Consider the following 144,179-nt stretch of genomic DNA (forward strand, 5'->3'; position numbering starts at 1 on the left):
TATGTATGAGTCCTAATAGGTCACTAGCGCGCATTCCAACACCTTTGATGGAAATTCGAGTCATTTTGCCAATGAGACATGATTCACACATGTCATATGTAGAAAATTCGAATGCGGGAATAGTCCCATTATCGACGAGTTTCTTTACACGTTTGTCATTTATGTGTCCCATTCGACAATGCCATAGATAGGTTTGATCTTTGTCACCAACCTTTAATTTCTTATTATTCACGTGTAATACTTCCGTGGTTTGGTCTAAGATGTAAATTCCATTCATGGAAACTACTTTGCCATAAATCATTTCATTGAAAAAGAAAATACAGCTATTATCCTTTATTGAAAATGCAAAACCGTCTTTAGCAAGTACGGAAACGGAAATAATGTTCTTAGACAAACTGGGTACATAGTAACAGTTATTTAAAAATAACTCAAAACCACAAGGGAGTTGGATTACATATGTTCCCTTCGAGACAACAGCAACTCGTGCTCCATTCCCGACTCGCAGGTCCACATCACCTTTTTCGAGAGGTGATGTTCTTTAGGCCCTGTAAATGATTACACAGATGAGAACCACAACCAGTATCAAGTACCCAAGTTCCGAAACTTGCATGGTTAATCTCAATCATATGAATATAAGATGACATACCAAGAGGAACGACGCGGCCTGCTTTGATGTCCTCACGGTACACGGGACAGTTCCTCCTCCAATGTCCAGTCTTGTGACAATGGTGGCACTCAATGTCACCGCCCTTGCTCTTTGCCTTGCCCTGTGAGCCACTAGTCTCACCGGGCCCACTCTTACCGTTTCCTGGCTTTTTAAACTTTGGCTTACCTACATCTAGGTCGCCATGAGCCTTGCCCTTACCTTTACCCTTGTTTGAAATCATGAGAACATCCTGCTTCATGCTCCCACTCAATTTCATATCCTTCTCGGTCTGTACGAGAAGGGAGTGTAGCTCATGAGGACTCTTTTTCAAGTCATTCATGTAGTAGTTCGCCCTGAAAAGGGCAAAACCATCATGAAGAGAGTGAAGCATTCGGTCAATGACAATGCTCTCACTGATTTTACAATTGAGTGCCTTCAGCTTCTCGACATTCTCAATCATGTGAAGAATGTGTGGGCTAACCGGTTGGCCCTTCTGGAGCTTCGCATCAAAGAAGCGACAGGTATGCTCATATGTAACGATTCTCGGTGCTTTTGAGAACTCGTTAGTGAGCGTGGTGAAAATCTTGTTTGCACCTTGGGCAATGAAGCGTCTCTGTAAATTGGTTTCCATTGCAAAGATGAGTACGTTCTTTATCGCACCCGCTTCCATAACGAAGTCACTATAAGCGAGTGACTCGTTGACTCCTGCATTGGGGCCTGGGTTTACCGGTATTGGCTCGATTAAGTACCCGAGCTTACCGTCGGAATGGCGATTCCGTAGTCTTTGCCTCCCGATCCGCAAAGTTGGACCCGTCATTTTTCAGACCTGTGAACTGATTCATTTGCTCCATAAAAACTTTAAGCCAGGACGCCCGATCAAGTGTGGCACTAGGCATTGGGATTTCGTTATTTCCAGCCATTTTTTGTAACAGTATTATCAAAATAAACGTGTTCTACACTACGAAAAGAAGAATAAATAATAAGCATGTGCATCGATTTTAATTTAAGTCTAATGATCTAATGTCATAACGCGAAGACTCAATCATTTATACAATTGACCTCCCTCAAGAATTATATAAATTATCCCAAGACTCAATTATCGTCAAATTGATAAGCTAACCTTTTAGCTAATTCTACTGTTAGAATTCTTGGTCGATAAATTTCTGTAAATTCTATCTTTTAGTCCATCATAATCATGAGAAACTCTTCGGACTATAATGTTGAGATAAACTAAGTCAACACAACTACTTACCCAACGTAGAAGGGGTCATATTATGCCTACCGACGAAGAAGGGATTCATAGTTGTTTGCCCTTATAAAGACTAGTCTCAATTTCCGTTTTAGAGGAAGATCCCATCAACTTTGTTTTAATTCATTTTAAGTGAACTAATATCTAGCATGCGTGAATGAATAAACTAAGATGATGGCTTAATAAACATGTGACATCTGTATGTCTATGAAAACTAAAATACAACCTATATGTGTCAATTTTCATGCATTTTAGTAGGTGGTTTGGTTTTAGGCGGAATATGATGCATAAACTATCATGTGAATGAAAAGCAATAGGAATGAAAACGTAAAAACAATAAAAAGTCCTAGTGTGGTCTATCCTATGAAAATGAACTTTAAATACAAGTTTGGAATCCATCCTTGGACCCGAGAAGCTTGTCTCGATGTTCCATCTTGATCCATGTAGCGGGAGTGAGCTCCAATCTCCATCTTTAGTCTTCTTTGAAAATTACAATAAATAAATTTACATAATAAACCTATTTAATACATTCTAATTTCAAAACCCAAAAACTAAAGAAAAAAAAAAGGAGGTTCGAGATCTCATAATTACATAAAAAATTATGTTTCCTTCATTACGAAAACATAATTTGACTAAGGCCACACTAAGTATTACAAATTACAACCGATTGCAAAAAAAAAATACGTAAACAAATTCATTCAACGATTCATTCAACAAAAATAAAATGCATCAACTGAAAATAAATTAAACATACATGACACAATTCCTTAATTATGTTGATTAATTTTATCCAAACCACCTATTTAAATCAAATTAAGTGACAATTCCTCAATTAATCACATTAAATTTAATCTTAATTCATATTAAACTTGTAATATAAATTTAATCCATCAAATTTTAAACTGCTTTAAAATAATATGGTATCTTTAAATTGTGAACCGTTTCACAATAACTAATTGGCCAAAACAAACACAAAAAAAAAACAAAATCCTTTATTTTTTTTATTTGTCTCGGCTAAACCAAGAAAAAAACAAAATAAGCCTTTTTTTTTCTTTTTCGGCAAAAACAGCAAAAAACAATAAAAACAGTTCGTTTCTTATATTGTACACGGTTTTATCTGTAAAAACCAAAAGAAGACAAAAAAATTTTTTTTTTTTAAAATCTATCCTCTGTGAACAGTAACCACGTGAACAGTAACAGGAAAACAAAAATTCTTTTCTCGGATGCTTTTCAAATCGGCATAAACAAAAACAGCCGCAAAAAAACTTTAATCGGTTTTTCAAGAGAAACCGAAAGAAAAAGCATAAAATATTTTTTTTTTAATTTAATAATACTGTTCATCCCTGAACAGTAACGGAAACGAAAAAAAAACCAGCCGATTACATTTTTTTCTCGCAAACCCTAATTATTGTTTACAAACAATTTTATGAAAATCATCAAAATTAAAATTCGTGGCCTTGGCTCTGATACCACTTGTGGGATTTATCTGTATGCATCCCTTTAAATTTAAGGACTATAACGAATTTATCATGATGAAAGCATGTCATAAAATAAATTGCATAAACAAAAGGGTAAAGAGATGACGAAATAACCTTCGGTCCTAGCTTATATGGCCTATGAACAATATCGCAATGATATTCTCCTATCAGTTGCACCCAAGATGATATGAGAAATGCCCTTTGATTATGCTAGAATCGATCCAAAAATTAACTAATTAATTTTTAGGTTTTGTGTTTTGTTGAGATGAGAGGCAAGAATGGGAAAACAATTAGGTTAAGAAAAAAACCCTACTCTCCTCTTATTGTCACCGAAATTAGGGTGAAAGAGGGAGATATTTTTTTCTCTTAAATTCGGCTCATAGGAACCGAAATAATAAGGATTAAAATCCTTATTTTCGGTTATTCCAAAAATGTATAAAATGTGTTTCTAGTGAGGATCGAACTCATAACCTCTTCGTTTGAGTACCCTTACTATTACCACTATGACACATTCAACTTGTTGATTAAATATAACCGATTACATTTAAGTACGAATTAACATATTAATTCGTCCAAGCTAACATTACATACATTTAATTAAATATAACTTATTATATTCAATTTACGAATTGACAGTTAATTCGTCTCAACTAATATTATTTAATCTTCATTAAATAATTGTCTCATCAACACATTGACTAACTGTTTAGTCATATAAGGCATCAATGTGATTATATTTCTATAACCACATCTCTCAAATACATCCTATAGGTGTGACCTTTAGAGACCAGTTGATCACCGCCATCTGTATGATAATAACGTCAAACTTTCTAGCAAGCCAATCGTTATTAGGTAATCATTAATCAACTGATTAAATACGAAGTATACCCTTGTGAACCTTTAAGAGATTTATAAATGTTATCACACTAATTTGTGGAGGACACAAGCTCCAACAACTAGGTATTACAAATTACAACCGATTGCAAAAATACGTAAATAAACCATTCAACAAAACATTCAACTAAATAAAAATGCATCAACTATAAAATTAATCATTCAAGACATAATTCCTTAATTATGTAGAGTAATTTATCCAAACCACTTGTTTAAATGATCAAATTATGTGACAATTCCTCAATTACTCACAATAATTCCAATCTTAATTCACATTTACTTGTAATATGAATTAATCCAACATCATTTTAAACCTCTTTAAAATAATTAGGTATCTTTAATTTGTGAACTTTTTCACAACAAATAATCATACATTATAAATAATGTATAAATATTATTGGCCAAAAACAAAAAAAAAATTATTTTAAAAATAAACACACGGCATTCCAAAAAAAATTGGAAAAACAACCTTTTTTTTTTCTGGCTCACGGCATTTCAGCCAAAAATAAACAAAACAATTTTTTTTCATATCTTGCGGCATTATGCCCTAAATACAAAAGAAAAAATAGTTTTTTTTATTGCTCTCGGCTGAAATAAAAAAAAATGAAAACAGCCTTTTTTTTCTATTCTAACCGAAAAAAAAACATTTAGATGAACAAATTTGTTTATAGTTGCTATTAGAACAAGATTGGCATAATCATCAACATTAAACTAATGAATCATGATCCTTAAACAACAATTTAAGATCATGTGTGCCAAAAACTATATAGCAAAAACAAATAATCATCATAAATCAAAACAATTCCATTTACATTTCAATTTAATTCTTATTAAATCAAAACATCTACAAATTTATTATATTATCATCTTAACCTATTAAAACAATAATATGAATAAATCAAAATGGAACAAATCAACAAAAAAAACAAAAATCATTTCGGCTGAAAAAAAATTGTCACGGCCGAAAAAAAAAATTGTCTCGGCCGAAATATTTTTTTTTTTCCTAAAAATTTCTTTGTTTAAATCCATTTATGAAATTCATATAAAATAATTTCGTGGCCTATGCTCTGATACCACTTGTGGGAAATATCGGTATACTTCCTCTATAAATTTTAGGATTATAACGAAATTATAATAATGAAAAACGAGTCATAAATGAAATTACATAAACAAAAGTATAGAGATATGAATCAACCTTTGGTCTTAGAAAATATGGCCTAAGAACAATATCGAAATCGATATTCTCCTAATCATTGCACCCAAAATGCTATTAGAAATGCCCCTCAATTTGCTAGAATGAGACCCCCAAAAATTGATGATTGATTTTTAGGGTTTTGTTTTGATGAGAGAGTTTTGTGAAAAATTAGGTTAAAAAGCATAAGAAAAAAATGATCTCCCTCTCGTCCCCTTAAAACCGTGTAAAGGGAGTCAAATAAAGGGAGATATTCTCTCCTTTTTTTTCCTAAAATCGGTTGAGGCAACAACCAAAAATGAGGATAAAATCTTCTTATTTTTGGTTGTTCTCAAATTGTATATAATGTGTATTTTATTGCAATTGTCATATTTATGTCGACATGTATTAATAAGTCTACCCACAACAGTTTGTAGTCGATTTATTAATACCGGTCTGTCAACATTTTATTATGACAATTCCGCATAATATATACATTAACTATAAATATCGCATATTTATAGTTCGCTAATTAAATATAACTGGTTACGTTTAATTACAAATTAACATCTTAATTCGTTTAAGCTAACATTATATACATTAATAAAATATAACAGTTTATATTCAATTTACGAATTGACAGTTAATTCGTCTCAGCTAATATTATTTAATTGTATTAAATAATCGTCTCATCATCACATTGACTAACTGTTTAGTCAAATACATGGACTAACCTTTTAGTCATATAAGGCATCAATGTGATTATATCTTCATACAATCACATCTCTCATACACATCCTTTAGGTATGACTTTTAGGGACCAGTTGATCACCGCCATCAGTATGATAATAACGTCAAACTTCTAGCAAGCCAACCGTTATTAAGTAAACGTTAATTAACTGATAAAATACTAAGTATACCCTTGTGAATCTATAAGAGATTTATAAATGTTATCACACTAATTGTGGAGGACACTGGCTCCAACAAAAATAAAGTTCACAGGTTCAAAAGAAATTCAAAAGCAAACAAAACATCAGGAAATAAGCAAAATAAGCCAAGGAAGGCCATTACTATCATATTAATAAAGCCCTTACCCCTGGGGCAAAGGCACCAAAATATTCATTAAGGCCGGGGATAATCTCCCTGACCTACACAGAAACAAAGAAAATAAAATTGTTTGTCCAGGGACATCCACCCTGGATGGGCCAATACCATCAAAGAAATTTTAAAATTACTGCTCCCCTTTGGAGACAGCGTCAACACTTCCACTTTTGTCTTGATCAGCCTCAGCATCAACATCCTGCTCCCCTGGAGAATCGACCTCCTGTTCATTCCCCATATTATGCAGGTCGGGATACTTAGAGGCAGCAAAGCCCATCCCAGCTTCAGGGTTCCAACTCGCCCTGGCCTCAACAGGCTCCGACATGGCAGCCGCTCTCCCCTTAATATAAAAATACAGGGAGGTATCATCAAGCTTGACCTCCAAATCATCCCTCTCCAGGGTAAGCTCCTCATTCCTGTCCAACGCCTCATGCAGAAGTTGTTTACTAGAGCCCGCCTCAGCCTTAGCAGCATCTCTCTCAGCCTGCACCTTCGCCAAGTCAGCAGCCCTTGTAGCCAGGTTAGCCCGAACAAAGTCCAGTTCAGACTTCAGCTTATCATAATCTGATCTCATAAGGTCAATCCTGGCTACCAGAGAAATAGCCTGATAAGCGTTGATACTGTCGTTTCGTACCAAAAATAAAATACCTAGATTACTACTAACAGAAGTCAGCGGTAAGTAGGGTCGATCTCCACAGGGAGGCGGTGTACTATCTATTTGTCTATTTATCTGTCTAATGTCACGATGGGGGTTGAATTGATTTAACTAAGCTAGAAATTAAGGCAAGGGAAAAGAATTAACAGTAAGAGAAAGAAGTATGCTAAGAGTCGGTCCACCGTGGCAGCTGTCAGATCTATTATATCAGGAATATTAAGGCGATTAGACTATTGATAAGAAAAGCTATGGTCGTCACCTTTCGGTCCTTAAACCGCCCTAGAGTGTAAACAGCTTAACTTTCGCCCTCACTGCAATACCCTATTGTAATTAAGCAAGCCTTCCCTTCCAATCTTTCGATCTAGGTCGGGGTTAACTAGAATTATGGTCTCCTGCATGCATACATTCGACCGGATAACAATTAAATTGCCTAATACAATTCCTATCGCAGGCTAATCTATTTAATACAATTAAAGCATCGCTACCACGGCTTCCCTAATCCTAACATACTAGGGGAATTAGCTAGACATGGAGATGGGGGAAACAAGAATAAAATAAATAATAACAATAAACATTAAAAAGAAAGAGAAAAAGGGAAGAAGGAATTACTAGATTAAAGGATCCGGAAATGGAGAAATAGAAATAACAGTGTATCGAATAGTAACCAAGTAAAAAGAGAGGAGAAGGGAATAGCCGAGAGGTCCCGTCTAACCTCCTATTAGATTTTATTTATAGTGTAAAACATAAAACCTAATCTAAACTTCACGTGAATAGAGGCCCAATAGCTTGTAAATCGCCGATCGAACAGTTAAGTCACTCGATCGAACAGTTCCTGCGTCTGTTCACTCGATCGACCACAGATAAGGCTCGATCGAACAGTTGGCCACTCGATCGAACAGTTCCTCCGTCTGTTCACTCGATCGACCAAGAAAAACTGCTCGATCGAGTGGTTCCTGGTTCCAGCTCGTGTTGGTCTTGTAGTTTGGTCTTTGACTTGTCCTCTTAGCTCCCGAAATAGCTTCACGCATCCCAAGACAGCAATATTTCCCGCTCCAAATCTACTCTTCCTCCAAATGTATGCAAAATGGACGGTAAATGACTTGATTTCGCTACTTTCTGGTTCATTCCTGCAATTAAGACAAAATAACCCAAAGTAGCATATACGGGGCATTTCGTAGCATAAAACCACGATAAAAGCGTAGAAATACGTGCATAAAATAGGCTAAAAAGACTATATAAAATGCACGTATCAAATCTCCCCAAACCAAACCTTTACTCGTCCCCGAGTAAACTCAAAACTATACGCTAATGGAACGGAAAAATAGCTCAGAGCTAGCTACAAATGCCCACTTAAGCCAATTTAATGCAAGCAAACTAAAACTTATAGCTAAACAGTCAAATGCAAACGAGTTATAAGATGTTTATAAATAAAGCTGAACCGTCGACCTTGCAAGACCTTAAATAATGGACTCTCACGGGTCACTCTTTCTCTCATGAAGCAAAGGGTAAGCATATATGTATAAGAGAGAAAGAAAAATAGTCGCTCACCTAGACTACGACTCACATAACATGCATGCAACTAATATGATAGACAATTCTAACTACCGTACATACATTCCAACCAAACAAGGTCCGTCACAGCCGAGGGCTTACAAAAATATGGTAAAGTGAGGTAATGGGTAAGAAAAGGCAAAACAATTATGGGAATGTGGAGGTATAGGCGGCCAAGCTAGTACCTAAACAAAACCATATATCAACATCCGATTCTAACTCAATTATGAATTAAGCACATGCCCTTCAGTTGGCATAAAACTCACCAAACCAAACCAACCATACTCCTCAAATGATAATGATAAAGCATAGGAGTGAAAACCGTCAACCATTTTTTTCTCATTTTTTCTTTCTTTCTTTCTTTCTGTTTTTTTTCGGTTTCTTTTTCTTTTCTGATTTTTTTCTTTTTCTTTTTTTCATTTTTCACATTCTTTTTCTTTTTCACGTCTTTTTCATCATCCTCCTTTTCTTCATAAATTACCAACTCCAAATCAATAGAATATGCGCCAATATTTGATACAATGAAATATATACCGCAAAACAACAATCTAAACTAGCTTGACAAGGCAGGCTAAATTTGGATGTAGCTAAAGGGTCATCAGGCAAATTTGGCTAATGTGGAGTTAAATGGGTAAAAATGAAAGAAAGGGAATTTGTAAGCACCTCCCTGCATGTGACACCAACCACTAACCCGAATGTATGACAGCAAAAAGCAATTGAATTTCATATACGTGCAAATTAATGATACATGATATGCAAGGAGTAACTACTCACAATCCTACATGAAACTGGTCACAAATGACACCAGTTTATAAGGCTCTAAATCTTAGAAATTATAAGTAGGTTGCCAAAATTTCAGGTCAAGTCTATATGTTCAGCTAAATTTTAACATTAACTCGTAGATATGCAATAAGACAAAGCTAATAAGATAACGGTCTAATGCAAGGCTTAAGCAAAAAGACAAATATAGTGCAATTTCATCATAGAAATCTACCGTTCCGACTCAACCTATATGCAAAAATAAACATGAAATTTTTTTGAATTTTTAACAATTTTTCAAATTTTTATTGAATTTTTGATTTTAATGAAATCAAAACAATGCAAACAGAAAATTAAACGTGATAACAGAAATGCAATAAAAACAAAATGCAGACACAGATATGGATGCATAACCTCCCCAAACCAAACCGTACAATGCCCCCATTGTACCAAAACATGGAAAGGAAATGCAAACTAAAGGAGAAAGAGAGTAAAAGACGGAAACTTACAAGATAGCGCGAATAAGGGGACCTCCCCAAACCGACCATGAAATGGGAGGTTGCTAAGGCCCGGAAAACCGTCTCATGAAGCTAATCCAAGTCAAATACACTCGATATCCGTCCAACGTGTCGATCGAGTGAGTGGGCATCCAAGAACAACTCGATCGAATGGTGATGTGGTCGATCGAGTGGTTTTGTTTCTGCAGTGGTCGATCGAAAGGATTGATCGCTCGATCGAGAAGATCTCTCACTAAAGTGCTCGATCGAGTAGAATGACTACTCGATCGATCGTCCCGATGTAATTCCTGCAAAATGGAACTAAAACAGCCCGCAAACTAACAAAAACAAGCTTACTGAGATAGTTTTATGGTATAAGAACCATTTATTACAACTGAAATTGAATAAAAACAAAATAAAATCTCCGGGTTGCCTCCCGGTAGCGCTAGCTTCAACAGTCCCGCTCGACCTTCTTTTTCTTCGAGCCTTCTAATTAATCACGATCAAAACAGCTCAAAGCGCGCAAAGATCAAATCATACATCTGCGCATGTGCTACACAAAAGCATAAGTAGCACAAAAGTGGAGTAGCAAGGTAGGAAATAAAGATATGTAGACATTTAAGTCTAACAAATTTCCTATGGGCGCTCCTAAATTTATCCACCAAATAAAGGAGCGCGGGAGCAATTGTCAATAATTTAGGGCTCCAAATTAGATTAACAATTTTAAAATGACAAGGATGGTGAGAAATTGCTAATTTATGCGTCCACATATGAGGGGGTATAGCTTTGAAAAAGGAAGCATGAATAAGACGAGGCAATTTACAAATAATAATAAAATTACCGTTTACTACCTCAGGTGGATCACTCTTAATGAAGGATTCATAGATAAAGGAATTTATTACCTCTTCCGTGCTAGGAGTAATTACCGACTCAGCTGTCCTTTTGTCGCCCTCAGTGGAGTCCGTCCCGTAAATCTCAGCCTCAAGTGCATCCAAATTTCGGCTTTGAATAAGGGAGACTCACCATAACCGTTGTCATCATCAAAGTCGTCATCTAAATCAAGCCCAAATGACGAATTACAGCTCCCAATGACCAAATCAGTCGATCGAGCAGAATTACTACTCGATCGACCAATCTCTTTCCGCAATTCACTCGATCGAGTGGCAGAATCACTCGATCGAGAACTATCCTCCTGCATTCCACTCGATCGAGTAGAATTTTCACTCGATCGAGCAAGTTCTTCTGGAAAGTCACTCGATCGACCAATAATTGTCACTCGATCGAGTGATTCCTCCCGTCTGTGCTGAAATCTTCGCGTGGGGTAGTGAAATATGATAGGAACTCGTCGTCCGAGTCATAGAAGTCATCCTCATCATTGGGCAACACGGTTTCCTTACGAGAAAAACCGCTCTCAGCAAGATAAACTTCTTCTTCTTGCATCTCAGCTGCTAACTGAGCTATTTGTGACTCCGATTCGAGGATTCGAGCATCCATATATCTATCACTCTCTTGCATTTGTGATACAAGCATTCTCATCAAATATATCGACTCATGATCTCTTCTCTCTCCATCTCAAATTGCTAATTGAGCAACTGCAGACTCGAGCTCATCAAATCGCGAGACATATTCTTGCACTTGGAATGCAAGTTCCTCCATCAAGAATTTCAGCTCCGCAAGGTCTTCTTCTTGTATATCAGGGGAATCTTGTTGCGGTGGCCATTGACAGGGCGGATGTGGCGGCACAACTACAGCTGCATTGTGCTCAGCAGAACCACATCTCCCGCGGTAAATCACCGTCTGTTCCATAAAATGGGACATCGGTGGTGGGTCAAAGGTACTCAAGCCTTCCCTTTGACTATCTTTCACCTAGAACTGTCTAGGTAGTACCTGTAAGGCCTATCAAAACAGCACTAAACAAAAGATTAAAACGGCCTCAAGGGAAAAATCCCTTGAGGCTAAAGACAGATAAAATTAAACAAATAAATAAATAGATTGCCTCCCCGCGGCGCCAAAATTTGATATCTCAAGTTTCGTACCAAAAATAAAATACCTAGATTACTACTAACAGAAGTCAGCGGTAAGTAGGGTCGATCTCCACAGGGAGGCGGTGTACTATCTATTTGTCTATTTATCTGTCTAATGTCACGATGGGGGTTGAATTGATTTAACTAAGCTAGAAATTAAGGCAAGGGAAAAGAATTAACAGTAAGAGAAAGAAGTATGCTAAGAGTCGGTCCACCGTGGCAGCTGTCAGATCTATTATATCAGGAATATTAAGGCGATTAGACTATTGATAAGAAAAGCTATGGTCGTCACCTTTCGGTCCTTAAACCGCCCTAGAGTGTAAACAGCTTAACTTTCGCCCTCACTGCAATACCCTATTGTAATTAAGCAAGCCTTCCCTTCCAATCTTTCGATCTAGGTCGGGGTTAACTAGAATTATGGTCTCCTGCATGCATACATTCGACCGGATAACAATTAAATTGCCTAATACAATTCCTATCGCAGGCTAATCTATTTAATACAATTAAAGCATCGCTACCACGGCTTCCCTAATCCTAACATACTAGGGGAATTAGCTAGACATGGAGATGGGGGAAACAAGAATAAAATAAATAATAACAATAAACATTAAAAAGAAAGAGAAAAAGGGAAGAAGGAATTACTAGATTAAAGGATCCGGAAATGGAGAAATAGAAATAACAGTGTATCGAATAGTAACCAAGTAAAAAGAGAGGAGAAGGGAATAGCCGAGAGGTCCCGTCTAACCTCCTATTAGATTTTATTTATAGTGTAAAACATAAAACCTAATCTAAACTTCACGTGAATAGAGGCCCAATAGCTTGTAACTGCTCGATCGAACAGTTAAGTCACTCGATCGAACAGTTCCTGCGTCTGTTCACTCGATCGACCACAGATAAGGCTCGATCGAACAGTTGGCCACTCGATCGAACAGTTCCTCCGTCTGTTCACTCGATCGACCAAGAAAAACTGCTCGATCGAGTGGTTCCTGGTTCCAGCTCGTGTTGGTCTTGTAGTTTGGTCTTTGACTTGTCCTCTTAGCTCCCGAAATAGCTTCACGCATCCCAAGACAGCAATATTTCCCGCTCCAAATCTACTCTTCCTCCAAATGTATGCAAAATGGACGGTAAATGACTTGATTTCGCTACTTTCTGGTTCATTCCTGCAATTAAGACAAAATAACCCAAAGTAGCATATACGGGGCATTTCGTAGCATAAAACCACGATAAAAGCGTAGAAATACGTGCATAAAATAGGCTAAAAAGACTATATAAAATGCACGTATCAAGCGTTGTGGAGACAGGCCGCAGCACCCTGAACAGAAATAAGAATAGTATAAATATTATGTCATAATAATAAAAACCTCTAAATAAAATACACATATTACGAAATATACGTAATAATAAAAATAGCATGCCTCCCTTATAGCAGCCAAGGCACTTGCCAAAAGGCTGACAGAGTGATCTACTTAAGCAACTGTCTGGGTAGCAGTCTCAATAGGATCAAGGGTGAGCATAACATCTGACTTAGAAGCAGCATAGTCTCTGATCTTCACCTTGGCAGCCTCCACATTATCTACCCTGGCTCGCACTTCCCTGACTGGGGCAGACAAATCGACCTCCTCTATTTTTCTCTTCTGAGTTGCTGAACTTGTTTCAGCAGAGGTAGCAGGAGCAGTAGAAACCTTGGAAGCATCAGGAAACTCGGTTAAATCAATAACAGGCTCAGTATCATCGCCTCCCTAGGAGCCTTCCTCCTTAATCTTAGCCAGCCTGGCTGAAAGGTCAGCCATACCAAACCTGGCAAGGCGAGTGGATGACCTAGTAGCTATAGCACGAAACACTATATTAGCAATAAAGACAGACTATCATAAAAAATCTAGAAAAAAAAAAAAAAAAAAAAAAAAAAAAAAAAAAAATTGACTTACTGCCTGAGGTAGAAGCATTGGCAACCTTCGAAGGCTTTGATACCCTGGCAGCACTGTCAGTCTTCAGGCAACGAGGGAGATGACCAGCCCCACAACAAAGAGGCCAGGTCCTTTCCATTGGAGGAATAGCAAGAAAAGCGGAAATATTTGCAGTAGGGTACTCAATTTCAGTAACCCAATCATCAACAGCGCACAAAGGAGGTATAATTCAATTTAATTTATTTATTTTAAAAAAAAACTAACGAATAAACATGCAAGATAAAAGAAAAAGCCAGGGCACTCACCACCAACATAAGCATCATAGTTTAAATACGCCGGATCATGGCCCACAAAATTGATCCCGATAAACATATACCCAGCAGCCCAGTTCTTGTCATGGCCGCTATCCAGATTGCTGAGAAGAGGAGTAATTGAAGGCCTGACTTTGAAACTTATGCGGCCAGGACTATTGGTCTTGACAGCGTAGCAGGCTTTCAAGTCTTCAAGAGAAAAAGAGATATTATGTTTTTTGCAGAGATATTCAACAGAGCGGACTACTTTCCACACCATAGGCATCAGCTGATAAGAAGGCACACCAATTTCTTTGATGACATCCACCATAAGTGGAGAGAAAAGAAGCTTGCAACCAGCCCTGAAGGCCCAGTCATGAATACAGAACCAACTAGGACATGCCCAGTCAGCCCTGACACGAGATTTTTCAGGAATCCAGACTTCAGAATCGACAGGAATAATTCCTTTATCCTTCAGCACCTTTTCAAATTCAGGTTTCAGACGATTTGAAAGAGACTGATCATCTTTCAGAGCTTTTGTGGGTTTGAATTCAAATTCACCATGGAAAATTGAAATCGACTCGAGAGGAGAATCAATCGGTTTTTCAACCACAGGAGGTTGAGCAGCAGAAGATGAAGGGAGATTTTCAGAGGTGGTTTCTTCAGGGTTCTGAACGAATGGAGTTCCAGGAGACATCACTCCCCTGGAAGATTTCTTTTTTGGGGCCATTGTTGGAAGATTATTGAAGAGTTATTAAAAATTAAATCAAGGAATTAAGAGAACTCGAAAAAGAAGATTAAATTAGAAGGAAGTGGATTTTGGTGAAGATCAAATCAATGAAGTGAAAGAGTATTTATACTCGGTGAAATTAGGGTTTCAGCCGCAACTTGCAAAGATAATTATTATGGGAGTTGCATTAATTGCAACACGCGTCATTAAACAGCCGACTAGGCGTTACAGAAGCTAATCAGCCATAATTCAACCGTTGAGCAGTTTACCAAAGTTAGAAGTTATCTCCTTATTTCTGGCCTGACCCAACGAAGATAAGGAGATAAGGGGCAATTGTTAGGCCTGGAAATCCACTGACATCCCTGAAAAATATAATACCTCGACCTGACCATCAGGGTGTCAGGACGTCAAGCTACCAGGACACATGAAGACAGGCGTCAGGCCATGGAGAGGACAACGGTCAAAACATCAGGACGATATTTGACCAAGAAGTCATATTATAGAAGAATATACGCACAATAATTAGGAGCATTAATTGGAAAGATTCTGCCATTAAAGACAGCAATTAAGGGCGAAATAAAGAGCATTAGTCCGGGTAATTAAGACGGGATATTTGGCATTAATGACGAGATTATTCAGCCGTTCAGCATTGCTATATAAGGAGCACTTGGAAATCATTTGAAAAACAGAACAAGACATATACAAGCATACGCCATTCTCTTACAACACTTAAGCTAATTACGATCAATTGTGCTAAATATTCAATATTATAGTGAAATCCTCTCCTGGCTTGGTGCCCGTGGTTTTTTCCCATTTAAGGGTTTTCCACGTACAAAATTCCTTGTCTTATTGTTATTCTTTTATCGTACTTTATTCTTCAAGTTTTATGCCTTGTCATACTTACCCACAGATTGATTCGAGCTAGTTAACCCTGCCTAGACCTACCCTGATCTGATTTCGCCTTGCGCAAAATCCATACAAAACAGATACCATAAAAGATAGTAACATTCCCTCCTGGCTTGGTGCCCGTGGTTTTTTCCCTTATTCCCATGGTTTTTCCACGTATAAATCTATGTGTCTTACTTTGTTATTCATTCTTTAAGTTATCAGTCGTACTAGTCAGGCTTAATTATTTGAGTTAGATTACCCTGCAATTAAATCTCTGGCAAGACTTTATCTCCGTGTGAAATCCTGCTAAAACACTAATAATTATTGGAGTCATAAATTCAATAACGTCTAGGATGAAAATGTAAATTCAACTCAAACAAAGTGACTTTGTATAAATCGGAAATTCAATAATCAAGAATCGAATGCAATTAACTTACCTCATTATTGCGTGTAAATTTTTGTTGTTCATAATTAAAATAGTTGTTGTATATATTGTTAAGATTATAGAACTTAAAGAATTGGAGAACTAATAAGAGAGGAGAAAGAATGACCAAAGGTAAAATAGGAAACTTCATGTTAAAGTTGAACAATATTAGTAAAACATGGACGATATAAAGCAGCACCCTGAAGACAATCAAGTACATCAATCAGTACGAAGGACTTGAAGGTGCCCAAACTCAAATGATGGTCGTACTACCTACGTCAAAACGTCGATATCTTTCCTGTTCTTATTAAAACTGGCCTGAAAGCAGCTTTTTTTTTACAATAACATGTAAAACAAATGTGTTACTAAAGAAGTAATACTTTCAAAAAATTTAATATGGTTCTTTCACAGGAATAATCCATCCTATGAATAACCTACTTAAAGTACTCCATCCTTTAAGTAATCCGGATTTAATCCCCCATATCCCCCTTTCCTTCCCAAAACAAACTTGCTTGTTTTTTTACCTGCTATAACAGAAAAAAAATGATGTGGCGATGACGGGGCCACTAATAATAATAATATTATTATTATTATTATAAAACAAAATAAAAAAAATCTTATTACCCACATTTTCATTCCACTAGCCCAAATACCCAACACTACCGCCATATCCTCTATGACCCCCCTACACATCTTCACCATCATGCATTTTTTACCACCTAATCACCATCACACTTAGAGGTGGCAAACGGGTCAATCGGATCAGTTTCTGTTCGGGTTCTTTCGGATCGGGTTATTTCGGTTTATCATTTTTTTCGATTTCAGTTCAGTTCAATTCGGGTTGGATTCAGTTTTGACTTTTAATCGGTTGTAGATATTTCGGATCAGTTCAGGTTCGAGTTGGGTTAATATCGGTGTAAATAAAGTTCGAGTCGGGTTAATATCAGACCAGATGAGATTCGAGTCAGGTCATAATCGGATCGCATTTTAAGGGATTAGGTCTTTATTCAAAACATTGGATATAATATGAAAAATGTTTTTTTAAAAAAGTAATAAATAATGTTTTTTTTGTATAACTACGATATAATATTAATTCATTGACGTCAAATGGGTGACACTCATGTACAAAAGGATACCCTAGATGTGACGCCTAGGTACATTCGGGTCATTTCGGTTTTCAATGTTTGGTTTCTGTCATCAATGTACGGGTTGAAATCGGTTCAGGTATATATCGGTCGGATTAAAATAATTCAGGTTGAAACTGTTCAGGTTCATTCGATTTTGGGTCTATTTCGGATATTACAAATTCGGTTCGATTTCGAATCAATTCAGGTCGATTCAGGTTTCGGGGTGAAGTTCAGTTATACCTTTCGGGTGTACGGTCAGGTGTCGATTCAGGTATTTTCGATCGGTTTTTCGGGTTCGGTATACTTTTGCCAGGTCTAATCACACTCTACACCAATACAACCACAAGACCACCACACTCACACCCTTACTTAACCAACACCACCAAACATGAAGGGATCTTCACGCGCCCACCACGACTAAGTTAGGGAACGAAGACGACGAATACCGTGATGAAAATGTTTGGCGGTTGAGGCGCCGGTGCTGCAAGAGAGTGCTTGTGATGAGAATTGAGTTTATTAGAATGTTGGGAATAGGAATAGGGAGAATATTGGGTCTCCGGCTAAGGTGGCTAAAGGATTTCTGTTGTTGTGGTCGTCGTCGTCTTGGTTTGATGGTGGCGATGTGGTGGTTGTTGTGGTGGGATCTTTGAAGGTGGGGAGTTTTTGGGGAGGTGATCGAAGAGGGTGGTTCTATTGTTGTTGCATTGTTTGCTGATGATACATTTTAGTTTTGATTCAAGTTTTGATTTTTGGATTGATTTTACAACGTAAACTAATTGGGTTTGTTCTCGTCAAGCTCAATAATGGCGAATGGCGATGAGGGAGATCTTCAAGCTGTGAGGGTGAATTAGTTCTTCAGTTTGTTATACAGTTTAGGATAATTTAGTTGCAGGGATGGGTTGCCCATTGATAAGGTTGGAATTGAGAAAACAGAAAAGAGGACAGGCGAACGGAGGGAGTCAGCGCCGGAGGAGTGACCGCAGGAGGAGTGATGGTCGTAGGGAGGATTGATGAACGAAGGGAAAAGGGGTGAATTGGGTTTTTTTGGAATTAGGATAAGAATTAAGGTGTTTATTGTTGGAAAATATATGTGATTTAAGAATTTATTTATGAGTTTTAATATTTGACCATTTAATATTTTAAATGAGTAATTTACTCTATTTATTTTTAAGAGTAATAAAGAATATTTATATTGGTCAATGTTATTTATTTTGATGGATTAATGGACATTAACATTATTGTTAATGTGTTTTAAGAGTGGTGATCATATTTCTTATAACGTTTGTGTGCGACGTTCTAATATACCACCAATTAATGTGGTTAATGGACTTTTCATTTATGATGAAGGGATACTATAGTATAGTCAGTAGGTCTCATGAGAGTCCCACTAATTTAGTGGGAGACATAATAGGAAAAAAAGAAATTCAATGGGTCACTGGCCTCATTATGTGAGAGGTCTCTCAATAATGCTATTGAGAGATCGTCTCTCCGGAGTTTTTGTGATAGTATATATGAGTTTGGATGTCAAAATTAGTGTGGTGGCAGATTGTATACATAGCATTTTCATCCGTAAAAGCTTTTTGCCACTGTTGTTTATTTCCTATGCATTTTACCACTAACTATATATTTAAAACGTAAATTTATCAAAGTTATTTTTATGCTACATATATATAAAAATATTATTGAGCATCGGGCGATCATCGGTTTGGGGGCTCCTCTTGCTGCTACCGAAAGAGTCTAACGGGTTGTCGTGTCTTGGGAGAGGAACGCGCTATTTGGTAACCATTGCAGTGGAGGCGTTATCTCTCTTAGGAAAGCGCCTAGCGCGATTCGACCCAGGCTACATCTTTTCTACTCTACTCTCTTTTACATTATTGTTATTTAGTTTATCATTTGTATTTAATTTATCTTTTATATTATTATATTTTTGTTGTAATATTATTTACGGTATTATATTTATCTTTGTTTCTTGTCTTGTATTTTTGATAGAAATGATAATTATATGATTATTGTGAATTGTGAAATAAAATTGGTGGAAATTATTATGATTGTGTTCTATAATTTGACCAAGTATTTTAGGGGGTGTTTGGTTGGGAGGTTTGGAATGGAATGGAATGGATTCTAGTCATTCTAGTGTTTGATTGGGGTGTTTTGGAATGGAGTTAGAATCCTGATGGATTCTCATTCCACCCCAACCCCTTGGAATCCCATACCCACCTCCTCCCCATGGATTCAAACTCCATTTCTTCATGTTTATTTTTCTAATGAACCAAACATGTTTTAGAAGGAATGGAATTGGAACCCCATGCTCCTATGGTTTCTCATTCCAATCCATTTCATTCCTAAGTAGTGAACCAAACGACCCCTTAAATATTTGTTAGACGAGTTATTTACTCATTTTTATTTTGGAGGTTATGAGAAATTTTTAAACTTGGTCAATGTTATCTAGTAGGTAATTATGTTTTTCTATGTGGTTTTATGAGTATTTATTATTGTTATCAATATTGCTAATATATTTTGTAAATGCTTAATGATTAATGTTTGTTTCAATATTGATCTTATCACCATGTTTATTTGGCTTTGATATGTGATGTAATGAGCACATTTGGAGTTTTTGGTTTGGTGTATGTTTTTTTTATCACAATTGAATTAGTGACATATAGTCATGAGATTTTATCATATCTGCTAGTTTTTAAATGTGGTCAAACTATAGAATTTGGGACATATATTATGTATTTGATATTTATTACTATATATCTCACTAATTATAGTTTTCCTTCTTTATTTGAAGGGCATATTGAACGAGTTGAATAATTATTTGTGAGATCAAAGGCCAAAATGACTATTTATTTTTATATGGTGGAAGTCCCGTTATCATAGCTATATTTATTTTTATATGTTGGAGATGCGGTATCATGGAGAATTGCATTGTGGACGGTTATTATTATATTATTTTGGATTCCACAAGCATGGACGCGGGATGATCGAAAAGTTATTGTGATATATTCTATATTCTTATATTATCCGAGCCACCTATGCTTCCTATTCCTTTATTATATGGTGAAAGATTTTATGGTGAAAGATTTTTAGCTAAAAGCTAAAAACACAAAGTTGTGATGAGAAAGTAAGATATTTGATATATGAGACGTGGTCTTTAAGACACGTGTTTTCCATCATGATGGTGGTCTTGTTTGAATATTGAGAAAGTGATATCACGGATCCGCTTATGAGAAAGTTGGCCAGCAAGTACGTACTTGAATTATCAGAATTGAATCATCGAGGGGAATGAGACTTATTGCCCATATGATAGCCATCGCAGTGGAAACTCGTCTTCAAAGATTGGAGATCCCATGAAAGAAGTTCAATGGGTAATAACGAAGTTGTGGGTGGGCTAATTAAGGAGAGCACCATTTATTTGTTTGGCGGATATTTTATTTTGATCCGCGTCTCATTCCTATGGCGAAGTGTGATATTGTGTTATTTGAGGTGCTCTCATTGATTTGAATTGGTTGTGACGGTTTGAGGTTGAGCATTGAGTCTTAATGAATACGAAGGCATAATGTTTTGCGGGGTGGATGTCACACCTACCCTTGGAGGATTCACCTAGTGAGTGTTCATAGTGTGGTCGCTACTATAGGACGTGGGCAACTCCCTAGATACACTCATGATACAAGATACCTGCGCATGACCATTAAAGCGCACCACTGATAGAACCTGATTGATTGCCCGTACCGTGTATGTGGTGAGTCCAAGCTTGATTTAAGTGGCCTAGTTCAAAGTATTTATACTACTATGGTTCTTTCGAGTGCACGCTCACTTACACTAAGTGTTGGTTCAAACCAGAAAGGTACTTACACCTATTACGCGGTATTGTATGCTCACTATTATTATTTTTATATAAAAAAATTATTTTATTTTTAGATTATTGAATCTTATTTATTTATTATTTTAAGATGATTTTTAATTTTTAAATCATGTGGGGGATTGTTGGAAAATATATGTGATTTACGAATTTATTTATGAGTTTTAATATTTGACCGTTTAATATTTTAAATGAGTAATTTAATCTATTTATTTTTAGGAGTAATAAAGAACATTTATATTGGTCAATGCTATTTATTTTGATGGATTAATGGACATTAACATTATTGTTAATGTGTTTTAAGAGTGGTGATCATATTTCTTATAACGTTTGTGTGCAACGTTCTAATATACCACCAATTAATGTGGTTAATGGACTTTTTATTTATGATGAAGGGATAATATAGTATATATGAGTTTGGATGTCAAAGTTAGTGTGGTGGCAGATTGTATACATAGCATTTTCATCCGTAAAAGCTTTTTGCCACTGTTTATTTCCTATGGATTTTACCACTAACTATATATTTAAAACGTAAATTTATCATAGTTATTTTTATACTACATATATATATAAATATTATTGAGCATCGGGCGGTCATTGTGAAGAGTATTGATCCAAAATACTCAAGAGGGGGGGGGGGGAGAATTGAGGATTTAAAACTTTTGAAAGCTTTTTCGATTATGCGTATGTAATTGATTATTTAAAGCTTATTGATTAAACTTTAACTAATCAACTAATGAAAGTAAACAGAATAAACGAAACAAACGAAAGAACGAAGAGACACACGGTTTTTGAAGTGGTTCAGTTTCACAAGTCGAAACCTACGTCCACTATTCTCGATTAATAAATTTAGTACCTTTCTACGGATTACAAATTTATTAATACTTTGAACTACGCCACTTAAATCAAGCTTGGATGTTGTAAATAGCAAAGTATTTATAGGAAAGAAAGGGTAGGCCACACGGTTTTTGCACAAACCTTAATAGTCGAAAATAATAAGATATGTAAACAAATCATATCTTCTTATTATCTCTTTCCTAAAAGCCTTAAAAGATAATAAAGAATATTCCAAGAGATAGAATATAATCTATTCAAATATTATCTTTACTATAAATTCTAAGATTATGATAAGATTTCTTAAAACAAGAATATCTTTTATCATAAACAAATATATTAAGTAGGAATAAGATATGTAAAGATATTATTATAGAATAAAATCTTTACCTAATATACCCTAGGTAACACGAGATGTCACGGCTCATATGCCTCGTGACTCGTGCAAACCCTAGTCTTAACATATGGGTTAGAATTTAGGTTTTAAGAGAGGTTTTGTTGAAACCCTAATTAGTAGCAAAGTCCAATTCATAAGTTGACCCAACACGACTACTAATCAACGTCCAATACAAAACCGAACTCCTCACTAAACCGGACTTAATTATATAAATACATTTATTAAAACATTTAAAATAAATTTTAAACTATTATCAAAACAATTTTCGAAACAATATAAGTCGTGTGTAAAAACTCAGCATCTCAATGTTATAGTAGGAGAGTTATAACATTGAGCTCTTTTACTAGTAATGTTATAGCCGCAAAGCTATAACTTTACTAATTCAAGAAACTCATTCTTGATTATCGTTACGGGATAATCACCTATACTATTCTAATCTTCAGAGAGATCTTTAAGTATAGGCTACGTCATCATCCAAGCTTGATTAATCTTCTAGATGGACTTCGTCTTCATATAAATCTTGAATGAATTTTCTCATCATTTAATCTTCAATGGAGACTTGTATACTTTCGTCACAACTTCCTTTATTGCTTGTGTTAGATGATTTGAATCTAAAATACTTAGACAAACGATTACGCGCAACAAGTATATAAAATATAGAACACTCTTGACATCATCAAAACATAAACATGTAAACTATATGGTTCAACAAATTCCCCCTTTTTGATGATGGCAAGCCTCCTAAAATTGTGACTAAGTATGTAGTTCCCCCTCAATATAATACCGTTATATTAATAATAAAGATCAACGCAAGATCGAAACGATTTTTCAAAAACCGAAACTTTAAGGACTTTAAGAGACAATTGGTCTTGACAAGGAGCAAGCTTAGGTAGATGCTTACTATAGAAGTTCTTTCCCCCTCTTGACATCATCGAAAAGCTAAGAACAAATCAAAAATTACTAGAATAATATACGACCAGACAAGAGATAAAACGTCATAGAAAATAAAATATCACGCAAAACCATAAGCATGTAAAATATAAGTATCATACAAACATAGAAATTAAACATGTTTAAGCCAAAATGGGCCGAATGAACACATGTCTAACGAAACACTTGGGCCATAACCACAAGTGTATTGCCAAAATGGGCCGAATGAGAAGTTTGTTAATCACACCAAAAGAAAATTAAAAAAAAGCTAAATAAGGTAAGGGCTAGATATGGTAAGGTGAGAGGAAATCAAATGTTGCGGGTCTTATATGGGTTCACGTAGTCGAGCCTAGTACGATGCTCTAAGGCATCAAGACGATCAAACGAGCTCCGAACAAGCTGAGAAAGAGTCTGAATACTCCTTTCAAAGTTAAGCACTTTCAGGGAGAGAGCTTTCGTGGCCTCCAATGTAAGCGATTGATCACTTGCCATAGTTTTCCCGTGCATGACCAACGCTCCACCTTGACTTGTAAGGAAAGTAAGACGATCACCATGTGGGAACACTTCCCCACGAATTGCCTTCAATTCCCTTTCAAACCCCGCTAACCTTTTATCCACTTCCTCCATCCAAGAATACACCCGAGAAGCATCCAAACCCGAGTCTAAAGACCGAGATGGTCCAACCCGTAACAATACCGTAGCCAAATTTGTTGAATGCTCCTCAAACTTTTCCATTAAACCACTCATAAAACCTTCCAATTTCGCCTCCATAGCTCCCAAACCCGAATCACCCGGGGTTTTCTCAACATCGTTAACAAGAAGTAACTCGGGTCCATCGACAACAAGACCCATAAGCTTAATCAACCTATCACACATACAATCCCGTGCACTAACACCGTAACTATCTTGTCCCACCACTCGTTTTATCTCCAACAACCGAGACACCCACATCCCATATGGTAAGTCGATTGTGGTGCTCAACTTCTCTTTTGTTACCGTGAGACTTGTTTGGATTATACGGTGCAACATGACACTACCCAAATTCACTTTCTGTCCCTCCAACAAAAAATAGACCATGATAGCTTCATAACTCGACACCTTATGACGACCTCCTCTCCTCGGCACAACCGTGTTCCACAAAAAGTTCAAGAGGAACTTGATTTTTGCCGAGAGAGGACGAACCACAATATTACCTCCTTCCGTCATTTCCTCAAAATACTTTTTCACTAACAACTCCTTTTCACTCACCACATTAGACCACTCAAGACTCGGATTTAATTCAATTCTGTCATCAGGAACCGAAAAAGCATAACAAAAATCCGAAACAGAGACCGTCACATCTCTCCCATTAACCACGGCATGCAAGACTCCCTTTTTAACCGACACACTAGCGAAGAATTGAACGACTTCACCGGATAGATAGGACCCGAAAATTGACTAATGTGACTCCACCCTTGAAAATCAAGAAAATTAACAAAGAAAGCAAGAGCGGGAACATTAACCAACCAAGATTTCGGATAATACCTTCCTCCATGAATAGAATACCTCAAGACACGATTAACAAGGATGCTTTCGTCATGAGTGAGCCGAACACGATTTAACACCTCTTTTGTTGCGGCTTTCGAAGCATCTCGGTGTAAGGTACGAGCAACACCATTCCGAACAATTACCTCGGGTTCCTCCACATCATCACTCTCATCACAAACTACCTTATTTTGCCCTTTAAAAAGGCGTCGCCTTTTACCTTCGGACATCGATTCGTCCCGACCATGAAACAGGGGCGTAGTTGGGTTTGGTTGAGGTGAAGGAAAATTGGTGGAATTAGGATCATGTGGTGGTAGTGATGATGTTTGGTTATGAAAGTGGCGGTTTTGGTGGTGACGGGTGGATGATCGAGTGGCTTTTGCATGGGTTGGATTCATGATGATGGTGATAGTTGAAAAAGGAGGATGATGTGGTTGGTTAATTTGGAGAGGAAAAAAATTATGCAAGCGGGGGTGTTTGGACGGGTTACACGCAAGGGAGGGGTAGATATAGGTCTAGGGCTAGGTTTAACAAGTGGAAGACAATTATGGTAAGTGTTAATTAGGAATAGGAATTATGGTAGGTATAGGAATTTAAGTGATAGATTTAATATGGTAAAAGATAAAAATTAAGATAGTTGAATGTGTATAGGAAGTGTGAGCCGTGTACAAGGAATAACAATTTAGGAAGGATTCTTTGTGATTTGGAAAGATAAAAGAATATGGTGTGATTTATTTATTGTGATATGGAATAGTTTGTATGACAAATAAATTCTAAATTACAAATAGAAATTTATGATAAAAATATTCCTATAAACGACATTATTCATGCAACGCAATATACGGACACAGTCATACAATCTTAACTTAACTAGTCAGTCATAAGAAAATTGAACATATACAGAAACTTAGGTACCACCGATTAAACCAATTTCCAACCGTAAAGTCTCAAATCGTTCTCTAGCTAATGATTTTGTCAATTTTCAGTACTACAAAATTCAAGTTTTATATTCCCCTTCTCAACATGGTCTCGAATAAAATGATGTCTTATTTCAATGGGGTTTGGTACGTGAATGTTGTGCGGGATTTTTAGAAATAATAATAGCACTAGTATTATCACATAAAATAGGAGTACATCCTACATCAATACCATAATCACGTAATTGTTGCTTAAACCATAAAAGTTGAGTACATACCAGTCCTGCAGCAATATATTCAGCTTCAGCAGTTGAGAGAGCAACCGAATTTTGTTTCTTCGAACCCCACGTGATGATACACGGTCCTACAAAAGTGGCGACACCCAACGTTCTTTTTCTGTCTAGAGAACATCATGCGTAGTCGGCATAGGAATAACCGACTAGATCAAAATTACACTTAATTGGATACCATAAATACAATTTGGCCGTTCCAATTAAATATCGTAAAATCCGTTTTACGGCCGTCATATGCGATTCTTTGGGAGATGATTGATATCTCGGACAAACGCATACACTAAACATAATATCTGGTCTACTTGCGGTCAAATATAACAATGACCCAATCATCCCACGGTAAGTAGTTTCATCAACTGATTTACCGTTTTCATCCAATGTCAATTTCTTGTTCTCGGCCATTAGAGTAGGCATAGCATGTGAATTTTCCATTCCAAATTTCCGAATCAACTCCTTGATATATTTATGTTGATGGATTTTAATGCCTTCATCAGTTTGTTGAATTTGCAGACCTAGGAAGAATTTCAATTCTCCCATCATACTCATTTCAAACTCGGAGGTCATCAACTCAGAAAAATATTTGCATAGGCTTCGGTTGGTCGATCCAAAGATAATATCATCGACGTATATTTGAACAACCAAAAGGTCAGAACCCTCAGTTTTTAGAAATAGGGTTTTGTCGACGGATCCTCTCAATCCACCGTCAAGTAGAAACTTAGATAATCGATCGTACCATGCCCTAGGTGCTTGCTTTAATCCGTATAGGGCTTTATCTAATTTGAATACATGATCCTCAAATTTGATATTCTTAAAACCAGGGGGCTGTTCAACAAGGACTTCTTCTTGTAAATAACCATTTAAGAATGTCGTCTTGACATCCATCTGGAAGAGCTTCATTCCCTTGTGTGCGGCGAATGCTATCAGAAGTCTAATAGCTTCAAGACGAGCAACAGGTGCGAAAGTCTCGTCATAATCTATTCCTTCTTGTTGATTATTCCCTTGGACCACCAATCTTACTTTGTTTCTGGTAATGACTCTGGCATCATCTAATTTGTTCCTAAAGACCCACCTTGCTCCAATAACAGATCGATCCTTTGGTCTAGGAACTAAATGCCAAACCTTGTTTCTTTCGAACTATTGTAGCTCTTCTTGCATAGCTATAATCCAATCTGATTCAGCAAGAGCTTCATTGATATTCTTTGGTTCGATCATGGATAGGAAGGAGTAGAAAGAGCAGAAGTTGTTTAAGGAACGTCTTGTCTCAACACCCTTCTTAATATTCCCAAGAATATTGTCCATGGGGTGTGAGCTCTTGTATTTCCACTTTGTTGCAGTGCTTGGTTCTTCATCGTTATTTGAGCTTGTCCCAACTTCATTTGGCTCGGAATTAGAGGAAGTTCCCCCTGAATCCAATCCGGGTGTTGTATTAGAGCCGATTATAACCTCGGACTCTACACCTTGATTTGGATTCAATGTTATAGTAACATCATCTATAACATTGGTTTGGGAGTTCTTGTCTTGAGTCAATGTTATAGTATCATCAACTATAACTTTGTTTTTCTCCTTTTTATCTTTTGACGAACGATCAAGTTCATCATTCGTTCCCTCAATCTCATTGTCCTCCAATTCCAATTCCGGGGGATCGTCTCTTGAAAGACGAAAGTCGGGTTCATCCAAGTCTTCTTCCTCATCCTGTAAAGGCTTATCAAACACGTTATCTTCATCAAAAATAAAGTGGACACTTTCTTCAATACAAAGAGTTCTTTTATTGAAGACTTTGTAAGCCTTGCTATGATCTGAATATCCTATGAAAATCGCCTCATCACTCCTAGGGTCGAACTTACTTAACCGGTTTTTACCGTTATTGTGTACAAAACATTTACTCCCAAAACAACGAAGATGGGAGATATTAGGTTTTCGACCTCTAAGGAGTTCGTAGGGGGTTTTCTTAAGAATAGGTCGGATCATAGCACGATTATGGATGTAGCAAGAAGTACTAATGACTTCAGCCCAAAAGTTACGAGGTAAACCACTACACAAAAGCATTGTACGTGCCATATCTTCTAAAGTTATATTCATACGTTTAACAACACCGTTTTGTTGAGGAGTTCTTGGTGCAGAAAAATTATGCCCTACACCATTAACTCTACAATATTCTATAAAAGTTTGATTGTCAAATTCGGTGCCATGATCCGTACGAATAGATACTAGATTAGTCTTATATTTATTTTGAACACGTTTCATAAGACAATCGAATTCATCAAATGTTTCGTCTTTTGAATGAATGAAGATAGGCCATACATACCTTGAGTAGTCGTCTACAAGAACAAAGACGTACATGGATCCTCCTCTACTCCTTACCTTCATTGGTCCACATAAATCCATGTGTACCAATTCCAAGGCTTGATTATTGCTTACTACTCTTTTTGGTTTGAATGATGATCTTACTTGTTTGCACCTTGCACACGTGTCACACATCTTTTCTTGGTCGAACTTGATCTTAGGTAACCCCTCAACCAAGTCCCACTTCTTGAGTTTGTTCAAGGTTAGTGAGCTAATGTGACCAAAGCGTTTATGCCATAAACAAGGATCATCAAGAGTGACTTTCATGCATGAAAAAGAGTTAGTAAGCACAGCATTTAAATCTACCATATAAACATTTCTCTTCCTGAGGCCTTCTAGAATAACATTGCTAGTTCCTTCAATAATGATGCGACAACTATTAGTATGAAAAACTACTTTGTTACCTTTGTCGCATAGTTGAGATATGCTTAGCAAGTTATGCTTTAGATCATCCACGAGATAAACATCACTGATTGCGTGAGATTTAGAAATTCCGATTTTGCCAATGCCGATTACTTTTCCCCTTTTTATTGTCCCCGAACGTCACTTTTCCTCCGTTGAAGGGCTTGAGTGAAAGAAACAGGTTCTTATCTCCGGTCATGTGTCTTGAGCATCCACTATCAAGATACCATTGGTTGTTTTCTTTCACTTCTTCCTGCATAAAGGATTAGATACATTTTTCAGGTACCCAAGCTAAGTTGGGTCCCTTATGATTAGTTACTCTATATACTAGATCTTTTCGAATCCAAACTTGTCTAATGACCGTTTTTCTAACCCTTGGTTTATTTGGCTTGGGAGGAGTTCTAGGGTTAGGGTTTTCTCTAGGTCTAGGAATTTCTCTAGGTCTTTCATGACTGTTTCCCTTGTGAATAGGTTTACTAGGTTGAGATCGACAAGGGTTTTGTGAGGTGCTAGGTTTCTTGCTGTAGTCGAAGGCCATGTCATAGAACCAACGAAATTTATTGTTCCTTTCTTCGTTAGGTTCGTTAGTGGGGGTTTCCTTATCCTCGTTAACTGTGTCAACAGTTTTAGCATGTTCGGCATTTTTTCGTATATCATGAGCCTTTTTGACACAATTGATTTGGATGTGACCCGTATGACCACAGTAATTGCAAATCAGGTATTTAGGAAGATCAGCATACTTCCTTTTTCTGAAATCAAAATCCGTAGGTGTTGATTTGCATTTAGAGTGATCTCTACGGCTGTAGCACTCATGTCCTAACCCATCTTCATATTATTGTCAGATTGTTCGGTTAGAAAGTTTAGGACTTTTGTGCTACCTTCCCACTTATCATGGACCTTTCTAGCGTGTAGAAGTAGGTCTTTTAGGGTTTTAATTTCCTCTTGACATTTCGTGTAATTTACATCATTGTTCTTTTTAAAGTTATCACGAAAGTCTTGGAATCGTTTGTTAAGAATGAACACAACATCGGTGTGTTGTTTCTTGACATTGATCATATCGGTTTTAGATTCCTTTAATTGCTTTGAAAGGGAATCTATCTCTTTCTTTTGGTTTAAGATCACTGCTTCATCAGATGTTACCTTAGCTTCCAAAAGTTCTTTGGCTTTTCTAAGTTCTAAAGTTATAGCCTCATTAGCTATAACTTTGGCTTGAAGGTGCTTGATGTTAAGCTTTAGGTCGGAAGTTATAGCTTCATTAGCTATAACTTTGGACTCTAATTCCTTCTTTTCAGCCATAGTAGAATCTAATGTTGTTGCTTTCTCAGCTATAACTTTAGATTTCAACTTCTTAGCTTTAGCCTTGAGAGTATGATTCTCTTCTGCGATTTTGAGAATCTGTTCGTTTAGATCTTTCAATTCCAAATCCTGTTCGTGACACTTATCAAGATATTGTTCAAAGAATTCAATTAAAGCACTTTTAGACAATTTCTTAACGCGCTTTTTAAGCTCAAGGTAACTTACCTCTTCATCGTCATCTTCGTCTGATTCTCCGAGAAAGCAATAGTTTGAGTGAGAATTTGTGCTTTCATCGTCGCTGTCGGAGATTAGGTCAAGACTAACACTGCTGAGACAAAGGTTGGCCACTTCGTCGTCTTCAGATTCCTCGTCATCTTCTGAGTCAAGGTCTCCCCAACACGAGGCCATCATAACTTGTTTGAATTCTCTCTTTGTCTTCTCACGTTTTGTCTTGTCCTTTATCTTCTCCCATGTTGGACAATCTTTGATCATATGACCAGATTCTCCACACTTGAAGCAACCTCTATTTGCGAAAGATGACTTTGATTCAGTAACCTTTTTATTGGACGATTTGTTGTTGTTGTTGTAGGATGATTTTGTTTGTTTGTTTCGAAATATATTATTTTTGAAACGGCGTGCAAACAGAACGGTTTCATCCTCTAGTTCAGAGTCAACTTCTTCACTCTTTAAGGCCATACTCTTATTACGGCTTGGTTCAGCGTCATCTTTGTTAAGAGTAATTTCATGGGCCATAAGAGCACCGATGAGTTCTTGATAGGATAGGTTTTCAAGATCTCGTGATTCCTCTATTGTAGTGACTTTAGCACACCACTTCTTAGTAAGGCTCCTAAGAACCTTTCTAGCAATGTCCTCGGTACTGAATTTTCTTCCTAGATTTTTCAGTTCGTTTATGATGCTTGAAAACCTTGCCGACATACTATCTAAAGACTCATTAGGCTCCATAATGAAGAGCTCATATTTTTGCATAAGCAAATCTATTCGGTGCTTCCTAACAATAGAAGTACCCTCATAATCTAGTTCAAGCCCATCCCATATCTCCTTGGCCGTGGAGCATGAAGAAAATCGATCAAACTCCGTAGAAGTCATCCCGTTTTGTAGGAGACTTATTGCTTTGGAGTTCTTTTCGACCTTCTTGTAGTCGGCCTCGACATAGTCCTCTTCTTTCTTTTCATAGGTAGTACCTTCCTCGGATGCCACAAGAATTTTGTGCGGTCTGTTTTGGATAATCCTCCAGCACTCCCAATCGTGACATTTCACATAGTGAGTCATCATGTTTTTCCACAATCCGTAATTCTTCCCATCAAAGACGGGACACTTGAGATATTTGGAATCCATTTATCACGTGATAGGCAGCGGAATATAAAACGATAAGATAAATGAAAAACAAGATAGGTCAGCCTCTTTGCAGTTAGGCAATCAAGAGCACGAGGCTCTGATACCAATTGAAGAGTCTATTGATCCAAAATACTCAAGAGGGGGGGTGAATTGAGGATTTAAAACTTTTGAAAGCTTTTTCGATTATGCGTATGTAATTGATTATTTAAAGTTTATTGATTAAACTTTAACTAATCAACTAATGAAAGAAAACAGAATAAACGAAACAAACGAAGGAACGAAGAGACACACGGTCTTTGAAGTGGTTCAGTTTCACAAGTCGAAACCTACGTCCACTATTCTCGATTAATAAATTTAGTACCTTTCTACGGATTACAAATTTACTAACCCAACTCGTACAACTAACTCTAGCTGTAACTCAATGAGTACCGTTAAATACTCGAGTGACTAACTTACGCTAATAAGAAAGCACTAATGATTCTAACAATGGTTCACGTTAATTAACAAGTAAGAAATCAACTAAGCACTATTATCTTATAACGATAAAATAAGAACAAGTATGCGAGCTTTAAAGAACACACGACCTTTCAAAATAACAAATCGGTGTTTCTGCTTGAAAACACACGGTTTGCTTTGTAAAATTAAAAACAATTTTTTTGCTTAAGGTCTCTAATTTAGATGTTGTCAATAGCAAAGTATTTATAGGAAAGAAAGGGTAGGCCACACGGTTTTTGCACAAACCCTAATAGCCGAAAATAATAAGATATGTAAACAAATCATATCTTCTTATTATCTCTTTCCTAAAAGCCTTAAAAGATAATAAAGAATATTCCAAGAGATAGGATATAATCTATTCAAATATTATCTTTACTATAAATTCTAAGATTATGATAAGATTTCCTAAAACAAGAATATCTTTTATCATAAACAAATATATTAAGTAGGATACATAAGATATGTAAAGATATTGTTATAGAATAAAATCTTTACCTAATATACCCTAGGTAACACGAGATGTCACGGCTCATATGCCTTGTGACTCGTGCAAACCCTAGTCTTAACATATGGGTTAGAATTTAGGTTTTAAGAGAGGTTTTGTTGAAACCTTAATTAGTAGCAAAGTCCAACTCATAAGTTGACCCAACACGACTACTAATCAACGTCCAATACAAAACCGAACTCCTCACTAAACCGGACTTAATTATATAAATACTTTCATTAAAACATTTAAAATAAATTTTAAACTATTATCAAAACAATTTTCGAAACAATATAAGTCGTGTGTAAAAACTCAGCATCTCAATGTTATAGTAGGAGAGCTATAACATTGAGCTCTTTTACTAGTAATGTTATAGCCGCAAAACTATAACTTTACTAATTCAAGAAACTCATTCTTGATTATCGTTACGAGATAATCACCTATACTATTCTAATCTTCAGAGAGATCTTTGAGTATAGGCTACGTCATCATCCAAGCTTGATTAATCTTCTAGACGGACTTCGTCTTCATATAAATCTTGAATGAATTTTCTCATCATTTAATCTTCAATGGAGACTTGTATACTTTCGTCACAACGTCCTTTATTGCTTGTGTTAGATGATTTGAATCTAAAATACTTAGACAAACGATTACGCGCAACAAGTATATAAAATATAGAACACTCTTGACATCATCAAAACATAAACATATAAACTATATGGTTCAACACATTGGTTTGGGGCTCCTCTTGCTGCTACCGAAGGAGTCTAACGGGTTGTCGTATCTTGGGAGAGGAACGCACTATTTGGTAACCAGTGCAGAGGAGGCGTTATCTCTCTTAGAAAAGCGCCTAGCGCGATTCGACCAAGGCTACATCTTTTCTACTCTACTCTCTTTTACATTATTGTTATTTAATTTATCATTTGTATTTAATTTATATTTTATATTATTATATTTATGTTGTAATATTATTTACGGTATTATAATGCTCCGCATTTTTCTAACGTTTATTAACCCTTAAAAACATAAGGTAGCATGTTGTTTAGGTTGCCGGTCACTCTAGTATGTTCTGGGAAGGAAGGGGGATAAGAGGGATTAGATTCGGATTACTTAAAGATGGAGTAATTTAAGCAAGTCACTCATGGGATAAATTATTCCTTTGAAATAACATAATTTAATATTATGAGCTCAAAAGTTACCCAGCTTCAACAGACTCTAAGCCTCTTTTATCGTTTCGTATATTGAAGCATACATAGTACAGGGGTGTTATGCACCTTCTCCCTCCAACCTTCTCTTCCAGCTTCTCCCTTTACCCTCTCACAATCGATTAATTTAATATATATCGTGTACATTCAAAAAATAAGTGGATGAAGCAAAATAACCGATATTTTAATCGGTTGTAAAAGGAGAAGGTAGATAGTATTTCTCTACATAGTATTAAGCCCACCACAACCATACAAATATGGTCTTATATATATATATATATATATATATATATATATATATATATATATATATATATATATATATATATATATATATATATATATATATATATATATATAATAACGTTGTGGATGCGCCACGTGTCTCATACAGTCTTAATGACAAGCATTAATTATAGCTAATCATTTAATATGAATATAATAAATGCAGCATAAATCTCAGTAAATATTAATTATGATTTAATAAATTTCATTATAAAATTACATTAAATAATTACATTGATTTGATTCTAAATTTATTAAAAAAATATTTTGATAAAAATTCTAAATTGTAAATAAAAATATTCATTGCGAAAAATGCTTTCAATCGAGTATAATTTTCATTGTATTTATTAACATATTTTGATATGTAAAGATGATTCAAGTGAGTATCTCACAAAGTGTTACATTTACGTAAATAAACATTTTGAGAAAGTTATAGAACTTAGACCATAAAATTTATTAAGAAAAATATGTTTGGAAGAGTCATTGTATTTCTTAAAAACAAAACTTAAAAAAAACTACTAAGATATAAGTTTTTATAGTGTGGCAACAAAAAAATTATATTGCTTTAAATTAAATGCATACGAGATTTTGAGAGGTGTAAATATTGTGATAACGAGTATGTGTGTACACAGTGATCACGAGTGAGTTTGAATAATTAAAAGAAAAGTAATGATTATTAAGTAATATAATATTATATAGGGTTTTTTTACGTGGTACCCCGTGTTTCTTCGCATTCTACGTGGCACCCTACATTTTTGAAAATATAAGTGGTATCCCAAAATTTAGTAAAATGTTCTAAAAATACCCAAATTACTAAAAATCACGTTTTTAATATGTTAAACTAGGTTTGTGACCCGTGAAATTCACGGGTTTATCTGTTTTAATTTTGTTATTTTTATCTTTTTATTTATACTTGTCTGAGCAATTAGTTGATCCATTTAAAAAATATAAATATAGTCTTGAAATACATAAAATTTAGTCGGTTAGTGTCTTATTTTTTTGACAACTTTGGTTTATTTTCAAAACTATATATTGTACTTTAGTTGTTTATTTTGATTAATATATTAATAACATTTGGTTTTTAAAAAAATAACTACCTTTAATAAGTCCAGTAATTCATGATAAATGCTTAAGATTACCTTTTAATTAGATTGCATAGATTATGTACTAAATTTTCTATGTGAAAGCTTGAATGTCCCTTTGTCATTTAGGCCAATAAAGTTAGTATGCGAAGACGAAAGAGTAAATTAATCCATAATATTAAATTATTAATCTTTTTTTTTCTTCTTTTTTTGAGAATAATAAATCTCAAAATGTAAGGAGTAAAGAAGATATAGAATTATGGGACTTTTTATCTTCTCAATCTTTTAATTCTCATAAATCATATTTTTTAATAGTAGCATAATTATGAAGTTTAATAAATGATAATCTTAATATATCGTTTATATCAATTGATCAAAAATCCTAAATTTTAAAATTTTGCATAAAAGATAAAATGAATTAAATAGTAGCTTACTACAAATCTCATTGCAATCTCATTTGTGTTATAAGACATATACACAAGATAATATGACATGTACGCATAAGTATTAGACAATAATTTACATTTAGCTATTATCAATACCAAAAGAGATTTTTTTGTCCAATTTGTTAATAAGATTGAGATCCTCGCAACTCCAATTTCATTCTATGATAGCTATTTTTCAAAGAAAAAATAACAAATAAAAAAAAACACATACCCAAATAAAACATATAGTTGAAAATTTTTGAAATAATAAAAAAAAATTATGAACCTAAAAACAATTACTCATTCACATTCATGTTGTCAATCTTGCAGTTAGTTTATAACATAGTATTGAGAGTAATGAAGGGAGTATTTGTTTAAGCAATTATATGTATTTCTCTTCTTCATATACTCTTCTTTCTCCAATTAACTATCCATACAAAAAAATCCACTGAGTGATTAAAAACAAATAAAATGGTGGAATTTGATTTTTGTAATATTAACCTTATCGTTATTAATTTAAGTTTTCTCTTAAATAAGGTAAGAAATAGGCATTGAATTATAAAGATATAAGTATATTTACCTTTGAATAGATTACTTCAAACCAATCGAACTTAAAAATAAATAAATAAATTATTAATTTAAAACCTTAATACACTTACCTTGATGTTGATATAATGATAAGAAAAATTATTGACATATACATACAATTCTTTTGGCAATAGGGGTAAAAAGAAATTTGGCTTGACTTTTGGCTCACAAATGTTGCCTTCCATAAAACATTTATATAGCCAAATGAGGATGCCTTTTATGACTTTTAGACTTTTTTTTATTACGGAGTATTATTATTATCAAAGTTAATATAAATATGTAGAAATGTTTCATGACTTTTGAGTATTCGTTTTCATTATTACTCCGTAGCATATTTATTATAGACATAAATATAGAGTAAATAGAAATGAAATGTAAAATGTTTTTTCTTTCTTTCTTTTTTTTTTTTACAAAATTCACATTACATGAGAATTGTTTAGGGAGTTATCTTACGAAACTAAAAGAGGTGTATATTTTGCGTTGCCTTTTATTTATAGATTTATTTATTTATCAAATTTAACAAAATTGAGCAAGTTTATTTCAATAAGATTTAAGAGGGAGTTGTACATATAAATGTAAAAATTTTAAATTTACTATGAATTTATTTTTAATGGTTGTTTAATTCATCTAAAAATTAAAAAAGCCAAAGTTAATGTTTGTTATGCATTTAATGGTTCAAATTTTTTTTCTTTTTAAATAAGAAATAATGACATGACTTTCTATAATTGGTGACGTGGAATTTTGGTTATGCAAGGTGGCATTGTCTACGTGACTTTTAAGGTTTACCCTTTTAATAGTATTTATAGATTTTGTAAAGAAAATATGTTTACAATTGAGTAGACGATGTTTATGTTAATGACATGACAAATTATTGCCAAAAAACCAATAAAAAATGTATAAATTAAACATTTTAAAGAGGCGGATTAGAGCAGTTTGGGTATCTTAAGATGTTTTCAATAGGTTTAGGGGTACCACTGGTATTTTTGAAAAGCGAGGGGTATCACGTAGAATTTGAATAAATACAAGGGTATCATGTAGAAAAACCCTATTATATAAACAACATGAAAAATTAGAAGACACATTACATTTTCCTTTAATATCTTCAGTTAAATATGTATACGTCAAGAATAAAACATTGATTATGACTAACTAGATATATATTACTTTTAGTTAAATATTTTATATGTTATCTTATAAAAATGGTATTTGAGAAAGTTCAATCTATTTTATTTACGGGTAAACTCTTAAACATCATTATATATAGTTGTTAAAAAAGCAAAAGGTGCAAATTTCTTATAGATATGTTTGACACATAGCACATGTGAGACAGAACCAAAACATTTGAATAAGTTTAGTTTGGACCATATATGTTTGATACATATCAAACGTTATACATTCAAAATTAAAAATTGCATAAAATTATATTCACATAATTTTGAACAAATATTTTATCTGATTTGGAACATAACGTATCGTGAAATGATATAATTTAATAACTTAATGTTGATTGTTGCATAATTCGAATAAAGTTTATTTTAATTAATATGATACTAGGTTAGAACCCGTACCACAGCACAACATTTTATAGTGTGGTCTTATATAGAGTGTATCAAAATTAACAAATTTACATAAATTATCTATGGTTTTAATTTAATATTATAATTTACTAAATTTAATAATGTATAATAATAGTATTAAGAGGTAAAAAGAGGATGCTTACTACCATTAGTTGATACTTGAATTATCTTTGTCTTAACCTCTATTATTTTTAGTAAAATTAAATGTATAGGTTTGGCATTGATTGATAATTCAGCAATTATTTAGTCGTAACATATATATGTAATTATGACAATGATTTTAGAGTATATTTTTTACAGGTTATAATCTTAGGAGGCAAAAAACGTAAAGTAACAATATTTAATTATAGCAATTATTTAGTCCTAACATATATATGTAATTATGGCAGTGATTTTAGAGTATATTTTTAAGAGGTATAATATTAGGAGGCAAAAAACGTAGCAATTATTTAGTCCTAACATATATATGTAATTATGGCAATGATTTTAGAGTTTACTGTGAATATGTATATATGTGAAATTACCGTATTTAGTCCTAATATATATCTGTAATTATGGCAACGATTTTAGAGTGTATTTTCTAGAGGTTTAATCTTAGGCGAGAAAAAACGTAGAGGTACCTATTCATTTAGTGAATAGGGGATTTGATCAGTTACATTTTTTTTGTAAAACGTTGATCATGCGTAATTAACTATAACTTATTAGTTTTATTTAAAATTATATGTATTTTATTTTAAAACACTGAACTCAAACCTAAAAAAAAAATAGAATTAGAGAAAAAAAAAATTAATTTATTTTTACTTATATGCAAAATATTAAAGGTTATATATGAATTATATTATTTTTCTTCAATTAACTATAACTTATAAGTTTTAATTAAAATTATATGTATTTTATTTTAAAACACTGAACTCAACAACAACAACAACAACAACAACAACAACAACATCATCATCAGAGCCTTAATCCCAAAATGGTTTGGGGTCGGCTGACATGAATCATCTTTTCGAACCGTCCATGGGTGAACGCACGCCTCAAAATGTGAATAAAAAAAGGAAAGATGAAAAACAAAAAGGAAGAACAAAAATGTAATGGAAAGTCAAGGTGAACTTAGGAGTTTTTAAAATCGAATTCCGTCTTTCTTTTATAAAAACTTAAAATTTAAATAGAGAGAAAAGATTAAAACGATTTTTAAAAACCGAAATAGAGTTAAAGATCCGGAATGAACCAGGTAAAACACTGAACTCAAACCTAAAAAAAAAAAATTGAGAAAAAAAAATTAATTTATTTTTACTTATAGATAAAATATTAAAGGTTATATATGAATTATATTATTTTTCTTCAATTATAATAATAAAATTTTAAAATAGAACGCGCGAAACGCGGGATACTACCTAGTGGGGATGTAAAAATGAATATTAAACTGCTCAATTAGTTTTTACAATGTTGGTGTCTATAACATTTGCAAGGGCTAATATTAGACTTATTTTGGTTCAAACATTACATATGCCAATAAAAGGACACTTTCCAAAGGTGAAAGTCCAACATCATGGATCTTAGATTTTGTTGGACCAATCAGCATCACTAGCAACTCTCGGCATTCCGAAGCTTATTCCTGGACGGCTGGTCTCTTTCTTAGGATCTTCTGATACCATGAAAGTTGCACCACAAGTTTGACCTGAGCTGTCCACCCATGGAATTGGCTTCAGTTCTTTACGAGGATGCTCGTAACTCTTCAGACCATTAGAAGAAGTAAAGAAACATCCTGAGAATACAATAGCACAGCAATAAGTGGCAGAGCCATGATCGACTTTAGGGATAAAATAGAAACGTAATAAAGTGACTTAGAACCAAAAAAAAAAATAAAAAAATAAAAACCACTAAACTTCTAACAACAAACTCTTATTTGTCATTGTTTAGGGGGGACGCTGACACAACAAGCCCTAACCCAACTGATTTTAATTATTGTTTACAACAAAAGTCGTGGGAATGGATGGTACCGGCTGTGTATGGAAGGAAGACTGGTGAATGGATTTACAATTTGGTGAAAGGAGCAACAAGGAAGACTGGTGAAGGGAGCCACCTTTGAGCTACCTTTTTGTTGCGGTGCATTTTTTATCGTAGACATGGAAATGTATAAAAATAAGATTCAGACCTAGCAAAGTCAGGCAAGAAAGGCAAATACAACTGAATTTGCCAATGTTAGTACCTTTCGGAAATGGCGCAAATGATCTCCCACAAGCTTTCTTCACAACCTCAATATCATCAGAGAGAACAAGGTGTTCTTCAGAAGTAGTTCCCCAAAAGAGAGGGGCACTTCCATCAGCATCCTATAAGGTTAAGGATTGATATTAGTCTTCTATTAGATGCAATTGAATGAGTTTATCAGCAATCTAAGAAAATAGTAAGATATTATCCTCAAAGAAGAGGCCAGGCTTTGGATCAAGCACTTACCACAGAGAAGAAAGTTGTCCTTGAAGAACCATCGTATATGATGAATGCAAATTTGCCTTCAAAGTTTCTCAGGGCATGATCAGTCGGGCTGGCACCTCTGTCTCTCAAAGCACGGTAAGCCTCTACAATGATGTTCACTTCATTTGCAGTTTTGGTCAACCCATACAATTGTTTCAAGGGAGCTATGTTCTCTATGTGTCCTTGAAATAAGCAGAATATATCATCTACTACTGTGAAAAGCCTGGAGAAGGAAGATCACAAATCAGCAGATATTTCCACGACGAATAACGCGTAGCATCACAATGTAGCATCAGAAAGTGAAAAAGTCACTAGTAACGTGGTTTTACTCTAAGATATAATCAACCTCTTAAAGACACCTATACTCAACATAAATTATGTGAACTACTATGAATTCATTTATAAGGAGTATTTGGGTCAAATCACGAAATTTTCTACAATAAAATCAATGTAATTTTCATCTTGGGTCATTCGGAAACAGCCTCTTTGTGTTTCTAACACAAGGTTGCGTACATCCGACCCCCTTTACCCCGCAATTTGCGGGAGCCTTTGAGGCACTCGGGTAATGTTACTAGTGATCCAGCATAGGTCAATCAGCACAAAAACACAAAGGTGACTGAAGTAGAAGGGTTCTTTCTTTCGACAAAACTCACACTGAAGTTTTCCCGGTTCTTGACTGAACTGAGCGACTTTTACAAGAGCATTTTTGCTGAAAGTATAGAAGCGGAATAATTGATGGTATTAACCAAATTCAATGCATAAGATCAAAGAGAAAACTTGGTTTCCTTTTCCTTTCGTTGGTTAATGATGCAATTTTAGAAAGGCGGCTACTACCAGAGCACCCTAAAATATTGCAGCAGCCTAATATATTGTCAATAAGCTTTCCTTAGCTTATTAACTATTAACTTTTGGGCACACCTAAGAAAAACCGATCACTAATTTTGTAATTTGTATAAGTGTGCTAAGTATGGTACTTTGTATGGGTGTGCCAGGTATAGTACTTAGTCAAATAAACCCAAATCTTACCCAGTTGCCTAAATCAGCAATCTAGCATACCCAGGTATCAAAGATGAAAACTTTATCCACAAATAAAAACAAGATGATAATGTGAAGCAAGAGAAAGAAAGATGAGATACCACCTTGGGAGAAGAGGATTCTGCAAATGAGAAGAAAAAGCCAAAAAGCCAAAACCACCAAGATTAAGAGAGACAGCATCAGGATGAATTGATGAAAAATGTTGAAGCAACAAATCCTCCTTCAAACTCAAACAACTCTCTCCATTTTTAAGCTCTTCTGGGCACTTTCCTACTTCTTTCTTGAATACTGCCAACATTTTTGCTCTACCTCTATTATTTTTAACAACTGTAGATTATACTAGTACTGTATTTTTAACTAAGTATTGATAGTTTGATCAACAAATAAAAAGGCAAAATGATAAGGTGGGGTGATTGATGATGAGGAATGAGTGTGATGTGTGATGCGTGATGCGTGATGCGTGATGCGTGATGCGTGATGCATTAAGTAGCAGTTTCGAGAGAGGTGACTACGAGGTGAGATGGACGGTGCAGATTCAGTCTTCCTTGAAAACCATGGGTGTAATTTTACCAGTTTTCATTGTAGTCACACGTGTCAAACGTTGACTTGTTCCCACCTTTCTACATTTCCTCATTGCTCACTTGACTTACTTCTCTCACCTATTATAAAAAGCCAAATATTTGAGACGGATACGGATCTATCCGTCTTAAGCTTAAAAGAGTCAAATATGCTAATGTGAGAGTAATAAGACAAAAACATAATACTTGGTCAAAAACAAAAGATTTATTTTGTGTGCATATTTTGGATGATATTTGACTCGTCTGAAGTAGTTATTTAAAAAGAAAAGAAATGAAAAATACTGCTTCCTCTGTGCTGTGTGTTTTGCTTCTTCCTTGCCAAACAAGAAAAAGGAGAATGGTAATGGTTTAAGAAATGCCACAAGTGAAAAATAAGACCATTTCCAAGCAAGGTTAATTGCTTGGTCATGACCTTGCTTGGTCATGGTTAATTAAGTAATTAGTATTGTTAATGTGTGACCAAGGGTGGTTAATTTGTGACCAAAAACAAGAAATGGTCAATTTGTGACCAAGGTTGATCAAAAGAGATCGTCTTATTGACCTTTTATGTGTCAATTTCTTATTGGTTGAACAATTATAAAACAATAAAAAAACAATGATTGAAAATGTTGTAAAGTGGATAATGATTGGGTTGATGACCTAGGTCGCGACTCGCGACCTTCTGTTTGGGAGGGTGAAAATGGGTCAAGGTTAATAAGGTAGGATTAAGAGTAAAATCATTGTCGAGGGTCTACTACCAAAGACTTTGTCTCACATATAGTGCTGGATAAGCATGAATTTTCCTAATTGACTATGTAAACAATAAACTAATGCAAATTGCACGAGGAGAGAGAAAGTAAAAAACCCCAATCGCAAATCGGAAACCACCTTTCCCTGACTTCCCTGCTCCACCGTCTCCGTCTTCCACACTAGCCCCCCTTCTTCTCACCCTACCCAATCGCCAAAGATGGGTCGCCACCATGTCCTATCTCCGGCGATTCGACATATCTCATATTTTGTTTTTCCCCAAAAATCAATCGTGTTTCGTCGCGCTACCCATCCACCCACCGTTCCTTCGCCGTTTGGCTGTTTCTGGGGATGTGGGCGTCCTAGCCGTCCTCCGATGACATCCTGACTTGCTGTTTTTTAAGTTTTTCTTTGTTATCCCAGCTTCTCATCTCTGATTTGTTTGGGTTTGGCTGTCAGTTCCGACCGTTTTTGAGGCGCCTGAGTCCGACATGTTCGCGGTTCTGCCTGTGTTTCACCTGACCGGTTTTCTTTCGTTGTTCCTTCCGTCTGGCTTAGGGTGTTATTACTGCTCGTTTTTTTGGTTGGTTTTTTGTGGGTTTCGGTGCTGGCGTTATAGACTTTCGCCTCACCGGCCTGGAGTTGCTTCACCTCTTGACGCTCCGGCTTTCCGGTACCTTGTCCTGTCGCCGTGGTGTTTGTTATCAGGCCAGGGGTGATCCCCCCATTCCCCCCACCCCTTGTCTGTAACTTCTGTTTTTGTAGTAGTCCGTCTTTGTCGATGAGTACAGCTCATCCGGTCTGGGCCTGATATGGTGATCCCCCCATTTCCCCCACCTATCAGTCCCATTTCGTCTCTCACTTGTGTCTTTCAGTGTCGTCCCTTTGCTGGTTCTGGATGTTTGTAGGGCGGTGGTCCTGGGAGGTATCGTTAGGTAAAACGGGAGTCTTGTTTGGTGTCTTGTTTGGGTCATCTTTCTGGCCCTTGGTGCGTGTTTGGGTGTCGCAGTGATTTCTAAGTCAGTTGGGGCTTGAGCCTTCGTGGCTTATTGTTGTTGGGCAGCTTTGGTCTTAGTGTTTTTTGATGGTTGTCGGGTTCTCTGTTGGTCCTCGTTGTGGTTGTAGTGTCCTGGCCCTTTCTTTTATTTTTGGTGAGGCTGGGTTTTGTGGCCTTTGATGTGTGTGTTGTCTTGGTTGCTTTGGTTGGGTTGGATGGGTGGTGGTGGTGGTGGCTCTGTTAGCTCCCTTATGGTTGATGGGGCCTTTTCTGTATGAGGTATGTTTGGGTAGGGTGAAGTCGGGGTATGGCTATGTTGTTGGTTGGCCCGGATGCGGTGGTCTCAATCTTCTTGTTATCCATGAAAGGGTTGACTTGGAATTGTAGGGGTCTTAAGGATCCACTCGCCCCTTCAATTCCTAAACTTAGAGCTATTTGTAGGTCTTATAAAAATAACTTAGATTTTATTTTCCTTTCTGAAACTAAGTGTGATGTTCATTCTGTTGACGTACACTTGCGCCCCATGGGTTTCCTTCAGTCTGCTGGTTGTGATGCTGTGGGTTTAAAAGGGGGTCTCTGGGTTGGCTGGAAAAGCAGTTGTAAGTTAGAATGTGTCTTTATCAGCTCCAATCTCATTATCCTTTTGGTTAACCAATGTCAGGGTAGTTTGTGGTACTTGTGTTGTGTTTATGGTGAACCTAATCATACTAAAAGAGGTGCTGTGTGGGAATCGTTTACTAATCTTCTTAATTCCCTTGACAAATCCTTCTTGCTTATTGGAGACTTCAACCAAGTGGAGTACTCTTCTGATAAGTTAAGGGGTGATAATCTGATTAGAGGAGCTGACTTATTTTCATACTGGAAGAATACTCTTTGTCTGATGGATATCCCCTTTAAGGGTCCTAGGTTCACTTGGTGCAATAATAGGGAGAGCCCACATCGGATCTACGAAAGACTAGATAAAGGTTTTGCTTCCAATGATTGGCTTTCTATTTTCCCTAATACCTTCATCAAGTACTTACCTATCCAAATTTCGGATCATGCGCCTATAATCCTTGATACAAATATGATTCTCTACACCAAGAAGAAAGTTTACAGACTTGAGGCTTGGTGTTTTGATTATGCTGAATGTAACAGTCTTGTTAAGGAAAGCTGGGAAAACATGATAAGGGTGATGATTCTCAGGTTCTTTTGTCCAAATTACGTCGTACCAATAATGCCTTCAGAGTTTGGGCTTGCAACAAAAAAGATGAGTGGAGATTAAAGTGGAGTGCTTTTGATCAGGAACTTGAGTCCTATCTCATTGATATTGAGAATGGTGGTGTCACTGATAATTATGATTTATGTCACAAAAAGCTTATGGAATTCGCTACTGCTGCTGGCACTTATTGGCGACAACGTGCAAAACTGAAGTGGAATTGTGAGGGAGACACGTGCACTAAATACTTTTTCAATTGGGTTAAAGGACGGTCTGGTGCTAATACTATCTTGGGTATTAAGAAGGAGTCTAATGAATGGACTTTTGATATGAAGGAGATTGGAGGCTTGTTTCTTAATCACTTTTCCACTATTTTTAAGTCTGATACTGAGCCTGAATGCTTTAACGATTACATGTGTAATTATGGTTATCTTTTCGATAATCTCAAGCGTAAAGTAGGCTTTGAGGAGAGGGCCAAGTTGGGCCGTGTCTATTCGAGAAATGAAGTTCGACAGGCTGTTTTCCAATTGGGTCCTTTAAAATCACCAGGTCCTGATGGTATACCTGACCTTCTACCGTGAGGTATTGGGCTATTGTTAAGAAGGATGTGATTAATGGTGCTCTCAACATTCTCAACTCGGGTAATGTGATTAAAGATTTTAATAAAACCTTTATTGTTCTCATTCCTAAAAACGATTGTCCGGAGAGAGTTGGGGATTTTCGGCCGATTAGTCTCTGCAACGTTATTATGAAGGTTGTTACAAAATGTATTGCGAATAGATTGAAAGGAATTATGGATGATCTGGTTGGTCCTTTCCAAAGTGCTTTCGTCCCTAATAGAAGTATTGCGGATAATATTGTCATTGCCCAAGAAATCCTTCATGTTATCAACCATAGGAATTATGGTAAAAAAGGTTTGATGGCGGTTAAGGCTGATATGAGTAAAGCTTATGATAGACTAAAACGGAACTTCATTAGGGGGGTTCTATCAAGCTTAAACTTGCCGAGCTCTATGGTTCACCTTATTATGAGTACTATTGAAACTGTTACTTATGATATCCTGATTAATGGTGCACCTATGGAAAAATTTGAACCTCGGTGTGGGATTAGGCAAGGTGATCCTTTATCTCCGTATATCTTCGCGCTTTGCACGGAAGTTCTCTCTCAAATGATTGTCTACGCTCAGGATGGCACCTTCATTAAGGGTATCAAAATATGCAAGAATGGACCGGAAATATCCCATTTATTATTTGCGGACGATTCTCTCTTCTTTATTCGCGGTGATTTTGGGGACTTGGATTTTCTTATGAACATTATTGATGAATATTGTGTTGCCTCTGGGCAATGCATTAATACAGATAAGTCCTCTATCCTTTTCAGCCCGAATTGCTCACTTATGACGGTCAAGAAGTGCTTAACTGAGTACAATTTTGCACCTAAGCATGATCTTGGCAAGTATCTTGGCCTACCAACGAGTATTGGGTCTTCTAAAACGGACCTATTTAAATTTCTTGTTGACAAAACCAAGCGCAGGCTATCCTCCTGGAATAACATTCTTCTTTCTTCGGCTGGTAAATTGACCCTTATTCGTTCTGTTCTTTCTTCACTATCTCTTTTCTCTCTATCGGTATTTCGCATATCGGTAAGTGTAACGTCAAAGCTTCAGTCTCTGATGGTGCATTTTTGGTGGAGTGGAACTAGAATCAATAAGTCTATTCATTGGTGTAGTAAAGACTTCCTTAGTAGGCCGGTGGGAGAAGGGGGTCTTGGTCTTCGCAATATTGGCTGTTTTAATCAAGCCCTTCTTGCCAAGTCTGCTTGGAGAATTTTAAGTGTTCCAGAAAGCCTTATTAGCAAAGTTATTGGTCCAAAGCTTGGTGTACAAAATGATCCTTTTTTCCAGAACCGATGGAAGACTCCCCAAGCGTCGTCGTGGGCTCTAAAAAGCCTAATCTGGGGCTCTGATCTTATCTTCAACAATATTGCTTGGACAATTGGCTCATCCTCTCGTCTTAATGCCTGGACGGGAAGATGGATCGAGGGATTCAGTCTTCGTGATCTCTGTGGGGATTTTATTGATGCTCCTACTAATGCTACGTTCCTGGTTGGTGATCTGCATGATAATCATAGGAGATGGGATTTCTCCTCTTTTGGTTTCGATCCAGGCGAGGCAGTTAAGAAAAAGATCCTCGCAACTTACATCCCTAGTCAACCTTCAGATGACTCATTCTACTGGAAATTGTCCAAACATGGCGATTTCACTGTCAAATCTGGATATTATGCTGCTGCTAAGGGCTTATCTATTGGTTCTACCTCGGCTGTTGATCGCTCTAGAATGTCTACAACTATTGTTGCCTTCTGCAAATCAAAGCTATGGAAATTGCCTATTTCCATTAAATTAAGGGTGTTTTTATGGAAATTTATGGCTAATGCCCTTCCTGTTGGCTATGAATTTCTTAAACGAAATATGCACTGGCGTTCTACCTGCTCTCTTTGTGAAGGCTCTTCCCCCTGTGTGGAATCTCTCTCTCATCTCTTCAGAGATTGTAGCTTTGCAAAGGCTCTCTGGTTTGGCTGTCCTTTAGGACTCAGACTCACGGAATGGGTGGATATTGATGCTAGGAATTGGGTCATAAACTGGGTTACTTATTTTCTAAAAGGGCCTGATCCTAACTCCCTCCTCTTCCCTTTTCTTGCTACCCTCTGGAGAATTTGGTGTTGCAGGAATGAGATAATCTTCCAAAACCGCCGCCCTTGGCCTATGAGTGCTCTCACTGCTATTCTGGGTGACATTCAGTGTATGAATAAGGTGGTGTGTAGCAAGAGTGATTGCCTTATTCAAGCGCCTTCCGTGGACACCTCTTCTGATTTTGTTTTAGTTAAGAGGATTAGAAATTCCTTCCCTTTTTGGATTGTTGGAGGGCCTGATTGTGGGAATGTTTGCACGGTCAAGTGTGATGCTGCTTGGAGAGAGGATAGAAGTTCTGGTATGGGGTGGTGCTTGTTGGATGGTAATGGAACCTTAAGGACTTCTGCTCATGCTCGCACGTTTGCTTCTTCTGCCATGCATGCCGAAGGACATGCTGCTATCATGGCGCTAAATTGGGCCTTGGACGAAGGCTATCTCCATATTAGACTTGTTACAGATTGTCTTGTTTTAGTTATGCAGGTTGCCGAAGCGGAGAAAGCGATAGCGTCTATTAGTTGCATTATCCAGGATCTTAAGTCTACTGCGTTTCGCTTCCACTGTTGTTCTCTTAGTTATTGTCCTAGGGGAGTGAATAGGATAGCTCATAATCTTGCCCAGAAAGCTCTATTGTAAGCTATGCTATGTATTGCTAAAAAAAAAAAAAAAAAAAAAAAAAAAAAAAAAAAAGTAAAATCGGGTCGCGACCTAGTTAGCGCGACCACTGCTTGGGGATGGTCTAAATGTACATATGAATAGGTAACTTTTAGGGAGCAAAAATAAATGTATATACCTTAAACGAAAACCTAAATAAATGGTTGTAACTCCCAAATTTTAGAAGTGGAAAAAAAAAGACCAAATAAAGGAATACAAGATAAAGTGTATAACACATTAACACCAAATTAGTAAATTAGGGTGCACCTAGGAAGTATAATCTCATCGACGAGGCATATTATGTGGAGTAAGAGTGTAAGACTAGGAGTAGGCAATGAGCTGTGATGGGCTGGCCCGCGTGCCAGTCCGTTGTGCCTTCCCCCAAAATTGGCCCGGCCTAGGCACGGATGTTGGGCTCCTCGGGCCGTGCCGTGCCAGGCCCACTGATCCAAACCTACGTCGCGGCCTGCTCAAGGCACGACCATTTTCGTGCTTGGGTCGTGCCTGGCCCATGGGCTTTTCGTGCCTTGTCCGTGGGCCGGCCTATGTGTTTTAATATTTTTGGTACTTTTTGTTTAATAAATGAGGATTAATGGTTTAAATATATATTTTATTAAATATTAATGTACTTTTTGTTTAATAAATGATGATTAATGATTTAAATATAAATTTTATTAAATATTAATGTACTTTTTGTTTAATAAATAATGATCAACGGGCCATTCTTCGGGTCGGGCCTGGTGCGTGCCGGGCTCCACCGTGCCTGGGCCGTGCCGTGCCTGGGCACGGATTTCTGAAAAAAATCGCGTCGGAGCCCGTCTCAAGCCCAGTCGTGTCGTGCCCGTGCTTCCTCGATTTTCTCGCTGGGCCAGACCGTGTCGTGCTGCCCACCGGCCCGCAGTCCTTTATGCCAACTCTAGACATAAGTTTTACAGCAACAAAACAGTTAAAAATGATTTGGTATTAACATGAAATTGCAATTAATAAGGTTACTTGATTCCTAAATTCTCAGCGAATCGGACTCCTATGTATTTCGAATTGTATTATGACATATAATTTTGGTTTAAAATATACGTAATACATAGTAAAAAGTGCGCATTGGGTGCGCGTATTATGCATTTGTATCCAGCGTATTACTCCCTCCATCCCGCTCAATTGTTGTGCTTTGGTTTTGCACAAAGACAAAGAAAAGAGAAGGAGACTAATTACTACTCCCTCCATACCACACCAATGATAATACTTACCTAATACGGCCGTACCACACCAATGGTAACATTTCTTATTTGGCCCACAAAATTACCAAGTTATCCTTAGAGCATACACATTGAAGAGTATGTCATCTTCCTCTTATTTCCTCTCTTTCCTTCTATATTTTTGACACCTCATTTCCCACTATCTCCATCCTCCTCCTAAGTTTTCTTCTATTTTTTTCCCACATCAAAGAGGATCCTCTTACTTATCCTCTCTTAAATTTTTAATGACCAAAAAATAAAAAATAAACAAATTATATGCCACATGGTGGAAATGCATGACTAATTGGCACAAGGGCCTAGGTTGTACTTCCTCTAAAAATAGAGGAAGTCTTCCTCTTCCTCTTTCAAAGAGGATGTCTAAATTGATCTCACATTGAAGAGGACATCCTCTTAGATGAGAGAAGGTGCTAAGAGGATGCACCATCCTCTTCAATGTGGATGCTCTTATACCCTTTTGATATTTACAACCAATGCCATTACATACCGTCATACTCCACCCATCAACCCACAATTACATACCCCATCTATTTTTTTTCCCTCTTTACCCCTGCTTTTACCCTCTTTTCTTAAAAAACCCATTTTTTACCATGTTACCATTGGTCTGATATGGAGGGAGTAGATGACAAATGGAACAAATTGAATGCGAATGATCAAATTACTCATCAAGTTCATTCCTAAAATAGAAATAACAACAATTGACTGAGACACCCAAAGTGAAAAAGAAGAGCAAATTACCACGACAGAGGAAGTACAAATTGGTACAAATTAAGCAATGCACAAATTCTTATTTCAGACCGCCATATCCGTCTGAAATGGTCAGACGGATACCATTTTTTCTCACAAAAAACTCATTTAGGGTGTGAGTGGGAAAACACATGGGGTGTCCCACGACCCATGTGCTTCTCACTTGTGAGAGGTTTTATTGCGATCTGAAATAAGGCGGTCTGAAGCAAGACGGACTGTAAGCAATGATGGTACTCAACACTCGACAAGAAATGTAACTTGGACACCAAAGAACTTTTTATTTAATGAATAATTGCACTTACAAATCTAATGTACAACATGAAGCGACTGTGCCGCTGTTTACTCTGACACTGCCCATTAAGCGTCCAATGAATCATTGTTCCACGGTTCCACCCACCAACACCGTAATTGCAGCAAAATGCACTAGTGTTTTTGTCAAAGATGACGCTGTCAAGTCTTTCACCTGATAGAGATTTGACCGGAACAGAATAACCCGAAAATGGCAGTAAACCAGAAGTGGTATCCTAAACGACACAACATAACTCAGCCCATACTCAACCCTTATGACCCTTTTTGGCAGGTATGAATACAAGTATTGTAATCTCATCTATGATACATTGAGAACCTCCCACAATGAGGCATGCAGCTAAATTGCAATATTCACCAGAAATCCCCACAAGAACAGCTTCCTTGGCAGAAATGATGAAATCTGCTGGCATCCCTTACAATGATTTCCCTATCGAAAAACCTTGACACCAACTTAATGAAATTGTGGCAATCACCACATACACGAAGATTCTTAGTCACTCTTATAGGGGTTCCTTTAGGAGATTCAAGAAGAGCATAAGTGATTGCCAACCTTTCACTATGACCATATAGCATCTTTACTTTCTCTTGCTCCTCAACATTATGCAGAACAAACTTGGTTTGAGGAATATAATCTGCTTCCTTCCGCAATGTGTCAATAACTTGAGCTAGTTTTTTGTATATTTGCTCACTTTTTGGGTGGGACTTGTCCCTTGCCATGAAAGTATGAACCTGATCCTTGACCTCTATCCAACTACAAGCTGGACTTTTCTTCAGTCCTCTTTCTCTCATCCTCTCGCGAACTAGCTCAACATCATCCCATCTTCCAGTTGCAGCAAAGGTGTTAGACACGAGCACATAGTTTCCAGGATTCTCAGGTTCTGATTCTAATAACTTCCGTGCAGCAATATCTCCCAATTTCTTATTCGAGTGAACATGACAAGCACCCAAAAGAGAGCACCAAACTATAGCGTTAGGTTCAATAGGCATGCTTTTCACAAATTGATAAGCTTCTTCAAGCCGATTTGATCTCCCTAGGAGATCAACTACACAAGCATAGTGTTCAGGCCACGGCTCTAATTTATATTTACTTTGCAGAAGTTCTAAATATCTTTCACCTTCATTAGTCATTCCTGAGTGGCTACATGCATATAGAAGAGCCAAAAAAGTAATATGATCTGGCCGAGTGTTTTCCATCTCCATTTTGTTAAATAGCTCAATAGCTTCCTGGCCCCGGCCATGCATTCCGCTTGAATGAATCATACACGTCCATAGAACTGCGTCTTTATTCTCCACAAGGTTAAACACCTTGAATGAGTTCTCGGGATTCCCACATCGGGCATACATATCAACCAGAGAGCTAGCAATAGACCCCTCTAATGGAATTCCTTGCTTGATAAAGAACCCATGGACTTCTTTCCCTTTCTTCAAGGCGGAAAGACTAGCTATGGCTGACAGTATGCTGACTAACGCTACACCGTCTGGTTCCACGCCACTTTCTTTCATCAATCGGAAAAGGTTGAGAGCCTCATTTCCATGTCCAATATCCACATAAAGAGATATCATGGTAGTCCAAGAAACAACATCCTTATTTTCAATCAACCTAAACATATGAGATGCCAATTCAATGTCGTTGCATTCTCCATACGCGTCTAAGAGAGTGTTATTCAGAACTAAATCAGAAAGCCTGTTTCTTAGAATATAACCATGTGTCTCTTTCACATGGTTAATTTGCTTCAATGAAGAGCAAGCAAGCAGGACACTCCCAATCATCATGGCATCAATTGCAACTCCTTCACTTTTTACTTTCCTGAACATATCTAATGCATCACTAAACCTACTGTTTTGAGCATAGCCAGCTATGATGGTCGTCCAAGAAATAACATCTCTAGTGAGCATGTTTCTGAAAACCCGAGTCATATAAGTCATTTGAGAACATTTGGAGTACATATCTATAAGGGAATTCGAGACTTGAATGCCAGAATCCAATCCGTGCTTTATAGCAAAAGCATGAGCTTCCATTCCATTTAACGTGTTGTTCAACCTTCCAGACACTCCAAGGATGCTTATCAAAGAGACTTCGTCAGCTCTCAGTCCTATCTCGATCATTCCATGAAAGAATTGACGAGCTTCACTATAACAACCATTTTGCACGTAACCTGAAAGCATAGAATTCCATGAAATGCTATCTTTCTCAATCATATTACGGAAAATTTGAGCAGCTTCTGTCATTCTACCACACCTAGTATACATAACAAGCAAAGCATTAGCCACAAAAAGATGCATAATGTCATTCGATTTTAGAATTGCAGCATGAAGCTCCATCCCTAATCTCCTCAGCGGCTCACCACATGTTTGAAGTGCACAAACATAAGTAAAGCTATTCATTTTAACTCCGCTTCTTTGCATTTCTCTCAAGAGGGATATGACTTCTACAGCCCTTCCTTTCGCAGAATACGCAGATAATATCGAATTCCATAATACAATGTCACTCTTATCTTTAATTCTACCAAACAAACTCCTGGCCCCATCAGTATCCTCGCATTTCGCATACATACTTACCAGGGCATTTACAATAAAACCATTAGAGTCGTATCCAAGTTTCAATGCATAACCGTGAATTTCAGTCCCTAACTTGAAATCCTTGATTAAACCACAAGCCTTAAGTATACAAGGGAATGTACAAGCATCAACCTTGACAGCCAAAACCCGCATTTGGCGATACAACTCTAGTGCATCCCTAGGCTTCCCATTGGAAACATAAGCACCTAACATAGCATTCCATGAAAAAATAGTTCGTTGAGGCATTTCATCAAACACCTTTTTGGCATCAAACACAGACCCACATTTCCCATACATGAAGACTAGTTTAGTCCTCAAAAAAACCAAATTTCCATGGGCATTAGATGTAATAAGGTGGGCATGAAGCTGTTGGCCTTCCTTAATTGCCTTATTATCAGCACAAACCTCAAGAACTGATGAGTATGCTTCATCGGGAGTTATTTGAGATACATTTTGATGTATCAGATAGTTTGTTAATGAGTTGAAAGCTTGTTTAAGATTTCCCACATCGTAACACACTCTAAAAGATGGTGATTTTGTTGGTTTTGTCAGAGATTTCGAGGGTTTAAGAGGGACGTTGAAATGGGCATTTTTTAGCATGGGAAAGTTTGGTACTATTGGTCTTCCACAAGAGTTAAGTTGTATAGGTTGGTGTTGGACTGAAGAAGCCATGATTTGAAACAAAATTTAGGGTCATTTGTCGAATCACATTTTATAAAAAAAATAGTGTTATAGCTCGTCGATTTTTAGATTTGTGTGTAATTTTATTGAGCGGACAGTTTGAGCTTAATGAAGGTCTAACCTTAGAAGCTCTCCTTATTAAGCAACTCTAAAAGACCAACCATCCAAACAGTTTGAGCTTTGATGGCACCGTGCTTCGAGTAGCCGGAATCGTTAGTTTAGTGGTGTATACTGGGGCTGTGGAGAGAAAAATCGACTGTCAAGTGATAAATGTCATCTCTACTTTCAATTTATTACTAGGAAGGCTATGGATTTCCTCAACCTTGCATAGAAAGATCAAACTCCCGTTTAAGGGCGAAACAATCACTATAGTAATAGAAGCCACGCCAATTATGGTGACCGGAGGGGACGCTGCTTCCCAAGTCAATACTGAACTTTGGGGCTTCAACTTTGTCAACGCGATTGAGCCTAACTCTGATCCCAGGTAGCACCAAAACGGACACGGAAATGGATACGGACATGACACGGACACGTGACATGGCATCCCATAAAATTTAGGACACGGGACACGTTATTTAAATTTAATAATATATATATTTTTTAGTTATAAGCGTTTGATTTTATTTTTGCAAAAGTATTTGATATTAAATTTAAATATGTGAAGGTAAAATTTGGCCTTTATTATAACTCATTTACATTTCCAACCAAACCTATATTGTAATCAATTTCTTTCGACATCTCATTTTTCGTCTAACGAACATTATTCAATGTCAAAATACCAAGGACACACGTCGGACACGTGCCCAAATACCATGGACACGCGTCGGACACGTGCCCAAATAAAAGTAGGAAGTTAGACACGGCTTTATAGGTGTCTGACACGTTTAGGCGTGTGTCCGAGGTGTGTCGGTGTCTGACACGATGTTACATCGGGGCGGCTAATTAAGAGAAGTGTCCGTGCAACCTAGCTCTGACCTGGCCAAGATAGACATGTTCATGGAACCACGTGTTTGTGCTACGCTTTTAACCACGGCACGAGATCTCGGGTTATCTCTATACCCGAAGAGGACCAATACAATGATAAATAATCAAGAATCCTCTAGAGAAGGGCACTACTTTCGGCTTAGGTTATAAGCCAACTTAGAAAGATTTCCTGAAAAGGAAAGGCTCGATCGAAGATCGAAAACTACAAGGAAACCAGATGGAACTTTACCTTCAGACTTTAAATGGACACTTTGTTAGAGATGGAGAAGTCCCATGCATGGACTTCCCCGAACCTCTCTTATGACTCGAAGAGTAAGAGGATGGTTGCTGGAATCGAAGCATTCCAAGACTGCTGCTATGTTGTTGATGATATCTTGACTGTGATGTCGGTGAAGACTAAACCAACGTCGGTAATGGATGGGAAAGCTCCAGACTTCCTCTTTGGAGAGGAAAGGACAACCATGACACCAAAAGACGACTTGGTGAACACAGTGCTGAAGGAACCAACGTTTCAACCCCTCTACCCTCTATCACCGATCAAGATCCTATTAGGACTAGCATGGGATCGCGGAAAACGATCAAGTGGACCGACAACTCAGGTCGTCTCTTCAAGCTGACTACAGGAGAAGGCCAGATGTTCAAAGACAAGATAGATGCTGATTCCGATACTGATACTGAGTCTAAGTCTGAGTCCGAGTCTGAGTGGGATCTTAGGATCGAGTCTGAAAATTAAAATAACTATATAATTTACAATTACGTCCTCAGTGATATCCAAATTGAGTATCACCCAACAACGCTATCTCATTTTCCTTGCTTTAATTCTCGATGAAATTTTGGTTTAAGGTTATATGAAACTATCCATCTATATGAAGAGGACGGTGTACATCTCAGTGACCTAAACCCACAACTTTATCTTCAATTTGTGTTCCCCTTCTCTATCAATTATCACTGATATCGAACTCGGTGTATGGGCAGACATCAAATAGTGGAAAACTGGAAACAGAACCCTTGATTATGTCACAAGCCTCCGATCTTCAATATGGAGTACGGACTGGCATAAAAAAAATGCCCCCAAGTTAAGCCCCTCCCTTCCAATCAAAACTTTGGCTGCAATTTATTTTTCTCCATCTAGCTCAGTCAATGACTTTTTTTGCTTCAGGTGCATTCTGTATCAAGGAAAATGAGAGTAGGCTTATGTTTATCGGTCCAAAGAGTATCTTTAATCGAAATGATAGGACATCAGTAGTTCCATAGGTGTGTGCCTTCGAAGTTTCTTCGATATCTGTTCACTATAAATATATAACACTACTCTAAAGATACAAGTACAAAAAAGTTGAAGCAATTAAAGAGATAAATGATAACCTCATTTGATATACAATGAATAAAAATTACATTTGTGCAGGAGGATCAGGGCTCATGGGTGTTAACCCTATTATGAAGCTCTAGCATCTCTTGATGGTTTGGATCAACGGAAAGAGCAGCCCGACAGTCCCGGAGAGCACCCATGACATCACCTATGTGCTCGTGAAAAGCTGCTCGTAGATGCAGCAGGTGTACGTCTGCTTTAATTGCAATCGCCCTTGAAAGCTCTGCAATAGCTTCCTTCTCCTTGTGGCTGTCCATTAACACTGCACAGAATAACCACGAATTAGATGGGGGAAGAAACTATAGGTGTTTGTATTGTATGTCTCAAATCTGCAAGACGAACGTAAATTGTGCGATAGGGATATCACTAGTGAAGTGTTTCAATATCTCCTGAATGTGGCACGCTATGGGGTTCACATGTATGCAACCTTACCCCTAAGACTCATTGTTAGTAGCTATGTTACACTGACACTCCATTTTGGTTACGTATTGCTTGTCCGGATTTCGGCATAAGGCTGAGAATTTGATACTTCATTTAAGCCAAAACTATGAAAACTTCTTCCCAAAATAGTTGTTTCGATACTGGACGCTTTGCGAAGTCCGATACTTGCAACCAAGTTAGATTAACATAAGTTAATTGAATATATGACTAAGACACCATTTCATCTACCGGCAGTTTTGCAAAGGTGACTTAAACCCTCAGCAGAAGTCCTAAGGATATCCGCCAAACTAGTAAATGACAATTAGGGTGTGTTCGGATAGCAAAATAGAAGGGGAGGGAGAAGAGGGGGGTGGGAGGGGGGGGGGGGGGGGGGGGGGTGGGTTAGGAGGGGTAAAGTGAGGGAAGGGTAGGAGGAATGGAGCAATTGTGTTTTACCTCCAAATTGACAAGGCTTGTTGGAGGGAAAATGTATCCTCTCCGTTTCCCTCCACTTCCATTTGCCTTCTACCTTCTTTGCTAACCAAACAAAGGATTTTGTATCCCCCCCTCTCCCTCCCCTCCCTTTCCCTCCAAATCACCCTATCGACTTAGTGCAAAATTCATCCACTTCAACAAGCCACGAGTGCAAATATCAGTTAGCTTATCCTATAAAGTCCTGACTTTTTGACACTCATTACCAGGGTATGAAACCCGTCAACATCCAACTACTATTGCTCCCTTTACCACATAAGAAACAGGGGACTAGTGACCAAGTCCCTCATCACAGCCAAATATCTTGCTAAATTCACTTCAAGAAGCATCTAAAATCACAACTTGGTTATACCTGAAAAATTCAAGCAGAGCACATAACATTACCTGCTGCTCGATATCGGTATGGATATACTCGAAGCGGGTCTAATTGAGTGACCATTTCTAGGTCGGCCTTGGTCAAGTCACGGTCACAATATTCAGAACGCTTTTCATAGGCTGAAGCATTACTCTGGGCCTTTTCAATCAGCTGTGTCATTTCATCAAATGCGGATATCTTGTCATTCCTGAGAAAATGAACTCTAGCAAGGCCTTGATGAGCTCGGGTATGGCGAATCTTAAGAGCATTAACATAGCAGTCAGCTGCTAAGTCCAATTTCCCACAGTCAACATACACACTTCCAAGATTGTTTAAAGCCTGCAATACTTGCATTCTTTAGTATGAAAAAACAGAGGTCGTGAAATAATACTGAATTGGAAACTTTTACATGGACTTTTCACCTCAACAACAACAACAACAACAACAACAACAACAACAATGAAAAAGAGCAAACATTCATAGTGGAGTTCTACAGCAATAACAAAGGCTCCCGCTTTTGGCTTGCTAAGGCCTTAAAAGCAACTTATATCCCTTGAATTTAATAACAATTTAGAGTGAACATATATACGCAGCCTTTTACCCTGAAGGCAGAGAGAGTGTGTTTCGAAATCGCCTATCATGAAAGTTGGAAAGCCTTGTATAAAATCATTAAAAATCTTTTGTTATATTACTTCCTGACTAAAAAGCTCTAAATAACAACTTATATCCTCCACCTTTAACAAAGTTCGGTTAAATTAAGCAAAAATTAGGCTAATTTGGAGTAAACATAAGCAAAAAATTAAGTTGAGCTACGTAGATTTGAAGGCAACAAGTTCCATTCAGCAAAGTTTTCTTTATAAAAAAAAAAAAAAAAAAAAAAAAAAAAAAAAGAGGACAGAACACCTTCTCAGAGTAACTATATGAACAACATTAGGATAATGACTGATTAGCCATCTAGATCTTAATTTTACCTTATAAAGATATTTAATCAGGAGCTTAATCTGTAAAGTTTTTTGGTACATCTAAGCAGACCAAAAAAATATGACATGGGTAATGATCTCAAGGTAAAAATCAGGTAGACAGCATGACATCAAGTTTGTAGGGAACAACAAGAACCGAAGGGGAATGTGACAATGATCAAGACACCAGCAAAGATAGAGGACAAAATCACAGATACTCAATGTAGAAGTAAATGTATAGAAAAGAAACCCAATTAATCAAGCGAGGTCATAATGCCACGGGTCACTCATACTCTTCCAACATATTTAACAAGTATATGAGTTTACTCTTGTTATTCCAGACAACAAAAGAAACACCAAACATTATATATATATTTTCTTCGTCCACTAACAATTCCCTTTGAAGAGTGGACATGGTCCTTGGCAATATGGCTTCCCTAAATCAGAAGACAGGTGGCACCAAGAATACCATACCTGACCTTTGCGAAGCCTGTCAGAAGGGCATTTCAGGGCATCCTCAAGAAGTGAAATAACAGCTGATGAACATGATGGATCCTGACTAGAGTCAGCTAATGCATAAGCTTTCAAGAAGAAAGCCTCAAATGATCTCTTTAGTTTAATGGACTCCTCAGCCTTCCGCAGCCCTTCCTCACAATGTCCTGTATCATATAGTATCCACCCTTCATAAACAAGACGCTCATCGTCGCTAGCTGCATGTTGACGTGCCAACTGCAAACTCTGCATAGCTGCTTCCGGACAATTTAACCTGGTCGCGAACAGAATTAAACCCTCTATTAAAATAACTACCTCGTGCACGATAGTTAATTGTCATAGTACAATGAGTGATAGGAAAGATATTTACAATGTATGGGCAAATAATGTTGACTTATGCGATAGTTGTATGAAAACACCGCAAATTATTAAGTTTCCCATGATACGAAACTGTACCACAAGTTTTCTTATTTTGGTGTGATGGAACCAAAGACTCCCCATTTTTAGGTTATGGATTATGATAATGTAGAGCAAAATGACTCGGATGTGCTTCTTTTGACATAGACACTTCAAAGGGAGAATGAAAGAAAAGTATTTCCACATAATCAACTCCTTAACATTTATGACAAGCTTAGACTAATTGTGAAAGAGAAAAATCCTGTAAAGCAAAAAAAAAAAACCTGGATTTATAGTGAATCCTCTTCAAAAGAGACAGATATAAACAAAAAAATAATCAATTGACAATTATGTTACGTCACTGTAAAACCTGATCTGCTTTAGCAGTATATAGAACTATACAAGGAAGAAAATATATTCTCAAAAATTTTAATTAACAAATGGCTCATAGGCTCCCAGCAAATTTGGAAACAGAAAGGTACACACTACCACAACCCCAATTTGTTTATAGTCAATCCCGCCGTCCTTGTTTGGAGAGTGGGAGTTGGGATGGAAAGTTATATTTAAAAACATCATTGACAGTGCAGACACTCGGATCCTGCAAAAGCACTGAGCCATTGAGGCATTCTTTGGGCAGGAATATAGGGGTATTAAAAGGTAAGACTTAAGAGGGAGGGAGGGTGGGGGAAGATCAACTGTATTTTTCGACATATCATTTGCATATTGGCAGCATGTTTATTTGCCTTTCATGAAGGAAAATAGCTCTCTCCATTTCCATCCAACCCCAATTTATCATCAAAACACGGAAAATTGTATCCCTCCTTCTCCCTCCTCCCCATTTCCCTCCGAATCCCTTCATATAAACAAGGTGTTCATGGTATAGAGCTAATTCGTGAGATCTCTAGGACATACCTTAACAAAAGCAGTGACTGTCTGAAGTACAAAACACCTTTCGTTGCATCAGACTCTAGCATCTGGTAAATTACAGATAAGGAACCGATATCATCAACAGTAGACCACCGTTCATACAATTTTAACCAACAGTCTGCAGTTGTCCACTTCTCAACATGCTCGCGCACCAGAATACGCAGTTTGGTGGCTGCAACACGGCCTTCAAACATGAGATAATCCGGACAAAGTGTCAGAATTGCTTGAATATCACAGAAGGCTGCTTCATAATTCTCAAGGGCCAAATAGAAGCAAAATCGAAGCTCCAAGCATTCTAGCGCTAATTTGAAACCAAGGAGACGATTAATTTCAGCAACTGCAGCTTGACCCTCTTGCTTCCTCATCAAAGATGCCGCTCGATACATGTATGGATATGTAAGTGTTGGGTCTAATTCTGTCGCTTTCTCGAGATCATTCCACCTCCTATCCCCTTCACAATAGAGAGACCTCTCTTGGTACATCCATCCAAGAGGAGTACTAGATGATATTAGAGAACTAAGCTCCTCAAAAGCCCAATTCTTTTGGCCCTTGATGGAGCTTATCCTTGCCAAACCAGTAATTGAGTACATATGTCCTTCATCTACAGCTTTCTGAAAAGCCTCTGTGGCTTGGTCATACTCTTTCCTTAAAAGCCTCACACAACCCAGTTGATGAAAAGCCATCATTTTTTGTCTTCTATCTGTTGCCGATTGCACCAATCGTTTCAAGAACAGCACTGTTTTGTCCGATTTAGCATCAAGGCTCATAGAAACTTCACTAAGAAGACAGAATAGTGAAAATGAGGCGTTTCCGACCACAATAGACAGTTGTGGCTCGTTGGCGTTGCCTAAAATTTCAACAACTCTATCATCATTTAAACAATCAGGAAGCTCGTGCAGAAAAACTTGCAAACACGTGGCCGCGAGAATAGGAGAATTCTCCTCAATTGCGTATTCTAAAAGCTCCACTGCATCCTGCCTTGACGAAACCAGTGAAGCAAGTTTACGATCACACGCGTCTTTTAACCTTTCACAGCAAAATTTGTTAGAAAATGAGAACATTTCCAGGAGTATATCTGGGGATAGTTCATTCAAATTTCCCGTCCTGCTAAAATGACTTATGGCTCTCATACCCACAAGAGATATGTTGTTTTCAGAAAAGTCTATTTCTTTGGAGTTTGATTCAGTAAAACAACCATTAAGCATGGCACGAAATGGGGCAGAAAGCCGAGCCATTTTCTGTCTATCACATTGTACTCTCTCATTACCAATTCGAAAAATGACGGTTCTGATACTTTGATTCCCACTAATCCCTGGAGTTTCAGAAACTTGATCGCAATCATTTGGTAATTCAGAAGCAACATCTATTGGGCCAAACTCTTGAGCACATTTATTACAAGAAGCAAGTAAATCAAAAATAAATTCCTCCCCTTTCTTCTCATACTTTAACCATGACCCAAATATAATCTTCTCATGAACACTGCTAGACTTTAGCCACGCAGACCTAAGACTTCTGCGCATCAATTTAACCTCTCCAAGGCCCTTAAACACTTGGAATTGAAGCAAATAGAGGGTGGACCTGTCATGAGGCGGACAAGATTCCAACTCCTCGTGAATTTGAGCTAAAATGTGTACATAATCAAGAGGCTTAAAGTGTGGAACAATAGGCGGATCAGGAAGCTTGATAAGAGAGCCTCTACAAATGTAAAAACACATAATAAAGTGAATAAAGCAGAAGCAGCATAGACAAGAGAATAGAAAAGGGAGTAGTGTAGTGAGTTTAGTGGCTTACATTGAAGAAGAGGAGGCTTGTGGTGGTATCTTAGAAAGTTTCCCCCTTTCAACTTGAAGCCACGATTGCGGATTGAGAACATTGAGGTGTGGTTCTTTACATGATTCAGAATGAAACAAAGTCCTCATGGGACATAACAGACGAAGAAAATCCGAGATCTCCACAATATCGGAATGTTAACCTCCCAACCTAGCTCTTAAGCTAGGGAAACAACCACTACTACTAAACTTGAAACAACAATAACAACAACAACAACAACAACAACAACCCTAATCAGAACTCCAGAACTCCAGTTTAATAATTAGGGGCCCTTAATTATGGATCATAAGTTCAGTACTACTCCCAAGTTCAACAACAACAACCTAATCAGAACTCCAGTTTAATAATTAAGCGAGTAAACACCAAAGATGAAAGATAAACAAATCCAGAGATTCCTCCAGTTTACTAACAACCACCAATTCAACAGCTAATCAAAATAAAGGCAAGATTAATAAAGAAGATACCTTTTTAAGTTGATAGTTTAGCTGCAAACTAATTAAGAGTAGTTTATTTAAAAATACAAAGGCAGATGCAAAAAAAGAGGGGGGAAACGAAGATATATGAGATAAGAGTGAAGAGAGAGAGAATAAGAATCCAAAGTCCAAAGGTGGGGAAATTACTCGACTTTTTATTTTGTCTCACTCTTTTTTACTTTCTTCGGTTGAAATATTGAATCAACACCTACATTTCTAAAAGCTTTTCACTTTTTTTATTACTACTCCGTATTTTCTTACTCCATTGTGTGCCTACCTTTTTTTCCCGTTGGAGAGAAAGCCCACATAAAGTTTTACTGTAATTTTTTTATCCACGAAACTTTAATAGGTCATAATTCGTGTTTGAATCTCTTGACTAGGAGATATGGCACTCAAACTTTGTTCGGTCAAAAAAACATTTGACATATAAAAACTTCTAGCCACAGGATCCAAATACGACAATTTTTTTTTCAAATTACAGTTCTCAAAAAGATGATCGATTTGAAAAAAAAAATATAGTCACCTTCTGTACTCATAAACACGAGTTATGGCCTCTTAAACTTTTCCGGATAAAAAAATTAGGTATTTCGGGTAAAATGTCAAATCGTAGGGGTATCGTGTGCATTATCCATAAATACAAAAAAAAAAAAAAGATTATAACTCATATAAGTAAAACACATTAATTTATTTTTTTAGTTACAAATGATGGACAAAGCCCCAAACTAAATCGAAACGACTTGAGGAAGAGCTACAACTAGAAGATCTTCTCGTAGAATAGGAGGAAGAGGGGCTCGAGGTGCATCCAAGTGAGTGTCGCTAGTAGATGAATCGGCCCCTTGATTGGCAAGCTAATCGCTAGCCCATACAAGAACCTCGAGATGCGTGAGAAGACCATTGGACTTGACGAGAGACTACTCGGGAGTGAAGTATAGCTGTACACTAGATCAAGTAAGACCTAGACTAGACCTAGTGAACCTGCAATAGACCAAGTAGAGCTTCCAGTGGACCGAGTAGGTCCCACTCGGCCGAGTACGGCGAGTACTCGTCCGAGTGGACTCGGCACTCGACCGAGTGCGATTGAACAGTACCCAATAAAGCTCATTTCGGGATCTTATCCTAAATCATTCTATCATTTCCCCTTCTCACTCCAAATCCTCTCCCTTCTCTCTAAAACCCTCACAAACACCTTCTCCATGGGATTCAAGCTTGGATTAAGAGATTGCTCACCTTATCCTTCCTTCCTTTCACCTTGTAAGTTCAGATCTACCTTTCTCTAATATATATATATATATATATATATATATAGAGAGAGAGAGAGAGAGAGAGGCGGGATCCGGTGAGTCCACCTATATTTTTGAGTCCCGTGAGACCAATTTGTATCAGACGATATACGACACAATATCACGCCTATATTTCACAAACAAAAACCGTTCAGCAGTTGATTTTTCACTTTTTATTCTCTCTCTAAAAGTTCAAATTTAGGTAAAAAAATTCAAAACAAGTAAAATCAAAAAATCTCTCTAAAAATCTCATTGAAAACCGGAAGAACATCCAAAATTGAAGACGATTCCAACTGAATATCAATAATCTAGCATTGTTCGGTCAATAGATTTCTGCAATTTTTAGTATAATTCTGACAAACATAGTTGAGGTACAATCGTTACTCATTTTCTTCAATTTCTGCGGTTTTTATTCACCTTATGTAGTATTGAATTGTGTATACATGTTAATATTGTTCGAAATTATAGTATGTACATTGAATTACACGAATTTAATTGCGTATACAGCACTTGCATGTACAGTACTATGATGTACTTGACGATTTTAAACGATTAATTATCAATGTAGTTGTTTACTAGATGTTTTACTTGTTTTAATCGGGAAAATTAGGGTTTAATGTTATTTGATCGCGATTTTAGGGTTTAACATTGTTTAATTATGAAAATTAGGGATTCATATTGCTTAAGACTTCTAAATTACAGTCTCATAATATAGAATTGAAGTTGTTTGATGATATAGTGATGCGGCTTCATAATTTTGACAGTTAGTGATCAAAGTTCAATTTACATTCATGCGATACCAATAAGAACTGTGATACTGTTTTGGATGTGGTATTGAACGTCAAGATACTTGCACTTGCACCTCATAATTTTGATATTGTTGTTTGTATGATGTGATATACTTGCACTTGCACTTGCACATCATAATTTCTGCAATTTTAGTATAATTCTGGCAAACATAGTTGAGGTACAATCGTTACTCATTTTCTTCAATTTCTGCGGTTTTTAGTATAATTTTTAGATTTGTCATACTGGATTATCATAAATTTTTGTTAACTATTGATTATGTAAATGTGTGTTGATAATTTTACAAAATAGTTGTGATATTGATTGTTAATAATTCTAATATTGTGCTATATTTAAATGCAGATACTCATCTTCAGCCAAAATGGACTTGGTTGTTTCACAGAAGTATAATAAAAACACTGCAAAAAAGAGGCCTCTAGCAACAAACGATGGAGTTGAACAAAGATCAACGAAGAAGTCAAAGGAAGGGAACCAGGAAATAGAACAGGTGATACAAAATGAACTTGTAGAGCAACCTGAGGTCAAAAAGAAGAAGGCACATGCATTGCAGACGAAGTGTAGACCAAAACAATTGGTTGAGCTGATTAACAACCTAAATGTAGAACAAAAACAGGCTGTGAGGGAGATAGGGTTTGGTGGCTTGTTAGAGCTGAAGTTAACACAAATACCACATGGAATTATGAACTTACTTTTAAAGGCGTTTGACTGTACGTGCAATATGTTTAAAACCAAGAAGTGGGATTTTATATTGACAAAACATGACGTCCATGACATCTTTCAACTTCCTAGAGGAGGTGAACCTGTAGAGCTCGTAATCCCAGGAACTAAAACTGCTGTGGAGAATAACAAGTTGAAAAATGCATGGAGGGTGAAGTTTGGGTTGGAGAGTACTTCTGCTCCAATTATGGTGAAACAAGTGCATGACTGGTTGATGGCTTGTAATAATGCTGATGATGACTTTAAGAGGCTGTTCGTAATGTACAACATGTCTGTTTTCCTTGCACCATCTTCTAATAAAACTCTTGATCTGAAACTGGTTAAGGCTGTTGTGAATGTCAGTAGCATAAGAAACTACGACTGGTGTGCTTATGTCTTTCAAGAGATGGTTGATAGTATTAGTGTGTGCAAACAACGTTCAAGGTCTACTATAACTGGGTGTATAGTAGTTCTTATGATAGCGTATTTCCATAGATTTAATTTTAAGGGAGATATTTTGCCACACACTCTACCCCTTATCAAGCATTGGGATGATGCATCACTGTCGAAGAGGGTAGATGATGAGAAGAGTACAAAATCGTTGGGAAATGCACCAGTATCCAAGATTGAGTACCCAATCTGCCAACAACAACAACAAGGTAAAAAACAATCCCTCTTTGATTTATTTTGAATGTAAATAACTTTAAAAATGGTTTCAAAAACTAACATATGTATTTTCCAGAAGAAACAGAGTTGAGACTAACGCAGAGCTCTGATCATGAACCTGGTGCTGGAACGGAAACAAAACAGGGGTACATGATGGTTAAATTACCTGCCGGTGTTGAAACTGACAAACAGATTAGAGCAAGAGCAATGGATGTAAGGAATAATGCCTTGCTGGTTTCTTGGAGTTTTTAATATTGTGTCACTGAAAAACTGTGATATTATGTTGCTTATATTATGATATTATTCTTTAACTGTTGTGATATTCCTTGTCAAAAGAACAAACCTGGATAAGGTTTTTGAAAACCACTTTTACTTTGATATTGTTTTCTATAAAGTGTGATATTGTTGTTTACTTAGAGTGATATCATTTAATAAAATCACAAATACTACAGATGGATAATAACTCTTGTTAACAACAATGTATTAACAAACTGCCTATTTTTTAAATGGCTTCTGATATTTTATTTTACTACTTGTGATATATTTTTTGTCATGGCCTAATTTTTTAAATGGCTTCTGATATTTTATTGGCTATGTCATTTGGCAGAGTGTTCATGAAATTTATCTACGCATGAAGAGGGACAATGAATTATTCTATTCAAGATATGTACATAACATGAGGGAGCTCATCAATATGAAACCGAGAAATCCAATGGATGAACCAACTACATCTACACAAGCTGGTGCCAGGAAAGACGGTGATAATGAAGCCGTTGCTGAAGAAGATGCTGCTGAACAAGATGTTGCTGAAGAAGATGCTGCTGAAGAAGACGCTGGTTACAAAGAGGCTTATAATAATGATAAATTTACAACAACAAATCAAGCTGCAGCTCCTCCCATATCCCTAACACAGCCTTTCCTTAAAGATCAAAGCTTTCACAAGTTTATGGACTACGCCATAGCCAGGTCATATGAAAAGCAGAAGGAAAAACAAGGGTTGCCGACGTTTGATGTATGGACTGAGTTGTTGAAGATGCAGTATAAAGAGTTGAACAGGGTATATGGTGGATGTACGGATAAAGAACTACTCAATGATGATGATTTGGAGTGCAATAATAACCAACAAGATGAGGAAAATAATGATGTTACAAAATTGAACAGTGATGATGAAGGAGGCCAACATGATGAGCAAGGTAATTATATGGATTCAAATTTGGATGAATTAATTTCAAAAGTTGGTTTAGGAGTAACAGGGGCTGTTGATGAGGGGATAAATAGTAATGCTGATACAACAAATAAGAAAGGCATTGATGAAGAGGCTGATAAAACTAATGAGAATACCAATGTGGCAACACAATTAAAACAGGGTGTTTCAAATGTTGGTTTGGGAGAAATGGGCGCTGCCGAGGATAAAATTGAAGTGGAGTTGCATAGTGACAAAGCTCATATGGAGGGAAGTGGAACAGAGGCGAAGAAAACTGTTGAGGATAAAAGTGAAGTGGAGTTAAATAGTGAAAAAGCTCATCTAGAGGGCAGTGGAACAGAGACACAGAAAAGGAATGAGGATAACAGTGTCGTGACTCAATTGAAGGAGGTTGTAACAAATGTTCAATTGGCAGAAACAAGAATGATAAGCATCAATGAGTATTTGTTGCACACGAGCAAAGAAGTAACGAGCAAAGTACCTTCTTCAGCAGATATGATACCTCATAATTTGGGCTGTACTTTGGACTGTGGTTCGCCGGACAAGGATGCTCAGCTTATTTCGGAATCAATGTTTAAAAACAGCCATTTATTTGAGAATGTGTTGAAGCATCGAAAGGAGGTCATGGATTATTGCTTTCTTAACGATCATACAATTACCAAGTCGTAAGTCCCCCATTAAACTATTTTTTTAATATTTAAGACATGACTTAATCTGATCCATACTAGCTATAACAATGATCCATACTAGCTGTGATACTGTTGTGTATACTACGTGATATTCTTAGAACTGAGTGTTGATATTGTTCCTTAAAATTAAATAAATATTTTAGTTGTGATATTCTTTTACAAACAGTGTGATATTATTACATAATAATAGTGATACTAGTTTGAATGCCCGTGCGTTGCAACGGGATAATTAACTTATTTATATTGCAAAAAAAAACGTTATAATGGTTTAATGTTTACATTCTATGTCTAATGATTTGTTTACATATTATTAAAATATCTCTTTCAAAAAAAAATAAAAGATTAATATATACGTGGGTTAACTTTCATTTATAATCATATAATCACCCCACCTTATACTAATCTTTCGATGTGGGACAATTCTACTATTTATAAGTAATATATTCACCAAACTTGAATTTTTTTCTGATGTGGGACAATTCTACTATTTATACGTAGTATATATTCATCAAACCTGCATTGGTTTTCATTGTGGATAAATAACATGCTCAGAATTATTACACCATCTTTTTTGCACTTAGTTCGACATCCAACCAGATCCCGAATACCGAATACAGACAATTGTTACTCATTATATCTAATAGCTATATTTAAATTTAATAATATGATCAAGTATTCTCCATTAATATTTGTACGTTGTTTTTCTTCAAAAAAAATTTAACATAATTGAGATACGGAAATTTCCCGTGGTACCCCTTAATTTTGTCAGATTTTTCATGTTACTCCTAGTTTTAAGAATCTGCCTATAGTACCCTTGAGGTTCTATTTTTTTCCCCATGGTACCCCCTAATGTAAAGGCGGTTAAATGGACGTTAAGTTTGATAGCGTGGCAATAAAATAACAATTAAAAAATAATACCCCCTTTATTGTTTTATTGGTACGGATATCTCCCTCTTTTAAATAAAAATTTAATTAACTATGTTATTATAATATTGGAAATTTCTCATGGTAACCTTGAACTTCGATAGATTACACATGCTACCATGGACTTTTGTTTTCTATTTTTTTAATCATAATTAAAATATGTGCAAATGATATGAACCTATACTCTAATGATAGAATATTTTTTAACACAATTATAATTATATTATTTAAACGTAGTATATTTACCACACATACATTATTTTTCAATATGGGACATATAAAATCTATATGTAGAAAATATAATGATATAAACTTTTAAGAGCTCTCCAAGACAATACTTAAGAGACTCAAAAGATTTTGGGTTGATGTCTAAGTTCCAAGGATGCCTCCTATTTATAATTATAGCATCACCCACTGTATGCTATATTTCGATGTGGGAAAATTCTATTTTTTATATGTAGTATATTTATCACATCTATATTATTTTTCAATGTGGGACATATAACATACTATGAAATACACCATCTTTAATATGTGCAAATTATATGAAATCTATATATACTCTAATGATAACGTTTCTTACCATGAATCTAATAATATTATTTTCATAATTTTTTTACTGACATTATTTTGTCAAATGAAATGTAAAAGTTTTTATATAAAAATTAGAAACATCACTTGAATATAAAATACGAAATACAGAGTATATATTATAATAATTAAAAGATTTTCCAAAGATTAACTTAGGCTAGAAATCATTATTGTAGAGACAGTAATACAAACTCTTTTAAGAGCTCTTTCTGACAATACTTAAGAGAATCAAAAGATTTTGGGTTATGACTTCTATTTATAATCATAAGATCACCCTGCCTTATGGTAATCTTCCGATGTGGGACAATTCTAATATTTATACATAGTATATTCACCACACTTACATTACTTTTCAATGTAGGACAAATAACATACTATGTACACCATTTTTTTTTTGCATCTACTTTGACATCAACCCGATTTAATAATGTGAAAATACAATACAATACAATCTACACTCTAATGATAACATTTTTTTGTCAAAATCTAATTATATAATTTTCATACGATACTTTTTTGTCAAATGAAATATAAAGTTTTTATATCAAAATTATAAACATCACTTTAATATAATATAGAAAATGTATATATATGGGACAGTTCCATTATTTATACATAATATATTCACCACACCTACATTATTTTTCAATGTGGGACATATAACATACTAAAAAGTACATATCTTTTATATCAAAAAATTTTGGGTTAATGCCTAAGTTTCAAGGATGTCTCCTATTTATATTTATAGAATCACCCTACCGTATACTATTATTTCAATGTGAGATACATAATTTAATTATTTAGACGTAGTATGTTCATCATGCCTACATTATTTTTCAATGTGAAAGATATAACATAACAAGAAATACATGTCTCTTCTTAAAAAACCACTATTGTATACATATTATTTTTCTTTGAAGGTAAAACCACTTAGTCTCGATCATTAGATAGGGATCTCTACATCGTACATATAACGACTCATTAACGCTCTATTACTGTATTCAAAAGACAACCATTAGTAAAATCTTTAGTTTTGTACTGTGTCAGGAGACTACCATTAGTAAAACCTTTAGTTTTGTATTTTTTTTTTCTTGTTCATGTTCTTAACTCTTTCCCGGGTAGTTCCCAAAGATTTCCACTTTATTTTTTATATCATATCGTAGATATTGAAAGAAAATCTTAAGAGCTCGTTAAAACAATATTTATAAGACTAAAAAAATTTTGGGTGGATAAATAAGTTCCAAATATGCCTCCTATTTATAATCATAAGATCACATCACCTTATAATACTAATCTTTCAATGTGGGACAATTCTACTATTTATATGTAGTATATTCACCACACCTACTTATTTTCCAATGTGGGACAAAACATACTAAAAAGCACACAATTTTACGTATTAAGATATACACCATCTTTAATATGTGCAAATAATATGAAATCTATACTCTAATGATAGCATTTTTTTTACCACAAAGCTAATTATATTATTTTCATAATTTTTTTAACGATATTTTGTTATCAAATGAAATGTAAAAGTTTGATATAAAAATTGGAAATATCACTTGAATATTTTTTATATCATATCGTAGATATTGAAAGAAAATCTTAAGAGCTCGTTAAAACAATATTTATAAGACTCAAAAAATTTTGGGTGGATACATAAGTTCCAAATATGCCTCCTATTTATAATCATAAAATCACATCACCTTATACTAATCTTTCAATGTGGGACAATTCTACTATTTATATGTAGTATATTCACCACACCTACTTATTTTCCAATGTGGGACAAAACATACTAAAAAGCACACAATTTTACGTATTAAGATGTACACCATCTTTAATATGTGCAAATAATATGAAATCTATACTCTAATGATAGCATTTTTCACCACAAAGCTAATTATATTATTTTCATAATTTTTTTAACGAAATTTTGTTATCAAATGAAATGTAAAATTTTGATATAAAAATTGGAAATATCACTTGAATATAATTTAGGAAATGTACATATTATAATAATTAAAAGATTTTCCACTTTATTTTTTACATCAAAAATTATACTTTCCTAAATTGATTTTTGATGATGTGGACGCTCTAGAATCGCTCGAAAAAACTCTCTTATATATATATATATATATATATAGATTATATCTGGAAATCTAATATGTTAATTTTTTTGCAAAATTTTACAGAGAAGTGGTGTGCGACTTTGGAACTTTCCATTGTATACAAAAGAGCGATATTGAGTCTTTGCTGCCTGAAACTATGATAGAAGCAGTGGTCATTGAGTCCTGGGCAATATTGCTCAATAAGTTTCAAAAGGCGCAAAAGGACAACAATATGCCGACAAGGATTTTTTACAACCTTGCCCACTCAGTATGAAAAAAACTGTTTGTTTATCATTATTTAAATAAGGTACTTTAAAAATGTCTCATTGAGACTAATTAAAATGTCCTTTTGAACAACAGGGTGATCTAGAGAAACTCTTGAAAGCAGATGAAGATGATGTTGATGAAGTGTCAAGAATTAAGGCAGATGTGTATGTCTCATGGGATACGTGGTCAACTGTTTATGACGAACCTTTGAATTTAACTTCAGATATGGTAAGACATTTAAATTACTTTTAGCTGTGACCCTGTTTTTTATACTATGTGATATTGTTGGTAGTTACTGCTGATATTGTTAAAGTTAAATTACATATTTAGATGTGATATTGTTTAATATATTTCATGATATTGTTACTTGTCAATTGTGATATTGTTTCTGATATTGTTTCTGAAAATCATAGGTATTCATACCTTTGCTCTATGAAGAGCACTATGTCTGCGTTTGTATTGATTTCAAGAGGGAGATCATGTTCTACTTGGACAACGAAAAATATGATGATTTCAAGACGAAGAACATGTACACCTGCTCATATTCTTTGTAAGTACTATATTGAAAATAAAAACTAATGATATAATGATTTTGTTAGATAAGTTTGAGATTGATTAGTTGTTTACTATAAACATGTACAGGGTAGTACCTATGGTGAATACATCAACAGTAAAGGTTATGAAAGAGGGCTAAAAGTAAAGGACTACGATTTGGTAAATGTGTCCTTTGCTTGGCAAACGTAAGACTTGAACCTGGACTGTGGCGTATTCATGATGTTTCACATGATGTTTTTCGTTGGTGAGTGTTTTAGTTGTGAACTGGACAATGAGAAGAAGAGGGAGTTATATAGGGCGGAGATTGCAGCTACACTCGTCTTGAGTGCTATAAATAAAAAAAGGAATGAGGTCCTGAGGAAGGCGGAAAACCTTAATGCCATCAAACGTACACTCTTTCCTAAATTGCTGAAAGAAAGGCAAAAAGGAAACAAAAAAAGCAAGACAGCAAAAGGTTCTAAAAAGAATGTTCAGACGCCCGTAACCAAAAAAAAAAGGTTACATTTGTTAACACTATCTTGTACATTACTAATTATTTTTATTTTTAATACTCAGTATGCAATGAATAACATAGACTATATTTATGTAGATATGGTAGAAGATGGTTTTGCTAGTGTCGTGGGCAGCAGAAGGAAGGGGAAATCAGATGGACTAGGAAGCACGTACAACTGTGGTTTGGCAGATCCTAAATTGGAGGTCGTCTCAAAGTTTATGAGGGCTAACAAATCACAGTTTGCAAAGATGTTGACCAAGAGGAAAGAAGTGATTGATTACTGCCTATTGGATGACCACAGTTTCCCCTTAGAGTATGTTTTTTTTAAAATCTTTAATACATTTTCATTTGTGCTATGATATTATATTTAGAGTAGGGTGTTATTGAATGTGATACATTTTTTTTAAACAAGTAGTTAGGTTTTTGCTAGCTTAAGTGCTACTATGTTTTTGTGATACTTTTTCATTAGGCATGTGATACTATATTTAGTATGGTGTGATATTGTATGTAATATTCTTCATTTTTGATATGAACCATTTGTCTTAATGATTGGTACAAGAGGTTGTTGCCGACTTCAAAGTGACAATCAAAACCTTGTCAGAGAGGATATTGTGTCATTGCTTCCAAATGTGCACGTCAATAGCAAAGTGATTGAATGTTGGGCGTTAATTCTGAATCACATTGAGCACACAGAAAAATGTGATACAAGTTTAATGTTTTTTGGAATTCAACACATGGTAAGCTTTTGTTTTAGTTTGATTTATATATATTCACACTTTCAATAAAATGTATTGACTCTTAAAACGAATACGACTTTTTAACATTTATACACACAACAGGACGCAATAGTGGAAGGAACTGAATACAAAGAAAGGAATAAAGACAAGATTTATGCAGCATGGGATGAATTTATTACAAGGAACACGGTTCCCTGTAACCTTTGGCAAAGCAGTCTCATTTTTATTCCAATGTTATGGAAAGAACATTATTTTTGTGTCTGTATAAATTTCAAAACCTAGACGGTTGAAGTACTGGACAATACAGAGTACGATAACTGGGAGGAAGCTGAGACACACAAAATTGCAGATTTGGTGGTATGTTTTATTGATAATTCTGAAATTAACATTGGAAAAATAAATTTGTTTGTGCAAGTATCAGTAATGGTTTTGGTTAACATTGTAGGCTAATGACATGAGTGACTACCTAGAAGCGAAGAAGGTCGAAAGAGCTGAAGAGATAATAGGGTTTGATGTTGCCAACATCATCTTTGATTGGCAAAAGAAGGAGATAAACAATACTGAATCTGGGAACTTCTTAATGTTGCACATGATTTGGTATGAGGGCCAGCTGTTTGAAGCCGACTTGACCGCGAAAGTGTATAGGCGCTACTCTCAAGCGAAATGGCGAAAGATTGCTTTTAGCTGATATAAATCAGAATAGGACAGATTTGATAGAAAAGGTTAAAGAGTTTGTAGCAGGTAAGGAGGAACTCTTGAAGACATTAAAACAAAAGAGGAAAAACACTGATGTTTCAAAAGAGAAGTGTGGTAACAGAAAGGGCAAGGAGAAAGCTGCTGAGAAGGAAACAACTATCGAGGAGGTAATAACAAATGTAAAAGTTACTGCAAAAGGAAAGGTCGATGGTAGTGGGAGACAGAACATTGACACAGAAATACCCATTCTTCGGAAAAGGTACAAAATCGATAACCTGACTTTTACATTAGTTGGCTTTTATTTGGGAAATTAAAAAAGGTAGAAAATGGTGATGCACACAAAAAATTATATAAATTATAACATATTTGGTTTATAGGGTCAATGATTGCCAAGAAGATGTTGAAGATGATGGAGAACCACTTATAAAGAGATACAAAAGATTCAAGACTGTTGCAAATCCTAAGAATCGAGGCAGGGGAAGAGGTGTTGGTAGAGGAAGCAATTAAGACAAGTAACAATGGTAATGTATTAGAATTAGATTTACTGGCACGAAGATGTAATTAAAAAAAGATAGATGTAAAGCTGGTAGGGCAATGAATCTAATGGTAGACATTTTGAATATTGATTCTTAAGTTTGCAAAAGTAGTTATGACTAACCATTTTGGATCTGATATAAGTATTGGCAATGTGTGATATTGTTGTAAGTGTGATGTGATATTGTTCTTTGATTGGTGTGATATTGTTTCTCAACAAACAATAAAAGTAAATAGGGATTTAAGTATCCTTTTTTCGTTGATATTTTTTGGTTTAGAGTTTGATATTGTTGTGTAAGTAAGGTGATATTGTGTTACAGAATTTTAAAAATTCTAGAGAGAAATTAAATCCCAATATCACAAAAATGTGTGATATTGTCTCAAGTGTGATGTGATATTTTTCTTCGATTGGTGTGATATTGCTTCTCAACATACAATAAAAGTGAATAGGGATTTAAATATCCTTTTTACTTTGATATTTTTTTGTTTAGAGTTTGATATTGTTGTGTAAACATGGTGATATTGTGTTACAGAATTTAAAAAATTCTAGAGAGATTAAATCCCAATATCACAATAATGTAATATTTTTTGTTATGAGATTTGATATTGTTACAGAGACAGGTTGATATTATTTGGGTGATACTTATTTTTTAAATTGCTGCGCTATTGGTGGACAAACACAATCAATTAGATTTTCTTTCATAAAAGTACTGTAACTCTCCCCAAATCATTTTGGGATTAAGGCTCTGATGTTGTTGTAAAAGTACTGTAACTCTGATACTATTTATAAGAAAATAGTGATATTGTTCTTTAGTAAACGTGATATTGTTTACAATCAAGTCTTTACAAGGCAAAATCTTAGTAATACTGAGGTTTTTACAAAAAATTCGAAAAAGAATACAAAATAGGAGGCCATGTAGAATAAAATTATAAAAAAACAAAAAACAATGTTCCTACTTTGATATTGTATTGGTTAACAACAACAAAAAATTGTATATGCGAGTAATATAGACTTCATCATCACGTACTCAAGCTCTCAATCAACATCCGCAAGTGAAGAAGTCTGCAAAAAGCAAAACAAAGAACACAAAAAAATATTTCAGCAGTATGTTGTACATGTAAATAACTGTGATATTGTATACAATGACTAATGATATTATTTAGAGGTACATGTGATATTGTTTCACAAGAAGACAAAATTGGATGATAATAAATCGTTTATATTTGTGAAACTATTTCGTATACAACATGATATTATTTAGAGGTGCATGTGATATTGTTTCTCAAAAAACACACAGAACAAATCAGAAATAAAAAATTAAATAATGTAAGTAAGAAATCAATCATAATGAATGTAGTTAGCAAAATCACTTACATCAGATTCATTATCATCACCCGAGTGCTCAGATGTCTCAGCAGCTGGGTTAGGGCAGTTGCGCTTATCATGATGTGCCATTTGTTTACAATTATTGCAAAACCTTTTCGGCTTTTGTGCCTTTTTAATGGACATTTGTTTCTTAGAGGTCAACCTCTTGCCACTACCCTTGTTTTTGGATTTAACTGGTGGTAATATATGGACCTCATCTGAACACTTAACCCCAAGAAGCATCTCTAACTATTGTTGTTTTGTCATTGTTTCAGGGTCGGGCTTGAATTTCTGTCTAAATGCCTTCAGTAAATCAGTCAGTTCAGTTACGTGATTTTCAGGTAGAGATTTTATCAGAGACAGCGTTGAGTAGAACTCTGACCAAACATTTGAAATCTGCAGCTTACTCACATATGAGGAATCAAAATCACCGATCAACTGCCCGTGCACATCATAAAGAGGCATCTTTTTGGTGTTCTTTGTCCATCTACTCAAAAGGTACTGTTCAGGTATCTTCCTCACCCCTTTACCTGATAAAATCCAAATAATGTGTTTGCAGATGTATCCCTTCCTCTCAAACATCTTACATGAACATTTTGCATCAAAGGTTGTGGGATTAAATGCTACAGTGTACGTAGTACGCAATATTGTATCTTCAATATCAAGAAACCTTGTAGTGGAATCCCTTGAAGAATCTCCAGCGCTACATGAATTCAAAGAAGAGACACACTGCTTTTGGAATTCGTAAAAGAGTGCGTGTGTGTACACAGTGGATGCATGAATCTCAAGATGGTTTTGGTTACAAGTAGAGAGAGATCACTGTCTCTATCAAGGGACTTTTGGGTGTATCTTTGCTGATCCATAGCACTCTGGAAGCGCAACCAAAATTCCACAAGTGTGCCGCGAGGATTCTCGAACCGCTTGAAGAAGCTGTTCATGCTCTCAGAACGTTGGGTTGTTCTGAGAAGACAACTAAGAGGAATATCACGATAATAAGCCGGAATCCAACGTTGCCTCTTGTTAAACATATATGTCAACCATCCATTATCTTCCAGATGAAACTCCTTGATCAATGCAGACTACTTCTCTTCAAAATCAAAAGGCTCTAGGTCAGAATCCCAGACAATAGAATTCATACGGCTTACAAAATCTGTCTCTTTGGTCACTGTCGTGCCTACCTTTTCAGGTAATTTCTGCATGATGTGCCACATGCAATAACGGTGGGCAGCAGTCTTAAAAACAGCAGGCACTGCAATTTTCATTGCCGGGCATTGGTCGGTAAATAAACAATTGGGTTCCTTTCCACCCATACAATCTAAGAATTTCTGAAAAACCCAATTGAAATTCTTGTCGTTCTCCCTACCCACAAGTGAAGCAGCAAAGGTGACCGACTTCTTGTGGTGATCAACACCAGTAAAAGGACAGAATTTCATGTCATACCTATTGGTTGAATAGGTTGGGTCAAATGTCACCACCTCACCATATAGTGAGTAGTTTCGACGTGCCTCTGCGTCAGCCCAAATAACACGAACCAAACACTTATTCTCACCAACCTCATATGCATAATAAAACCCTGGCCTAGTTTCAGAAAGCACTTCAAGCTGATTTATGAACATTTGAGCATCCCGCTGCCCGATAAAACACTTGACTTCCCTACCAAAATTTTTAAAGTCGGTCAAACATGCTCCCACATTTTGATAACCATCAACATACTCCTTATAAGACCTGAAAGTAGTCGTTGGGCCAATATTCACCTTGCAATTGTCAATGATTGTTTGTTTCTGATGTAAATTAAGGTGTCTGGATTTGTTCTGAAATTCTTTATACTTTAGTGGACAAAGAAGGTGATTATGGGCAGCATGAAACTGATCAACAACAAAGAGTGGGACTTTAACTTGGTCAATTTCTTTGATGACAAATCTGAATAAAATCTTGGCCTTACAACCAATCCTAGTAATCTTGGTCTTCTTAGGATCATATGGTTTGATCCTTTTCTCCTCTTCACCATTAGAGGGTAACACTTTCGGCTGACTATCCCTAAACCCTTCTCTATTACAGACAATCAGTTTTGTCTTTATATCACCACTACCATGAAACCTTTTAGTTGAAGACTTTCTTGGTTCAAAACCGCAAGCGTCCGCATAAGTTTCATAAAATTGGATACACTCATCTAAGGTAGCAAAACTTTGTCCTATTCTAGGTGTAAATTGAGTGGCAACATTCCGTATCCACTCCTCAGAACCTCCAGGGGTGACAATCAAAGAAAGGTGATTTCCACCATGCACATCATCAACTTGTATGCATTGTGGAGTACAAGCAGGTACAAGAGAAGCAGAAGAAGTCTCTTCAAAACAGGGTGATGGAACAAATTCTAGCAGGAAAAAGTTAATTAGAGTAAATCAAGCTGTGATATTATTAAGGATAACATGTGATACTATTAAGCATACCGGCTGATACTGATTTATATTAAGTAACTACAGTAAAGCATAGTGTGGGATACTAATTTACACAAGCATGTATTGTTAGATATTCTAGTGTATGATACTATTGTGAAGGATATGTGATATTATCAAAGACAAAGTGTGATATGCTAATTAGATAAACATATAGTATAACATCACTATATTTTAAACTAGGATATTGTAAAGAGTACGAGTGATACTAATGAAGATATGTTGTGATACTAAACTAAATGAAGTAGGTAAACAAAATTAGGTCAAACGACAACAATAAGGTTAGGCAGAGAACTGTTAACATGTAATATTAGAACTGTTAACATGTAAACAAGGAAAGATGACTCAAATTGTAAATCTGAATAAAGCATGCAATAAACAAAACAATCATTGATAATTGAATGCAAAACAGTACGCAAAAAGAGAAGACGAAATAAAGCGATAATTGTAATAATGATGAGCAATATATACATGAGATGATCAAGCTGATAAAACTAAGAAAAGATGACTGAAATTCACATATTGAAACAAAAAAACACTAAATCAGGTAACACGAGATGATTGAAACATAAATTAAAACGGAAAACCGATTACAATTAAACAGCAGTTAATAAAAACTCAGAAAAGATGACTAGAATTCAGGAATTGAGACAAAAGACAAAACGAAAATACAAAAATTAAAGGAATCGTACATGAAGAAATACCTGACATTGCAGTAGGATTCAAGCGATTGATTGCAAAAATCGACGATCAAAAGCTGAAAAACAAATTAGAGACGGCTGAATTTTAGAGAGAGAGAAGAAAGAGGGAAAAAGAATTAGAATGACAGAAAGGCAGGAGGAGGGAGTATATATAATAAGCTGTGAAAAGACAATTCTACCCTTCCTATAGCGCGCAGATCTCGACCATCGGTGCCTATAATCGACGGCGGTGAAAGTGAGACTCATGGACTCAAAATTGAAGGTAGACTCATGTGATCCTAATTATATATATATATATATATATATATATATATATATATATATATATATATATATATATATATATATATATATATATATATATATATATATATATATATATATATATATATATATATATATATATATATATATATATATATATATATATATATATATATATAGAGTAAGGATCAAGTGAGTCCACTAAGAAGCATTGAGTCCCTAAGTCCTATTTGGAGCCATTAAAAAGATGGGATGGAGGGTTGAGATTGAAGGGGAAAAGGGAGGGATTAATGCTAAATGGAGGGGATTGAAGCTAATTAATCACTTTCCCTCACTACCTCCACTAATCAACCACTAATTTTACTATATAACATTTATTTTCCACTCACTTCTCTCTCATCTCACACAATTATCATTCCTCTCATCTCTCTAAAAATCAAAAAAATTCCAATCCTCTCAAAAATCCAACAAAAATCAAAAACCAAATAATTCAAAAAAATTCAAAAAAAAATAATTTCCCCCTCATCAGTCATCACCCGCCACCACCACGACACACCACCCACCACTCACACACCCGCCACCACCACCATAACCCACCTCTCCCGCCGCCACTCACACACCACCATCCACCCACACACCCGTCACCACCACTCCCCGCGACAACCACACACGACCCGACCAAAAACGCCGATCCGCCTCACGCACCACAACAACCACCACCTTCCCCCGTCTTTTTCGAACACACCACCACCACCGCCTCCTTCAACCACCACCCTCACGCACCACACCGACACCACCTCCTCTGTTCCTCACTCTCCCTCACACACCCAGATCCGCCACCACCCGACACCACCATGGCCGAAACCCCCAACCACCTCCCTCCCTCCCTTTCTGCCACCGCCACCTTCACTCACCACCAACAACATCCACGACAACAACACCACCATAAAATACCAACACGCCACACACCACCCACCAACACCACCCACCCGACTCCTCCCTCCAACCACAACTCCAACCAGCCCGCAACCCGACACCCACGACAACAACAACCCCGGATCCGCTCATTGTTGTCGTTGTTTGTGTTTGTTATTGTTCTAACCACGCACCATCACGCCGTCTTCACGCTGCCGTCACGCCGCCGTCGTGTCGCCTCCCTCCTTTTCTTTTTTTTCAGATCTGTGTTTTCTGTTGTGTTTTCCTTGAGTTTGTGTTTTTGGGTGTCGTCCTCTTTATGTTGTGTTTGTTGTTTTTTTTTTTTTTTTTTTTCAACAATAAAGTTTGTGTTTTTGTGTGTGTCGTCCTTTTTTTTATGTTGTGTGTGTCGTTGTTTGTTGTCATTTATGTCGTTGTTTTTATTATTGTTTTTATTATTAGATTTAATGTTATATTTATGTTTTTTTTTCAATCTCTCTTTATTAGATTTAGTGTTGTTGATGTTGTTTTATCATGATTTTTATTCTAGATCTAATAAATATATTTATTATACTCATATTTTTTTACATTTACACTCATATTTCTTTACATTTATACTCATATGTCTTTACAATTACACTCGTATTTCTTTACATTTACACTCATAATTTTTACATTTACACTTGTATTTCCTCACATTTACACTCGTTATTATTTAAATTTACACTTGTATCTCCTCACATTTACACTCGTATTTCTCTTAAATTTACACTTTTATCTCCTCACATTTACACTCGTATTTCTTTAAATTTACACTCATATTTCTTAACATTATAATTTTTACATTTACACTTGTATTTCCTCACATTTACACTCGTTATTATTTAGATTCACACTTGTATCTCCTCACATTTACACTCGTATTTCTCTTAAATTTACACTTGTATCTCCTCACATTTACACTCGTATTTCTTTAAATTTACACTCATATTTCTTAACATTTACAGTCGTATTTCTTAACATTTACACTCGTAATTCTTTACATTTACACTTGTATTTCTTTACATTTACACTCGTTAAAATTATATAAATTTGCGCTCATATTTTTGTGGATATGAGTTGGTGGGGAAGGACGATGATGGTGGCGTTTTTTGGTAGTCGGACTAAAGTTTTACTCGTAAAGGACAAAGTTGATGGTGGCATTTTTTGGTAGTCGGACTAAAGTTTTAGCGTAAAGGACAAAGTTACACTTATAAAGGGCCAAATTCACACTCAAAGGACAAAATTTACACTCTAAAACCTTCAAATTGACTAAAAAATCAAATTTACACTCTTAAAATGTTACATTTACACTCGTAAAACCTCACATTTACACTTGTAAAATGTTAAAATTATATAAATTCAAAATTTCCGTCACAAAAAATCAAATTTACACTCTTAAAATGTTACATTTACAGTCGTAAAACATCACATTTACACTTGTAAAATGTTAAAATTATATAAATTCAAAATTTTCGTCACAAAAAAACAAATTTACACTCTTAAAATGTTACATTTACACTCGTAAAACATCACATTTACACTTGTAAAATGTTAAAATTATATAAATTCAAAATTTCCGTCACAAAAAAACAAATTTACACTCTTAAAATGTTACATTTACACTTGTAAAACGTTAAAATTATATAAATTCAAAATTTCCGTCACAAAAAATCAAATTTACACTCTTAAAATGTTACATTTACACTCGTAAAACCTCACATTTACACTTGTAAAATGTTAAAATTATATAAATTCAAAATTTCCGTCACAAAAAAATCAAATTTACACTCTAAAAATGTTACATTTACACTCGTAAAACTTCACATTTACACTTGTAAAGTGTTAAAATTATATAAATTCAAAATTTCCGTCACAAAAAATAAATTTTACACTCTTAAAATGTTACATTTACACTCGTAAAACTTCACATTTACACTTGTAAAGTGTTAAAATTATATAAATTCAAAATTTCCGTCACATTTACACTTGTAAAACTCATACAACATTACATTTACACTTCTGAAATCTAAAACTCAAAACTGATTAATTAGGGGCTAGAGAGAGAAAGAAAAATTAATTAATGTATAGAAATTTGATTAGTGGTAATTTTTTTTGGTAATTTTCAATCTCAACCACCCATCTCAATCCAACCATCCACATTTTTTTCCTTTTCTTTTTAATGGCCTTTAATCAAATTCATCTCAACCATCCATTGAGGCCATCCAATGGCCCTTAAAGGGACTTATGGACTCAATTTGAGAGGAGGACTCATTAGATCTTACCTCTATATATTTATATATATATATATATATATATATATAGAGAGAGAGAGAGAGAGAGAGAGAGAGAGAGAGAGTGTAAAGTTCTTATAAGTCCCTTATATGTTTTGAGTCCCTAAGTCTTAACTATAGCCCTTGGATCATCCATTATGGATGGTGGAGATTGAAACCAAAAAGCACCATTAACACTAATTTATCACTCTCTCATACCCATTTTAATTAATCACTAACAACATAATTAAACACTAATGCACTACATATACTTTCCACTCACCCACTTCTTTCTCATCTCACACATTTCACTACTCTTCTCTTCAAAACCCCAAAAAATAAAAAACCCCAAAAAATCAAAAACCCAAGAAAAAAAAACCCAAAAAACCAAACAAATAAAAAACCCAAAAAATTCAAATAAATCATTTACTCACCTATTTCTCATTCACCACCTACCTAGCACCACCCACCCGACACCACCACCGTCGCCAACCCCGCCACCACCACCGCCGCCGCCACCACGATGTTTTTTTTTTTTTTTTTTTTTTTTTTTTTTTGGTAAAATGATGTTTGGGTGTTTTTTTTGTTGTTTTTTTTTCCGCAAATATCGTCTTGCTATACAATCTTGTTTCAAATTTGTGAGTTTCTTTTATTTTGATCTGATGCTGGAGCATGCTCGGAACAAGCAAATGAAATTCTTATTAGTCGAAATGTGACTCAACTAGTAAAAGGGTTTGAGCTTGGATCGAGTAATGTATTAATGCTGAAATGGGAAGGCGTTGGAGCTGCATATCACGGCTCTGGGGCTGCATATCACGGCTCCTAGGATGGTTAGGGTACACGGTTTCCTAAATCGTGTAGGAAGAATAAATTAGTTTAATTACTATTTCCAATAAAGTTAGGAAAAGCTAGATTTTCCTAATCCTAGTTTGATTAGAATACCCTAAAATCTGATTGTATTCTAATATTAGTATTTTTATAACTTTCCTAGTTAGTTTAGGAAAAGGGAATAACTTTCCTAGTTAGTTTAGGAGAAGGAAAAATAGCTTGATTTGCAAGCTAGGGTTTGGGTCGAATTATGACCTCGTTTAGGAGTATAATAGGACCGTGTGTAATCAGAAACACACATCGAATTTCCAGCAATAAAATTGTTTACGTTTGTGAGCATTATTCTGATTAGGTTTGCGAGCTTAATCTTTAGGTCTTCCTTGCAAGGTTGATTGCGTGAATCTGCGTTTGATACCTTGCGAGGTTAGGACTAGGAATTCACCATACTATCCGGTTACTTCCATAATCACGAAATAATCAGTCCAAATAAATCAATTTCCGCTGCAAATTTACTAGTTATAACGACATACACAATCACAGATTTAACAAACTCAAACGAACAGTTCCACGATCTGTTCATTCTCGTTTTTCCGTATAGTTTTACATCAAATTGGTTACCAGAGCTAAGTTCAGATTTATTCCTTAATAGATCTGTCTTGGGACTTTGCTAATCATGGTTAAAGACGGTGATGAGGGTCCGAAAACATGGGAAGATGGTCATAACGAGTTGAAGATAGAGATGGCTCAGATGGCTTATGTGTTAAAAAACATAGCAAGCATGTTGAAGGCTAAGGAGAAGAAAAAGGAATCGGACACTCCATCCGAATCTGAAGAAGAAGACGAGCAGCCAAAGAGAAAGTCGAGAAATAAGAACGATAATGATCGGGGTTTAAAACTCGATATTCCAGACTTTGATGGCGAGATGGATCCGGAAAAGTTTATGGATTGGGTAAGACAAGCTGAGAGGGTTTTCGAGTATAAAGAGTATGATGACAAGAAGCAATTTAAAGTTGCAATCTTGAAGCTTACAAAATATGCATCTTTATGGTACGAAAATCTGAAAAAACAGAGGAGAAAGGAAGGCAAAGACAAGATCGAATCTTGGATCAAATTAAAAAAGCACCTGATGAGACGATTCCTGCCAAGGGATTATGAACAAGATAACTACTTAAAGCTCCAATCTTTAGAGCAAGGAAGCATGTCCGTGACTGATTATATCAAAGAATTCGAGAAGATGTCAATTGTATGCGATCTTGAGGAGAAAGAAGAGCTAAGAGTGGCGAGATTCATCAAGGGCCTAACACCCGCAATTGCAACGAAGGTAGAAATCCAGAATTACGATGGATTTAGCGATGTTTGCAGATTGGCGCTAAAATTTGAAAAGCATGATAAGGCACGTAAACCTTATGCTTATTCCAAGGGACAAAGTTCGGGAACCAACTCGTATTCCAGGCCAGCTCCTAGCAAGGCTAAAGAAACCCCGAAAGAAGAACCCAAGGACAAAGGAAAGGGTGTTGCCGAGCCAAAAGGGAGTTCTTTGAGGCGTTGTTTCAAGTGTCAAGGCTATGGTCATATAGCAAACGAATGTCCTCAAAAACGAGCCCTAACAGCTCAAGAATTGTATGATATGATTCCTGTATTTGTCACGCCAGAAGAGGAAACAGTTCAAGGGAATGTTAAAACTGATGGTGAAGGAATAGTCTATGATTTGGATCCGTTGAGTGAAGAGGAGTGTTTAGTGCTGCGTAATTTGCATATGGAAACGGGTTCAGCTGAGAATGAACAACGAGAGCAAATCTTCCACACTCGGTGCAAGGTAAACCGTAAAATTTGCAATCTTATTATTGATAGTGGATCATGTGCTAATGTAGTAGCAAGGGACCTTGTTGATGAACTGAAATTGCAAACTAAAGACCGAGTTAAACCATATAAATTACATTGGCTGAATGGGGAGAATGGGATTCAAGTTAAGAAACAGGCCTTAGTTTCGTTGAGTTTAGGACCCTATACTGATGAGGTGTGGTGCGATATAATTCCTATGAATGCATGCCACATTCTGTTGGGTAGGCCTTGGCAATTCGATAGAAAGGTTGAACATGATGGGAGATCCAATGTGTATAGCGTGATGAAGGGTAATGTGAGATATAATCTGAAACCTATGTCACCTAATAAGATTAAAGAGGCTAAAAAAAAGAAGGGGAGTATGTTTATGGAGGCTCGGGAGGTTGAGGAGGCTTTAGCTCGAGGAGAACGAACTTATGTGCTGCTGGTTCGTGAATTGGGGTCCGTTGGTGTGTGTGATGACCGTGGGGTACAAGAGCTGTTAGAAGAGTTCCGGGATGTGTTTCCGGATGAATTACCGGATGGGTTGCCTCCTTTACGTGGTATTGAACACCAAATAGATCTGATTCCAGGGGTGGCATTGCCTAATAAGCCGGCCTATAGTTGTAATCCAGAGGAATCAAAGGAGTTACAGAGACAAGTCCAAGAATTGATAGATAGGGGATATGTTCAAGAAAGCTTAAGTCCGTGTGCAGTGCCTGCGTTATTAGTGCCAAAGAAGGAAGGGACTTGGCGAATGTGCGTTGATAGTAGAGCGGTAAACAACATTACAATCAAATATCGCTTTCCTATGCCGAGACTTGATTATATACTTGATGAACTTTCTGGTTCAAGTGTCTTTTCTAAACTGGATTTGAGGAGTGGTTACCATCAAATGAGGATTCGAGAGGGGGATGAATGGAAGACCGCGTTTAAAACGAAGCAGGGGTTATATGAATGGCTTGTGATGCCGTTTGGACTTTGCAACGCTCCTAGTTCGTTTATGAGGTTGATGAATGAAGTGTTAAGGCCGTTCCTTAACAAATTTGTGGTGGTCTATCTTGACGACATCCTGATTTATAGCAAAGATGAAGAGTCGCACAAACAACATTTGCGAGCTGTGTTTGAAGTTCTACGAGTTCAGAAGCTTTATGGTAAATTAGAAAAATGTACTTTTATGGTCTCAAGTGTTGTTTTTCTTGGTTATATTGTGGGTAAAGACGGAGTAAGTATGGACCCATCCAAGGTCGATGCTATTCAAGCCTGGCCAGTTCCGAAATCAACTACAGAGGTGCGAAGCTTTCATGGTTTAGCATCATTTTATAGACGATTCATCCAGGGTTTTAGCTCGATTATGGCTCCAATTACGAGCTAACCAAGAAGGAGAGTTCGTGTGGACTAGCGGCGCCCAAAAGGCGTTTGAGGATGTGAAGCGCAAGTCGTGTTCCGGACTGTTTTAGCACTACCCGATTTTAATAAATTGTTTGAAGTCGAGTGTGATGCAAGTGGTGTTGGAATTGGTGCCGTGTTAATACAAGAGAAGAGACCTATTGCATATTTCAAATGAGAAATTAAACGGTGCAAGGCTGAACTATTCAACTTACGACAAGGAGTTTTATGCAATCGTGAGAGCATTGGACCATTGGAGTCATTATCTGCGTCCGAAGCCGTTTATTTTACATTCTGATCACGAGGCTCTTAAACACATTCATGGACAGCAAAAGTTAAATCAAAGACATGCTAAATGGGTAGAGTTCTTGCAATCATTCACGTTTTCTTCAAAGTACAAGACGGGAAGTTCGAATATCGTGGCTGATGCATTATCACGAAGACATTCATTGTTGATTGAGTTGGATGCCAGAATTCTTGGTTTCGAACATATCAAGGAGTTGTACAAATCTGATCCAGAATTTTCGAAGGAAATTATTGATCCGACAGGTTTGTATACTGTTCAAGATGGCTATCTCTTCAAAGGTAATCGGCTATGCATTCCAAATGGGTCGATTAGGGAGTTTTTGGTACGTGAAGCTCATGGCGGGGCTATTGCTGGACACTTTGGAGTTAATAAGACGAGTGACATCCTAAGTGAACACTTCTACTGGCCGAGAATGAATAAAGACGTGCAAGAAATCGTGGCGAAGTGCGTGGTATGTCAAAAGGGTAAAAGCACGTTCAACAAAGGCTTGTATACACCTCTGCCCGTACCTGTGCAACCGTGGAATGAGGTAAGCATGGATTTTATCCTTGGTTTGCCGAGAACTCAGAGGGGTAAGGACTCAATTATGGTGGTAGTTGATCGATTCTCAAAAATGGCGCATTTTATTCCGTGTCACAAGACTGATGATGCAACTAAAGTGGCTGATTTGTACTACAGAGAGATCGTTCGATTACATGGAATACCTCTTACTATTGTTTCAGATCGAGATGTAAAGTTTCTTAGTTACTTCTGGAAAACGTTATGGCGTTTGATGGGAACTAAGCTTCTTTTCAGTACATCACACCATCCACAAATAGATGGTCAGACTGAGGTAACCAACCGTACTCTAGGGAGTCTATTATGAGGATTGGTTAGTAAAAGCACAAAGGATTGGGATATCAAATTGGCGCATGCTGAATTCCCTTATAATCGTACACCATCAATGACGACAGGACGAGCTCCATTCGAGATTGTCTATGGCGTGAATCCATACCTGCCAATCGATTTAGTGCCCATTCCAAAGAAATATGTGTTAAGTTTTGAAGCCAAAGAGAGGCAAGCAGAATTTCTCCGAGTATGTGAACAAGTTCGAGCTCAAATTGAGAAGGCAAATGTTAAATACAAGGAGAGGGCTAATAAACATCGTAAGCAGCCTGTTTTCAAAGAAGGTGATCTTGTGTGGTTACATTTAAGGAAGGAACGATTTCCGTCCAAAAGAAAGAACAAGTTGATGCCACGAGTAGATGGTCCATTCAAGATCCTCGAATGTTATGGTTCTAATGCATACAAGCTGGAATTGCCGAGTGAATATGGTGGGGTGAGCGCGACATTCAATGTAGGCGACCTGTCACCGTATCTAGAAGACGAGGATTTGAGGGCAAATTCTCAAAAAGAAGGAGAGAATGATGCAGGAGCATGCTCGGAACAAGCAAATGAAATTCTTATTAGTCGAAATGTGACTCAACTAGTAAAAGGGTTTGAGCTTGGATCGAGTAATGTATTAATGCTGAAATGGGAAGGCGTTGGAGCTGCATATCACGGCTCTGGGGCTGCATATCACGGCTCCTAGGATGGTTAGGATACACGGTTTCCTAAATCGTGTAGGAAGAATAAATTAGTTTAATTACTATTTCCAATAAAGTTAGGAAAAGCTAGATTTTCCTAATCCTAGTTTGATTAGAATACCCTAAAATCTGATTGTATTCTAATATTAGTATTTTTATAACTTTCCTAGTTAGTTTAGGAAAAGGGAATAACTTTCCTAGTTAGTTTAGGAGAAGGAAAAATAGCTTGATTTGCAAGCTAGGGTTTGGGTCGAATTATGACCTCGTTTAGGAGTATAATAGGACCGTGTGTAATCAGAAACACACATCGAATTTCCAGCAATAAAATTGTTTACGTTTGTGAGCATTATTCTGATTAGGTTTGCGAGCTTAATCTTTAGGTCTTCCTTGCGAGGTTGATTGCGTGAATCTGCGTTTGATACCTTGCGAGGTTAGGACTAGGAATTCACCATACTATCCAGTTACTTCCATAATCACGAAATAATCAGTCCAAATAAATCAATTTCCGCTGCAAATTTACTAGTTATAACGACATACACAATCACAGATTTAACAAACTCAAACGAACAGTTCCACGATCTATTCATTCTCGTTTTTCCGTATAGTTTTACATCATGATCTTAGATCTACTAAAATAGATCAAATATTATTTTCATTGACCCGTTTTTTTTCTTCATTTGCGTTTTTTTTTTCCCTATTTTGATTCATTTCTCCGTTTTTTTCTCCATTTGCGTTTTTTTTTTCAATTTTGTTATTTGATATTTCTTATTTTTGAAATTTGTTATTTTTCAAATTTTCATATATAAATGACTTAAAATGAATATAGTTACATCGTCATGTACTAAAATTACAACCTCAATAAACTAAAGTTACACTTTTATGGACTGAAATTACACTTTTGTGGACTAAAATTACACTTTTGTAGACTAAAATTACACTTTTGTAGACTAAAGTTGCACATTTGAGGATTAAAGTTACGTAGTTGTGGACTAAAATTACACTTTTATGGACTAAAATTACACTTACGTGGACTAGAATTACACTGTTGTGGACTAAAATTACACTTCCGTGGACTAAAATTACACTTTTTTGAACTAAAATTACACTTCCATGGACTAAAATTACACTTGTATGGACAAAATTACATATTTGTGGACTACAATTACAGTTCCGTGGACTAAAGTTACTCTTTTGTGGACTAAAATTACACTCATAAAATGATAAAATATGCACACTATCAATGTACTAAAGTTACACATTTGTGTACTAAAATTACACTTTTGTGAACTAAAATTACACTTATAAAATGATTAAAATTGCTCAAACTCAATGACTCAAAATTAATGAATTGTGTAACTTTAGTTCAAACTGTGTATATTTACTCCGAATTTAGTCGTATATAGTTGTATTTTTAGTCCAAAATTAATCGTAAATAGTGTATTTCTAGTCCAAATTTAGTCGTAAATAGTGTATTTTTAGTCCAAATTTTATATTTACAGTCCAAAATTGTGTAATTTTAGTCCAAATTGTGTAATTTTAATCCAAATTTGTATAACTTTTGTCCAAATTGTGTAAATTACTAATAAATTCATTAGTCCAAATTGTCCAAATTGTGCAACTTTAGTCCATTGAAAATGTAACTTTAGTCCATTGAGAATGTAACTTTAGTCCATTGAGAGTGGAACTTTAGTAATTGAGAGGGTAACCTTAGTAGAGATAAGTATAATTTTAGTTAACAAAAGTGTAATTTTAACAGAAAAAAGTGTAATTTTAAGCAATAAAAGTGTAATTTTAGCTAACAAAAGTGTATTTGTAACAGATAAAAGTGTAATTTTAATAGACAAACGTGTAATTTTAAGCAACAAAAGTGTAATATTAGCTAACAAAAGTGTAATTGTAACAGATAAAAGTATAATTTTAACTAACAAAAGTGTAATTTTAACAGACAAAAGTGTAATTTTAACAGAAAAAAGTGTAATTTTAACAGAAAAAAGTGTAATTTTAATAGAAAAAAATATAATTTTAGTAAAGAAAAATGTAATTTTAATAGATCTCAAAAAATTTGAAAAAAAGTGTAATTAAGAATAAAATTTGTTGACATAAATTCAAAAGTAAATCTGAAAAAAATTAAAACAAAACAATTTTTTACAAGATGAGATTTGAATACAAAATCTGATAAAAATATATAAAAAGACGATAGTAGATCTGAAAAAATAAAATATCCTAAAAGAAATGAAACTTTAGAAAAAGAAATATCAAAAAACCGAAATCAAAATATGACACCGACACAACAAAAATCCGAACTTAAAAAATGCACAAAAAAAAAATGAAAATTTGAAACAATAAAAAAAACATCTGAAAATGAACAAAAAAAACCGAAAATTTGAAAAAAAAAAAATAAATAAAAAACCATCTGAAAATATGGTGGAAAAAAAAAACATCTGAAAATATGGTGAAAAAAAAAAAGAGAATGTCGGATGAAAATGTAGCACAAACCGAAAATGTCAAACAATGAAAATGTCACATAAACCGAGATCTGAAATATGGTGAAAAAAGAAAAGAAAAAATGCAGAAGGAGGATGTGGAGGCGGTGGCGGTTGAAGCTGGTCGTGGGTGACGGTTGAAGAAGGTCGTGGGTGGCACTTGAAGACGACGGAAGGAGGAGGAGGCGGGGAGGAAGAGGGTCGCGGGTTGTGGGTGACGGGTTGTGGTCTGAAACTCGTCAGATCTGGCGGTTGAAGAAGGTTGTGGGTGACGGGTTGTGGCGACAGGAAGGACGAATGGTGGTGAATGGTCCGGTGGTGGAGGAGGCGAGTAGGGTGACAGTGGTGGAAAAGGTGGCGGTGGTGGGAAAGGTGGTCGGGTTGGGAAGAAGTGGTGGGGTGGTTGGGTTTTGTGAACCGGTGAGGATGAGAGAGTGGTTTTTTTTTTGATTTTTTTTTGTTGGGAATTATAGAGAGAATGTGAGATATAGGGAGAGATGAGTGATTTGTGATAATGATTGTATGAGGGAAATGAGAGAAAGGGGAGTGTTTAATTAGATGGATTAGTGATTAATTAGGTAAGTATGAGAGAGGGTGTAATTAAACACAATTTTGGCCTTTCAATCTCAGCCCCTTATTTTCGAGATCCAATGGCCCATAATGGGACTTATGGACTCACATGTAAGAGGAGGACTCATTTGATCCTATTACTATATATATATATATATATATATATATATATATATATATATATATATATATATATATATATATATATATAGAGTAAAGTTCTTATAAGTCCCTCATATGTTTTGAGTCCCTAAGTCTTCACTATAGCCCTTGGATCATTCAATATGGATAGTGGAGATTGAAACCAAAAAGCACCATTAACACTAATTTTTCACTCTCTCTCCTACACATTTTAATTAATCACTAACAACATAATTAAACACTAATTCACTATATATATTTTCCACTCACTCACTTCTCTCTCATCTCACACATTTCACTACTCTTCTCTCTCAAAACCCCAAAAAATAAAACTCAAAAACCAAACAAATAAAAAAACCAAAAAATCCAAAAAAATCATTTACTCATCTATTTCTCATTCACCACCCGCCTACCACCACCCACCCGACACCACCACCGTCGCCATCCCCACCACCGCCGCCGCCGACTTTTTTTTTTTTTTTTTTTTTTGTTTTAATAAAAAAAAAAAATATTAATGTTTAGATGTTTTTATTTTGTTGTTTTTTTTCGCAAATATCGTTTTGCTATACAATCTTGTTTTAAATTTGTGAGTTTCTTTTATTTTGATCTTAGATCTACTACAATAGATCAAGTATTATTTTCATTGACCGTTTTTTTTTTTTCATTTGCGTTTTTTTTTTTCAATTTTGATGTTTTGGTCTTTTTTTTTTTATATTTGTTTGATTTTAGTACTAAATCTATTAATTATGAAATCTCATTGTTTACTTTTTTTTTTTCACTAGATCTTTGATTTGTTTTACCATTTTTCAGATTTGATTTTTTAAATCTCATTTTTTTTACTTTTTTCGTGTTGATATCACTTTTTACCGTTAAAATTACACTTTTTTCGGTTAAAATCACAGTTTTTTTCCTGTTAAAATTACACTTTTTTTCCTGTTAAAATTACACTTTTTAACGTTAAAATTACACTTTTTTCCGTTAAAATTACACTTTCTTCATTGACCCGTTTTTTTTCATTGATCTACTAAAATAGATATACTAAAATAGATCAAAAATTATTTTCATTGACCCGTTTTTTTTTTCATTTGCGTTTTTTTATTATTATTTTTTTTCAATTTTGATGTTTTGGTCTTTTTTTTATATTAGTTATTTTTCAAATTTTCATATAAAAATGACTTAAAATGATTATAGTTACATCGTCATGGACTAAAACTACAACCACAATAAACTAAAGTTACACTTTTATGGACTGAAATTACACTTTTGTGGACTAAAATTACACTTTTGTGGACTAAAATTACAGTTTTGTATACTAAAGTTACACATAAGAGGAATAAAGTTACGTATTTGTGGATTAACATTACACTTTTATGGACTAAAATTACACTTTTGTGGACTAAAATTACACTTCTGTGGACTAAAATTACACTTTTATGGACAAAAATTACACGTTTGTGGACTAACATTACACTTTTATGGACTAAAATTACACTTTTGTGGACCACAATTACTCTTTTGTGGACTAAAATTATACTTTTATGGACTAAAATTACACCCTCAATGAACTAAAGTTACACTTTTATGAACTAAAATTACACTTCCGTGGACTAAAATTACTCTTTTGTGAAAATTACACTTTTATGGACTAAAATTACACATTTGTGAACTAAGTTACACTCATAAAATGATAAAAGATATACACTATCAATTTACTAAAGTTACATTTTAGTGGACAATGATTGAAATTGCATAATATTAATGACTCAAAATAAATAAATTGTGTAACTAGTGTATTACACCAAAATTCTATAAATAGTGTATAAATAGTGTATTTTCAGACCAAAATTGTATTTTTAGTCCAAATTTAGTCGTAAATAATGTATTTTTAGTCCAAATTTAGTCGTAAATAGTGTATTTTTTGTCCAAATTTTATATTTTCAGTCCAAAATTGTTTAATTTTAGTCCAAATTGTATAACTTTAGTCCAAATTTGTGTAACTTTAATTCAAATTGTGTAAATTATTAATAACTCTATTAGTCAGTCCAAATTGTCCAAATTGTGCAACTTTAGTCCAATGAAAATGTAACTTTAGTCCATTGAGAATGTAATTTTAGTCCATTGAGAGTGGAACTCTAGTAATTGAGAGGGTAACCTTAGTAGAGAAAAGTGTAATTTTAGCTAACAAAAGTGTAATCGTAACAGATAAAAGCGTAATTTTAATAGACAAAAGTCTAATTTTAGCTAACAAAAGTGTAATTGTATTGTAACAGACAAAAGTATAATTTTAACAGACAAAAGTGTAATTTTAAACGACAAAAGTGTCATTTTAGCTAACAAAAGTGTAATTGTAACAGACAAAAGTGTAATTTTAGCTAAAAAAAGTGTAATTTTAACAGACAAAAGTATAATTTTAACAGAAAAAAGATTAACTTTAATAATCTAGAGAAATGTAATTTTAACAGGAAAAAGTGTAATTTAAAGAGAAAAAAGTGTAATTTTAACAGAAAAAAGTGTAATTTTAATAAGAAAAAGTGTAACTTTAATAGATTCTAAAATCACACAATACCAAGACAAAATTTTAAATACGAAAATTGAAAAATATATATAACAAGACGGATATTAACAAGGCGATATTTGTAAAATATAAAATAAGACAATATAATAATAAGACGAGATTTAAAATACCAAATCTGAAAAAAACCGAAATAAGAAATACAAGAAAATATATGAAAAAACCAACTACCGAAATCTTAAATATACAAAAATCTGAAAAAAATAAACAAAAACAACCAACAACTAAAAAAAATACGCAAAATTTGTAAATAAAAAAAAAACCAAGAACCCCATCCCGAATCTGAAAAAAAAAGGAACAAAAAACCAACAACTAAAAAAAAATACGAAATTTGTGAATAAAAAAAACCAAGAACCACATCCCCAAATCTGAAAAAATAAATAAAAAAATACGAAATAAAAAAAAACTGAAAAAAAATATGAATTCAAAAAAAAAAAATCGAGTTCAAAAAAATAAACTGGAAAAAAAAAAAAATAACACCGCCGCACCCACCACCACGCACCATCATTTTTTCCGTTAAAACTGAAAAAAAGTGTAATTTTAACAGAAAAAAGTGTAATATTAACGGAAAAAAGTGTACTTTTAACAGGAAAAAAACTGTGATTTTAACCAAAAAAAGTGTAATTTTAACGGAAAAAAGTGTAATTTTAACGGTAAAAAGTGTAATTTTAATCGAAAAAGTGTAATTTTAACCGAAAAAGTGTGATTTTAACCGATAAAGTAATTTTAATAGATCCTAAATCACACAATATATACAACAAGACGGATATTAACAAAGTGATATCAACAAGAAAAAAGTAAAAAATGAGATTTCATAACTAATAGATTTAGTACTAAAATCAAACTATAATTTGTAAGAATGTCAATAACCGGAAAAAAAAAAAGACCAAAACATCAAAATTGAAAAAAAAAAAACGGAAATGAAAAAAAAAACGGGTCAATGAAAATTGATCTATTTAGTAGATCTAAGATTAAAATAAAAAAAACTCACAAATTTGAAACAATATTATATAGCAAGACGATATAAGGAGAAAAAAAACAACAAAAAAATAAAAAGAACACCCAAACATCAAGTTTTTTTTTTTTAGAAAAAAAAAAAAATTTAAAAAAATGACGTCGGGGCGGCGGCGACTGTGGTGGTTTCCGGTGGGTGGTGGTAGGTGGATTGTGAATGAGGAAAAGATGAGTAAATGATTTATTTGGATTTTTTGGGTTTTTTATTTGTTTGGGTTTTTTATTTCTTGGTTTTTTTGGAGAGAATATGGAGAAGTGAGATATAGAGAGAGAATAAGGAGATGTGATAATGAGTTGATGAATGAAAGATGAGGAGGATTAATGTAGTTAATGAGAAAATTAGAGGAAGATGGCAAAATTAGAGCATTAACCTTAATTTTTTTGTTCTCATCTTAGCCCTCCATTTCCAAGATCCAATGGCCCATAATGGGACTTATGGATTCACATGTAAGAGGAGGACTCATTTGATCTTATTACTATATATATATATATATATATATATATATATATATATAGAGAGAGAGAGAGAGAGAGAGAGAGAGAGGAGTTCTAATGAGTCTAACATGTGTCGTTGAGTCCATAAGTCCCTCTAAGGGCCATTGGATGGACTCAATGGATGGTTGAGATGAATTTGATTAAGAGCTATTAAAAAGAAAAGGTAAAAAATGTGGATGGTTGGATTGAGATGGGTGGTTGAGATTGAAAATTACCACTAATCAAATTTCTATACACTAATTAATTTTTCTTTCTCTCTCTAGCCCCTATTAATCAGTTTTGAGTTTCAGATTTCATAAGTGTAAATGTAATGTTGTATGAGTTTTACAAGTGTAAATGTGATGTTTTACGAGTGTAAATGTAACATTTTAAGAGTGTAAATTTGATTTTTTGTGACGGAAATTTTGAATTTATATAATTTTAACATTTTACAAGTGTAAATTTGATGTTTTACGAGTGTAAATGTAACATTTTAAGAGTGTAAATTTGATTTTTTGTGACGAAAATTTTGAATTTATATAATTTTAACATTTTACAAGTGTAAATTTGATGTTTTACGAGTGTAAATGTAACATTTTAAGACTGTAATTTGTTTTTTTGTGACAGAAATTTTGAATTTATATAATTTTAACATTTTACAAGTGTAAATGTGATGTTTTACGAGTGTAAATGTAACATTTTAAGAGTGTAAATTTGATTTTTTGTGACGGAAATTTTGAATTTATATAATTTTAACATATTACAAGTGTAAATTTGATGTTTTACGAGTGTAAATGTAACATTTTAAGAGTGTACATTTGATTTTTTGTGACGGAAATTTTGAATTTATATAATTTTAACATTTTACAAGTGTAAATGTGATGTTTTCCAAGTGTAAATGTAACATTTTAAGAGTGTAAATTTGATTTTTTGTGACGAAATTTTTGAATTTATATAATTTGAACATTTTACAAGTGTAAATGTGATGTTTTCTGAGTGTAAATGTAGTATTTTAAGTGTAAATTTGAAGGTTTAAGAGTGTAAATTTGGTCCTTTGAGTGTGACTTTGGTCCTTTATAAGTGTAACTTTGGTCCTTTTACGATTAAAACTTTAGTCCGACTCCCAACAAACACCACCAACGCCGTCCTCCACCACCAACTCATATCCACGAAAATATGAGTGCATATATATATAAATTTAACGAGTGTAAATGTTCAGATATACGAGCGTAAATGTAAAGAAATATGAGTGTAAATGTTAAGAAATATGAGTGTAAATGTACACAAATACAAGTGTAAATGTTAAGATTTACGAGTGTAAATGTAAAGAAATATGAGTGTAAATGTTAAGAAATATGAGTGTAAATGTAAAGAAATATGAGTGTAAATGTTAAGAAATGTGATTGTAAATGTACACAAATACAAAACACCACATTTTTATATTATTAAAACACCACTTTTTCAAAAAAAAAAAAAAAAAAAACGAAAGAAAAAAACGACACAAACATTAAATGCAGGACAACAATGAAAACAAAAAACAATATGAATCACCATCAACAGCAACGACAACAATAAAAAAAGTGTGTAAATGTAAAGAAATAAGTGTAAATTTAAAAAAAGGGTTTTTTGTCAAACACAACCTTTAAAAAACTTTTTTTTTTTCCAAACACCACCTTTAAAAAAAAAGTTTGTCAAACACAACCTTTAATAAATTTTTTTTGTCAAACACGACTTTTTGGCCGCTTGCAATGGGATGACTTTCAGTCTATATTTGAGATAGCAAAAACGAGGTCGGTTTTAGGTGTTCTTGTACTTGTTGGAAAGGTGGGAGTACAGACTTTCTAGGAGTTGTCAACACGGTGGCAAAAGGTGGCCTTATGTAGGGTCAATTGGTGCGTAAAATAAGGCTGGTCAAAGAAAGGGTTAGAAGTTTGGGTTTACAGTGGGTTGTTAGAGAGGTTTTCGAGGGTCTTTTAATAGGGTTATGATGTTTTGTTTGGTCTGAAATTTGGTATGTAGATTGAAGGGAGTGCAAGGTATATCATAGTTGTGTTGTTTGTGGTGAGCGTTGGTTGCAAGTGGTGGTTCAGGGGAGTGAATTGACCCACAAAAAAAATCCTACTTTAACTTACTTCAAACCCATGTGACCAGCCTTACTTTATACACTAATATACCCCTTATAAGGCCACCTTTGACCACCATGTTGACAACTGCTGGAAAGCCTGTACTCCCACCTTTCCAACGAGTTCAAAAACAGCTCAAACCGATCTCGTTTGCTATCTCAAACATCAACTGAAAGTCACCCCCTTATAAGTCCTCAAACTTTGGCCAAAATGTCATGTTCGACAAAAAAAAAAAATTATTAAAGGTTGTGTTTGACAAACTTTTTTTTAAAGGTGGTGTTTGGAAAAAAAAGTTTTTTAAAGGTTGTGTTTGACAAAAAAACCTTTAAAAAAATACGAGTGTAAATGTGAGGACATATAAGTGTAAATTTAAATAAATACGAGTGTAAATGTAAAAGAGTAAAACCAGATCTGAAAGCACCACAGTATACCTTTGACATAATAAAAACAAGTGTAAATCTAAAAAAAAAATAAGATAACAAGGGGAGATTTAGTTAAAAAAAAAACAAAAAAAAAACAAATGTAAAAGAGTAAAACCAACGCCGTTTTCGTCCAACCACCAACCAAAACCCATAATTCTGAAAAAAGAAATCAAACCCCTCCCCTTTATTTAAACACAAAGCTTTTCTTTAAGATCTGAACTGGGGTCGTCGGGTATGGTTTTTTTGTTTCAGATCCGGCAACCGACAACCGTGCGAGTGGTAGATCGTCCTTGGTGGTTGCAATGGTGTCATCGGATATGGTTGTTGCAGTGGTGTTGTGTTGTCGGGGTGGTGCAAGGTAAAAATGGTGGTCGAAAGGTGCAAGGGGAGTGGGTGGTTGTCGGGTTGTGTTAGGTTGTGGTGGGTGGTTGGTTGTAGACGGAAATGGTGGTCAGAAAAGGGCGTGAGGCGTGGTGGTTCGGGTTGTGGGCGTGAGGCGTAGCCAGATCTGGACAAAAAAGAAGGGTTGTTGTGTCTTGTTGTTGCTGTTGCAGCCGACAGTGGTGTTGGGGGAGGAAGAAGATGAGGGTAGTGGTGGAGAAAGGACGGGATCTTCTCAGATCCGACTTTTTTTTTGGCTATGGCGGGATGCTGGTGGTTGGTGGCTGAGGATGTGGGGACATGACGGACATGAGGGGTGGTCGTGGGTGAATGTGGGCGTGCGTGGTGGTGTCGGTAGGGTTGGTTGGTGGGCGTGTGGTGGGTGGCGGTGGCCGTGACAGAATTGGTGGTCGGGGTTTCGACAATTGTGGTGGTGTGGTGGCTGACAGGTCGGTGGTGGTGAGGATGAGAGGAGGGAGTTTTTTTTTTGGTTTTTTGAATTTTTTGGTTTTTTGGATTTTTTTGGTTTTTAGAGAGATGGAGGGATGATATTTATGTGATAGGAGAGAGAAGTGAGTGGAAAAAGAAGGTTTATATAGTGAAATTAGAGGTTTGATTAGTGATGGTAGTGAGGGAAAGTAATTAATTAGTAACAATTCCATCTTTTTTGCACTAATCCCTTGTTTTTCCTCTTCAATCTCAGCCCTCCATCCTATCTTTTTAAGGGTCCTAAAGAGGACTTATGGACTCAATGAAAAAGGATGGACTCATTAGATCTCATTTATATATATATATATATATATATATATATATATATATATATATATATATATATATATAATATATATATAAAGGAGTTCTAATGAGTCCACCCCCAAATATAAGTCCCTAAGTCCTTTTGTTAGCCATTGGATTAGGAAAAATCAATGGATGAGGTTAAGAGGCTATTTAGTACAAAAAAATATAAAAAAGAAAAATTAATTAGAGAGAGCACACTTTTTATTCTACCAAGACTGATTACGTTGCAATCATAACTACAACTGTCATCACTTTATTTTATGTTCTCACGCATAACCACTTAAACCCTTTCTTCTTCCTTTTGTTTTCATCTTCATTCGTGCAAACCCTTTCTTCTTCCTTTTTTTTTTAATATTCATTCGTGCAAACTGTTCCATCTTATTCCTTTTGTTTTCACCTTTTGTTTTCTCAAGCACACCGTTTGTTCCTAATCCTGTCTCGGCTTCGTTGAACAACAACTTATCAGTAACATAATCATATCCTTTATTTTCTTCATCAACATGTCTTGTATGGATATTGTAGCAGTGGAGAATGGTAAGTTAGTTTTTATCTTTCCGCTTCTTTGTTTAATTTTTTCTTCTTTACTTTGTTTTTTGAAGATATAGTTGAAGCTGTTGATCTAAATTTGCATGTGTTTTTTATTCTCTGTATTTTTTTTAGTAAATTAGTTTTTATCTTTCCGCTTCTTTGTTGAAGATTCTTATTGTAATGTAATATAGGATTTTGTTAATGACCATTGAAGGAACTTGAAAGTAAAGGTTGCAGGGTTGTTGTCTGTAACAATTTTTATCTGTTAAAGGCGAAAGTGTCATTGTATATTTGTGATGATGTTAAAGTTTTTGGTCTGAGGAATTACAGTTGGAAAGATTGAGTTAGGCGTTGATTTTTGTGTTTTTTGTTTTTTTATTAAAGTGTAGTTGTAGATTGTAATAAAGTTTCATTTTTGATGTATTACAGTTTCACAAATCACAGTTGAAGTAACTAAATAACAAAGTTTCAGTTTTTGTATTTTAAGGTTTCAAAAATTCCCGTCAGAGTTACATATTTTGGGTGTTTGAGAAAATTTCATGTTTGATTATTAAAGTGTGATTAAGTTTAGTTATTAAAGTTTCATCAAAAGTGAATTAAAGTTTTAGTAGTTTGAGTTAAAGCTACTAATTCATGTTAACTGAATTCTAGTCTGAACTGGAAAAAAGAGTAGTATTAGAGTTTCAGAAGTAGAGAGTTGAAGTTTTGTACAACATTATTAAAGTTATAAATTACAAACTGATTGTAAAAGTATGAAAGTACGGAATCAAAGTTCCAGAAATCCTAGTTAAAGTTACCAATTAAACAGTTGGACTGTAATTACTAGAAGTTAAATGCAAAAAATTTAATCCTATTTAAGTTAGCTTGTTGTTTGTTATTGTTCAGTGACAGATGATGGTACACCAAAAGCACCTGTTACAGAGGAGGAATTCTGTAGGCAGGTGGAAGATGTTTTTACACCGTACGTCGGAATGCATTTTGGGGACATTGAGGAAGCTATTACTTTTTATAATGTGTACGCACTTGCTATTGGATTTGATGTGCGTAAGTACACGACAAAGAAGTGGCGCGATGGCACTATAAAATCGAAGCTTCTGGTGTGTAACAGGGAAGGTTTCACTCCAATAATTAAGGAGAACATAAGTAATGGGGGGAATGAGGTGAAGCAGGAAAGGAGAACTAAGTTAAAGAGAATGGGGTGCAAGGCTAGAATTAGGTTATTTTTTAAGAAAGGTGTCTTATTAGTAGACTAATTTCACGAGTGGCATAATCATGAGCTCGTATCTGTCAAAGATAGAGAGTTTTAGAAGTTATCGAAAAACATTTAGAAGTTTCACATGGGTTTTATTGTCGCAAATTCAAGGGTGAGTAAACTGAAATTATTTATACATCTTTAAATGTTTGTTGATGTTCTTATGCAGTCTTGTAGAGTTTTATACACATTTTCAAAAGTTAAAGAAAAAAAAATTGGCAGTGGAGAGTCTGTTGGTGTTAAAGTGATGAATATACTGAGATAAAGCTTCAAACTGAATGCGTATAGTAGTAATTCGTAGTACATTTATTATAGTTTTGTAAATGTTCGTTGTTGCTATAATGAAGTCTTCTAGTAAACTGTTAAACTCACAATTTTTAAAATTTTGTTTTTTGGTTGTCTTTGTAGCTAAATATTGGAGCAACAAAGACTTACAGAATGTGTAAGGAGCTTGTTAAGGGTTTTGAGAATATTGGAGCTAGTTTGAATGACTTCAAGAATTTCCAAAGAGACATTAAGTGTTTCGTTCACGAGAGGGATGGACAGCATTTTATTGATCGTTTCAAGAGCATGGCAGAAACTCAGCCAGGTTTCTACTTCGACTATGATGTGGACTCAGATGGTAGCCTGCGTAGGGCAATTTGGGCTGATGGTATTGCTAGGAGGAACTATGTCGCCTTTGGTGATGCTGTTTATTATGACCCTACCTACTCGACAAACAAGTACTCAATGGTTTTCACCCCATTCACTGGTGTTGACAACCATAAACGATCCGTAACCTTTTGTTGCGCAATTATTGCAAAAGAAAATCATGAATCGTTTAAGTAGGTATTTAATAGGTTTCTCATTGCAATGGGGGGTAAGGAACCAGAGTATTTAATAACCGATCAGGATCCGGGAATTATGAAAGCTTTTCCCCTTGTTTTCAAGACAGCAAGACATAGGTTTTGTATGTGGCATATTATGAATAAGGTGCCTACTAAGTATGGTAGCTCGCGAGACGATTACCAGGATTTCTTGAAGAAATTAAATGCTATCATATGGGATGAGGATCTTGAAGCGGAGGAGTTTGATGGTAAGTGGTTAGAAATAATGGATCAACATATAGTTTGTGATGTTGAGTGGTTTGCTGCTGCTACTCTATAAGGAAGCAGTGGGTGATGGCCCATTGTAAAGACTTGAATATGGGTGCTGTAATGAGGACGACGCAGAGGTCAGAGAGTGAGAATAGTTTTTTTAAGCGGTTTGAGCACAAATCTGGTACTTTGCTAGAGTTTTGGATGCGCTTTGAAAGTGCTATGGAACAACAAAGACACAATACAAAGAGACTTGACAACGAAAACCGACAATCAAACCCTAAACTGTCTACTAAGTTGGCAATAGAGAGTGACGGGGCAAGGGTTTACACACATGACGTGTTTGAGGAGTTTCAAGAGGAGGTGAAGTACTCCACTGATACATGTAGTTGCAAGGGTTTTGTGGTATTGGGTAACTTAGAGGTGAGTACCGTGATGGATGCAGAGAGAAGCCGTAATTTTGAAGTTCAGTTTAACCCAGGTATGATTGTGTTTGGAGTTTATTTTATCAACAAGTAATAAAGTTTAACTCTGTAAATTATAAAGTTTTCTAAAAGTGTAAAAACGTTACAAACCATGTTAATGTTCATTATTCACCTACTGATACAGTTTTTGAAATTATAAAGTTATAAACAGTGCACTTAAAGTTAAATTTTTTTGTTTGTTACAAACTATGTTAATGTTGGTTGTATCCATGTTTCCTTCCAATTAATAAAGTTATAAACCGTGAACGTAAGGTTAATTTTTTTTTTTTTTATGATAACACAGGTACACTCGAGGCGAGATGTACGTGTAGACTGTTTGAGCGTAGGGGACTGCTATGCAGACATATAATTTGGATTTATTCGGGCAATAGTGTAAAAAAAATTCCGGAATATGCAGTTGCCAGGAGATGGACGAAAGATGCTGTGAGGGGAACCGAGTGCATTTATGACGGGGAGGAAATTGTGGACATGGATATCATCGACGCAAAACAGCTTGAGATGACGAAACTGTGGTCAGAAGTTTTTGAGACCGTTGGATTACTTGGTGGCAGAGATAAGGAAGATGTTGAGAGCTTTTCCAAACTAATTAGAGACTTTCGGGAAAAGCTATTACCGTCAGTTGAGGAACTGAGTAAAAAAGAAGAAATGGAAAAATTACTTGGCTGTAAAGCAAGTAAGGAGATCACTATACTACCACCTAAGTATTCGAAAAATAAGGGTAGTGGGAAAATGTTATTGTCTAGGAAGTCGAAGGCGATTGCAATTGCAAGTAAGCCGAAACGGATGTGCAATAATTGCAAGCAAATGGGGCACCACGACAAGAGGAACTGCCCTAACCCGTTTGCAGAGCGTCCACCACAATTGCAAGAATCAAGTGAAGAAGAAGAAGAGGAGGAGGAGGAAGAGGACGAAGAGGAGAAAGAGGAGGGGGAAGAAGAGGATGCATCAGACGAATAGATTTTTATGGCTTAGGAGTTGGAAAACATTTCAGTACTGTTTAATTGTTTTGCATTTGAACTTTGAACAATGTATCTTTTGCATTTAACGTTTGCAACTGTTGAAATAAAGGTTGAACAGGCAGTCTGAAGGTTTTATTATATTTTGTGGGAGGTTAAGAAATACTTTGATTTAAAGTGACTAAATTTGTTAATTGAAATTTCAGAAAACAGTATTACAGGTACATTTTCTGTCGAAAAGGTTTGATCTTTAAAGTTTTATAGTCAGTGAATTAAAGTTGCGTAATATGTTGTTAAAGTTTACGAAATTAAGAAATTGGAGTACAAATGAAGTAAGTATTAAAGTTTCACAATTAGTAAATTGAAGTTTCAGAAAACAGTATTAAAGTTACACTTTCTGTGGAAAAGGTTTGATCATTAAAGTTTTGTAATCAGTGGATTATAGTTTCGTAATTTGTTGTTAAAGTGTACGAAAATTTAAAACTGGAGTACAAGTTTCAGAATTTGTGAATTGAAGTTTCAGAAAATGGTATTAAAGTTACAATTTCTGTCGAAAAAAGTTTGATCATTAAAGTTTTGTAGGCAGTGAATTAAAGTTCCGTAATTTATTGTTAAAGTTTCAGAATTAGTATATTGTAGTTTCAGAAAACAGTACTAAAGTTTTGTAATCAGTGAATTAAAGTTTCGTAATTTGTTGTTAAAGTGTACGAAAATTTAAAACTGGAGTACAAAAAAAGAAAAACATTAAAGTTTCAGAATTTGTGAATTGAATTTTCAGAAAATGGTATTAAAGTTACAATTTCTGTCGAAAAAAGTTTGATCATTAAAGTTTTATAGTCAGTGAATTAAAATTTCGTAATTTGTTGTTAAAGTTTACGAAAATAAAACATTGGAGTACAAAAAAAGTAAGTTTTAAAGTTTCAGTATTTGTGAATCGAAGTTTTAGAAAATGGTATTAAAGTTTCAATTTCTGTCGAAAAAAGTTTGATCATTAAAGTTTTGTAGTCAGTGAATTAAAGTTGCGTAATTTGTTGTTAAAGTTTACGAAAATAAAAAATTGGAGTACAAAAAAAGTAAGTATTAAAGTTTCAGTATTTTTGAATTGAAGTTTCAGAAAATGGTATTAAAGTTTCAATTTCTGTCGAAAAAAGTTTGATCATTAAAGTTTTGTAGTCAGTGAATTAAAGTTGCGTAATTTGTTGTTAAAGTTTACGAGAACTAAAGTTTCATAATCAGTGAATTAAAGTTTTGTGATTTGGTGTTAAAGTTAACAAGTGAAAATTTGTAGTGATCAAATATTTTGAGTATTACAGTTACGTGAACACTTAATTGTAATGTCGGGAAACACGCTTAAAGTTACCTAATTCAAAAATTTAGTGAAAAAGAGTTTAATTATTAAAGTTACACTATCTATATAATAAAGTTTCCTAAATCAAGGTTAAAGTTACCAATTCATAATTTTGGGTCAGGGAAAGAATGGTGTATTAAACTTACGCAACCACCTAACTAATGTTTCGTAAAATAGGGTTAAAATTACCAATAGAAATTCTGTTGGAAAAAAAACGAGATGAGTAATAAAGTTACACGGGCACTGAATTGGAGTTTCATAAAACATGGTTAAAGTTACGAAACTTAAATAGCCTTATCATCCAGAATATTCAAAAGTCAGGAATTATCATTCAGTACTAGTTACATATCAGTAGAGACGAATACATGTTATTTTTAATTTGTAGGCATAATCTTCGCAATCTTACGCCTAGCATATACAATTTTCCATAAGCTTTCTTTTTCCGCAACAAATTTGTCCACCTCCTGCAAAACTTCTTCTCGTATTTTGTTCATATCAGCTAGGACAAGGGTAGCTCCAAGTTGGATAACCAGATAGCGCCTGTTAACCTTCCGCACAAGGTCTCCGTGCTCGAATGGGGAACCCTCGTAGAATAACATATGCATCATGGTGAATAAGCCGGACTCAAGAGAATTTGGCCTCGGATACTGCCATGTAAATACAACCTGACGGTAGTCAAAAGTTGCAACCTCCTGCGCTCTGGACACTTTTCTTGATTCCAAGTAATCGCTCATTGCACTAGACTACAAATATTTCAAAGTAATCGTAAATTAAATTAGAAATTAGGTCATCTAAATTTAAATAGAGAAAAGAGAAGGAAACTTACAATTATATGAGACACCTTGAATATGTCTGTAACACCCCCATACTCCAAGTGCCTTACCAGGACCACTCAGGTATAAGGATACTACCATCTCGGTTACCCGAGGCAATGAATATCATAAGACAATAACGAAACAACATTTAAATAGTATAACTTTAGTGAAAGGTTACAATCCGAAACCAAATACCAAAATACGATACAAGTACTCAAAACCAACTGTCTACTGAGCTAACTGAAATGTTTATTAAATACTAAGCTACAACGGAAGACTTCTATCATCAGACGGTGGCACATCCCAGCTATCCCAGTAACTCAACTCATACCTGCTCAATAACTGCTCACCATCCCCGAATGGATCACCACAGTTTTCAAAACATTAAACGGGGTCAGTACTAATCTCACAATATATATATAAACCAACAATACGGTAAACATGCAGCTCACACAATCAACACACACAATCACACCACTCCCATCAATCTCCGTCACCGACTGTCCACTGGACCAGCCCTGCCAGTGAGGGACCGCAGCCGTTCCCACCTAAGCCCCGCTCATCATATCGAGCGATAACCCTGTCCCATTAATGTGCACATCCCCTTCCGTGGCGGGTTCCACGAAGGGCGAAACTAGGGCGTGAAGCCACTCCCGCAAGTGACTCCACTCAGCCGAGAACGCATCTCGAGAACCAGAGACAAACAATCACAATCAACAACCGTCACAACACAATTACGATATTATTCAACAACCACAACACATCAACAACACATTATGAGGTTAATACTGAGTAGGGAAACCCTACCTGGAAAGCAACACAATCAGACGTTCTCACAGCTGATATCAAAATGCCTCTTCTACAAATCCTCCTCCTAACATACAAACATATAATCACTACCAAGCATAAAATACAACAAAACCCCCAATTCCCAATACTAGGGTTTAACCAACTTTAAGGAAATACTATAAAAACGGTACGTAGATCTTACCCTCGACGCAAGGATCACAACGGTATAAAGAAAGGTGAAATCCGACTCTCCAAACTCTGGGATTTGCCAACAATGCAATTGAAGCGAAGAACGTAGTTTGATTTCTCTTTTCTCAGTAATTAGGTTTTAAAAAGTGTTTAAAGAACAATGACGGAAGTAATATATACTTTAATCGCATTATTAACAAAACCCGAGAAATCATCCCCCGTAAACCGGCGACTCGATCGAGTAGCTAAGGTACTCGATCGAGTGCCCCCTTACTCGATCGAGTATCTACGTTACTCGATCGAGTACCCAACAGGTCAGAAACTATTTTAAACTGCAACTCACCCTTACTCGACAGAGTAAGGCCTACTCGATAGAGTACCCAGAGACTCATAAATACGTAGTATTACAGTCTTCCCTCCTTAAAAAGAACTTTGTCCCCGAAGTTCAAACCACAACAAAACAAAGACTCACACTACAACACTCCCGACTCAACAACAAAACAAAACTCAACATAAAACATGTTACTAACCCGAACTCAACCCAACAAACATACCGACACAACATACAAAAGGGTATAAAAACTCTTAAAAACTCTTCGCGATCATCTCCTACCCCCCCTAAAAGAAACAAGGTTACGTCCCCGTAACCATACATACCTGATCAAAAAGGAAAGGGTAACGCTCTCTCATGGCCTCCTCTGCCTCCCATGTAGCTTCCTCAGTCTCGTGGTTAGACCAAAGGATCTTAAGCAAAACTGTCTCACCACTCCTAGTCTTCCTAACCTTCCGGTCAAGAATCTGCTTAGGTACCTCAAGATATGATAGGGACTCATCTAGCTCTAAGCTCTCTGCCTCTAACACATGTGATGGGTCACTCACATACTTCCGCAGCTGCGATACATGAAACACATTATGCACTCTCTCTAACGCACCGGTAAAGCCGGACGATATGCAACCTCCCCAACTCGCTCTAAGATCTCATAAGGCCCGATGAACTTCGACTCGGCTAGCCTTTCTTCCCAAATCTCATAACCCCACGCATAGGAGACACTTTCGGAAGAACCTTATCCCCAACCCGAAACTCGATATCCCTACGATGTAGATCTGCGCATAACTCTTTTGCCTATCCCGAGCCGCTCTCATCCGTTCCCCCGATCATCTCAATCTGTTCAACCATCTCATGTACCATCTCTCCGGTCTTAGAACTATCGCCTCAAAGACTGTCGTCCCAACAAATCGGACTCCTACATCTCCTCCCATATAAAGCCTCAAACGGTGCCATGCCAATACTAGTGTGATAGCCGTTGTTGTTGAAAACTCTATCAAATCCAACCTCTGTTCCCAGCTACCACCAAAGTCCATCACACAAGCTCGTAACATATCCTCAAGAGTTTTGATTGTTCTCTCGGTCCGACCGTCTGTCAGCAGGATGAAAAGTCAGTACTCATCTTCAAAGTTGTACCCAAAGATTCCTGCAACTCTTTCCAAAACCTTGATATAAATCTCGCATCTCTGTCAGACACTATGTCCTTAGGGACTCCATGTAACTTAAGCACATTCTTCTGATAAGCCATAGCTAATTGTGCTTTAGTCCATGTATCTTTCATTGGCACAAAGTGAGCTGACTTGGTCAGTCGATCCACTATTACCCATATCATGTTGTTACCCTGTTGACTCTTTGGCAAACCCACGATAAAATCCATAGAAATGGATTCCCACTTCCACTCAGGTACCTCTAAAGACCGAATCTTACCTTGTGGTCGTCATTGTTCCCCTTTAACTCTCCGGCATGTCAAACAACGGGCCACAAACTCAGCTGTTTCTTTCTTCATCCCAGGCCACCAAAACGTGTTCTTTAAATCCTTGTACAGCTTGTCACCACCTGGATGTACTGAATATGGTGTACTATGTGACTCTGTCATGATAGTCTTTTTCAGCTCCTCATCATTAGGGACACACCACCTACCATCGAACCTCAAACTACCATCTGTATGAATGGAAAAACAAGACACTGTCCCTTTCTCTACTCCGGCTCTCCACTCAGCCATCTTAGGATCTAAAGCCTGTTTACCTCGAATATCATCATAAAGATCAGGCTGTACTGTCAAATCTCCCATGGCATCCCCTCTCTGCATCATATGTATCCCAAACTTCGCTACCTCATCCCTCAACCTCATCAAGGATAGAGCTGTACACAAAGAATGTACACTCTTTCTACTCAAAGCATCTGCAACAACATTGGCTTTCCCTTCATGATAGATAATTTCCATGTCATAATCGCCAATCAGCTCCATCCACCTCCTCTGTCTCATGTTCAACTCCTTTTGAGTGAAGATGTACTTGAGACTCTTGTGATCCGAAAATACCTTAAAGATTGCTCCATAAAGGTAATGTCTCCATATCTTGAGAGCAAACACCACTGCACCCAACTCTAGATCATGAGTAGGGTAGTTCTCCTCATACGGCTTCAATTGCCTAGAAGCATAGGCAATCACCTTACCGTTCTGCATCAACACACATCCCAACCCATTCTTTGAGGCATCTGTATAAACCTCAAAGTTCTCGATCCCTTCAGGCAATGCTAAGATAGGAGCTGTGGTCAAACGCTTCTTTAATGTTTGGAACGCCGTCTCACAACTCTCATCCCAACGAAACCTGTTATCTTTCCTCATCAAAGCTGTCACAGGTCTAGCTATCTTGGAGAAATCTTTCACGAACCGTCTGTAGTATCCAGCTAAACCCAAGAAACTCCTGATCTCAGCAACATTCTTTGGTGCTTCCCACTTTGTCACTGCCTCAATCTTTGCCGGATCCACAGCTACTCCCTCCTTAGAGATCACATGCCCCAGAAAAGCAACTTTTTCTAACCAGAACTCACACTTGGACAGCTTAGCATATAACTCATGCTCCCTCAAAGTCTGCAACACAATCCTCAGATGCTCCTCATGCTCCTCCTTAGTCTTAGAGTAGACTAAGATGTCATCGATAAACACCACCACAAACTTGTCCAAAAACTGTCTGAAGATTCTGTTCATCAAATCCATAAACACAAACCAAAGTGCATTAGATAACCCAAACGGCATCACCACATACTCATAATGGCCATACCTCGACGTGAAAGTCAGTCTTTGGGATGTCCACCTCTCTAATCTTCACCGATGTATCCCGACCTCAAATCAATCTTAGAAAAGACTGATGCACCACTCAACTGATCAAACAGGTCATCTATCCTTGGCAAAGGATACTTGTTCTTCACCGTCACTCGGTTCAGCTCCCTGTAGTCTATGCACAACCTCAAACTCCCATCTTTCTTCTTCACAAAAAGAACTGGTGCTCCCCACGGCGATACACTAGGTCTAATGTATCCCTTCTCTATCAGATCATCTAACTGTTTCCTGAGCTCCTCCATCTCTTTAGGACCCATCCGGTACGGTGCCTTAGAGATTGGCCCCGTCCCCGGTTTCAACTCAACTGTGAAATCTATCTCCCTCTTCGGTGGCAACCCCGGAATCTCCTCTGGAAAAACATCTGCAAACTCTCCCACCACCGGTATCTGATCAACTGTCGGACTCTCTATCCGGTCATCTCTCACATGGCATAAGATCAAAGGACATCCCTTCCTCAGATAAGACTTCAAGGTGACAGCTGCAATCAACTTAACTTTGGGTTTGACTAGAAACCCACGGTAAGACACACTAACACCCTTAGGCCCTCTCAAAGACACTTTCTTTTGATGACAGTCTATCTTAACTTTATACTTTCCCAACCAATCCATCCCGACTATCATCTCAAAACCGTCAAAAGGAAACTCTAGCAAGTCTACAGGTAGATCAACTTGCCCAACTATCATAGACACATCTCTAAACAACCTCCCACATGATACAAACTCACCCGAAGGTATAAAAACTTTCTCATTTACAGACTCATATACCCTCAAACCCAACCTTTTAACATGACTAGAAGATACAAACGATTGAGACGCCCCCGAATCAAACAAAACAAAGGTATGAATACCGTTAACAAGAAAAGTATCAGTGATAACATGTGCATCATCCTCAGCTGTCTTCTTCACCATCATGAACAACTTTCCACTGGTCTTTTGTCCACCTCCCTGGACAATACTGGCTGATGTGGTCGGCTTAGCACCCGACCCCTGATTGTTGTTGTTGTTCGTAGCTGGTTTCTGATAAGAATTACCGCCGTTGCGGTTACCTCCACCCTGATAGCCCTGACTTCCCCGGTTAGACCATGACCCAGACGGTCTATTGCTCGCATAACTCTGTGCAGGTCCCTGAGAATAGCTCCCCCGAGCCGATCCCTGAAAAGCTCCCGGTGCACTCGTGCCCTCATGTCTCTTGTGGCCTACACCGCCACAGCCAAAGCAAGTCATCCCCCAACTACCACTACTACTCCCACGGCCACACCCAAAGGAAGCCCCAAAGATCAACCCGACCCCAGTGAAAAAAACCCTCTAGCTTGATTGTGGTTGCCTTTCTTGTGACTAGATTGACCACCACCCTCACTCTCAGCCTTTCTTTTCTCAACACCCACTCTCTCCTGAGCCATATCCACCAACCTCTCAGCTCTCCCAGCCCTCTCATAAGCTTCCTTAACATCAGTAAGGACTCCCACAGGTAGCTTATCCATGATCTTAGGGGTCAACCCCCTCTCAAATCTCAACGCCAGGTTCTCCTCACTCAAACCCATATCCTCAGCATACCTAGACTTCTCATTAAACTCGCTTGTAGTACTCAAGAATCGACATATCAGATGTCATCTTAAACCCATCAAATTCCTCTCTCAGCTTACTCCTCACATGTTCCGGTACAAACTCTTTCCTCATAGCCCTCCGAAACTCTTCCCAAGGTATAGCAGGTAAGCCCTGGTTCGTATACAACTCTCTAGCACTCACCTTCACCTTATCCCACCACTCGCCAGCTGCTTCTCTTAGGTAGAACGCAGCTTGTTCTACTCTCATCTCATCAGGACAGTGAACCAGGTCTAGTATATTCTCCATCTCACGATGCCAGTTGTCAAGAAGGTTTGGTTCCCCGGTCCCCTTATACTCTTTTGGGTTAAACCTCGCTATGTAAAGGCTGATCTTAGAGTGATCAACCTCCTTATCCTTATCTTTTCCCACTTTCTTTAAGGCCTCTTTAAGAGCATCCTGGTGCTCCAACATCTTAACGATATCATCTATGTTCATGGTCTCAGCTCTCGCATAAAAAGCGTTTCTCTTGGGCGGCATCTTGAAACTATATAAGAAAGGGTAGATATAAACATACACACTATAACCCCAAAACACGAAAACAGACTGCGCAGAACACACTCGATCGAGTGCCTAAACCTACTCGATCGAGTAAGAGGCTACTCGATCGAGTGCCCACCATACTCGATCGAGTTCCCCGACATCAGACCCCAAACAGACCTTCTGATCTCTAACATACTCGACCGAGTAGCCAAGCTACTCGATCGAGTGACCCCCTACTCAATCGAGTGCCCGAGGTACTCGATCGAGTGCCCAAAAACACGATTCTGGTTGCAAAATCGTCAAATACCCACTCGATCGAGTCAGACCCACTCGATCGAGTCATGCTAACTCGAATATGCTACCCGCATGGTATACCATATTCCAACATACTATACAACTTTATAAGTCCAACATTATACTATAGTTTAGCATGCAATTCTACCAAGCTTCTCATACGATCAACAAAATAATTATATCATGTTATCAAATGCCACATAGTAAACACCCATCATGCTTTATGTTCAAACAACATATACTTCACCAACCTTTCATTCACAATCTCAACCTTCTACTCCCAAACATCCAACAATTACAACATATTTCAGCACATCCACACACAAGCTAACAAACAACACATACGACCTTAACATACACCCCCCATGTGACCGGTTCAAAATTGTAGGGCGAGTTCGCGACTTTAGGACGTCTCCCAAGCCTTTGCATTAGCTCCTACAACCTTTACCCCGGGTTCATTTTAATTGACTCCCTATGTTCATTAGATTCATTGGTTACAGGTTTCAGGATCGTCGCTCTGATACCATTTGTAACACCCCCATATTCCAAGTGCCTTACCAAGACCACTCAGGTATAAGGATACTACCATCTCGGTTACCCGAGGCAATGAATATCATAAGACAATAACGAAACAACATTTAAATACTATAACTTTAGTGAAAGGTTACAATCCGAAACCAAATACCAAAATACGATACAAGTACTCAAAACCAACTGTCTACTGAGCTAACTGAAATGTTTATTAAATACTAAGCTACAGCGGAAGACTTCTATCATCAGACGGTGGCACATCCCAGCTATCCTAGTAACTCAACTCATACATGCTCAATAACTGCTCACCATCCCCGAATGGATCACCACAGTTTTCAAAACATTAAACGGGGTCCGTACTAATCTCACAATATATATATATAAACCAACAATACGGTAAACATGCAGCTCATCAATCAACACACACAATCACACCACTCCCATCAATCTCCGTCACCGACTGTCCACTGGACCAGCCCTGCCAGTGGGGGACCGCAACCGTTCCCACCTAAGCCACGCTCATCATACCGAGCGATAACCCTGTCCCATTAATGTGCACATCCCCTTCCGTGGCGGGTTCCACGAAGGGCGAAACTAGGGCGTGAAGCCACTCCCGTAAGTGACTCCACTCAGCCGAGAACGCATCTCGAGAAACAGAGACAAACAATCACAATCAGCAACCGTCACAACACAATTACGATATTATTCAACAACCACAACACATCAACAACACATTATGAGGCTAATACTGAGTAGGGAAACCCTACCTGGAAAGCAACACAATCAGACGGTCTCACAACTGATATCAAAATGCCTCTTCTACAAATCCTCCTCCTAACATACAAACATATAATCATTACCAAGCATAAAATACAACAAAACCCCCAATTCCCAATACTAGGGTTTAACCAACTTTAAGGAAATACTATAAAAACGGTACGTAGATCTTACCCTCGACGCAAGGATCACAACAATATAAAGAAAGGTGAAATCCGACTCTCCAAACTCTGGGATTTGCCAACAATGCGATTGAAGTGAAGAACGTAGTTTGATTTCTCTTTTCTCAGTAATTAGGTTTTAAAAAGTGTTTAAAGAACAATGACGGAAGTAATATAAACTTTAATCGCATTATTAACAAAACCCGAGAAATCATCCCCCGTAAACCGGCTACTCGATCGAGTAGCTAAGGTACTCGATCGAGTGCCCCCTTACTCGATCGAGTATCTACGTTACTCGATCGAGTACCCAACAGGTCAGAAAACTATTTTAAACTGCAACTCACCCTTACTCGACAGAGTAAGGCCTACTCGATAGAGTACCCAGAGACTCATAAATACGTAGTATTACAATGTCTAACTTTGTAGTATCAGTATAAAAGACATTGTCAAGTACATCGACAGTATTTGAGTTGAAGTTGATACATATGCAAGCAAAATGATCGTCGACATTAACCGGTACGAAAATGTAGTCTGCCTCCAAGTTAAACGTCTTCCCACAGTCATTTATGAACAAGTTCCATAAATGGTAAAGGTTATCGTACTGGCTATCATTAGGCGTTCCCTCGTTTTGGCTGTCCAGTAGTCTCATTACCACGTCCTGCATCAAATTAATGGTACAACTCAGAGATTATTGACACGTCAGTCGTATACCTATCAAAAATACCAACTGGCTCTAACTAATATAGCTAGGGAAGTTGGGTCGATCTTCACAGGGAGATGGGAAGATGTCAGCTTTGTCTAAGTTCGTCTCGGTAACCAAATTGGGGGATTTTAAATGATTGATTCTAAACTAATGAGAGTAAGGAAGAGAAATAAAGTAGAGAAAAGGAGTTTAAACAGATAGAGAAAACAGCTAAGACGGACGGTTCACCATAATCATTCGGTCAAGTAACTAGGTCTCAGGTAAATGCAAATACGGTCTGAGGGGTAGTGAATATCTCCTTTCGGTCTCAATTCGCCCTAAAGCACAAATAGCTTAGCTTTCGCCCTAACTATAATGCCCTATTGTTCGCTACTAGTCTCCCCTTTTCCAACCTTTCGGTCCAGGTCAAGGGTCACTATGATATAAATGCCTAATTGCGTCGATTCAATTAGTCGACATACTGATAAATGCGTGATTAACAACAAAGATTGTACCAGCATTAACCCAATAAATCGATTACTATCCCTTCATAATTATGGATCCCCTTCAGTCTTAGCAATAAGGAATTAGCTACGCATCATTGAATTAACAATAACAACAAATAGATAATTAACACTAAACATCATAATAACTAATAAAGATTGAATTAAAGCAATTATGATAACAATCAAGAAGAGAAGGAATTAAAGCAATAATTAAGATTAAGGGATTAAAGAAGAACGATAGTACCTATATAATCCGAATCCGAGTAACAAAATTGTAGGAAGAGAGCAAAATTCAATGAACAGTAGCAAAGTATAGAGTAAAAATGTATGAGAGAATCGAGAGTGTGAAGAGAGGAGTTACGTTGTTCACTCCTTCAGTCTTATACGAAAAATCCACTCTAAACCTAATCTATGGACTAATTACAAAAGCCCATACGAAATTTAGGCGGAAAAAGTCTATAGCAAGACAAACTACTTGATCGAGTGGAAATAAACCACTCGATCAAGCAAACTAACACCAAACCACTCGATCGAGTGGAAATAAACCACTCGATCAAGCATTCCCGGCAAAGTCTTGTCTTGCGCATACTTGAACTGCTCGATCGAGCAACCTTAAGCAAATAAAGCATTCGATCGAGTATAAAACTACTCGATCGAGCTATCTTGGCCCGTAAGACATAAAAATACTTCCCGAATCCAGCTCACGCGTCTTCCAAGTGTTAGATTTTCAAGCTCCGGCTCCTCGCTCTCCATAAATGTATGCAAATGGGACGGATTACAGCTCGATTTAGCTCCACTTTGGTTTATTCCTGCAAATTACATAAAACGAAGCAAAGTAGAATATTCGGAGGTATTTGTAGCTAGATGCTACATAAATAGTATAGAAATGCGTGTAAAAATGAGGTAAAAACTTTATATAAAATACACGCATCAAATCTCCCCAAACCAAACCTTTGCTTGTCCCCAAGCAAAATTTGAATGCAACTAAGAATGAACAGTGGAACGGGACCAACACATCAGCTACAAATCACCCACTAAAACCAGTTTAATGCAACAACTGACAGAGTGGCAAATGAGAAGTGCAAACGAATTAAATCAATGTTTCAAACTTACTAAACCATCGACCTTGCAAGACTCAAAAGATATCGGACTCTCACGGGTCGCTCATCACTCAAAATTAGGCACAAGGTGAGTATATATGTGAAAGATAGAAAGAAGCAAAGACACTCACCTAACTCGACCTATAAGAACATGCATGCAATTAACATGAATAAAGTCTTCTACAACCAAACATATGCATTCCAACCATACTAATGACCAAGACACATGCCGAGGACTTACATTTGGGTAAGTGAGGTAATGGGTAAGAAAGGGCTAAAATGAATTTGGACATGTGGAGTTAATAGCCAGGCTAGCAACAACGAATCCAAATATAACTGCATCCCATCTTCATACTCAATACAGCAAAATAAAACGGTGCAAATTCCATGCACTAAACTCACTAAACACCAATACTTGTCAACTCCCCATAAAGTATAGGTAGAACATGGGAGTGAAAACCATTATACAATTTCTTTTTTTTCCATACATGATTTTTCTTTCTTTTTCTTCTTTCCTTATTCGTTTTTTTTCGTTTTTCGTTCTCCTTTTTTTTTTCTTTTTTTTTTCATTCTCTTCAATTCTTCCACCAACTTCTGAAAATCAGATAAAAATAACCAAATTGCAGTAAAAACATTCCAAACAGCTACTCATCACTAGCTCGGCTAGGGTAGGAAAAATTATAGATAGTAGCTAATAGGACAAAAAGGCAATTTGGCTATGTGGGGCTCATGGGTAGAATGAAATAAAAGGGAACTGCCTCTCCTAACATGTGTCACCATCCACAGACCGAATGCATACAGGTATTAAGAAGACTAGACTCATGCTTATGCAAATTGATGTTACATGCCTTAAAGAGAGTACTACTCACATCCTAAATGAAACTGGTCATGAATGTCACCAGTTTATAAAGCTCTAACCTCAGAATGTAATGTAGCTTGCCGATATAAGAATCAAGTCTATTCGTTCAGATAAGAGAGAAACAAAAATTCGTAGATCATGCACATAATCATGCTAACTAAATGTCAAGAAAATGCAAGGCTCAAGTAAGGATTCAATGTAGCGTCAAAGTTCAAACGTTCCGACTCAAATTAAACGTGAAATTTTTTTGAATTTTTGAAATTTTTCTAATTTTTTTTGAATTTTCTAATTTTTTTTTTGAATTAATTAAAACAACAATGCATGCGAAAATAATTAAACGTGCAAGCGAAAATGCAAGAAAACATGCAGACAGACACATATATGGATGCATACCTCCCCAAACCAAACCGTACAATACCCTCATTGTACCAAAAATAGGGAAAGAAATGCAAACTAAAGAGAAAAGGAGAACTGGAGTCGGAAAACTTACAAAACGTCATAAGGAGGGACCTCCCCAAACCGACCATGAACATGGGCGGTCAAAGAAAGTCAAGCAGTAGCTCCATAGACGTAAAATAGCTGCTGGAAGAGAACCACTCGATCGAGTAACTTGGAACTGCTCGATCGAGTGAACTGGTAAATGGAAGGACTCGATCGAGTAGAAAACTACTCGATCGAGTAAACGTGATTTTGGCTCTGGTCGATCGAGTAAGAATATCACTCCATCGAGTGAATACTACCCAAAAAGTGCTCGATCGAGTGCTTGGACCTGCAAAACACGCGTTAAAAAGCAAGGAAAGCATTAAAAGTTCGTAAAACAGCGTCTAAAGTTCAACATAAAGCTAAAGTGGTCCTTAAAAGGTTCAACAAAAGTATAATAAAACAGTCCGGGCTGCCTCCCGGAGAGCGCTGGTTTATGAGGTCCCGCACGACCTTTCTTCTGGCATCAATTAACTGGCACCTCTAGCTCGTCAAAGTACAAAACTTCAACACGATTGTCTGCTTCATTTGCCTCGTGATAGTGCTTCACATATTGCCCATTCACCTTGAACTTACTACCTTCAGAGTCTTCGAGCTCCACAGATCCAAATTTGGTAACAGCTGTCACCGTATAAGGACCACTCCACCTGGACTTCAGCTTGCCAGAAAATAATCTCAAACGGGCATTAAACAGCAGCACCTTTTGCCCAACATGAAACTCCCGAGGTAGAATTCTCTTGTCATGCCATCTCTTCGTCTTTTCTTTGTAAATGCGCGAGCTATCATAGGCATTAAGCCTAAACTCTTCCAACTCATCTAGCTGCAAGAGACGATTCTGACCACACAACTTAGAATCAAAGTTAAGCTCACGAATTGACCACCAAGCCTTACATTCCAATTCAACAGGTAAGTGACATGATTTCCCATAAACTAACCTATAAGGTGATGCACCAATTGGTGTCTTAAAGGCAGTTCTGTAGGCCCATAATGTGTCCTCTAACTTAAGACTCCAATCCTTCCGTGATTTAGAAACTACCTTAGACAAGATCTCTTTCAACTCGCGGTTAGAGACCTCAACCTGACCACTAGTTTGGGGATGATACCCCAAACCACGCCGGTGTTGGACACCAACTTTAGACAGAATAGAAGTTAGTTTCTTTTCCTTAAAGTGCATTCCCCCATCACTAATGACGACCCTAGGGACACCAAATCGGGGAAATATGACCTTTTTGAACATTTTTATCACGGTCTTGGCATCACAATGGGGTGAAGCAATTGCCTCAACCCATTTGGACACATAATCTACAGCCACTAAGATGTACCTGTTACCTTTACTAGACGGGAACGGTCCTTGGAAATCAATGCCCCAGACATCGAAAACCTCAACCTCTAAGATGCCGTTTTGTGGCATCTCATGTCTCTTTGAAATGTTCCCCGATCGTTGGCAAGCATCACAAGTGAAACAAAAGACTTAGCATCAAAAACAAAGAGGGCCGAAAAAACCAGACTGAAGTACCTTAGCCACGGTACGCGATGGACCGTGGTGACCACCATAGGAAGAGGAGTGACAGCCTTCCAGGACTACTTTGGCCTCCCACTGCGGAATACACCGTCTGTAGAGACCGTCTGCACATTCCTTAAACAAATAAGGATCATCCCGAAATCGCTTAGCGTTATACGGAAACCGCTTCCTCTGCTGATGAGAAAGGTCAGGCGGCAGCTTGCCACTGACAACGAAGTTAGCTATATCTGCATACCAAGGTTCTTGGTTAACAATAGACGATATAAGAGCAATTAAAGTATCGTCAGGGAAAGAGTCATCAATAGGTAGAGAATCTTCCCCTTCTTGTCGCATCGATCGCGACAAGTGATCGCCTACAACGTTCTCGGCTCCTTTCTTATCCTTGATCTGCAAATCAAACTCCTGAAGAAGGAGTATCCATCTCAATAGCCATGGTTTAGCCTCCTTCTTAGCAAGAAGATGCCTCAAAGCCGCATGGTCGGAAAAACAAGAACTTCGACCCAACTAAATAAGAACGAAACTTCTCTAAGGCATAAACTACAAATAGCGGCTCTTTTTTAGTGGTAGTGTACTTCACTTGAGCCTCATCCAGAGTTCGGCTCGCATAGTAAATTGCGTTCAAAGCTTTGTCTTTCCTTTGGCCCAAAGACACCGCTCCTAGTGCATAGTCACCGGCATCACACATTATCTCAAACGACAAGTCCCGGTCGGGAGAGGTCAGTATGATCGGCGCAGAGACTAAAGCCTGCTTTAACCTGTGAATAGCAGAAAGACACTCATCAGTAAACACAAAAGGGGCATCCTTAAGTAGTAGCTGTGTAAGTGATTTAGCAATTTTTGAGAAGTCCTTGATAAACCGGCGATAAAAGCTGGCGTGACCAAGGAAACTCCTCACCCCCTTAACATTAACAGGAGGTGGTAATTGTTGAATCACTTCCACTTTTGCTTTATCAACTTCTATTCCCCTATCGAAACTAAGTGCCCTAAGACAACTCCCTCGTTGACCATGAAATGGCACTTCTCCCGATTAAGCACAAGATTAACCTTAATGCGTACGTAACACTTTATCAAGGTTAGACAGACAGTTAGAAAAATCACTTCCATAAACACTGAAATCGTCCATGAAAACTTCCATAATAGACTCAATATACTCTGAAAATATCCCCATCATACACCTTTGGAAGGTGGCAGGGGCATTACATAAACCAAAAGGCATCCTGCGATAAGCAAACACGCCCTGAGGACAAGTAAATGTAGTCTTAGCTTGATCGTCTGGGTGAATGGGGATATGAAAGAACCTTGAATACCCGTCTAAATAGCAGAAAAATTTATGAGAAGCTAACCTTTCTACCATTTGATCAATAAAAGGAAGGGGAAAGTGATCTTTCTTGGTGGCGGCATTAAGATGTCTGTAATCTATACACATCCGCCAACCAGTCACTGCTCGAGTAGGTATTAATTCATCCTTATCATTCTTAACTACAGCTGTCCCTCCTTTCTTCGGGACCACCTGTACTGGACTCACCCATTTAGAATTACCGACAGAATAAATAATACCTGCGTCTAGCAGCTTCATTACCTCAGCCATCACAACATCCTGCATCTTCTGGTTCAGCCGGCGCTGACCCTGTCTTCAAGGTTTGTGATCTTCCTCCAGCTCTATCCTTTGCATATAAACATTGGGACTAATCCCCTTGATATCGTCCAGTGAATAACCCATTGCTTTCCTGTTTTTCTTAAGTACAGCTAATAGAGAAGTCAGCTGATCATTATCAAGCTTAGCACTAACAATGACTGGATATTGCTCAGTATCGTCTAAGAAAATATATTTTAGATGAGAAGGAAGAGGCTTACATTCCGGTACCTTTACCTCAATGGAGCAAAGAGTGCTAATCATTTGTTCCACTTGCTCTCCCTCACGCTCATCTAAATCATCTATAAGAAAATCCAACGCAGCGTCATCGTCATCTGGGCTATCTGCACACTCATCAAAAAGCATAAGAGCTTCTAGTGGGTCCCTCTCAAAAGAACCCGACCAGAAGTCATAAATAGACTCGTCAATAATATCAACTGAATAGCAAGTATCCTCTATCATTGGCCGAGCCAAAGTACTAGGCATACTGAAAGTGATCGCGTCATCCCCTACTGCAAGAGTCAAACGCCCTTGTTTGACATCAATGACGGCCCCAGCTGTACAAAGGAATGGTCTTCCTAAGATAATTGGGGTCCGGGTGTCCTCAGCTATATCTAAAACAATGAAATCTACTGGGATAAAGAGCTTGCCTATTTTCACAGGCACGTCCTCTAAGACACCTAAGGGCCTCCTAACAGATCTATCAGCCATCTGTAGGGTAATGTTAGTCACTTTAAAATGACTTATGTTCAGTTTCTTGCAGACAGGAAGGGGCATGACACTAACACTGGCTCCTAAATCACAAAGAGCCTTATCAATGACCACATTGCCTATAATACAGGTAATAGAAAAGCTGTCCGGGTCTTTCATTTTAGGTGGAGCCTTATTTAAAAGAAAATTACTAGACTCTTCCATAAATGAAATCGTCTCAAATTCACTTAAATCTCTCTTACGCGTCACAATATCCTTCATAAACTTAGCGTAAGTAGGTACCTGAGTAACAAGTTCGGAAAAAGGGACAGTTACCTGGAGGTTCTTCACAACGTCCACAAACTTACCGTACTGTCGCTCGATCTTTGCGTCCTTCGAGACGACACAGGAAGGGCACTCTGGTAGCAATGAGTGGACCCGCAACTTTCTCTTTACCTTTATCAATGCGTGACACCTCCACAGCAGGGGAAGATGACACGGTAGCGGAATTAGATAGTAAAATAGGATCTCCGCCACTTCTGATACTCGATCGAGTACTTTTATCACTCGATCGAGTGGTTTCACCTTGGAATATACTGGATCGACCATTTTCCTTACTCGATCGAGTGATGTCCTTTTCTAACTTACTCGATCGAGCATTTTTATCACTCGATCGAGTGATTTCTTCAGCAAACTTAGTCGATCGAGTAAGAATATCACTCGATCGACCATCTTCAATTTCTGCAATGCTCGATCGACCATAATTATCACTCGATCGAGTGATGGGATGAATAAATTCACTCGATTGAGTTGATTTTTCACTCGATCGAGTGTCTGCACTGCACGCAGCAAGTATTTCTTCCAAAAACTCGTCTATATCATCCTCCGGGGTATCGTCAGCTATCAAAACCCCGTCTTCCGGTTCTTTTGGCCCTTCATGAGTAAGGCCAACTTGGAGATTCGTTGCATTGGCTGGATTGCATATCGGTAGAAGCTTGGCTTGGTCTTTCGCGAGTGTTAACTGCGCGACTTGTTCTCTTAATTCCGCTATAACAGCTTCTTTCCTATTGCACTTCTCATCAAATTGTTGTGATATACTCAACATAAAAGATTTCAATTTGGCAATTTCCTCATTTGCAGGAGGAGAAACCGGCTGCGGCGCTGGCGTAGAAAGAGTAGAGACATTCTTTATTTCTTCATACAGCTGAGAAAAAGGAACTCCTTGCTTGTATTTCTGATAAGCAAGGACGCGCTCTATACTTGCCAGGCATCCAATAGGGTCATTCCCTTCCATGCCACATCTACCACATGGCTCTATATGCTCAGTAATCGAACAAACCTGTAATTTAGGCATTCTGGCAGATAGACTTACAAAGCAACCGAATAACCTGCAAAACTAATCAAAACTTTGCAGAAATGAGATCAGCCTCAAGGAATAAATTCCTTGAGACGATAAACAAACTTAATTAAAGCAACAAAATTGCGCCACCTCCCCGACAACGGCGCCAAAATTTGACACGTCAGTCGTATACCTGTCAAAAATACCAACTGGCTCTAACTAATATAGCTAGAGAAGTCGGGTCGATCTCCACAGGGAGATGGGAAGATGTCAGCTTTGTCTAAGTTCGTCTCGGTAACCAAATTGGGGGATTTTAAATGATTGATTCTAAACTAATGAGAGTAAGGAAGAGAAATAAAGTAGAGAAAAGATGTTTAAATAGATAGAGAAAACAGCTAAGACGGACGGTTCACCATAATCATTCGGTCAAGTAACTAGGTCTCAGGCAATGCAAATACGGTTTGAGGGGTAGTGAATATCTCCTTTCGGTCTCAATTCGTCCTAAAGAACAAATAGCTTAGCTTTCGCCCTAACTATAATGCCCTATTGTTCGCTACTAGTCTCGCCTTTTCCAACCTTTCGGTCCAGGTCAAGGGTCACTATGATATAAATGCCTAATTGCGTCGACTCAATTAGTCGATACGATAAATGCGTGATTAACAACAAAGATTGTACCAGCATTAACCCAATAAATCGATTACTATCCCTTCATAATTATGGATCCCCTTAAGTCTTAGCAATAAGGAATTAGCTACGCATCATTGAATTAACAATAACAACAAATAGATAATTAACACTAAACGTCATAATAACTAATAAAGATTGAATTAAAGCAATTATGATAACAATCAAGAAGAGAAGGAATTAAAGCAATAATTAAGATTACGGGATTAAAGAAGAACGATAGTACCAATATAATCCGAATCCGAGTAACAAAAGTGTAGGAAGCAAGCAAAATCCAATGAACAATAGCAAAGTATAGAGTAAAAATGTATGAGAGAATCGAGAGTGTGAAGAGAGGAGTTACGTTGTTCACTCCTTCAGTCTTATACGAAAAATCCACTCTAAACCTAATCTATGGACTAATTACAAAAGCCCATACGAAATTTAGGCGGAAAAAGTCTATAGCAAGACAAACTACTCGATCGAGCAAACTAACACCAAACCACTCGATCGAGTGGAAATAAACCACTCGATCGAGCATTCCTTGCAAAGTCTTGTCTTGCGCATACTTGAACTGCTCGATCAAGCAACCTTAAGCAAATAAAGCATTCGATCGAGTAGAAAACTACTCGATCGAGCTATCTTGGCCCGTAAGACATAAAAATACTTCCCGAATCCAGCTCATGCGTCTTCCAAGTGTTAGATTTCCAAGCTCCGGCTCCTCGCTCTCCATAAATGTATGCAAATGGGACGGATTACAACTCGATTTAGCTCCTCTTTGGTTTATTCCTGCAAATTACATAAAATGAACCAAAGTAGAATATTCAGGGGTATTTGTAGCTAGATGCTACATAAATAGTACTGAAATGCGTGTAAAAATGAGGTAAAAACCTTATATAAAATACACGCATCAATTATGGTTATGGTAAAGGTTATCATAATCGCTCATTGCACTAAACTACAGATATTTCAAAGTACAACTTTGAATTTTATATTAAAAAAGATAAAGTTACAATGGCCGTGTCATGTAAAACATCTAAATTTCGTGTTATTAGTAGATATAAGATGCATACAGTATGGCGTAAACCGAGGAAAGCCATCCTTGCAACCTCATTGTCCTCTGACTCTATCCGATTCAACAGCTTGGACCAGCATTCAATCACTCTTGTTGACATTTTTTATTCCGGAAGCATTGACATTATGTCATCCCGACAAAGCATGGCATTACGCCCATAATCTGCTAGGTGTTCCCTACAATGATAATATATTAGTTGACCGATACAGCTTACATAATCAAGTGAAACAGCTTGATTAGATCGAGAACTTCAGCTTACCTAGGGTCCAAGTTGTTGTCGTCCAGGAAGCAGTAGTCTGCAACATGCTTTCTTCTATTCGGCACATCTTTCAGTATCAATTGGTTGCTTCGCAGAGTCTTCGAAATAACAAGGGTGTTTAAATCAGCAACACCATAATCAAGGGAGCACCCAAGACCATCCCCCTTCCCCCGAGGACGACTCTTTAAAGCAGATAGATTTCCACTGGCCGCGGAATTTGAATAAGAGGATTTAGTTTCAGCATTACTTGAGTCAGATTTATTAGGATAAGGACGCTTAGCGGATTCAGTCCGTATGCGAGAATCAGCATTCCTTTTAGTGCGAGGGGTTTTGAAAGAATCCATACTTTCAAGTGCCGCACACGAAATACTTTCATCATCTCTGAAGGACTTCACCCCTGATAACACTTGTTCCCTTGACTTGTTAAGGTCACTTAATACAAGGGTTGCAGCAATTTCCGCTCTGTACAAATTCATGGCATCCATGGTGCCTAACCCGCAATCAAAGGGCACACCATTATATAGCAGCATGTGAATCATCATATACGTACCACAATCATTGGCAGAGTATCCTAGGCCTTGCCATCTAAAGATAACGTTAACGAGTTTAAACTCGCTAACTTTGGACCCTTTGCTTAACCCTTTATGCACCATATACTTGCCCATTTCATTAGCCTGTCAGTGTTTTAAACTCCTCAGTCACAAAGTTTCAAATTACATGCTTACAGTGAGCAAATAAAAAACTGAAAGTCAAAAATAATAATTCGTAAGACAGTTTAAAGTTATAAACTGATCAAGTTAGAGAATTTCTAAACGATCAAGTTACACAATAAACTGATCAAGTTACACAATTTCTAAACTAGAGTTTCGTAAGACAAGCATAAAGTTACCAATGTAACTTGGTTTAAATTTTAGTCGTAATTAGTTTATTGTGTGTAACTTTAACACTGTTTTACGAAAATTCAATATACTACTTCTGCAACTTTAATAGTCATTTATTTTTGTACTCCAATTTTTCATTTAGTAACTTTAGCACCATTATCTGAAACTTTATTTCTCTACTTTCGTCACTTTATTTCATTTCACATATTTGTAACTTTAACCGTGATTTCTGGAACTTTAATTCACACAAAGTGTAACTGTGATTTTAGTACTGAAATTATTTTTTCACTTCAAGTATTCAATTGGTAACTTTAACCAAAAATTATAAAACTTTAATTCGCAGATTGCAAAACTTTAATGATCAAACTTTTTCACATAAAGTGTAACTTTAGTACTGTTTTATGAAACTTCAATTTACTATCTGTGCAACTTTAATACTTACTTGCTTTTGTACTCTAATTTTGGATTTAGTAACTTTAACACAACTTTCTGAAACTTTATTTCACAACTTTCGTAACTTTATTTCTTTCCACATATTGGTAACTGTAACCGTGATTTGTGAAACTTTATTTCACACAAAGTGTAACTGTGATTTTAACACTCAGAGTATTTTTTCACTTCAAATATTCAATTGGTAAATTTAACACAAAATTATAAAACTTTAATTCACAAATTACAAAACTTTAATGCTCAAAACTTTTTCCCATAAAGTGTAACTTTAACACTGTTTTGTAAAACTTCAATTCACTACCTCTGCAACTTTAATACTTAGTTGTTTTTGTACTACACTTTTTTTTCTAGAAACTTTAGCACAACTTTCTGAAACTTTATTTCACTACTTTCATAACTTTATTTCTGTCCACATATTGGTAACTTTAAGAATGTTTTCTCAAACTTCAATTTACTAATTCTGAAACTTTAATGTCCAATTTTTTCCCACTTCAAATTTATGGTTTGTAACTTTAACCATCTTGTATGAGACTTGAATTCACAAATTGTAAAACTTTAATAATAAAACCTAATTACATTTCAAACTATGAATTAGTAACTTTAAAATGTATTGACTTACAGAGATACGTGCCACGCCTTCATAAGGAAAAATGTCAAAATCTTCACCATAGGAACGGTTATCAAGGTATTCAACCTGCTGTGATAGAAAATTTATGCATGCGCAACTGTAATGTTCGCCGGCTAAAACCGGAACAAAGACCTGTGATCGCAAAAAGACGAGTATTATAAGATGTTCGATCACAAAAAGACACTACAATCCATTTAAAGGCTGCTACTTTAAGTGTTATCAGTTATACAATGAAACAAGTAGGTAACATATACCAGATTAGAGTCAAGATGAAAGGGAGATCGACACTCTTCAACCCACATGTCCCAAGCAGTGAATATGTCTTTACTAAGATCCAAAACTTCACCTTTTTTTTGGGCATTCCAAATTTCAACCACAGGACCCTGTCCAAGAATATGGATTACAATGACATATTATGAATAATAATGTAAAACTAAAGCGATAAAAAAATGGGCACATACAATGTGGCTAAGACCAAACCAACAACGGGAAGTGGAGACCGATGCAGTGTTCTCATTTCTGATGTGGTTGAGTAGTATAGACCAACAATCGATCACATTGTTCGTGATTTGCACCCCAGGGTACAAAGACGAAATGTCCTCCCTCGTAATGCAGTAACAGTTGCTGTAAGACACAACTTGTTCCCTAAAAAAAAATTGAAATATGGATGTCAAATGCATTTCCCTATAATGGATGAAGTGAACATTAAATTAAACTTATTCAACCTATTATCTAGCTTTTGAAGTCACTTACGTTTTGCTATAACTGTCGGACTTATAAAAGACGTAATCCATTACGTCCTTCCTCTTGCTAAAAACCGTGGTGAACAGTCTCTTGTTGCGGCGCATTATCTCTGACACTAATAGTTGTTCTGGATCAGGTGACCCGCAGTCAATAGAGCAGCCGAGGTTTTCAGGGGCAACAGCCATACATGACAGCTGGGTTTTTGAGTGAAGTAAAAAAGGATGGTGTTCACTGTTAGTTTGCAGAACGTAAATTGAACGAGATGCACTATTTCCTTGGTCAACCCCTGCCACCATATCCCCTCCACATAACGCCTCGACATCAATTTCTGACTCTCGTAGATCCGTAAAGCCGAATCTACTTCAGCAGTAGAATAAACCTGAGCGGACCCAATCATTTGGGTAATAGATTCGTGAAGAACCTCTCTTTTTTTTACAGCAGGGCCATCAAGTGCTTCCGTATCAGCGACTTCTACCAGCACCTCATCTACGGTCTCATTATTTTCAACGACAGAAGAAGTATTTTTGTTGATCAAATTCTGTGGTGAATAGTTTCCAGGGACCTCATCAGCAGATAAATGTACCTCCTCAACAACCCTTTCCTCCGACCCGTATATCTCATTAACATCTTGGGTAGTATAGAAATCATTTGTCCCTAAAGGAATGATGAATCTTCATTCAGCGAAACATCCAATTCATTATCTTTTTTTCCAGATAAATCAAAGGAACCGTCACCAGCTTGCTAAATATTTCAAAAATCATCTTCCTTACTATTTTGTCTGGTCACTGGTGCTTCCTGAAAGACGGGTGCTTTATCCACCAAATCTTTCATTCGCTGTGATAGATCAGCTACTTGAGCAACATGTTGATGAAGTGAATCAGATTCAAAGAATGCTTGTGTGGATTGTGACGGGACAAAGAAAGTTGGATCAGTCTGTGGAGTGGTTAAACGTCTAATCCTTGAGGCTGCGTCTGAGTACGATGCATGGAAGACAATTGCGTTCCGCTGCATCTTTAAATAGAGCTCAAGCACATCCTACAGATGCAACACATGATACCAACTATCAATAAAAAAACATGTTATCTAAATTTTTCCAACTTCAAATTTATGGTTTGTAACTTTAACCATCTTGGACGAAACTTTAATTCACAAATTGTATAAAAGCTTCAAGTTATTATCTACACAAGTCCAACCAAGAAAGAATATTTAGACAGAATAAGAAAAGAAAATATTGACTTACATCCACGGCTCTAGCTCGCAATTCCTTGTCATCCTCAACACCCAAAGGTAGTTGAATCTGAATGAACTTCGTATCGGAAGGTATGTCTGACGTAGACGGCAATAATAATTGAGGGGTATCAGTACCAATGATCTGATTTGGCTTATAGGAAGGTTGAAGGCATCGGGGATAAATCACAGTTGAAAATTTCTGACGCCCCAAAGACCCACCAATCAGCTCGCCGTCTAACCTCTCGGTAATACTCTGGTCATCCCAATGTTTTATCAATGGGAGGTCATGACTTGAAACTTTACCACGAAAGTCAAACCTCTGGAAATATGCAATCATAAGAAAAGGGATACAGCCACGCAAGCACGTGATGGGTTTCCGAGATTCGAGACCAGCAGCAACCATACTATCTAACACATATGAACACCAATCAAATTGATTAATGAGACTTACGTCTTCAACTGCCGATAGAAGCTTCATGTCAACGCCGTTTGTTGTAGGGGCTAAGAATGTCCCCATACTGAATAACACAAACAACCTGCAGAATGTGTCTCCCCCTCTTCATCTGCCTCAATATCTTTTAATATCTTCCCTAAGGGAATAGGATCAGAACTTTTTGTCACTCTGTATTTCTTCCTCCACCGATCCTTCAGTTGCTTAATTACAAGCTCAGCCGCCTCCTTCTTACGACCAGTAGGTACTAGTTGGAGTTCCTTAGGACCGAGAGGTAACATGAAGCAATCATGTACATCATGCTTAGTCAACAGGAACTCTTTTAATTGAAAGTCAGAGGGCCTACACACATAGCTGCCATCGTTAAAAGCATCATAAAAAAGCCGTACATGTTCAACAGGGAACTTTTTGAGCCTAATCTCGAGCAGCCCCCCAAACCCAATTCTCTTCAATGCTTCTCGCTGCCTATCATTCAGCTCTGAAATCAATTTCAAAAGCCTGTGACACTTGCATTTAACAACTATTGAGGGGGTAGAATTAGCAACATGTATGACTATCGAGGATTTTGAATCAGCAACAAGTTCTACTGTCGATGGAGCTGAATCAACAACATGCTTCACAGTTTCTTCTTTACCAGCCATCTATAAATGACAAAAACACAAAAGCAACATTCATATTCCAGAGTCATATATACAATATACAATGAAGCATACATTAATTGAATGCTTAATTGAAGTTATTAAAATTGAAACAGTTAAAAAAATATATCATTGCAGTTACATAATCAAAAAATTAAAGTTATAATTAGGGAAAATGTTACACACTGCATAAAATACTAAAGTTAAAGATAGACAAAGCACTAAAAAAATCAACAGTGCAAGATTGCAATTCAAAAATTAAAGATAGACATAGCACTCAAAATCAACATTGCAAGATTAATTGAAGTCATCAAAATTGCTAAAGTTACAGAAATAGATCATTGAAGTTTCATAAACATTCCAATGCAAAATAAGGAACCCGTTTGATGTAAGGGCACTCAAAATGATGAACTGATTAGGGTTAAACTTTCCACTACACAAATTACAAATACAAAGAGCAATCAAAACCCTAACTTGACCGATTAATTGAGGTTATCAAAATTGATACAGTTACACAAATAGATCATGGCAGTTTCATACTCATAATAATAAGAAATGGGTACAAATAATGGTTAAAAAAATACAAAGGTAAACTTTATAATAAGCAGATAATTATTGAAGGTGAAAAAACTAACAATCGATTGCGATTTGATACTAAGCAAATTGATTTTATGGAAAAGTGAAGTAAAATGAGGATAAAGAGAAAAATACCTGAAGGATGCAGTAAGATGATTGCGTTGCAGTAAAATGAAGAATATCAAGTTGATTTTCTGGAAAATGGATAGAAAATGATGAAGAAGTTGAGTAAAATTAAGTAGCTGAAGAGACAGAGGGAGAAGAATGAACCGCGAAAAATGAGAGAGATGAGAGAGACAGACGTTTTTTTTCTGAAATGAATTTTAGAAAATTGAAAAAGTGTTAACGTGAGAAATTGGGTAAAATTGCATGATTAATATCTGCATGGGGAAGTGGATGTGTGCTTAAAATCTCAGCCATTCATTTTTTAAGATCTAAGGGCTAAGAATTGGACTTATGGACTCACTTAAGGGAAGGGGACTCATTTGAACCCAATTATATATATATAGGAATGGGATCATGTGATGATACACTATCTTTTTGAGGACTGAGGATTTCGTTACAATATTACAGGTTGTTCAATACAATATCACAGGTTGTTCGAAACAATATCACACGAAAAAAATAGCTGCGCAAAAAAAAAAAAAAAAAAAAATTTTATAAAAAATTTTTTTTTTTGGACAAGTCTGATTTTTTTCGTGATATTCAATACAATATCACAGGTTGTTCGAAACAATATCACACGAAAAAATAGCTGCGCAAAAAAAAAAAAAAAAAAAAAAAATTTTTTATAAAATTTTTTTTTTTGGACAAGTCTGATTTTTTTCGTGATATTCAATACAATATCACAGGTTGTTCGAAACAATATCACACGAAAAAAATAGCTGCGCAAAAAAAAAAAAAAAATTTTTTTTTTTTATAAAATTTTTTTTTTTTGACAAGTCTGATTTTTTTTTCGTTATATTGTATTGCGGACCCGTGATATTGTATTGCAATCCTCAATCCTCAAATATTTAGCCGTCCTCACCGGATCCCGCCTATATATATATATATATATATATATATATATATATATATATATATATATATATATATATATATATATATATATATATATATATATATATATAAGAGTTTTTTCGAGCGATTCTAGAGCGTCCACATTATCAAAAATTAATTAAAGAAAGTTTCATAAATAATATTTTTCACATAAAAAATAAAGTGGAAATCTTTTAATTATTATAATATCTATATTTCCTATTTTATATTAATGAGAAGTTTCTATTTTTTATATAAAAACTTTGACATTTCATTTGGCAAAAAAATATCGTTATAAAAATTATGAAGATAATATAATTAGATTCGTGGTAAAAAATGCTTTTATTAGAGTATAGATTTCATATGATTTGCACATATTAAAGATGGTGTATTTCTTAATATGTTATATATCCCACATTGAAAAACAATGTTAGTGTGGTGATTATAATACGTATAAATTATAGAATTGTCGCACATCGAAAGATTAACATAAGGTGGGTAATCCTATGATTATAAATAGGAGTCATCATTGGAACCTATATACCAACCAAAAACATTTTGAATCTCTTAAATATTATTTTGGAGAGCTCTTAAGAGTTTATATCATTATCTTTACAGTATGATATATATATATATATATATATATATATATATATATATATATATATATATATATATATATATATATATATATATATTTTCTATATTATGTATTATATTCAAGTGATGTTTATAATCTTTATATAAAAACTTATACATCTAATTTGCCAAAAAAGTATTATAAAAAAAATTATGAAAATTATATTATAATAGATACTTGGTAAAAGAAATGCTAGCATTACAATATAGTATCATATTATTTGCATATATTTTTAATTATGATAAAAAATTAAAACCAAACCTACGAATATTAATAAATAGTACTCCCTTCATTCAAGACCATATATAATATTTTCATTTACACACTTGCTAAGACACAAATTACAACGTAAATATCTTTAAGTTTACATTATAAAAAATTTAAAAATTTGATATTCTCATTGTACTTTTTAGGTGATTCAAATAAGATCCCACATGATCATATTTTGTCTTACATATTGCAAGGAATCGTAAAGATTCTATTCATTCATAAATAGTTTAAAAAAAGGAATGTTGTATTTGCTCTTGAATCGAGGGAGTATAGTATTTGCTCATTATTATTAACCCGGGTTAGATGTCGAATTATGTGCGAAAAAGATGGTGTATTTCTAAGTATGTTATTTGTCCCACATTGAAAAATATGTTAGTGTGGTGAATATATTACGTATAAATAATAGAATTGTCCCACATCGAAAGTTTAGCATAAGGTGGGTGATCATATGATTATAAATAGAAGGCATCCTTAGAACCTAAGTACCAACCCAAAACCTTCTGAGAGTCTTAAGCATTGTCGTGGAGACCTCTTCAGAGTTTATATCATTATCTCCACGGTATGATATATATATTTTTTATATTATGTCCAAGTGATGTTTATAATTTTTATATAAAAACTTATACATCTCATTTAGCAAAAAAGTGACATAAATTGTTTTTTGAAAAATTATACTCCCTCCATTCAACTCCACTTTGCAACTTTCTATTTTACGCACTATTCACAAGCGGACATTCAACTTCAATTTTCTCTCGATACATAAGTGAAAATATATTGATATGGGATCTTATTTGATTTGTCTTTAAGAGTACATTAAAAATATCTAACTTTTATAATTTTTGCAAATACGCAGCTAATGATATTTATCGTGTAAAAGCTGCGTTGGCAAACGTGATAAAAGAAACTTGTAAAGTGGAGTTGAATGGAGGGAGTATAATTAGATTCGTGGTAAATAAATGCTAGCATTATAATATAGTATCATATTATTTGCACATATTTTAATTATGATAAGAAGTTAAAAAAAATGTACTATACGAATATTAATAAATAGTATAGTATTTGCTTATTATTATTAAACTGGGTTAGATGTCGAATTAGGTGCGAAAAAGATGGTGTATTTCTAAGTATATTGTTTGTCCCACATTGAAAAATAATGTAGGTGTGGTAAATATACTACATATAAATAGTTAAATTGTCCCATATTAAAAGATTATCATAAGGTGAGGTATCACATGATTATAAATAGAAGTCATATTTGAAACTTAGGGTATCAACCCAAAATCTTTTGAATCGCTTAAATATTATCTTAGAGAGTTCTTATAAGAGTTTGTATTAACGGCAAATCTTAGTTACAACAATACCATACAAATATTAATCACGTAGATATTTATAAAAGCGATTATATATTACTATATTAGTGATATTATAATGTTTATTTTAAGACAATCGATAGTATAATAACTTTATTTAAGACAAAATCATAATTAAAAAATAAAATGGGTGCTAAATATATATAAATTGGTTATTAATGTGTCATATATAATGATAATCTCTGCACTAAAATAGAAAATTTATGAATTATAATACAATCAAGTGTTGCATAAAAAGATCTTGAATCCACAAACAAATCAATAACGAGCTTTTTTACTTTAATAAATAGTAGAATTAAATATTTTTAACTTTCAAATATAGGTAATTATTATACCTCATTATATTTGAGTACGTAACTAAAACACATCATAATTTATAACCATTAATCAAAATCCCACCAGAAAAAAAAATATTTTGCATTTGTTTATACATTTTATTGCTCCCTCAATTACATCTTAAAAGTCGTGCTAGAAAAAAAATGTAATTTAAATCACATCATTTGTACATATTTTAATTATGACAAAAAATGGAAAAAGCGTACGAATATAAATACATAGTATAGTATTTTCTCATTATTAAATTGGGTTGGATATCGAAATAGGTGCAAAAAAGATGGTGTACTTTTTGTTTTTCGTGTGTTATTTGTCCTACATTGAAAAATAATGTAGGTGTGGTAAATATAATACATATAAATAGTTGAATCTCATATCAAAAAATTATCATAAGGTGGGGTGATCCTAAAAATTAGTTTAGGAAAGTATCATAAATAATATTTTTTGATGTAAAAAATAAAGTGGGAAATCTTTTAATTATTATAATATTTATTTCCTATATTATATTCAAGTGATGTTTCTAATTTTTATATAAAAACTTTTACATTTCATTTGGCAAAAAAATATCGTTAAGAAAATTATGAAAATAACATAATTTGATTCGTGGTAAAAATGCTATCATTAACGTATAGATTTCATATAATTTGTACATATATAAAATTGTGTAGTTCTTATTATGTTATATGTCCCATATTGAAAAATAATGTAGGATTATATAAAAATAATAGAATTGTCCCACATCGAAAGATTAATATAAGATGTGGTGGTCTTATGATTAAAAATATGAGGCATCCTTGGAACTTAGGTATCAACCCAACATCTTTTGCGTCTCTTAAATAAGATGTTTTGACTTTTGATCATATCTAAATAAATGATTAGACATAAGATGTAAATATTAAGATCTTATAACCATTTTTTTGTTATTAAGTTAATTACCCCGTTGCAACGCACGGGCATCCAAACTAGTTAGTATGAACCCTAACTTTTGGGGGTTTTGGTTATAGGTAATTAATTAGTAATTAGTATGTGTAATATGAGTAATTAATGGGTAATAATAAGGGGTTTTGTATTGTATGATTTTGTGGGATGTATTGTGATAGTATTATGTGATTTGTGTAGGATGTGACGGATTCATGAGACGGAATCGAGTCGGATTCGGGTAGCTCATGAAGATTGCTAAAAGGTAGGTTTATCCTTCTCGGTTTTGATAATGCGTATACTTATTTGTGTGTCTTTTATCATCATTTGCATAGTATGAGTCATATTGTACTACATGGTGGTATTTGAGGATCTTGGTGAGTATTACATGTTGTCGGAAATGCATTATCACATGATGTTGGTTTATGACGACTTAAGGAGTCGGGTTATTCTAGGAATTAATGTTCATGACATGTTTGGGATTTAGTTCCACGATGAGTTACATATTTGGTGTCGTGTTTCATATTGCATATATGGTTGTTGTGTTATATCGAAAATTGTTGGTGGCGATACTTGGTTGTTGAGGATACATAAAGCGGTTGGGTGACCGTCTTACGCTTGAGTCGCCTCTTGGAGCTTCCTACTCCAAGAGGGATGCGCATGTTGATGACTTGAGTATAGAGGGACGCGTGTAGTGAGGCACGATGTCTGGCTGGCTTCTGGGCCCGGTACCACAGGCGTGTCCCGAGTACCTTGTTACGAACTGAGGTTCGGCTGTTTGCTGGGCAGTGTCGCGGTGCCGTCATCGGGTTATGGGTATGGCTGGGTGCATCCCGGTGCCGGTTAACGATTGCATTATTATATTTGTTGTATGTTATTTACATATCATCTAGTGTCTTATGTCTTTATTTATCGAAACTGACGTGTTTTTGTAACACCCCATCTACCAAAGTGCCTCATCAAGGTCTACCTTAACACATAGGTGCGTTACCATCTCGGTTACCCGAGGTAAGGCATATCAAATAGACCATAAAAGAACGTTTATTGAAAAAGAAATAAAGTTTAATCAATCCAAAGCCAAAACCCAAAATCCAAAACGGAAATACATCTCCGAAATAAAGTGATTAGCTAAAGTCTAAACATGACAGCGGAAGCAAGTTAAATGAATCGTCGGTGTCCCACCCATGCCCGCAGCTAAACTCAACATATCACACCTGCTCAATCCACTACTCCCCATTTGCCGCAAATATCAAATGGTTCACCACTGTTTTGAAAACACTACAAGATCAATCAACTATGTAATCAATCATAAGTCCACAATAAACAAAACTAATCCAAAACAATCCAGTCCTGTAACAATCATCAATCCCCAACTCCAAGAACTAATGTCTGAACTGCAGCCCGGACACGACTACACCCCGCAGTGAGTAGTCTTGCCAGAGTGCCAGGTTACCCATTGCAACAAGTAATCCACCTAAGCCAGTGGTAGACCGCGACCATGCCACCTAAAGCCCCGCTCATCGTAACGAGCAAACCCAGATTATTAATTTGCACATCCCCCTTATGACGGGAGCCACAAGGGGTGATCATGGCGGTGAAGACCATCTCCCGAGTCCTGACAATGGCTTCACAATCAATACTAGCCATACCAACAATAATACGATACCAACAACATCACCACAATATTATATCAGTGATAATCACAAAATCATTTCACCGCTCACAATTAACCATATAGAAGAACTGAGTAGGGAAACCCTACCTGACTAGCAAATCCACGAATCACAAGCAAGACTCTAGTAAAGCTCCTCTACGAAATCGTTACCTAAACAATGATAATCAATCAATACTAATCACAATCCATCACTAATCAATCTCTACCCCCAATCTGACCCAAATTAGGGTTTGTGTAAACTTCTAATAACAACAATAACTAATTAAGAAATACTAGAGACTTACTGACACAATCGACTCGGAAAACGAGATCCAAAAGCTCACAATAGGTTGATCTTGACTTGGGAAATGATGAAGATGATTAGAGGAGTTTAGAACGTAGTTAGGCTTTGTAAAAATGATTTAGAAACTGATTAACACGAAATTTATATTTCTTTAATCAAACCGTGCGATTAACTCACATCAGACCGGGCACTCGGATGAGTACCAACAACACTCGACTGAGTACACTATACTCGACCGAGTGTCCCCTAAACTCGGTTGAGTGCCACCAAGTCAGAAGCCTGGATCAAAATACCCGACGACGCACTCGATCGAGTACAGCCTACTCGACCGAGTATCCTATACTAAAAAATGAGTAGTATTACAGTCTTCCCTCCTTAAAATGAACTTCGTCCTCGAAGTTCACACTCATACCTGCATAAGATCAAAAACCCCGACCACTATCCAACACAACACGAGATGTCCCTCACTAAGACCCAAACATGACCCAAAAGATGAACAAATAACCCGAAACACTACCAAAACGGATCTCAAAATGTCTCAAAAATGCATGCGATCATCTCCTACCCCTTAAAAGAATACGGTTATGTCTCGGTAACCAAACATACCTGATAGAAGAGGTACGGATAACGCTCCTTCATTGCTTATTCCGGTTCCCATTTAGCTTCTTCAACATTATGGTTAGACCATAACACCTTGACAAATGTAGTCACTATAATACTTCGGTTTTCTATGTCTATGGGTACTCTATCGAGTGGGGCTTACTCTGTCGAGTAAGTATGTTTTTACTTTAACACCCCGTATTTTATTAAGTTGGATAAAATTCTTTTAATTGCTATTTTGAATTTAATTACATCATTTAACGATTTATATATATATGCTTAGCTAATTAATTAATTTCATCATAATTCGATACGTTAATTTTAATAATCATTAATAAGTTTATTTAAAGTTAGTTCGAGTTTATTTATTTAATAATTTCCGTTTCTTTACGAGTCCTTATAAAAGTTGTTTTAAGTGAACCCGAGATGGATTTTGGGAACAAAACCGTCTTAAATTAGTTATTTTGAGCTTATTTCACTAAATTAGCAATTTTTATTAATATCCGTTAGTTTCGTAAAAATCGCTAATAATTCCGTTTCAAGCCGATTTCTTATTATTTACGTTAACTAGCTGAGTTTATTTTATTTTCACTCATTAAATTTATTTATTATTGATTCCGTTTTATTACTGAAACTTTTACTTAAATCGGTTAAATTTAACTCGAAACGGTTTTAATAAATATCGAAGTTACTTAACGACGAAGAAACGTACGTATAATAAATAGCAGGCTGGCAGGCTGCTGCCTCATTTTCATTTTCTCACGTCTTCTTCTTTTCTTCTACTTCCTTCTTTGTTCTTCTTTTTCACGTTTCATTTTTTTTTTTCTGTCAATCGCAAAATCGGTTTTCGGTCGTCCGTTTCTCATCCGTTTTCGACGATTTTCGTTCCATAGCATTCCTTTCGTCGTTCTCATCAATCCGTTGTAAGTAAAATTCATTTTCATCATGTATTTTTACAAACCCATTTATATTTTCATCTTTATTTATTATAAGACGGTTGTATGTACTAAAATAGACGGTCTTGTAGAAGATTTGTTAGTCATAAATGATTAGTTCAATCGGAAAAAGGTAACAATTATGGATTACTCGATATTACTTGTAAAATATGTTTATTTTGAATGCTGGTTAGTCTGTTTTATAATTAAGACGGTTTATAATTATATATAGGGATCCTTATGGATGTTAATTAGTCAGTTGTATAGTTGAGACAGTGTATACTGATATGTGGAGATGATTGAGACGGTGTATACTGACCTCTAGGGATCATTTGGGATGCTAGCTAGTAAGTGGTATATTTAAGACGGTGTATCTTTGACATGTATGGATTGTTTTGGGTGATAATTGGTGTGTTTTATAGTTCGGACGGTGTATCTTGACATGTAGGGATTGTTTTGGACTAATTTGGACTCGTGTTGGGCGATTTTTGTAGTCTTTAGGGTCTGTTTTTGAGTTGCTTTATACTTGTGGATTTCCGCTCTAAAACCGTTTTAAATGCTTTGACTTAGTTGGCTCGGCTAGGACTTTTTTTTAGGCGCGAGAATGGAGTCCTAAGGGGACGATTGGTACTCTAATTTGGGCGGGGACGAGAGCATCATCGTGGGTTTTCACTTTGCATTTGAGGACTGGAGTTGGGGTCGAACTTAGGCATCTTTTGGGTTGTTTTGGACTGATTTTTGGGTCAGGTTATGAAGTAGGGTGAAGGGTGGCTATGGGTAGTTGGGTGGTGGCCGTGTCGGACTCCTTGTGGCTTGCTTTTAGGCGAGTCTGATGGCCTGGCAGTGGCCTGGCTGTAGCCTAGCTGTGGCCTGGCCGTGGCCTAGCTAAGTCACGAGTTTGAGGCCATGTGTAATTGGTGGTTAGGCCGAGTTTGAGGTTGTCATAATAACTTTTGAGCCGTGTCCATAAATTGTTTTGACGCTAGTTTGGTTTATTTAAAATATAATTAAATTAATTTCCGTCTCATATTTTATATAAAGATAATTCGTTAATATCGTCCTTTCACATAATTATTTTAGGTGGCTCATATGTGGTTGAAGATGAAGAGTAATTTTGGGTTTTAGAAGCTTTCTCAAGTTATTACTTGTCTCTTTGCTAGCGTAAGGTAACTATTCCGAGTTACTCGACGAATTAATGTCACATTAGTAGTTAATGTTGTGCCTGTTGTTTGTTAAGTGTTTAGGTGATTGATAATGTGTTACTTTCGTTTTTCACATGATAGAAATTAGAAATAGCATGAGAATGATATTGTGATAGATTTTGTGATTTGGGCCAAAATAGGCAAAGACTACGAAATGGGCAGTTGACCGAACGAGTTTGGTCAAACTAGGTTTAAACCAAATCGACCTCGATTTGACCGATGACCCGTCGCGAGACTCGGGTCGAGGGTTTGTCTTTGAGGTAAGATTGGTTGTTATTGGAGGTTTTATGTTATGCCTTGATATTTGTAATTATCATTTCACATGTTGGTTGTTGGATGCTTTGGATGCCTTATGCTTGAGTCTTGTTTGCCTTTAGCCATTGTAGTTTATTCTCATGGACTATGATATTGATGGTTAGCTATAATTTGGTTATTGATGACATTGAGGATATGGTTGGATTGTCTGCTGAATAGACATTTATATAGCCTTTCACATGATAGAATGTTAGCATTTATGTTGGTAAGTTGGACTCTTTGCCCCTCTTATGGTTAATTGGGTATCCTACTTGTCTTGTGTGGTGTGGGCTAAAGTATTCAAGTTTGGGACTAGTCGGACTAGGTCCTAGGTGAGTATTTCGGCCTTCATCATAGATAAGTCATTATAGTCTTTGACGAGTGTATGTTCACTGCTTAATAGCCTCTGTGTTCCTGACTTGGTGGGTTTATATCCAAGTTGGGGCATGACCTCGTTACTTATTTTGAGAGTAAGTGGTCAGCTTAAGTACTAGCCAACCCTTTGGTGGACTCCTTAGGGTACTCACATGGTTTTATACAATTGTGGGTCTTGGGTGCGGTGGTGTGATCCGCATGTCTAGGTCTGCGCAGATTTTAGGCTAGGGTTGTGTTGTGTCTTGGCCATGTTTTGATAGAACCTCTGAGCCAAGATACCGGTTCGATTACCTTCCCTACCTCGTGGTATAGACTCGAGTTCTGAGTGACTATTGACCGTACTAAGAACTTATGCACATCTTTGATATATTGCCCTTTCTTGTTTGATGATTCTATGAATCATAGAAGGTGAGATGCAAGCCGGCTATGGTTGATAGAGTTTGGATTCCTGGATGTTATGTGATTCACATGATAGTGTAGTATGAGTCGGTATAGTATTCACATGCTAGGACTATGTGGTGTTATATTGTTGTTCACATGATAAGCACGATTGTCTAGCATCTATATGCTAAGGCATTGTGTGATTCGTATTCTTATTCTTATGTTTACATGTTATATTAATTATGACATTTCGTGGCTGGGAGAACTCGGAGTTACTCCCCACTGACTGTGGCTTTCGTATTTGTATAAAATGCGAATGACAGGTAGGTGATGCATATATGGGGTACATGGACGAGCTAGCGAGCAAAGTAACCTTGGAACCTAGATTGGCTTTATTTTATTGTGACCCTTAAACACTTTTTATGTCACATACATTTTAGGGACATATGTCTCCCTCTTTACATTTGGTTGTATAATTTGCTATTCGCGACTTTAGCGATGGTTATGTTATGACACTTCTAGTTAGACCTTGTATGTTTGACACCTTCCAATTTGGATATCTTTATAACAGGTTCAGATTTTAAAATTAAAGGTTTTTACCCAAATGAACCTATTACAAACATATCCATGCTGTTTTATTCTAGAATTACGTGTTTACTTTTACGCGATAAATGAGGGTGTCACAGTTGGTATCAGAGCATATTTGCTCCCGACGCACGTTTGTGCACTCCAATATAAATAACTTGACCTTAAAATAATAAACTTGAGAGATGGGTAAGATGGGTAGACTTAGGACCTTATGTTGTAGTCTCTTTGTGTTTGCTCTTTGTTAGGTACTAACCTGTTTGTTGATTGTCATTTAATAATTGTTGCATTCTTGGATCAATGACCGTGAGCTTATCTATAGCTAATGGAGTTATTACCCTTATTATTAAAAAAAATTTTGAACTAAAGGTTTTGAAAATATTTTAATGTTTTTCACTGGTTTTAACGTCAATTAGTGTTAAAGCTTGTTATTGGAGACGTCTGATAATTAGTTTTATCATTTGTTGGTGTAAAAATGTATTTTTATGTCTTTGAATTGGAATATTGATGTTCTTGAGTGATCGCCAAGAGTATCTCCGTTCCATTGAAAGGACACTTATATTTTAAAAGATCAAGATTTAGTGCCTATTGCTGAGGATTGAAGATTTGTTCAACCTTTGAAGAATGCTTCTACTTCCTTGAAGATGTTTCTCGTTCTTTTTGTATCTCGCCTTATTCTTAATCTCTTGGTGCTTATCCTCCTTCTAAACTCCCTTCTGTTTTACTTTAAAAGCTACGCTTGTACTCCTAACTTGTCTTTTGTTCCTTGCTTATCCTCCCTTAACGCCATTTGATAGTACCCCTTCTTGTGAGGAATGTTGACCTGGGTTGGAAAATTCGACTTTTGAGGAGATTGTTTGTGTCTGACCCTTAACCCTAGTTTTGAGGGGATGTGATGTTAGAAAGACTTAGGTAATGTGATGAGACATACTTAGTGATTCTTATACCTAGTTCCTTGACAAAGTGAGTATAATTGATTGGTAGATTCTTTGTGTTAGGAATGAGTTGCCTATGTGATTAAAGTTATAGAACTTGGCTTTGTTGTTTATGTTTGGAATTTGAAAGCTTAGTAGGTTGAGCGTCGTCACCTTAGGAGTAAACATGAGATAAGTTTAGAATATGAATTTGGAAGAAAACCATTTTTAGATGTTAACAATCCCGTATAGTTTGGGAATGTGATTTGGTGTTAGTTGTTCCTTGAGAACTTTGTTGAGAAGTCTTTATCAATTCATTCTTTGGTTTTTAAAACAATGAGGTTATGTCGAGTGCTTGAGATAAAGAGATGCTTTTATACTTGAGTGGTAGATTTGATTTAGGGAAATCCTAATATGTGATAAGATAGGTGGAAGAAGTATCTAACCGATTTATCACCCCTTAAGCGAGCGTTTATTTTACCTTGACCCTTGTTTGGGATTTGGTCGTTTTGTCATGAAGGTACAATACCCTAATAGGCGTGACCTTGTTAGAGAGAACCTTAAGTTTTAGGAAGCGTATGGTTTAAGCCTTAAAATCCTCTTTCATACCTTTAATCGTTTTCCTCCCTTTCGTTCATACCTTGGTTGGATTTGATTCTTAAGTATAAAAGTTTCCTCGTTATTTCCTTGTCTTGAATACCTCCCTAATTCTAATATCTCTTACTCGTTGTTAACTAGTTATCTTTATTATTCGACTCTTTTAGTCTCACATCTTGACATGTTCATATATTCCTTTTTAAATTTCCTATCATTTCCTGACCTGGTTATTACCCTTTGTTTCCTTAGTGGAGTGATGACATTGTTGTTTGAAATTTGAGTATCTGGCGTTTCCTTGTTGTCTAATTTTCCTTTCTCCTTGATCATAAGCGTTACCGTTCATACCTCATTTCCTCGCTTCATCTTGCTCCTCCTTTAAGTTTGACACTCGTATCTTGTGAAACTCTATCTTTGACATCCTTGTAATTTTGACTTCAATTTCTACCCTATGAAATTCATTATAGCTCTCTTGTTGCTTAAGTTTGAGCTCTCTTAACATACTTTGTTTCTATGCTATCTAAGTTACTTTCCTTTTTGTACAACTTCTAAACTTTCAAGCTACCAGTTTCGATTCATTCTTAAAAGTTTATGTCACTTCCGCAAACCTAACCTATTTTTAAAGATCTGAAAATGAAAATTTGATTTAGCTCCCTATTCCTTCCTTGAATATAAACTCATTTATCGTAATTTTAATTACTAGACCCGAGATTTCGTTAAGTTTTATCCAATTTCTGTTAACTTTGATCTATTTATGACTTCTTTGTCAAAGTTTAATGTTACACTTTCAGGGATTTGACCCCCAATTGGGTTTAAAAAAGAAACCTTTATTTCTATTTTGGCTTTTTGCAAAAGAAAATTTGAGTAAATTACCTTTTCTTTTGATTTTAACGTTGATCGGATGTTAGAACTCGTTATTAGAAACGTTTAATAACTTGTTCTACTCTTGTCGACGAGTGATTTTCGGTTTTAAATTTGTCTTTGACTTGGAAGGTTAGCGTTCTTGTGTGCACAACAAGAGCAATTTCGTTCCATGAATGAGACTTATACTTTTGAAAACTTTTCATTAATGTTTCTGAAAGTATTTTGATTTTCGATTTATACAAATAATTTGCCTTTTGACCTTATCTTTGATTTGGAATGTGATGTTCTTGAATGCGCAACGAGAACACTTTCGTTCCTCTGATGAGAATCTGGTTCTGTCGGAAAATTTTATTTGAAACTTTTGAAAGAATTTTGATTCTTACGATAAGTGACCTTTTAAATGTTTTGGTTACCGATTCCAATTCCAGTTTTATTTATATAACTTTTCATTTATACTTTCAAGTTTCGAGGACGAAACTTTTTAAAAGATGGGGTGATTGTAACACCCCGTATTTTATTAAGTTGGATAAAATTCTTTTAATTGCTATTTTGAATTTAATTACATCATTTAACGATTTATATATATATGCTTAGCTAATTAATTAATTTCATCATAATTCGATACGTTA

The 144,179-nt window shown here is 36.1% G+C and overlaps 9 protein-coding genes across 10 annotated transcripts; 4 read left to right on the plus strand and 5 right to left on the minus strand.

Moving 5' to 3' along the window:
- Positions 1 to 39,081: 39,081 nt before the first annotated feature.
- Positions 39,082 to 41,739, minus strand: LOC141608396 (stem-specific protein TSJT1-like). Its single transcript, XM_074427754.1, has 4 exons — positions 41,295 to 41,739; positions 40,138 to 40,378; positions 39,893 to 40,013; positions 39,082 to 39,448 (listed from the first exon to the last, which is right to left on the minus strand). Exons 1-4 carry the CDS (start codon positions 41,486 to 41,488, stop codon positions 39,240 to 39,242), a joined length of 765 nt encoding a protein of 254 aa, XP_074283855.1. The 5' UTR covers positions 41,489 to 41,739; the 3' UTR covers positions 39,082 to 39,239.
- A 2,113-nt stretch (positions 41,740 to 43,852) lies between these two features.
- LOC141652938 (uncharacterized) lies at positions 43,853 to 45,270 on the plus strand. Its single transcript, XM_074460562.1, has 2 exons — positions 43,853 to 44,676; positions 44,718 to 45,270. Exons 1-2 carry the CDS (start codon positions 43,853 to 43,855, stop codon positions 45,268 to 45,270), a joined length of 1,377 nt encoding a protein of 458 aa, XP_074316663.1.
- Positions 45,271 to 45,437: 167 nt separating this feature from the next.
- Positions 45,438 to 48,011, plus strand: LOC141652948 (uncharacterized). The gene has a single exon (XM_074460572.1). The coding sequence runs from the start codon at positions 45,438 to 45,440 to the stop codon at positions 48,009 to 48,011; it is 2,574 nt and encodes an 857-aa protein (XP_074316673.1).
- A 2,264-nt stretch (positions 48,012 to 50,275) lies between these two features.
- On the minus strand, positions 50,276 to 53,933 carry LOC141608403 (pentatricopeptide repeat-containing protein At3g63370, chloroplastic). The gene has a single exon (XM_074427763.1). It carries the CDS (start codon positions 53,564 to 53,566, stop codon positions 50,687 to 50,689), a length of 2,880 nt encoding a protein of 959 aa, XP_074283864.1. The 5' UTR covers positions 53,567 to 53,933; the 3' UTR covers positions 50,276 to 50,686.
- A 1,823-nt stretch (positions 53,934 to 55,756) lies between these two features.
- On the minus strand, positions 55,757 to 62,498 carry LOC141608411 (ETO1-like protein 1). 2 transcript variants are annotated; one of them, XR_012526996.1, is made up of 5 exons: positions 61,758 to 62,435; positions 59,952 to 61,661; positions 58,626 to 58,917; positions 56,802 to 57,531; positions 55,757 to 56,187 (listed from the first exon to the last, which is right to left on the minus strand). XR_012526996.1 is itself a non-coding variant. In XM_074427771.1 (5 exons), the coding sequence occupies exons 1-5, from the start codon at positions 61,883 to 61,885 to the stop codon at positions 55,967 to 55,969; spliced, it is 2,661 nt and encodes an 886-aa protein (XP_074283872.1). In that variant the 5' UTR covers positions 61,886 to 62,498; the 3' UTR covers positions 55,757 to 55,966. The 2 variants fall into 2 exon arrangements, 1 of the variants encoding a protein (XP_074283872.1); XM_074427771.1 differs by having other exon boundaries at positions 57,222 to 57,531; positions 61,758 to 62,498.
- A 13,639-nt stretch (positions 62,499 to 76,137) lies between these two features.
- Positions 76,138 to 76,916, minus strand: LOC141652958 (protein FAR1-RELATED SEQUENCE 2-like). Its single transcript, XM_074460583.1, has 2 exons — positions 76,692 to 76,916; positions 76,138 to 76,617 (listed from the first exon to the last, which is right to left on the minus strand). The coding sequence occupies exons 1-2, from the start codon at positions 76,914 to 76,916 to the stop codon at positions 76,138 to 76,140; spliced, it is 705 nt and encodes a 234-aa protein (XP_074316684.1).
- Positions 76,917 to 76,967: 51 nt separating this feature from the next.
- On the minus strand, positions 76,968 to 79,052 carry LOC141652966 (protein FAR1-RELATED SEQUENCE 5-like). Its single transcript, XM_074460597.1, has 2 exons — positions 79,046 to 79,052; positions 76,968 to 78,259 (listed from the first exon to the last, which is right to left on the minus strand). The coding sequence occupies exons 1-2, from the start codon at positions 79,050 to 79,052 to the stop codon at positions 76,968 to 76,970; spliced, it is 1,299 nt and encodes a 432-aa protein (XP_074316698.1).
- Positions 79,053 to 84,034: 4,982 nt separating this feature from the next.
- LOC141652974 (uncharacterized) lies at positions 84,035 to 87,743 on the plus strand. Its single transcript, XM_074460608.1, has 2 exons — positions 84,035 to 86,473; positions 86,901 to 87,743. The coding sequence occupies exons 1-2, from the start codon at positions 84,035 to 84,037 to the stop codon at positions 87,741 to 87,743; spliced, it is 3,282 nt and encodes a 1,093-aa protein (XP_074316709.1).
- Positions 87,744 to 102,385: 14,642 nt separating this feature from the next.
- On the plus strand, positions 102,386 to 103,719 carry LOC141652984 (protein FAR1-RELATED SEQUENCE 4-like). The gene is made up of 2 exons (XM_074460619.1): positions 102,386 to 102,758; positions 103,046 to 103,719. Exons 1-2 carry the CDS (start codon positions 102,386 to 102,388, stop codon positions 103,717 to 103,719), a joined length of 1,047 nt encoding a protein of 348 aa, XP_074316720.1.
- Positions 103,720 to 144,179: the final 40,460 nt, after the last annotated feature.

This window comes from Silene latifolia, chromosome 1, assembly GCF_048544455.1.
Source record: "Silene latifolia isolate original U9 population chromosome 1, ASM4854445v1, whole genome shotgun sequence".
In the NCBI taxonomy this organism is placed as follows: domain Eukaryota; kingdom Viridiplantae; phylum Streptophyta; class Magnoliopsida; order Caryophyllales; family Caryophyllaceae; genus Silene; species Silene latifolia.

What these genes read in the sequence shown, in the direction of transcription:
- LOC141608403 (XM_074427763.1), bottom strand. Translation starts at nt 53,566, where the DNA reads ATGGCTTCTTCAGTCCAACACCAACCTATACAACTTAACTCTTGTGGA.
- LOC141652974 (XM_074460608.1), top strand. Translation starts at nt 84,035, where the DNA reads ATGGTTAAAGACGGTGATGAGGGTCCGAAAACATGGGAAGATGGTCAT. An exon ending in TTCCGAAATCAACTACAGAG is followed by an intron (nt 86,474 to 86,900) that starts GTGCGAAGCTTT and finishes ATTCATGGACAG; the next exon opens with CAAAAGTTAAATCAAAGACA.
- LOC141608396 (XM_074427754.1), bottom strand. Translation starts at nt 41,488, where the DNA reads ATGTTGGCAGTATTCAAGAAAGAAGTAGGAAAGTGCCCAGAAGAGCTT. An exon ending in GGACAACTTTCTTCTCTGTG is followed by an intron (nt 40,014 to 40,137) that starts GTAAGTGCTTGA and finishes TTAACCTTATAG; the next exon opens with GATGCTGATGGAAGTGCCCC. An exon ending in ATTTGCGCCATTTCCGAAAG is followed by an intron (nt 39,449 to 39,892) that starts GTACTAACATTG and finishes TTGTATTCTCAG; the next exon opens with GATGTTTCTTTACTTCTTCT.
- LOC141652948 (XM_074460572.1), top strand. Translation starts at nt 45,438, where the DNA reads ATGAAGGTTGTTACAAAATGTATTGCGAATAGATTGAAAGGAATTATG.
- LOC141608411 (XM_074427771.1), bottom strand. Translation starts at nt 61,885, where the DNA reads ATGAGGACTTTGTTTCATTCTGAATCATGTAAAGAACCACACCTCAAT. An exon ending in ACAGGCTTCGCAAAGGTCAG is followed by an intron (nt 57,532 to 58,625) that starts GTATGGTATTCT and finishes CAAGTATTGCAG; the next exon opens with GCTTTAAACAATCTTGGAAG. An exon ending in ATACCGATATCGAGCAGCAG is followed by an intron (nt 56,188 to 57,221) that starts GTAATGTTATGT and finishes TATTCTGTGCAG; the next exon opens with TGTTAATGGACAGCCACAAG.
- LOC141652938 (XM_074460562.1), top strand. Translation starts at nt 43,853, where the DNA reads ATGAAAGGGTTGACTTGGAATTGTAGGGGTCTTAAGGATCCACTCGCC. An exon ending in ATAAGGGTGATGATTCTCAG is followed by an intron (nt 44,677 to 44,717) that starts GTTCTTTTGTCC and finishes TAATGCCTTCAG; the next exon opens with AGTTTGGGCTTGCAACAAAA.
- LOC141652958 (XM_074460583.1), bottom strand. Translation starts at nt 76,916, where the DNA reads ATGTTTAACAAGAGGCAACGTTGGATTCCGGCTTATTATCGTGATATT. An exon ending in ACAGTGATCTCTCTCTACTT is followed by an intron (nt 76,618 to 76,691) that starts GTAACCAAAACC and finishes TTCCAAAAGCAG; the next exon opens with TGTGTCTCTTCTTTGAATTC.
- LOC141652984 (XM_074460619.1), top strand. Translation starts at nt 102,386, where the DNA reads ATGGGTGCTGTAATGAGGACGACGCAGAGGTCAGAGAGTGAGAATAGT. An exon ending in TGAAGTTCAGTTTAACCCAG is followed by an intron (nt 102,759 to 103,045) that starts GTATGATTGTGT and finishes ATGATAACACAG; the next exon opens with GTACACTCGAGGCGAGATGT.